Raw genomic sequence first — 144,179 nt, forward strand, 5'->3', positions numbered from 1 at the left:
GCCACTGAGCACACGGTTGAGCTTTCTCCGTTTGGAGCTGCCCTGCACAGTTTACCCCGAGCATGGCAGATAAGGGGTAATTACACCACGGTTTGTCGACAGGAGCACGGAGGTCATGGTGAATGGGCTAGTACAGAGGGGGATCATTCTCTTCCCAGAGTGGGCCATACGACCAGACCCACCGAGCATGGTCTGACCTACCCACCCAGCTCAGTGCAGTATTTGCGGTCTGAAGAAATGTCCAGCAGTACAGGACAAGTATCAATAACCTTCCCTGCTCTGTCAGGATAAGGGTCACCATATTCTCTCTGCTCCCTCACACTCACTGTATATCTGTTATAGCACCGACCCCCGAACAAGGCTCATGGTGCACCACTCTCACTGCCGCATGCAGCACCTTCTCTCTCTCTTTCTCTGTCTCTGTCTCTCTCTGTCTCTGTCTGTCTCTTTCTCTCTCTCTCTCTCTTAAACCACTTTACCCCCCCACCACATTAATAACACTGCATGGATGCAACACTGTGGACTGACTCCCTCCGGACACCTCACCATGACCATGTCCCCCACCTACACCAGCACTAACAGCAGGGCCACCCACTCCCTCCCTCCCTCTCTCCCTTCCTTTCTCCCATCTCAGGAGAAACAGCCTGAAATAGGACAGGAAGGGCCTATCCGGGTGGTGAACTGCCCGATATCCGTTCCCTCACCCCCTCCCCCTGCCATGTGGGGAGGACCATGGTATGAGCTGGAGAGGAGAGGGACACCTCGTGTGGAGATTCTGAAACATCCATGTCCCACCGACCGAGTAAGGAGCAATGTTCAGTGAAGGGCAATTCTCACTTTAAACCCCCTGGCAGCTCCGGTTCCCCCCGACACAACTTAGAAGCCGTGGCCCTGATGCCATCTCCCTTTTGTGTTGAGCTGGTACAAATGGAATCCCCACGGTCTCGGTGGGCAGGAGGGTGGGCTCACATCGTCACCACCACCTCCCAGGAAGGGAGCACGGAGGCTCCCTCCTACACCTCCCCCTGTAAACAGCTCATATACTGAAACTAATCTGTGATAGTTACTGCTCTCCTCACTTGTCCTGACATCTTCAACAATCTGTGCTCATATACACCCAGGACTCTCTGCTCCTGCAGCTCCATTATAATGGCACAGCCTGTTTCAAACTGTCTTTCTTTGTCTTTCCTACCGAAGTGTATCACCTCAAACTGCTCTGCATTAATCCCCATCTGCCATAAACCTGAACACTACACCAACGTGTGATTGTCCTGTTAGAGTTCCACACTGTCCTCCATAGACTTCAGAGTTCTTCCAGGTTCGGTGCCATCTACAAACATTGAGATTGTTATAGCGTCACAGTCCCCATGAAACAACTGAAATCCTGCCCTACATACACGAGTCTGAGCAAGTGAAATACTGATATATTCCTATGGACAATGTCGAATAATGACATGCTGTCAATGGAGCAACAAAAGTCCTGACACACACCAGACCGATCAAATGAATTATTGACAAACCACAGAGCAAGAGAAATCCGGATAGGTTCCACTTATCTATATTCATCAGGGTATAATGTGATGAAGCTGAAAGCGTGTACTGTACCTTTAAGCGAGGGTGAATGCCGTTCTGAACTGAAAGCTTACAAGCACCTGAGATACGAGAGGATAGCACACCCAGAAACAATATATTGCTATAGAGCTGGAGTCGGGAAATAAGCAGTTAATACAAAGGTGGGGGGGGGGGGGGGTCCCAGAGTTGTGAATAGTTAATGCAAAATGTTCACTTTCAGAGTTAAAAAATAAATTGATGTTTTTATTTAAACAGTGGGATTTGGTAGATCTGTCACCCATATTTTAACAGTTTACGAGGCGAATTGAGCATTTCTTTATGTTTCATTTAAGTTACCAGATGAGCTTCACGCAGTGCCCTAACCATCCCCCTGTGTGTATCTGTGTGTCTCTGTGTGGGGCAGGTCTGGTAGTCTCTGTGGTGCTTAAAGTGATGCAATGCCACCCTCTGCTGGCCTCCATACGCCACTGCACAGGCATTGGCAGAGGGTGAAAACCAACAGGGATTCATTCAGAGAGGGGGAGGGAGAGGGCAGCTGCTCACAGCACCATCCAAACTGATGTCTTATCCATGGATTGATCTAAATGTCCTTTAAACGTTGTAACTGTCCCTGCTTTTACCACTTCCTCTGGAAGTTCATTCCATACACAAGCCAGATTCTATCTCAAATAATTACCTCTCATGACTTATGTAAATCTTTTTCCTCGCACCTTAAAATATCCCTCAGTTTTGAATCCCCACCTTGAGGGAAAAGACATCAGCCCTTCAGCTTATCTGTACCCCTCATGATTTTTAAACCTCTGTAAAGTTACCCCTTAATCTCATACTCTCCAGTGAAAAACATCCCAGCCTACCAGCCTCTCCTTATAGCTCACTCCCTTCATTCCCAGAAACATCCAAGTTAATCTGTTCTCAACACTCTCCAGCTTAATTATATCATGTCAGTAATATCAAAGTGAATAGTCAAGGTGTTTTCGAAGGGTACTGGGAGACCAAAACTAGAGGACATAGGTTTAAAGTGAGAGGGGAAAAATTTAAAAGTGACCTAAGGGGCAGCTTTTTCACCCAGAGGGTGGTGTGCCTATGGAATGAGCGGGCAGGATGACCAGGCTGGACACAGTATTCCAGAAGCAGTCTCACCAATGTCCTGTACAACCACAACATGACGTCCCAATTCCGGTACTCAAAGGTCTGACCAATGAAGACAATTGTGTTAAACACCTTCTTAACCACACTATCTGTATGAGATCCAAATTTTAAAGAATTATACCTGACGGCCTAGGTCTCTGTCCTACAACACTGCCAAAGGCCCTGCCTTTAATTGTATAGGTCCTACTCTTGTTTGATTTACCAAATCCAATACCTCGCATTAATCCAAACTCAACTCCATCTGCCCCCCCGCCCCAGTCCAGTGTGTGATATTATTGCCACCTCACCCACCCCTTCAGTTTTAAAATGCTCATCCCCCTCTCCTGGAGGCCTGCACACTCCGGCCTTGATTTTCACAAAGACCCCGAGCTTGGGTTGCCTTGTATGGATAGGGGGAGGTGGAACAGATTGAAGAAACAGTCAGTGAGGAGGAGAGGCTGGACAGTAATAACTGGCCTGGTATCATTTCTTTGTTTTAGGAAGAAGGCAGTCGCACGTTAGAGTTGGGGGACCAGAAATTAAGCTCTTCCTTTGTCTCTGGTGTTCAGTAATAAATACCTATTTGAGACCCTTCATTGGACAGAGTGTGTCTGCAAGATTTCTTTCCCTAATATTGCAGACTACAGATAATAGCGATTAAAGATGGTCATAGTTAATTTCGATGACACAGCACATGCACTCAATGTCCGACAGTTGAGACAAATATCTTGCATTTGATTAATAATACAAATTGTTTTTTGTAATTCAGTAATGGTAACCTGATTGTAATAAATCCACACCGAGCTGAAAGTGGGCTCTAAAATATGACTCAAAATCCGGGTATGGTAGTGTGCTGGGTAGTGTCCCTGCCTCTGAGCCAGATCTCTGGATTTGATTCCAATTCCTGAACTTGTGGGGTAGTGCTCCAAGCTCTGGACTAGAAGGTCTGGATTCAAGTCCTGCCTGTTGCAGAGGTATGTCACATCATGTCAGAACAGGCTGATGAACAAACACACAGGAGAATAATGTTACAGCTTTATGGGTATTGCGGAGTGGTGCTAGTGTCCCTACCTCCGGGCACAAAGGTCTAGGTGCAAAGCCCACAGAAGTGTCTCATAATACATCTGAACAAACTGATTAAAATGGATTTAGAATTGTGACTTGATGGAGAAGGAAGAGGTGTCAGTATTGCATTTCAGAATTTAGGCCCAGGATGACTGAAAGTACAGCCATTCGTGTTGGTTGGAGTCATATTTTGCAGAAGTAAAGGTTTATAAAATCAAAATGGCCATGGATAGGGTGAGTAGTCAGGGGTCTTCCCCAGGTTAGGGGCGTCCAATACGAGAGGGCATTGTTTGAAAGTGAGAGGGGAAAGGTTTTGATGAGGCCTAAAGGGCACCTTTTCACACAGAGGTTGGGTGTGCGTATGGAATGAGCTGCCAAAGGAACTGGTGGAGGCTGGTACAAATATAGCATGTAAAAGGAGCTATTCCAGCAATTTCTGTATTTGTTTAAACAATGCGTTCATTTTAACACAGGTATTCTGAATAAATTAAACATTTATTTTTAATGATGCAGAGACATGTAAACATATTTCAAATTGACCGAGACCATTTTCTGCTAAAGGTATGGCTCTGTGTATGTATGACAGCAGCAATGGTGCACCTACATGGAACAGGGAATGTGATGGGGACATAGTTTGGACAATGTACAAGGGACCTCACATGGTACAGTTTGGGAGAGGATGACATTTCTGTGTGATTCAGCTCAGAGAGGGAGAAAATGTAATCTGCCTGAGAAGGAACGGCCTCTTGCGCTCCCACTCCTTCATTGTTCCTCATCACAGCAATGTGTGCGAGCTAAAAGAACCTCTAAAGTCATCGTTACCATTCTTATTTTAATGGAATCCCAGCAGTCTGGAAACAGGCCTTTGGGGCCAACAAGTCCATATCCACCTTCCCAATCCAATTCCCTATATTTACCTCTGACGAATGTACGTAACCGAGATATCCCTGAACACTACAGATAATTTAGCATGACCAATCTACCGAACCTACACAGTTTGTGGTAGGAAACTGGAGCACCCATTAGAAGTTCACACAGACAAGGGGCGAATGTGCAAACTCCACATCGACAGTCACCCAAGGCTAGAATCGACCCCAAGTCCCTGGTGCTGTGAGGCAGCAGTGCTAACCAACGTACTACCCTTTGGGTGATCCCTGACCAGAATTCACTGGAATCTCCTCACTGCCTAAAGCAAAGGGAATTCAGCCAAATCCAACTCTCCCAGGATGTTGGTGAGGCCACTTTAAGAATACTGCGTACAACTCGGTTGCCTGCAGAAACGATTTACACAGATGACCCAGGACTGGAGGTTTGAGCTTCGGGGAGAGGTTGATTAGGTTGAGGTGTTTCCCCTGGAGTGTAAGAGGCTGAGGGGTGACATTATAGAGGTGTATAAAATCATCAGGGGTATGGATATTCAGAATAGCCACGTTCTGATCCCAGTATCGGGGAGTCCAGAACGAGAGAGCATAGGTTGAAGGGGAGAGGGCGAATGATTTAGAAAGGACCTGAAAATAAATGTTTCACACAGAGAGTGTTGTGTGTACAGAAATTGCTGTCAGAGGAAGTGGTCAAGGTGGTACAACTTCAGGAGGAATATTGGCCAAATGCTGGCAAATGAGACTAAATCAGATTTGATATCTGACCGGAGTGAACAGTTGGACTAACGGGTCTGTTTCCGTTGTGCAGGACTCTCTGATTCTATAAGAAGAATGACGAAAAATTCTTAAAGGACCTTTCAAGTGGGAAATCTCTTCACTGGAAGTTTTTATTGTGCCTCGATGTTCACATGGACTGAAAACTGCGTTAGTTAAATATTTGACAGGGAAGTGAGTCACGGATAATGGGATACAGTCAGGAAAGTGGAGCTGAGACCACAACCTGATCAGCCACAATCTTAGTGCCTGGTGGAGAAGGCTCAAAGTATCTAATGCCCCACTCCTGCTCCTCAGTCCCATGTTTCTGTGTTCCATTCAGCCCCTCATACCTGCTAGACAGGAGCATTTGGAGGCTACTTACATCTATAACCTGATGCACAGAAACAGAGGAGACCATTCGGCCCTTCAAGATTATCCCACACGCTTTGAGGTGATTTGGGAAATGTGATTGGAAAACCCAGGCTGGGTATGAAAGAGGCCCCTCATCTCGCTTTACAAAATTTCCCCTCTCTGCAACTTGTGCTTCATTTGTTGGTCATGTTGTAGACCCAAATTCACTGAGAATACAGACAACTTACCTCACACACAGATGACTCACAAAATCCTCTGGTCTCCCTGGCTGCAATATTCAGTAATTGCACATTCATGAAAATAACACCCACTAACTTTTCAATAACAGAATGTGAGTACATCAGATACAGGGGGAGGTCGTTCACTCCCCAAGCCTGCCTTGTCCTTCCCTAAGATCGTGGCTGATCTGCTCTTGGTCTCAAATCCTCTTTCATTCCCAATTCTTCATAGCCCTCAATTCTCTGACAGGTCAATATCCATCAACCTCGTCTTGAAACACTTTCAGTCAACTAGCTCCCCGAACAGTCTTGAGAACAGAAATCCTGACATTCAATCCCACCTGTTTGAAGAAAACACTTGCTGCTCCTATGTCATAGCCTCTTGATATGAACAAAACAGGCTGGCTCAAGGGATCAGGTAAAAATGACTGGCCCTGATATCAAGGCAGTGGTTAACTTCTGCTGGCATCAAGGAACTTAACAAAACTGGACTTAATGGGAATCAGAGTAAACTCTCCAGTGTTTGGTGTCAAACATGGCACAAAGGAAGATGTTCATCATCTCACTCATGTGGTCAGCTCTGTGGGAGATTCTCAGGGTAGCTTCCTCTTCACAAACATCTTCAGCTTCTTTATAAATGTCTCCTCGTTACCACCCTCCCCACCATAAGATCAGAATGTGGGGATGGTCACTGAAGATTCCACCATGTTCAGAGCGTTTTGTCCCCCGTCAGCTCCTGAACTGGTCTCTGTCCATGTGCAGCAAGATCCAGACACCACTCAGGTTTGTTCTGTTAAAGTGTCTGTAACATTCATGTACCAGCACAGTCTGGCACTGCACATTGTCTCAGTAAAACAAGAGTTCATTCAGTAGCTCACGCTGGTTTCACAGGAATATGAGGAAGTCATTCAGACCATTGACAGTATTGGAGAAGAGCAGGGACAGCCCATTCAGTGCCTCCAGCCTATTACTCAGGAAGAGAAGGAGTCTAGTGTGATGGACCACACCAGAGACCCTCAAAAATATTTGAGGGCGGTAACCTAAACTCTAATATTTTCATATTTTAAAGGAAATGTAAACTGTCTGTCCCAGATGCAATGTGACTGGTCAAACTACTCGGTGTGAAGCAAAACACCATTTATTTAAACACGGAAGATAAAATGAAACCAAGGAAAGGGAAATTTAGAATAACTTAATTCTATTGGCAAAGTTAACAGAATAATAGATCGTGGAGCTATTACTAATGAACTGTTCCAGTACAGGAAAATCGCATAACCACAGCCCTTGGCAAAAAGGAATATTCAGACACAGAATGTCACAAATATTTCTCCAATCGTCGTGGCGCCGCCGCTCATGATACACACTTAACGTGGTTTTCTCGTGGTGAGGAAGGAAGTCATATGCCTTGTGTAAAGTCTCAAGAAGGCAACATTCATCTCCGAGAAGACAGTCAGGTGTTTCTATGTAGGGTGGAAGCTGGTGGGAATGGCTACCTGTTTCAGAAGGAAGGTAATGTGGCTGCTGTTGGGGATTGTGAGCAACATGGCGTTCAGTACGGGTTCACACACCGACTGCACAGTAATGTGGGGAGAGTTAATTAAGACATATAAACTGTTAGGAAAGTCACGTTAGACTGATGAATGGACTCTCTAAGTTCAAATAATGATGATATTATTCATGTTGATCTTGTCTTGTAACCTGAACGCCTTATTCTGTCCAAGCCTATTTCCACCCTGTGATCTGCCAGTCTATCCTTACTATGACCTGCCTCCACTAAATAAAGTGTTTCCCTGTACTGAGATACACGTGACAATAAATCAAACCAATCAATCCTGGGTAAAGTATGGAATTTCTCACCCTATCAATGTCTCTTTTGGAAATAATTGATCGCTGCCACTCCTCGCGTTTCAGCATCACCATTTCTTCGTCTCTCACAGCTCTACTGATTAAACACTCAGCTTCTTCACTCTATCCTCATGTTACCATCACTCGTATCTGTGGTAAGGAGATAATTCCTTACAAAGGAGATCAAATCTGTACAGAGTGCCTCAAACGGTCTCTCAGCAAGGCTTTACAACAGCAGGAAGATGGATTTACTTATGTACTCGAATCATCTTACAATGAAGGACAGCATACCATTGTCTGCATCCATTACTTACATAAGGTTTGATTCGGAGCAGTCAGCATAGACCTGTGAGTGGGAGATCATGCTTCCCAAATTTGTTAGAGTTCTTTGATGAAGTGACCAAGAAAGTTGACGAAGGCAGAGCAGCAGCCATATTCTCTATGGATTTCAGTAAGACCTTTGATAAGTTTCCACATGGTAGGCTGCTCAGGAAGGTTACATCACATGGAATGTTGGGGGAACTGGCCAATTGGATACACAGTTGGCTTAGGTAGGAAGCAGAGGGTTTAGTGGAAGGATGCTTATCAGACTGGAGGCTGGGTCCATTGCTGTTTGTTATCTATGATTTGGTTGAGAATGTACAAGATATGATTAGTAAGTTTGCAGATGACATTAAAGTGAGTGGGAGCATTTTCAGTTAGGAAGTTTATCAGAAATTGCAGCAGGACCGTAATGAGGTGGGGAAGTGGGCTGAAAAATTGCAAATGGAATTGAATATAGAAGTGTGAGGTCTTGCATTATGGAAACTCAAATCAAGGCAGGAGTTTCACGGTGAATGGGAGGGCCTAAAGGGGTGTAGTGGGCAGAGAGACCTTGGTATTCAGGTGCACTGTTCTCTCAGAGTGGAGTCGCACGTAGAGAGGGCAGTGAAGAAGGCTGTTGGCACACTGGCTTTCATCAGGCACGATATTGAGTATAGAAGTTGGGAATTTATGTTGCAGTTACACAGGACTTTGGTAAGGCCGCACTTGGAGTATTGTGTTCAGTTTTGTCACCTTTGTTATCGGGAGGATGTTATTAAACTAGAAAGAGTGCAGAAGAAATTCACAAAGACGTTGCCAGGATCCGATGGTCTGAGTTATAGGGAGATGTTGGACAAGCTAGGACATTTTCCTTAGCGTGTAGGAGAATGAGGGTGTCCTAATAGAGCTGTATAAGATCACGAGGGATATGAATAGGGTCAATGTTCTCAGTCTTCTTCCAAGGTGTAGAGAATCGAGGACTGGATGGGATCAGTTTAAGGTTAAAGGGGAAGGACTAAAAGGGAACCTGAGGGGTCATTTCTTTACCCAGAGATGGTACGTGGTTGAGCTGCCAGCAGATGAGGCTGAGGGGGTACATTAACAATATTTCAAAAGCATTTGGATAAATATGTGGATAGGAAAGGACTGGAAGGAAATGGGCCAAATGCAGGGAAATGGGGTGAGCATGGGTGGACATTTACAAAGTAGAGTTGAACCACTCTGTTAATTAAAGCCAAACACCCAGAAAAGCTCGTAATCTGTTAAAATATGAGCAACACAGATCTCCTACATTCCACTATTTAAACCAAAAATAACAAGTTAGTTTCTTATCTTTAATAGTGAATACTAAACAACAACTATTCACAAATACACGCCCCTCTTTTCTTAGCTACTTACTATCTGACTCCAACTCTGTAAAAATATGCTGTTCCAACAACCCACATATTAAACATTACAATCTCAAGACCACACAGAATCCATCTTCCCCGCTGTTTTCACTCTTCCAGCTGCTGATCTCCCTGGGCCATTTTTTTAATATTGCAAGTAGCTTTTAAATGGACATGTATATTTGATAGAAAGTGTTTGAGATGACCAGTTAGCACTCCTGCTCTACAGCAGTTACACTGCTACTGGGTGGCAGTGACTCTCCCTCTAGTGTTCAAAATGCTGGGTTTATATACTCCCCATGATACAATAATTCTCATAATTTGATTGCTTTCCAGGTGTCCAAACAATAATATTCAAATTCCGTTGGCGTCTGGTATCCTGAGCGTTATTTAAATTCTTTGTTTTTATTTGAATTGTTGTCAAAACAGCAACCAAAACTCAAGTATCCATTTCCCAGCTAATGGTGACATGTGGAACAGAGTGACCTTTAGCTGGCATCTGTGGCTGTACTTTCTATTCAGCAAAACCCGTCCTGTCTTAAAGTGACCGGACATGCTTTCGGCTTCATAAGACCTCCCCGCTACAGAAAAAAAAATATGAACCAGTAGAATGAAAAAATGGTTTCATTTCTTTTCATCCAATTCTTAATCCCATTATTATGAATTCCAAAAGTATTAATCTCGGCCATACCATACATATTAATTCTGCACACATATATAACACTGCAATAAGTCAAATCTTATCTAAACTTTTTCCTTTAAATCTGGCATAACACATCTGCTATCTCATTTTAGGACCCACTGCATGTACGTTTTGTAAGGTTAAAGTCGGTAACATAAGACTCCAATGAAATAGTCTCATATTCTGTTCTTTAAGTATTCAAAAAATGCGAGAGGTTTGTCGTTGTCCACAACCATCTCTGACAATTTGTTTGTCATATAAACATCAAAATATTGAGGTAAAAACAATGACTGCAGATGCTGGAAACCAGATTCTGGATTAGTGGTGCTGGAAGAGCACAGCAATTCAGGCAGCATCCAAGGACAGGCAAAATCCTCGGACTGCCTGAATTGCTGTGCTCGTCCAGCACCACTAATCCAAACATCAAAATATTGTCAGTCCCGTGCGAAACTTAATCATTCTTTTACAATAATGGAGATTTTTTATTTTTTTTCTGGTGGATATTGAGTTTTATCGACAAGTAGCTAATTGGCCATTCAATTCCATCATCATCTTGCTGTATCAATACATCTCCGACACCTATACCCCTAGCATCAAATACAATTTTCAAATTTTTCAAAATATTTGGTGCAGCGAAAACTGGTGCGATGATTAATCCGGCTTTAAAATTCTCAAATGCCTCCTGGCATTGTTCTGTCCACCACAATTCTGTGTTCTTCTTTAATAAATCGATCAGTGGTGCCAATATGCTGCTGAAGTTTGCAACAAACTCCCCATAGAATCCACTCAGTTCCAAAAATCGAAGCACCTCTTTCTTCGAGGATGGTCGTGGAATTTCCTCAAAGCCCTTCGTCTTTGTGTTCCATGGGGTCAACCTTCCATGTCCAATGTAATGTCCCAAGAACGTCACCTCTGCCTTCGAGAATTCTGTTTTCTTTAAGTTTATTACCAAGTTCGCTTCTTGCAATCATTCAACAGGGTCTGCCAACTGTAACATGTGAGCTTTCAGTCACTTGCTAAAGATCACGACATCATACAGATAAACTGCACAAATTATTCAGCTGGCCACAACTCTGTTCCGGAGTCTTCAATGTATCTGGAGCATTATTCATTTACATGACATTCTCTAGCATTTTTTCTCATACCCAGTACCTTGACCAGATAGTTTAACTGACTCAACATTGTTTTAATTTGAAAGGGGCCACTAAACCTGGCTTTGAAGGGATTTCCTACCACTGCTGGCAATACTAATACGTCATCCCCACGGGAAATCGTCAAAGTTTCAGCGTTTTTATCTGCCACCTGCTTCATTCCATGCTGTGCCCTCTTCAGGTGTTGTTTAGCTAACTCACCTATTCCATCTAATTTCTCCCTCACCTCAGATACATCATCCAAGTGTGAGATCTCCGACTTCGGTCCTGTCAATTTAAATTTAATTAATTTCAAAGGACCTCTCACTTCATGTACGAATATTAACTCAAAGGATGTAAAGTGAGCAGATTTATTTGGGGCATCTCTAATGGCAAACAATATAATGAGACGCCTTTATTCCAATCATTTGGGTAATTCTGACAGTACATTGTTAACATTGTCTTCAGCTTCTGATGCCAACTTTCCAAGGCCCCCTTGGATTCGGGATGCGATGCACTTGATTTAAACTGCTGCGTGCTGAAGCTGCGTACCTACCAACTCCTCTACCTCCCTGTTTGCCTTAACACCCCATAATGGAATTATCCATGGAAATCTGGTAGACACATCCATTATGATCAGCAAATATTGGTTTCCACTTTTACTTTAGAAAGGGGAGCTCCACAATTAATCATAAGCCGCGTGAAAGGTTCTTCGAATGCAGGAATTGGCAAGAAATGTGCTGGTTTTATTACTGCCTGTTACTTACCTACCTCTTTCAGTCTCTCTCTTTTTCTGCTAACTCCAATTGCCCCACTTGCAATTTAAGTTTTTTTCCAACTCGACTGCAGTTTCGTTTTTCTCTGATAGATCAAAGTGCTTGACCAACTCCATGATGGTGATAGCTTTCCTTTTGTCCCTGGTGAAACCCAATTCTAATGTACATGTTAATTCTAAAAGTATGCCCTTCCTTTGTGTTTCTAAACTTTGTCAACAAACTTGTGAGTCATCTTCAAACCTCAGAACCTCTTTAGTAATGTTAAAAGCCATTTCTTTTAATTTAACCAACCACAAGGCAACAAAATTAAATGAATTTTCTCACCTGTTTTATTTGAAGATCTAGGTCACTAACCGCCAAGTGATGGAATCTGCTGGGACATTTCGTACCCCAAATCTGTTCAAATCCCATACGACAAGCCCTCAAACCGTTATAATGTCGATGTCTAACCCCTCTGTTAATTAAAACCACACAGCCAGAAAAGCTCAGCTCGTCACGTAATCTGTTAAAAGATGAATGACAGAGAAGTCCCAAATTCCACTATTAAGAGAAAAATAACCATTTATAAGTATGTAAGTGAGATCGCTGAGCTTGTGGATGTCAGATGTTTCGTCACCATGACTAGGTAACATCATCCTGGAGAGTCTCTGGTGACGCACTGGTGGTATGTCCCGTCTTTCTATTTATAGGTCTTGGTTTCTGAAGGTACATGATGTTATTTCCACTTTTTTTCAAGGGAAGGTAGTTAGGATCTAAATTGATATGTTTATTGATGTACTTCTGGCTAGAATGTCATGCCTCTCAGAAGTTTCGTGCGTGGCTTTGTCCTAGGAAGTGTGTGTTGTCACAGTCAACGTGGTGTCTTTCTTTGTGATAGTGAGTCATGTCTTTTGGTGGCCAGTTGGTGTTCATATGTCCTGCTAGCACGACAACAGGACAGTTTGAAATGGAGGAAAAATGATTTTATATACACTGTTTAATCAGTGTGTATTCAGATAAATAAAATTTTTCATATGTGTATAACACATTCTGAATGAACAACGGCGATACAGTTAACGAAAAATTATGCACATGATGTATAAAATTTATAAAGCATTAAAACATTATTTGATCCTCATCTGAAGTGATACCTTCCCTTCCTCTCAACCTTCCCCCTTTTCTGATATTCCCAACTCTAGTCTCATTCTTATCAGGATGTGTGTTATAAATTCTTGCTTCTCGTGTCCCAACTTATATTAGTTAATCCCCTTTCTACCGGGAATTCAATATATTGGCCTGCTGGGTTCTTTCCAAAGTTAGTGTCTGTCATATTATTGGAAAGAAAAGTTCTGGCATCAGACCCAGCATTTGAACATATTTTATGTGCACTGTACAAAGGACCACAGCACACAGAATTGCCAAACATTGAGGGATATACATCTATTTCTTTCGATAATGTAGTTTTCTCATTTTCCACATCTCCATATCTATATCCTCTCTCTCGTTCTCCCTTTGCATCTAGGTAAGAAATCCATCAATTATTCTTCGTGGCCCATCTCTCAAAACTCCTCCTTTCAGTTTATATCTAACGTTCTCTTCAAGATGTAATGTGGTTATAATTAAGCAATGTAACTACAAAGACATGCGGGAGGAGCTGACCAGAGTTAATTGGAAGGGGAGCTGAGCAGGAAAGACCATGGATCAGCAATGGCAGGAGTTTCTGGGGATACGTCGGAAGATAATACCAGAAATGCAACCCCAAGAAGATGAAACATACTCATGGGAGGACAAGGCAGCCATGAGTGATAAGGCCTCAGACCAAAAGAGAAAACGTACAATGTGGTGAAGATGATTGGGAATCCAGAGAATTCATTGGCTCTGAAACTACATAAGGCTTGCATCACTGACACGACAGGGTCCAAGGAAGTTCCTGTGGAGTGAAGAGTGAGGCTTTTGCTCAGACGTCTTTGACAAGGAGGTTGAGTGAAGTGATTACGCCACAGTTGAAGAGGGTGAAGACATGACTGCCCAGCTGGTTCAGTGCGCTACGCGTTTGATGTGGGAGGTCAACGACTCTGGTCTGTCTCGCTCGTTTAAGTGTGGAAAGTGTGTGCACGTTCATGTACTGACCGAGCACGTTGCAGCGCTGATGAAAGAACTCGAGGACCTTAGGCTCATCTGAGAGAACGATATCTTTCTGGGCAAGACATTCAGTGAGGTTATTACACCGACCATACCAGAAGAGAGCAGAAGAGAGCAGACGATGAGGAAGGCAGAGAGGAGACAGGTGCAAGAGACTCCGGGGGAAGTACCTGTCAGGAACAAGTTGAATCTTTTGGAAACAGTAGAGACAGATGACACTGCCAGTCCGCCAGGCGGCCAGGTCTGTCAATCAAAAGTTGGCGTGGAGACAGAGTGGTAGAGTCGGACATCGCACAGAGCCGTGATAATAGGGGACTTCACAGTGAGAGGAACTGACGGGGTTTTGTGGCAGCAGGCGGGACTTAAGGATAGTGTGCTGCCTTCCTGGTGCCAGGGTTAAAGACATCACAGACAGAGTGCAGGAAATCCTCAAGGACGAAGGTGAAGAGCCAAACGTGGTGGTACATGTTGGCACAAATGATGTTGGGAAGAAGAGGAGGAACATACCACAGCGGGACTTCGGAGAAGTAGGAAGAAGGCTGAAAAGCAGGATGTCCAGGGTGGTTATCTCCGGTTTGTTTCCAGTTCCTCAGTCTGATAATGCCAGAAACAGTGAGATAATGGACTTGAACGTGTGGCTGGGGAACTGGTGCAGGAAGCAAGGATTTAAATTCTTGGATCACGGGGTATGCTTTGTGGTAAGCATAAATTATACAAGAGAGACGGTTTGCACCTTAATAAGTTGGAGACCAGCATTTTGGCAGGCAGGTTTGCCACTGCAACGCAGCTGCGTTTAAACTAAGTAGGGGGTGGGGAGGGTGGAGGGGACAAACTGGATGTTTAAGAAGGAAATTGAAGGGAAAGTTAGAACAAGGGAAGTCCAGAAAGACAGCTGTATCAATGATACAGAATGATACAGCTTGAGGCTCTTTTGAAAATTGGCAGATACCGTATTCTGGTGATAACTGAGACGTGGCTTCAAGTGGACAGTGCTTACGAAATGAATATTCAAGGCTACACGAGCTATCGTAAGGACAGACTGACTGGCAGAGGGGGTGGGGTGGCCCTGTTGGTAAGAGGTGATTATCAGTCCCTTGTGCGGGGGAAACCTAGAGTCAGGGGATGTAGAGTTAGTGTGGATAGAGCTGAGAAATTCTAAGCGTAAAAAGACCCTCTTGGGAGTTATCTACAGGCCCCCAAACAATAGTCTGGATCTCGGATGTAAGTGAAATCAGGAGCTGAAATTGGCCTGTCGCAAAGATATTACTACAGTTGATACTGGGGATTTCAACATGCAGGTAGACTGGGAGAATCAGGATCGTATTGGACCTCAAGAAAGAGACTTTGTGGAGTGCCTCAGAGATGGATTCTTAGAACAGCTGGAGCTGGAGCCGACCAGGGAGAAGGCAATTCTGGATCTGGTATTGTGCAACGAACCAGAATTCATCAGGGAGCTCGAAGTGAAGGATCCATTGGGAAGTACTGATCATAATCCAATAAGTTTCAATCTGCAATTAGAGAGGGAGAGGGTACAATCGGAAGTGACAATATTTCTGTTGAATAAAGGGAATAATGGAGCAATGAGGGAGGAGCTGGCCAAAGTTCAATGGTGCAATACCTTAGTAGGTATGACAGTGGAAGAACAATGGCAGATACTTCAGTGTATAATGCAGAAGATGCAGGATCAGTTCATTACAAAAAGGAAGAAAGATCCTAGGAGGAGTCATGGGTGGCCGTGGCTGACGAGGGAAGTTAAGAAACATATAAAGTTAAAAGAGGAAAAGTATAACACAGCCAAGATAAGTGTGAAAACGGAGGACTGGGAAGCTTTTAAAGAACAACAGAGGATTAATAAGAAGGAAATATGCAGAGAAAAAAATGAGGTACGAAGTTAACTGGCCAAAAATATAAAGGAGGATAGTGAAAGTCTGTTTAGGTATGTGAAAGGCAAAAAACAAAATGTTTAAGTCTAAAATTGGGCCATTGAAGACAGAAACAGGGGAATATATTACGGGGAACAAAGAAATGGCAGAAGAATTGAATTGGTACTTCGGATCTGTGTTCACTGGGCAAGACACAAACAATCTCCCTGAGGTAACAGTGGCTGAAGGACCTGAACTTAAGGGAATTTATATTTGCCAGGAATTGGTGTTGGAGAGACTGTTAGGTCTGAAGGTTGATAAGTCCCCGGGGCCTGATGGTCTACAACGCGGGTACTGAAGGAGGTGGCTCGAGAAATCGTGGATGCGTTGGTAATTGTTTTCCAGAGTTCGATAGATTCGGGATCAGTTCCTGCAGATGGAAGGGTGGCTAATGTTGTAACACTTTTTAAGAAAGGTGGGAGAGAGAAAGCAGAAAATTATAAACCAGTTAGTCTGACATCAGTGGTGGGAAAGATGCTGGAGTCTATTATAAAGGATGAAATTATGACACATCTGGATAGTAGTAACAGGATAGGTCAGAGTCAGCATGGATGTATGAAGGGGAAATCATGCCTGACTAATCTTCTGGACTTTTTTGAGCATGTAACTCTGAAGATGGACGTGGGAGATCCAGTAGATGTAGTGTAACTGGACTTTCAGAAAGCTTATGATGAAGTCCCACATAGGAGATTAGTGAGCAGAATTAGGGCGCATGGTATTGGGGGCAAAGTACTAACTTGGACTGAAAGTTGATTGGCTGACAGGAAACAAAGAGTAGTGAATAAACAGCTCTATTTTGGAATGGCAGGCAGTGACCTGTGGGTATCGCAGGGGTCAGTGCTGGGACCGCAGCTTTTTACAATATATATTAATGATATAGAAGATGGTATTAGTAATAACATTAGCAAATTTGCTGATGATACTAAGTTGGGTGGCAGGGTGAAATGTGAGGAGGATGTTGGGAGATTACGGTGTAACCTGAACAGGTTAGGTGAGTGGTCAGATGCATGGCAGATGCAGTTTAATTTGGATAAATGTATGGTTATCCACTTTGGTGGCAAGAACAGGAAGGCAGATTACTACCAAAATGGAATCAATTTAGGTAAAGGGGCAGTACAAAGAGACCTGGGTGTTCTTGTACACCAATCAATGAAGGTAAGCATGCAGGTACAGCAGGTAGTGAAGAAGGCTAATATCATGCTGGTCTTCATAACAAGACGGATTGAGTATAAAAGCAAAGAGGTTCTAATGCAGCTGTACAGGGCCCTGGTGAGACCACACCTGGATTTGTGTGTGCAGGTCTGGTCTCCAAATTTGAGGAAATACATTCTGGCTATTGAGGGAGTGCAGCATAGGTTCACAAGGTCACTTCCTGGAATGCGGGACTACCTTACGCTGAAAGACTGGAGCGACTGGGCTTGTATACTCTTGAGTTTAGAAGACTGAGAGGGGATCTGATAGAGACATGTAAGATTATTAAAGGATTGGACACTCTGGAGGCAGGACACAGCTTAAAAATATGGGGTAGACCATTTAGGACAGAGATGAGGAGAAACTTCTTCACCCAGAGAGTGGTGGCTGTGTGAAATGCTCTGCCCCTGGGGGCAGTCTCCAGATTCATTTAAGGAGTTGGATAGAGCTCTTAGCGATAGTGGAATCAAGGGTTATGGAAATAAGGCAGGAACAGGATACTGATTAAGGAAGATCAGCCATGATCATATTGAATGGTGGTGCAGGCTCGAAGGGCAGAATGGCCTACTCCAGCACCTACTGTCTATTGTCTCCAGAGCTCTTAATCATGGTCAGGGAGAGAAACGGAAGAAACAAATTCACTTTAAACACAGAAGACGGCATTTCTCAAGGAAAAAGATTCAAGTGAATTAAACATTTGAATTAAACATTTAAATTAAGATCAGTTAAATGCTTTTGTGGAATGTGTCAGATTGGAAGCAAGACCCGGGGTGACAGACCCTCAGCATAATGAGAGTTTTAAAATGGAAGTATTTCCACATCAGAAACCAGGTTAGGTCACTGAGTGCAGGGCTGATGGGTGATTGGGTCTCAGTGAGAATTGGGGAACAGACAGCAGAATTGCATTGCAGATATTGCAGCTCGAAACTGCGTATTTATGCAGTGCTGTAAACCACAGCAGCAGGAGAAGCAGACCTGCATTCAACCTCAACCTGTAACTTTTTGCCAGGGTAACACCTCAGTCTGTTATTACCATCAACACCATCTATGGCTCGGGGACGAGTGTGAGTGAACATGTCAGAGTCAGGATCACATGAACCTTAACCTGATGCTAACTTATTAAAGCTACCGGACTTGACCAACAGATCTGAACGAAGCCCAGCAGTTCTGCCACAGTCAGTCATAAATGGTGATGGACAATTAAACAAATGACTGGAGGAGAGGATTCCACAAACATCCCCATCCTAAATAATAGAACAGACCTTCACATCAGTGTAAAAGAGAAGGATGTTTCATCTGCACCATCTTCTGCCAGAAGTGTTGAGTCGATGATACACCTCACCCTCATCATGATACCCACAAAATCACAGATGCCAGTCTTCAACTAATTTGATTCGCTGCACGTGACATGAAGAAACAGCTGAACACAGGAGATACGACAAAGGCAATGGGCCCTGACCCCATTCCTGCAATAGGACTGAAGACTTGTGCTGCACAACAAGCCGCGTCCCTGGGGAAGCTGTTTCATTCCAGCTCCAAACCTGACATCTCCCTGGCAATGTGGAAAATTATTCAGCTGTGTCCTGTCCGCTAAGACGGGAAATATTACAAACTGACCAATTACTAACCCCTCAGTCCCATCATAACAGCCAAATTTGTGGGAGTTCTTTTTGACAGAGTGTCAAGCAGCACAGAAGTAACCTGTTCAGTGTGGTTTCCGATAGATCCCCATGTGGAGATGGTGCTGTATAAATGTCACTGGATTATTAATCCAGACCAGGCTAATACTCTGGCAGGGGGTGGAAGTTAAAAACAATTAATAAAATATCGAGATCTAAAATCTGGTGTCAGTAACAGTGACTTTGAAGCCAATCTGGATTGTAAACAGAATTTCCTTCTCCAATGTACTTTTAGGAAGTGAATCACCCGTGATTTTCTGGGCTGGCCTAAAACTGACTCCAAAGACCCTGACATGTGATAAACATTTCAATGGTCTCTGAAACGGCCAATAAAGGCACTCATTTGTATCAAACTACTCCGAGGTCTGAAAGGATGAAACCGGACAGAATATCCGGCCTCAGCATCAGTGTCGGAAAAGGGAATGGGTACACACTCCTTTCGACCCTGCAGATTCCCCCTTCCTAACATCTGAGAGCTTGTGACAACATTTACCGAGCTTTCCCACAGACTGCACAGAAACATCGGGAAAGGAGTAGGTCATACAACACTTTGAGCCTCCCCCCCATTCTAGTTCATGAAAAAAATCTCCGCAATGCGCTTACCCCACACGATATACATATCCGTTAATGTGGGTAACCTTGGGAAGCTATAAAATAGGCGGTGCAGTAGTACGTTTGGTCCATCGAGTTTGCTACCCAACTCAATATAATGATGGTTGGCCCTTCATTTCCACACTGTACTCCTGCTCTCTCACCATCCCTTTACTGTCTCTAAATCCTTATTTATAATCAGTGTCTTGGTTTCCAGGTGCGAGCGAATTCCCCAGGTTCCCCAGTCAGTGAGTACAGGCATTTACCTCAATGCAGAGTGACCTGCCTGTACCAGCCAGGGGAATTATCATCCCTGCTTCCAATCTGTCTCACCCTATCAGACTTTTGTATATTTCACTGATTTCTCCACTCATTTTCCCAATCCCCATGGAATACTGGCTCAGTCACCACAAACTCTGCTCCCACAACAAGCTCGCCATCCCAGATATCAGTCTGGTCATCCTTCACTGCTCTCTGTCAATGTCAGGTTAGTCCTTTATTAGGTATGGAGATGAGAACTGTCCACAATACTGCACAATGTTTGAGATGATGTCTCACCAAGTCCCTGTACAGCTACAGTAAGACACCATTTCTCCTGGACTCACATCCCCCTGAAATGAAGGTCAGCACACCATTTATCTTCTTTCCTGCTTTCTTTCCTGCAATATTGCTTTCAGTGACTGGTGTACAAGGAGATCCAGATCCTTTTCAATGTTATAGCTCCCCACTTGCTGGTTGTATATACACTGGGCAGCGTGCCAATGCCATGCCCAGTACTGACTTCTGGTTACAGGACTCACTGCGCTGCAGGGGCCTCAGAGGTTTATGCAGAAGGAAACAACAAAAAGGAGCATACGTCCCTTTGTAAATCAACATGTTTCAACCAATCCTTTTCAAATGGTCGGCTGCCAATTTATCGTTTCCACCAAAGGGCACACCGTCACCTCTATCCACATTGTTCTCCATCTGTCACGTATTTACCCTTTCACTCCACTTGTCTTCGTCTTCTCAGTGCTTTTCTACATCCTCCTCACCCACTCACAATCCCACATCCGTTAGTGCTGTCAGCAGGCTGGGATATATTGTATCTGATTCCAGCAACCCAATGTTTAATGGGTATTGTGAACAGCTGGGCCCAAGCACCGATCCCTGCGAGACCTCAGCAACCTTCCTCTGTTAATTTCTATTTTATTTATTTCGTGAATCTGGGTGTCACTGGCTGGGCCAGCATTTATTGCCTGTCCCTAGTTGTCCTTGAGAAGGTGGTGGTGAGCTGCTTTGTTGAACGCTGCAGTCCACCTGCTGCTGTTGACCTCCAATGCCATTAGGGAGGGAATTCCGGGAATCTGACCCAGCGGCTATGAAGGAGCGGTGATGTATTTCCAAGTCAGGATGGTGAATGGCTTGGAGGGAACCTAAAGATGATAGTACTTCCATACATCTGCAGCCCTTGTCCTTCTAGATGGACGTGATCGTGTGTTGGGAAGATGGTCTCTGAGGATCTTTGATGAATCATTTCACTGCAGCATATAGATAGTAAAACACTGCTGCTGCTGCTGAGCGTTGATGGTGGAGCATTGTGGATATAGGGACAATCAAACTGGTTGTTTTGTCCTGGATGGTATAAAGCTTCTTGAGTGTTGTTGGGGCTGCACTCATCCAGGCAAATTGGGAGTCTTCTATCACACTTCTGACTTATGCATTGTAGATGATGGACAGACTTTTGGAAATCAGGATGTGAGTTACTCACCACAGTATTCCTAGCTCCTGACTTGCTCTTGTAGTTATTGTGTTTATGTGGTGAGACCAGTGAGTTTCTGAGCAATGATTACCCACGAGGACTTTGATACTGGGGGATTCACTGATAGTAACACCATTGAATGCCAAGGGGCAGGTTAGATTGTATTTTACTGGTGATAGTCATGGTCTAGCATTTGTGGGGCCTGTATATTACTTGCCATTTGCCAGCCTGGATACTGTCCAGATCTTGTCGCATTTGAACATGGACTGCTTCAGTATCTGAGGAGCCACAAATGTTGCAGAACATTGTACAATCATTGGCGAACATCCCCACTTCTGACCTTAAAATGGAAGGAAGGTCATTGATGAAGCAGTCCTGAAGAAGTTTTCGGCCACTGCTCGAGGGACTCCTGCAGACTTGGAGCTGAGTTGACTGACCTTTATCAACCATGACCACCTTCCTACGTGTCAGATACGATTCTAACCAGCGGGGAGTTTGCCTCTGATACCCATTGATTTCAGTTTTGTTAAGGCCCCTTGATACTACACTTGGTAGAAGGCAGCCTTGACTTAAAGGGCTGTCACTATCACCCCACCTCTGTAATTAAGCTCTTTTGTCCATGTTTGAACCACGGTACTGAGGTCAGGAGCTGAGTGGCCCTGGTGGAGCCCAAACTGGGCGTCATTGAGCAGGTTATTGCTGAGCAGGTGCTGCTTAAAAGCACTGAGACCTTCCAACACTTTCCTGATGATCGAGAGTAGACTGATGGGGTGGTAATTGGCCGGATTGGATTTGTTTTGCTTTTTATATACAGGAGATACTTTGGTAATTTTCTACATATTCGGGGAAAGCCGTTGTTGTAACTGTATTGAAACAGTTTGGCTCGGGGAGTGGCAAGTTCTGGAGCACATGTATTCAGTACTATTGCCAGATTATTGTCAGATTATGGACCCTATGGAGTATCCAGTATCTCCAATCATTTCTGGATATCGCGTGGACTGAATCAAATTGGCTGATGACTGGTAACTGAATCGCTGTGGACAACTGGAGGATCATCCACACAGCACTTCTGACTGAAGATTGTTACGAATGCATCAGCCTTATCTTATACACTGTGATAGTACCACCCAAATGATGGAGGTTATTCTCAATATGCAGGTGTGACTTTATCTCCACAATGACTATGCGGTGGTCACTCTTACCGATACTGTCATGGACAGATACTTCTGCAACTGGCAGATTAGTAAGGCTGTGTTCAAGATGTATTTTCCTCTTGTTGGTTCCTTCACCACCTGCCGCCAGTTATGTCCTTTAGGACCCGGCCAGCTCGATCAGTGATGCTGTAGCTGAGACACTGTTGGTGGTGAACATTGAAATCCCCCACCCAGAGTACATCCTGCGTACGTGCTACCCTCAGTGCTTCCTCCAAGTATTGGTCAGCATGGAGGAGTACTGAGTCATCAGTTGAGAGAGGCTGGTACATGGTAATCAGCAGGAGGTTTCCTTTCCCATGTGCAAACTAATGCCATGAGACTTTATGGGATACGGAGTCACTGTTGAGGACTCCAAGAGCAATTCCCTTCCAACTGTATCCCACTGTGCCGCCACGTCTGCTGTGTCCGTCCTGCTGATGAGACAGGAGATATCTGGGGAAGGTAATGGGGAGTCTCGGACATAGTCATACTCACCGAATCATACCTTTCAGAAAATGTCAGGCTATTACTTGTCGAGTCTGTTTATTTCGATTCACTGTTTCCTGCCAGCTGTCCCATTCTAGAAACATGTCCATATATTAGCCCCAATCCACTCAGATTTGATTTTGCAAATTGGGCTTGTAGCTTTACCAACATTTTTCTAAAAATCAAAATGTTTTACAGCCATTGCTTCTCTTTCATTTGTCTCCCAGTTTGTTTCTCAAACATAATTCCCATTTCATAAATCTATGTTGGTGTTGTCTATGACCATTACTTTCAACAACAATAATTTCTGCTAAACCATTTACTTACTATGTTTATTGTTCAATGTACTCTACCATTTTCCCACAATACACTCGGTTTTCCTTGTATTGTTGGAAAGTTCTGTGAAGACAGAACTGAAGTAGTGGCTTCATAGTTCTGCCATTTCTCTGTTCCCCATTCTCCATTCTCTGGTTTCAAACTGTAAGGAAACTGCACTTGTTTTCTCATATTTCTCACATTGACATAATTTAACAAGCTAATACAGTTCACTCTGATAACCCTTATGAATATAACTCTGCAGAAATCCATCAATTCCTGCCTTAAACTGCTCAATAATTGACCTTCCACACCATATACTCACAGGGGCATAGACTGGAATGTTATGACACTTCCAATTGCTCGTCCAAGTACTTTTTAACGATTGTGAGGTGATCATTCCCCTCTCAGGAAGTAATCCCCGAACCCCAGACCTCGAGGTGAAAAAATGTTTAAATCATCTCTGAATCTCAAACTCTTCAAGGGGAGAATGTGCAAACTCCACACAGTCAGTCGCCTGAGGCGGGAATTGAACCCGGGTCACTGGCGCTGTGAGGCAGCAGTGCTAACCACTGTGCCACCGTGCTGCCCCCACTGTAAAAGTGTGCTCCTTTGTACTTGACCCTCTGACTAAAAGGAACAGCTGCTGCCTATCCACCCTGTCCGTGTCGCTTATAAACTTATCCGTCTGAATCACTGACTCCTCAGCTTTCGCTGCTCCAGAGTAAACAACCCGAGCTTATCCAGCCTCTCTCCATAGCTGATATGATCCATTCCAGGGAACATCCTGGTGAATCACCTCTGCACCCTCTCCAGTACAATCACATCCTTCCTGGAATGTGGTTCCCGGAGCTACATACAGTACTCCATTTTTGCCGAACCAAAGCCCTGTATTGCTCTTATAATCTACACCCTGATTAGGAAACGCTACACCCAAGGTCCAATTCTTAACTAGTCCATTAACCTGTCCAGGAGAAAGTGAGAAATGCAGATGCTGGAGATCAGAGCTTCAAAAATGTGTTGCTGGAAAAGCGCAGCAGGTCAGGCAGCATCAAAGGAGCAGCAGAATCAACGTTTCCGGCATAAACCTTCTTCAGGAATCTGCCCGAAACATCGGTTTTCCTGTTTCTTTGATGCTGCCTGACCTGCTGCGCTTTTCCAGCAACACATTTTTAAGCATTAACCTGTCCAATCACATTCAGGGATGTGTGGAGAAGCACAATCTGAGCTTCCCAGTGTGCTGCCATTCATTGAGTCCTCCCCTGCCTGGTTCCATTTCCCAAAGTGCATCACCTCATATTTATCAGGGTTACATTCCATCTGCCATTGATGTGCCCATCTGACCATTTCATCTGCATCTTCCTGTCAACTTAAGGCCTTCCCCCTCACTGCGAACCACCCAGCCAATCTTTATGTCAAACATACACTTACTTATCACACCTTCCCCACTCTCCACCTAGCCCCCTCCACATTCAGATCTATATTTTGTTATGAATAACACAAAGAATAAGGGACACAGCACTGATCTCTGTGGGACACTGGTTTCCAGTCACACAAACAGCCTTCTCCCACCACCCTCTGTTGCCTGCTACTAAGACAATTTTCGTTGTAACTTGTCAAGTTATCCATCATATTGTGAGATTTTACTTTATTTTTCAGTTTCCCAGGTGGAAATTTGTCAAAGGCCTTCCTACAAAACTAAATAATCTACCTCCTCAAACTAATTCAATCAAATCCATTGGATGTGACTTCCTTCTGATAAAGTCATGATGATTATCCCTGATCAAACCTTGCAACTCTGATTGGAGATCGATTTTCTCCTTACCTATTTTATCCAGTAGTTTCCTTAACAGTGATCTCATCCTCGCTCGTCTATAGTTCTCTGGTCTATCTCTCACATCCTTACTGTGAAGTGGAATTGTATTCGCAGTTCTCTAGTTCTCTGGTACCTCCCCTATGGTCAGATTCTAATTAAAATATTCAGTCAGTATCTTTCCTCCTTTGACCCCAACAACCGCCTGCAATACAACTCATTCAGACATGGAGATTGGTCCAAATTTGTACAGAACAAAACCTCAAATCCCTGATCGTATTTTACATCAATCTGTTCAAGAGCTTCCTAGTCCATCTTCTTGAATTCTGTACCTGCATCCTCCTTCTCCCAAGTAAAATAGATGTGAAGGTCTCATGTAACAATCCATCAATGTTCTCCAGCTTGACACACAGATTGTCCCTTTGGTTTCTAATGGACACTAACTGTTTGCTGATTATTCTCTTCTACTTGTCCGTGTAGAATATCGTGGAATTCTCCCTTATCTCGCCTACTTGTACTTCTTCATGTCCCTCTGTTATTCAGTCCTTTCGATGTTTCTCAGAGTCACTACAATCACCTCTCATGTTTTGAAACTCGAGATCACAGGCTGAGGTTCCCAGTCAGACAATCTTGCCATTTTACGGATTAATCTGGATAATACCCTTTAAAGTTCCTCTGTAGTCAATATATTCTTTCTTAGATTGGGACTCCGAACGGTACACAATATTCTATGTTTAGTCTCACCAACGCTCGATGCAACTGGTGCTAGACATCCTCTATCTTCCAATTACATTCACATGACTGCAAACTGAATTTTTACTTTCCCAGTGGCATATATTCTTCCCAATATCTCTCGCTTTAATTTTTCTTATGAACTTACAGGGTGAGTTCTTTAGAAAAAGCTCAGGAATATCCAACTATCCGTTATACATTGGTTCATCATTGCCTGTGTCCACAAGAATCATCCTCAAACCATTCCAAAAATATGTTTGCCACTTCTGGTTTTCCTTTCATCGGTACATTCTCACACTCCCCAGTTATGTTATTACCTTCTAAATATCTAGTAGCATGTTCTTTGTAATCGAGTCCAACACACACCTGACTGCGGGTGACAAGATAACTGGTCTGTAGTTCACCACTCTCCATCTTCATCCTTTCTTGAACTGTTGGATAATATTTATAACCTTTGCCTGATCCAGATTGGCTAAATGCCTTTCGGGAATGTGTCGGAAAATAAAGTGAAAATCCTCGATGTAATCAATATGTCTATTGCTGCTTCCTCTGAAATTCTTGTATCAAGTACATCTAGTCTGTCAGATTTATAAATATTCGATCCAGCTTTCTTTACAAAGATAAGAATGATCTTAGGCTTTACTTACACAAGTCCCAGCGTCACTTGGTATTTCTGGAAGATTTTCTGGACATTCTTCCATGAAGATAGACACAAAGAAACTGTTTCTTTTCTCTGCGATTTCTCTGTTCTCTGCAGTAAATTATCCTGAACGCACACCAACTGTTCCACATTTGACCTTGTTTTTATTTCTTTTCAAGCAGTATAGACGCTTTTTAGCAGTCTTTATGTTTTTCTTTCGTTTGCACGCTTTTTCTCATTTTGATTTTTTTCTCAGATTCTTGGTCATCCTTTGCTGGGTCCTACATTTCTCTGAATCCACTGGCTCACTGCAACACTTGGCATTTTTCTAAGCTACCTCCTTTTATCTAATAGGTAGATGAAGGTGGGGTTGAAAGTGATAGTCGGAGAGGAGGATGGACCAGATTGATAGGGAGGAAGGTGGACACATAGGAACATTCAAAAGAGCGGTGCTAACTTGGAAGTTTGGAGTAGGATAAGGTGGGATTAGAGGAAATGGAGAAATCCACTATAACCCCCTGTGTTTGGAAGGTCCCAAGACAGAAGATGAGGCTTTCTTCCTCCAGGCTTCTGGTGGTTTGGGTTTGGCGATAGAGCAGGCCCAGTGCCCTTATGTCCTTGGCAGAGTGGGAAGGGGATTTAAAGTGCTCAGCCAAAAGGCGATGGAGTTGTTCAGTCTGACCGTCCCAGAGATGTTCGCTGAAATGATCCACAAGTTGACCTCCTGCCTCGACAATGTAGAGAAGACCACATTGGGTTTAATGGTTGCAGCAGATGAGGCGTTCTGTCTCCCTTAATCACCTATCACTTTCAACCTCACCTTCATCTACCTATCGCAATCCCAGCTACCTTCCCCGTCGCACCCCCTTTGGACAATGATCTTCCAACAATGCTCTGTATTCCCCCAGAGAGCTGAGACATCTCTGAGCTGGGTGGGAACCTTAAAGCAGGCTAGTAAAGTATTGCTGCTGCTGTACAAGGTCTTAGTGAGATCACATCTGGAGTAGTGTGTACAGATTTAATCTCTTCAATGAAGAAATGATGTTTTAAATTGGACGCAGCTCAGAGATGGTTCCCTCAACTGATTCCTGCAATGAAGGTGCTAACTTATAATGAAAGCATGATCAGGTTGACCCAGTAGCCATTGGAGTTTACAAAAATTGAAGATGATCTTATTTGAACATAGATGATCGAAGGATTCAACATGTGAAGTGAATTACACAGATAGTGGAGGAATCCATTCCGTTCTCCAGCCTGTTACACAAGAACAACAGGAGGATATTCAGACCTTCAAACCTGTAACACCAAAACAGGACGAGGCTATTCAGCCCCTGGAGCCTGATATACACTGACAGAAGGAGGCCAATCAGCCACTCGAGCCTATGCTGCACCAGTATCCTGTTAAACAGCAACAGGATCAGTCCATTCAGCCTCCTCATGTCTGGAACATAGGAACTGGAAGAGGTCACACATTGACTGGAGATTGTTACACTGGGATAACAGGAGGCCATTCAGACCCACCGAGCCTATTGCAAGGGAATTGGATAAGGATAAAAACTATCTGAGAAAGGAAGAGGTAATTTAGACACGTAATTGTTGTATGCGAAGAAGAGAAGACCAATCAATCCCTCGGTCCCATCTCCAGGATACATGAGGAGACCGTTCAGTATATCCACCTGTGATGGCGAAGTATGAGAAGACCCATCAGCCCTTTAAAATGTTACACAGCAACAGGAAGATTCCATAATCTCCCAATCCTCTAAAGCATCAACAGGATGAGGTTATTCTGGCCTTGGAGACGACAACATGGGAACACCAGAAAGACGTCAGCCCATCGATATTGTACACCAGCAGGATGATGACTCCATTCAGTCACACATGAGTCTTACACAGCAATTGGAGCAGATCTCTTAAAGCCTTGTGCCCATTAAACAGGAATTCAAAGAAAAAGTAAAGGTTTTCGAAAGGGAAGAACTTGTAATAATGGCATACATTAGGGACTAAAGTGTAACAATAAACTGTTGTAATTTAAGGCAAATTATTAGAATCCATTGTTCAGGACATTTGCAAACTTAAACCACAATTCGTCAGAGTCAACATAGTTTTATGAAGGCTAAATCGTGTTTCAATTATTTGGTTGAGTTATTTGAAGATGTCACAAACAAGGTGGATCGTGGGAATCCTGGAGATAGAACATATCTCGTCTTCCTGAAGGCATCGGATAAATCGCTTCTCCAAAGAGTAAGTGGTAAGATGAGACAACATGGGTTTAGGAGTAATGTATTATCTTGGATGGAGGATTGGTTAACCAACAAAATGGAGTCAGATGGAATAAGTGTGTCATTTTATTTTGGCAAATGCAATTTGTGGGGTGCCATTGATTTCAGTTCTCATGCCTCAACCATTTGTGATCGATGTTATTACTGTACTCGGTTGATGGGATAGAAGATACAATGCCATATTTTCAGATGACACTAACATTGGTGGGAAATTACTTCGGAATGATGATGCAAGAGATTTTAAAACTATATGGATAGGTTGGGTGAACGGGCCAACATTTGGCAAGGAAAATTAAAGTGAATAAATATGGGACTATTCAAGTTGGCCAGTGTGATAGAAAGACAAATTATTATCTGAATGGAGAGAAAGTTCAAAGTGCTTAGGTTTCCAGGGATCTGGGTGTCTGCTTGCATATCATAGAAAACCTGCCTGCGGGTACTGTCGTAATGAGAACTGCAAGCATAATTTCATTGATTATTTATAAAAGGATAGAGTAGAAAGGTAGGGAGTGTTGGTGTAGCTATGCAAGGCATTAGTGAGGCTGCAACTGGAGTACAGTTTGGGTGTCCTGCAGAATGAGCTATTTCCATTGGAGGCAATTCAGAGGAGCTTCATTAGATTGATTGCATGTTTGAAGTGTTTGTCTTATGAAGAGAAATTGAACAGATATACAGGTTGAAACTTTATTGCTGGAACAGCACAGCAGGTCAGGCAGCATCCAGGGAACAGGAGATTCGACGTTTCGGGCACAGGCCCTTCTTCAGGAATGAGCAGAGAGTGTTGAGGCAGAGAGCTTCTTCAAGGAAGGCATCCTTGTAAGAGGATTCGCAGTAGGTTGAAATCTTCGAGGAGAAAGTGAGGTCTGCAGATGCTGGAGATCAAAGTTGAAACTTTATTGCTGGAACAGCACAGCAGGTCAGGCAGCATCCAGGGAACAGGAGATGACACTCTCTGCTCATTCCTGAAGAAGGGCCTGTGCCCGAAACGTCGAATCTCCTGTTCCCTGGATGCTGTCTGACCTGCTGTGCTGTTCCAGCAATAAAGTTTCAACTTTGATCTCCAGATATACAGGTACTGAGTTTGGTGCTGTCGCTGTGGTAAGCAAGAGATTAAATTACCAAGAGAGGGTGGAAAGTCTGCAAGTAGATTCAGAGGGGTAAAGATAATAGATAATAGTTTGGCTGGTGGAATTTAACATGATATAACCTGTCATTTCATTTACAGGAATAATGGAAAGCAATATGTTACTAAAATGGAGAGAGATTACAGGACTTAATGATACTGTGTCCTGGGGGGTCCACTCAGATCCGTTCAGACATGGGAGGTTTTGCTCCATCCCTGATCCTCAGCTCCCAGACACTCCAAGTGACCCCATTGCTCTCCGAACACATGGAATACTTTGATGTGGTTGATTGATGGTGGGGATGGTGTATTGAAACGTGCATCAAGGAGACGGCCTTTATCCAAGATATATTCATTTCCTTCTACGTGGAGACCCGATGACGATGGGAAAGGCTGACTGCTTCTGAATGAAGAGGCCATGACTGCTGCCAGGACAGTGGGTATTCACCAATATGATGCACTGTGATGGGCACACTGTAACATTAATAGAGAGAGAACTCCTTCAGTTCCTCTACCTCTCCCCATTGACATGGATACCCTGCAGATGCCATGTACACCATCGGCAAACCCACTATACTGAATACACCCGGCAGCTCCCTGCTGAGGGAGAAACAATCTATATACCTCATCCACCATATATATGCTCCTTCACCGAATGGTGACATTGATGTTGAGATACTGGGAGATGATGGATATGTCACCTCGTCCTGCCTGGAAAGTTCTGGATTATAGAAGCTGAATGAAACAGTGACCCTCACAGTCACTGGCAGCATCCTCCTCCACCTGGTGTGAAGCTGCAGGTCGTGTTGAAGGAGGTGACACCATTCTATGACCAGCTCCTAGTTCAGTCAGGGCCCCTCACACTCTGCTCCTTGGTTAAGTGGAGCTTGGGAAGCTGTTCCTGGAAAACCCGGGGTGGAAATAGCAGATCCCTTTCCCCGCACATACACTGACGCCGTGGTTTCAGAGCTTCCCCTCTCTGCAGCCTCTGCTCCATTTGTTGTTCGTGTTGCAGACCCAGATGTTGTTATTACAGTCCCCATGCTCCATCCAGAGTTGTGTCACCAAATCCTCAGGTCTCCCTGAATGTCGGAAGTAGCTCACAGCACAACCTCCAGCAAACCATCTCCAGCTGCTGGACTAACTTTTCAATTACAGGAGCCAGTCAGAAACCACTTGGTACAAGTGTTGTGGACCAGTCCATATCCCCGCAAAATATTGAAAGAAGGCCGTTTAGATCCAAACCTTTCCTTATTTTGAATATAGATGTGAAGTGTGCCTTACAGATATGTTGCAACTGGTCAAACCACTCGACATTAAGCAAAATATAATCTATTCAAATGCTTTAGTTAAAATACAATCAAAGAAAAGAAAATTTCGGGATGGCTTATATGTTGGAACACTTACACAAACAATAGATACCATACCTACTTGGTTTACACCGCTTGGCACAAAGATATATTCAAATACAGATCCTTACAGCAGTTTTCCAATCCAGGAGGAAACAACATGAACAGAGATCTCAGAGAGAAAAGCAGCTGGGGATCATGTATTGAAACTTCCAACCCTTCTGGGATCCTCAACAGCTTCTGAATGCTGCAGCTCAAAATAAAATGAGGAAACCTGGTCTGGGAGAGCTGGCCACTGCCCTTCCATTGTTACCACCGCTTTAATGAAACCTAAAGGCTTTCTCAGTTATTTGCTTTAACTGTTTTCAGATAGCAGTTCCGCACCTCTGCAGTTAAAACCTCTATTCAAAAAAAATCCAAAAGAAAATAACCTTTTTACAGTGATAGTATCCTCACGACTCCACCTTTAATAAAATAATCGATCAATATACAAGCATGGATTCATTTTAGACCTCCTAGACTTCTATATATATATATATATATATATATATATATATATATATATATATATATATATATATATATATATATATATATATATATATAAAACATTGACTCTGACCATACAAATGTTCATAACTAGATTAGATTTCAATCATTTTACTCCTGCCACAGAATGCCTTTGTCTTTCTTCATCCAAGTCTCCACAACGTGTCAAAATTTAGGTTTCCTCGCCCTGTCACCTGTATAATTCCAAATTGAATGGCAGCAATAACAAGCTCAATCGAAACAGACTGGTATTTCCTTCCCTAAACTTCTCCAAAATTTTAAGGGTTCACGATCATTGATAAGGATTTGGCTCATGTATGTTATTCGCGATTTAAATGCTGAAACGTTGTAACGCCAACAAAAAGCTCAAGACCTTCTTCCCCATTGTGGAATAAATCTGTTGATGATTCCACTGGACACTCCAACCACACGTTACATAATGGAGCACTTCTCATCTCTCCAACAGTCCTTCTGAATGACATAGCTCCTCATGTCTCAGCATAAAACAGTTACATGCTTCTGTACCTCTTAATGCTGTAACCTCTTTCCCTGCTACTCCTGACCTATGCCAGTAAAGCTTACTTTCACAGGTATATATTTTAAGATCTCGCACATTCTTCTCCATGCCTCACAGAAACCAAACTTTGATTTCTGAACCAAATCATCATCATCAGCCATTTCAGCTTCTAATCTTGCCGTTGTAACTGCTCTTCCACACGAGTTCTCACGATTGCAGGAAGTGAATTGTTGAACTTCTCCAACATAAGAATCTCTCTAACAATGTCATAGCTTTGCCCTGTTTTTAATACCCTTACCCACTATTCAAAATTACTTTGTTTTATCCTTTCAAACTCAATGTGAGTTTAACCAGGGACCGCCTTCTATATTCCTGAAACTCTGACTGTCGTCTTCTCGCACAAGCTCATATGCACTTCAGATGGCTTTCTTCACCACCCATACTGGCCAGATACCTCCTCCGATACGGATGCAAATACCTACCAGCTTTGTTTGGATCAACTAAATCCACATGGTCACTGGCCACTGCATTAGTTTAGCCACTTTCTCAAATGAAATTCAAAAGGCTTCCCCATCCTTCTCATCAAATTTAGATAATGCCTGGGTGTATTTAAACAGAACCTCATTAGGCCATTGGCTATTACAGGGTTGCTCAACCTCACAATCCTCCTCATCCAGCCTACCATCTACCTTGATCACCGCCTTCTATGTCAACTTTCCTCTCTAATTGCTAACCGTTTAAGTTGAAACTCTCTGCTTTTCTTCTCTCCTTTTCTCTCTTACTTCTTCATTTCCTTTTCTTTTATTTCTACTTTTCATCATAATTCAAACTGTTTCAATTCCTTCTCATGTTCAAAGTGCCTCATTTGAAATTGAATTCTAGCCATTTCGAAAGCGTCTGATGGCGGTTCCGTCCAATGTAATTCCGGAACTATAGCTGTAATTATCTCTCATTTTCGCACAGACAAAAGCAAACGCAACTCCAGCTTGTCTGTCAATTCCTACAGCTTTGCCTTCATTACCTTTTGTAAAACCCCCAAGTTTACTTCTTCCACACCCAGAGAATTCTTAGTGACTGAAAGAATCTTTATACACAAAACACTGTTTAAACCAACCGAATTCAACATCCGGAACAAAAGACACTAACAACTACCATATGCGACCTTTGTACGGAATAATCTCCCGGTGCATAATCTCCAATGTCTGCATGAGTTTATTCTGGATGCTCTGGTTTCCTCACACAATCCAAAGATGTACATATCAGATGAATAGGCCATGCTAAATTGTTCATAGTTTTCAGGGATGTATGTGGGTTAGGATCCTTTTCGGGGTAAATATTAGGGTAGAGGGATGGGTCTAGGTAGGTTACTCCTCGGAGGGTCGGTGTGGACTTGTTGGGTCGAATGGCCTGTTTGCAGACTGTAGGGATTGTAATTCTAAACCCAATTTGGTGTTACCGATTTAGAACCAGACAAGAGTCCCCAGTTTGCTATAGACCAACTAGACTGCCTCAAACTATTTGAAGAGGGTAACTTGGATGCCACCCTTTTCTTATTTTAAAGGTAGATGTGAGTTGGGTGTTCCAGATGTGATGCTACTAGTCAAATCCACCCACCATTAAGCAAAACACAATATATTTAAACACTCTAATGAAAATCAATTCAAAATGACGAGGAATTTAGAATAATTTAACTAATGGAAACCTTAACCGAATAATGAATATAATACCTTCTACAGATGAACTGTTCCAATATACCAACATTCCATAAACACACCCCTTGGTAAAAAGGAACATTCAGACATACATACTTCATACAGTTCTCCAATTCAGGAGGAAACAGCATCAAGTCAGTTTTCAGAGAGAGTAGCAGTTTGGGATAAGTTACGAAGCCGTTGTTACTGCTATTTATTATAAACCCAAAAAGCGTCGTAAGTTATTTACTTGAGCCGTTTTCAGCAGGCAGTTTGGCCTTTAAGATCTCTTATTTTAAAAAGAAGAAAATAATCTTTTTTTAAAAAAAAAGTGACAGCATTGTCACACAATTTAGATGCCTGGTCCTTTACTTAAGGGACTTCCTCGTGTTACTAATCGCAAGGTCACCGGAGAGGGACAAATTCAGGTACAGACCAAGTTACAAGGATGTGTCTCATAACTTCTAAAACACCCCTGTCCATGGACCATCACATGAGACATACCGCGAAGTGAACAACAGCCTGAGACACACCATTTCACTCTTTCTGAACTACACAATGCCAGCACTTGATACACTAGGGAGCCAAAAGCTAAACCCAGGGAAAGATACAGAGGGAGACAAAGATTCACATTAAAGACAGAAACAAACAGTTAATTAACGGAAAAGATGTTGTGGAAATATGGGGAATCAGACAGGGCAGTGGGACTAACTGGAGAAGTGAGATCTTCGAGAGTAAAATGACAAGAATGAGAACATCGAATAAAGGCATTGTCAGATCAGCTGGAATGGTTTGTTACATCAAATTCTCAATCTGCTTCACAGAACACCACAAACAACATAAACTGGGACAAGATGACAGCCCAGCATGGAGAGCTGTGCAGACCATGCTAGTGTGTTGCTCAGTAAACTGCACTATCTGCCCAGCATAGAGAGTATTGCAAACTTCACTATCGTACGCTAACTATACTCGCATCAGGTTACTGCCGACAATGGGAAGGTTTGCTGCGATTATGTGTGTGCTCATCAGAAACTGAGAGAGAGTGCGTGTGTGCGCGTGCACGATTGGCGTGGTTGAATGCGAAACTCATTGTTTGAGAAGGAACACACATGGAGGAAACTATTTTAAATACGAACAACTGGCAGGCTTTTTGTTAATCAACACAAAGGGAACGAGAGAAGTTTCATGGACAGATGAGGTAAAGTGTTTGAGAATGTTAAAATAAAGTCATTGCCAGTCACAATAGCAATATACATCGGCATACACATGAATGACAGATGGATGGGAGTTTGGCGTGAGTTCGAAGCAGATTTGCTTTGGCAGGTTTGAAGCTGGGAGCGGCAGCAGCAGATTATTGGCTTCATTAAGACTGTATTTCATAGCTCAAGATTCAAACAGCAGATGGAATAAACCAGTGCGATATATTCTGGAGTGGTGAGTATTTCCAGTTAGAAAAGGCCAGGGAATGGTGTGAAGAATGAGCTCATAGTCAAAGGGATCACACACAGTTGTGACTTGTCTGCTACAGCTGCAGATGTTGGCCAGGGATGGGATGGAAACAGTGGAAGGAAGTGGAGTTTGTAACCAGAACAGGAGAGAGTGACCTCCATGCTGTTAATATTTAAATAACAAAGGCCATGATACAATAAATTAGAACATAGAACATAGAACAATACAGCACAGAACAGGCCCTTCGGCCCACGATGTTGTGCCGAACTTCTAACCTAGATTAAGTACCCATCCATGTACCTATCCAAATGCCGCTGAAAGGTCGCCAATGATTCCGACTCTACCACTCCCACGGGCAGCGCATTCCATGCCCCCACCACTCTCTGGGTAAAGAACCCACCCCTGACATCTCCCCTATACCTTCCACCCTTCACCTTAAATTTATGTCCCCTTGTAACACTCTGTTGTACCCGGGGAAAAAGTTTCTGACTGTCTACTCTATCTACTCCTCTGATCATCTTATAAACCTCTATCAAGTCACCCCTCATCCTTCGCCGTTCCAACGAGAAAAGGCCGAGAACTCTCAACCTATCCTCGTACGACTTCCTCTCCATTCCAGGCAACATCCTGGTAAATCTTCTCTGCACCCTCTCCAAAGCTTCCACATCTTTCCTAAAGTGAGGCGACCAGAACTGCACACAGTACTCCAACTGTGGCCTAACCAAAGTCCTGTACAGCTGCAACATCACTTCACGACTCTTGAATTCAATCCCTCTGCTCATGAACGATAATACTCCATAGGCCTTCTTACAAACTCTATCCACCTGAGTGGCAACCTTCAAAGATCTATGTACATAGACCCCAAGATCCCTCTGTTACTCCACCTGACTAAGAACCCTACCATTAATCCTGTATTCCGCATTCTTATTTGTTCTTCCAAAATGGACAACCTCACACTTGGCAGGGTTGAACTCCATCTGCCACTCCTCAGCCCAGCTCTGCATCATATCTAAGTCCCTCTGCAGCCGACAACAGCCCTCCTCACTGTCCACAACTCCACCTATCTTCATATCATCTGCAAATTTACTGACCCACCCTTCGACTCCCTCATCTAAGTCATTAATAAAAATTACAAACAGCAGAGGACCCAGAACTGATCCCTGCGGAACTCCACTTGTAACTGGGCTCCAGGCTGAATATTTACCATCTACTACCACTCTCTGCCTTCGACCAGTTAGCCAGTTTTCTATCCAATTGGCCAAATTTCCCTCTATCCCATGCCTCCTGACTTTCCGCATAAGCCTACCATGGGGAACCTTATCAAATGCCTTACTAAAATTGTAGTTCTACGCTGGAGCTGAGTAGGTCAACATAGAGACCCATGAGTAACACTGCCAGAGCAGAGAGGGAGACAGTAATTGAACACGTTCATTGATGAAGTTCGTAGTATTCTGTAGAGTGAATATCTGGATTGAGAGTTTCAGCAGGAACAATAACAGCGACAAGAAGTGTAGACTATATGAAAGACCAGTAATACAGTCATAACTATAGAGAAAAAAAAACTTGACAGTGACACTTACCAGGAACGCCAAACATACTTAGAAAAGGATAATAAAAATATTGAACAATGAGAAGAGCGTAATAGATCCGCAATGATAATGGCCACCAATAAAATGCAGAAAGATACCAAACATAATTGGATAAGCGCCTTTCTATTCTTGGAACATGCCAGTCCAATGATTCGTCCATTGATTCATTCATCTGATCCATTTTTGGAACATTCCAGTCTAATGTTTTCAGATTCTGATCTCTCCTCCCCCTCTCTCTGGATCTGCTGATCCCTATCAGTGCTGTCGGTGATGCTCCCGCTCATGTTATGGGATAACACATTGAACGGCGCCCATTTATCATTAAAACCCTCCACTGGGATAATTAGAATCAATGGAGATTGGCATTAATCACAGTCACTGAACAAACACTGGGAAACCGAGCAAAGGCTATGACAACGGATGAATGGGCACCGCACAACAATCAACAGACAGGAGGGTTCCCTCCCAGTTGGGGAACACTTCAGTGGTCCAGGATCTTCAACCTCGGACTTCCTGGTCACCATCCTCCAAGGCGGACTTCAGGACAGGCAGCAGCGAAAGGTGGCCGAGCAGAAGCTGACAGCTAATTTCGGTACCCATAGGGAGGGCTTCAACCGGGATCTTGGGGTCATGTCACATTACAGGTGACCACCATTGCACTATACACACACAGACACAGACACCACTACACGCACACATACACAGGCACTCCTATACACACACATACAGACGGGCACACATGGACACAGACACGCACACAGACACTCCCACACACCCTTACAGACACCCACACTCACACAGGCATCCGCTCAGAAACTGAGACCGCACTACACTCATGCACACACATATACACTCTCTCTTACAGACACTCACAAGCCCCACCCAGACACACATACAGACTGCCACACTCACATATGCACCCCCTCACAGACTTAAGAGACTCTACATCACTACACACACATATACACTCCCTCTCACACTCACGACCCTCAACCCAGAAAAACACACATACACAAACACACAAGCAGACGAACCTTCATGCACACTTATGTTTTGTGGGGTGTATTTGTACTTACATTGTACTTTGTTCAAAAAATGCATGAATTCATGTAAAACTCTGAGCTCAAAAACTGCAGGAATTCATGTAAAACTCTATTCTCACTTTTCAGATTAGAATCAATCTAAACATCATGGCATAGACAAGAGAACACAGGGGGCTGACACTTTCAACATATTGTCTAGGTAACAGTCAATGTTACAGTTAACCTGAAATGCAACTTTTGTTAAAAAAAAGTGTTTTGTGATTTACACAGGAAATAAGTGAAACGATCATGGTATTCGAACACATGAAAGACTGACCAGACAATCAAGGTATCTTTCAATGTATAATTTCAGTTACATCACACTGTAAATTTTTGCTACAAATTCTGTGCCTTAGAATTGTGTCCTCCACTATCACCTGATGAAGGAGCGGCACTCCGAAAGCTCGTGTGCTTCCAATTAAACCTGTTGGACTATAACCTGGTGTTGTGTGATTTTTAACTTTGTACACCCACAGTCCAACACTGGCATCTCCAAATCATGATTAAAGAAACAGCTCAGTTAACCAGTTCCACACATCACTTTTCATATCAGTATAAAAGAGAACTTTTACTGGGTTTGGATGGAACGGGTGAGGATTGCTGAGGGATAGACCATAAATCTTTATAATCTTTTTGTAACTTGTATATGAGAGTATTAACAGAACACTGCAGGGGTTTATATATATTTCACTCTGTTTATGAAAGGAGGCAATTATAAAACAACAGATCGGCTGCATAAAAAAAAGTCGAGTGGGCAAGTTTCTAGATACCTTAACACAAAGTATGATATTATTGACCAGTATGAGGCTACTCCTGGTTTTAAGTGCCCTGCTACCAAATCCTTTCATAACCTTGAGACGGAGCATTGAGATTGCTGCTCACCAACAAGCCGAAGCAATTGTGTCCCTATGGGCCTCTTACAGAGGGATACGAGAAGGCCATTTAGCCCATATTAGCCTGTTGCTACTTGAAAAGGTGGAAATCTAGAATATTGGTACATTTTGCCAACAGATTCATTCAAAACAAAGAGATGTGTCGCTGCAGCTGTATGAGGTGTTACTGAGAGGGCACCTGGAGTACATTGCGTTGGTTGTGTTACTGTAACTGGGAAGGGATGGACCTCCATCAGATACACTTTAACGGTTGCTCGTAATCCACGGGTTGCTGTGTCATTTAATGTCTCGGATCTGTTACATAAGGACAGGAGGAGGCCATTCAGCCTTTTCAGTCTATTACAGAGGGCCACGAGGAGCCCATTCAACCTCTCGAGCCTGTTACAGAGGGGCAGGAAGTGTTTATTTAACTTTCAAGTCTGTTACACATGTACATTAGTTTTAAATTAGTTTTGGAATAGGAAAGACCTGATGTAAACATTGAAGTTCTAACTTTGAATAAGGCCAATTTTGAAAGTGTTAGGCGATCCCTGTGAAAGGCTGATTGGGATACCCTATTCGCAGGTAAAGGGATGGTTGGAAAATGCAAGGCCATGAAAACTTGGTTTCAGAGAGTCCAGAGCCAACGTGTTCCTATTAGTGAGAGGGGCAAGTCTGGTGGGTGCAGGGAGTGCTGGACGGCTAGATATATTGATCCTCTGGTCAAGGTAAGGAAGGAGGCATATGTAAGGTAAACAGAGCTGAGATCAAGTGAGTCCCGAGAGGTGTATAAGGGCAATAAGTGTATAGTCAACGGGGAAATCGGGCCAGAAAAATGTGGACATGAGATGGCTTTGGAAATAGGGTTAACAAGGCATTGAAGAAACTCTACAAATCCTTTAATGGCAAAAGATTAACTAGGGAGAGAATAGGGCTCCTTAAAGATCAGTAAGGCTACTTTATGTGTAGAACCACAGGAGATTGAAGGGATGCGAAACAAGTTTTTCTCCTCAGTATTTAATGTGGAGGAGGTTACAAGAGCGAGAGAATGAAGAAATATATAGTGATATCTTGAAAAGTGTCTATATTACAAGGAGGTGTTGGACATTTTAAAACATATAAAGGTGAACAAATCCCTTGGACCTGATCAGTTGTATCCCAGATGTTTGTGGGAAGCTAGGAAAGAGATTGCTCTGCATTTTACTTATATATTTGTATCATTGATTTTAACAGGTGAGGTGTCAAAAGACTGGAGGGCTGCTAACATAGGGTCATTATTTAAGAAAGTAAGGAAAAACCAGGTAACTATAGATTGGTGAGCCTGACGTCAATGGTGACTAAATTGTTGGAGGGGATTTTGAGGGAAAGGATGTATATGCATTTGGAACGACAAGGACTGAAGAGGACTTTGTACATTGGAGATCACATCCTCCTGACTCGGTGGAATTTTTTGAGGAAGTGATGAAGATGGGTCTAACCGGATGAGTCAAGATTTGAAGAGTCCAATCACAAGAAGTAAAACACAAAATAAAGGCATTGCCAGATGTTTAGTACTCTCACATTCGCAATCCAACTCACATAACCAACCCACCATTACATATTCAGAATGGAGCACTGTGTAGATCCGGCTCGTGTACAACTGTATGCAAGCCAGCAATGTCCAGAGTGAAACACTGTGCAGCCCACACCAATGCTGGATCTAGAATCCTGGGCTAAATATCAAGCATGTAGAGCTGTGCAGTCCGCACTGGTTCATTCATATATAAACCCAGGCTGTTGCATTGTTCGGTAACACTGTGTTAGATCACTGCCCAGTGTGGAGAAACATGTAACCAATGCTGGAAGTGACAGGATGTGCAGTTCCCATCCATTTACTGCTCTATACCTCCACTGTGCCTTGACAAGGGATGCTGTGAATGTGAAAGTCACTGCGAGGAAGAGATGTAAATGGAAACAATTTAAATACCAATAGTTCTGATTAAGGCAAGTATCACTCTAGTATTTAAAGATGAAATAACTGAGGTAATATCTAATGAGGTTTTGTGAATGGTACAAAGAAGTAAGGGAGGGGGGGTGGTAATGTTATAGTGGTTGCACTATAAGTCTTCAAATTATCAATGGGAATTAGAGAAACAAATATTCAGGGAGACTGGCGAGACTTGCAGGAGCAATAGGGTTGTCATAATAGGTGATTTTAATTATCCTAACCTAGATTGGAACTTCAGAGTGTTAACAACTTAGATGGAACGTAATTTGTTAAGCGTGTTCAGGAAAGCTTCCACAAGCAGCATGTAGAGGATCTGACTCGGGAAGGGACAAACTCGACCGACTGTTAGGAAATAGGGCAGGATAGGTGATGGAGGTAAAGTGGGGGAGCATTTTGGGAAAAGTGACTAAAGCTGTATTAATTTTATAATCGTTACGGTAGGGACAAAAGTGGTCCACAGATTCAAGTTCTAAATTGGGGCATGGCGTATTTTGTTGGACTTAGTCAGGGGATTGCAGGGGTTGATGGAGTAGTTTATTTCCAGGTAAAAGAATCCCGGGCAAGTGGGAGGGCTTCAAAAGTGAGATAGCTCGAGTTCAAGGTCTATATGTTCCTGTAAGGGTGAAGGGAAAGTGAGGCTGGAAGAGAGAACCCTGGATGACAAGAGATATTGAGGCTCTGACCAACAAAAAAGGAGACATCACTCAGGTACAGGCAGCTGGGATCGAGGCAACCCCTGGAGTAACACAGGGGATAGAGGAGTTCACTGAAGAAGGAAATCAACAAGGTTAAAGTGGGGTATGAGATAGCCTTGGCTCAGCAGATCCAAATTCAGTATAGTAAAGAAAAAGAACAACTAGAGATAGAAAATAGGACGTCTTAAAATCCAAAATAGGCACGCATGTGTAAAACCTCAAGAGATGGTTGAGGTCCTCAATTTTTCTTCTGTATTTACCATGAAGAAAGACACGAAGACCTATGACCTTTGGGAGGTTAGTTGCGATATCTTGGCACAGTCCATATCACAGAAGAGGTGCTGTTGGACACATTAGAATGCACAAAGTCAGATAAATCTCTTGGTCCTGGCCAGATATATCTAAGAGCACTGCACGAGGCGAGATAAGACAGTTCAGGGGCCAAGGACCCGGAAGACTGGGCAGTAGCAAATGTTGTGCACTTATTCAGAAGGGCTGCAAAGAAAAGCCTGGGAAATATAGACCAGTAAGCTTCACATCTGTTTCCGGAAACCACTTGAGAAGGTTTGGAGATATAAGATATGCATGCATTTGGAAAGACTGAGTTTGACTTGGAACAGTCAGCATAGCTTTGTGCGTGGAGATCATGCCTTACAAATTTTGATAGAGTGTTTTGAGGAAGTGACCAGGAGGTTTGACGAGGGCAGGGTGGTGGACATAATCTATATGGACTTCAGTAAGGCGTTTGATAAGATTCCACATGGTGGGCCGCTCTAGAAGGTTAGATCCCATGGGCTCCAAGGTAAACTTGGCAAATTGGCGACACAATTGGCTTGTCGTAATGAAGCAAATGGCTATGGTGTCGGTATGCTTGTTGGACTGGAGGCCTGTGACTAGTGGAGTGCCTCAGGGGTCCGTGTTGTGCCCATTGCTGTTTGCCATCTATATCAATGATTTGGACCAGGGTGAACAACGCAAAGTTCGTAAGTTTGCAGGTGACACTAAAATAGGAGGCATCGTTTACAGTGAGGAACGTTATCAGAAATTGCAGCAGTACCTTGATCAGCTGGGAAAGTGGGGCTGAGAAATAGCAAATGGAATTTAATATAGATAAGTGCGACATCTTGCATTTTGGAAAGTCAAATTTAGGTAGGAGTTTAATGATGAATGAGAGGGTCTTAAGGACTGTAGTGGAACAAAAGGACGTTGGAGATCAGGTGCACGGTTGTCTGAAATTTGAGTCACAGATACACAGGACAGTGAAGAAGGCTGTTGGCACACTGGCCTGGACTCCCTGGTTTCGGGGAGTCCAGAACGAGAGAGTATAGGTTTAGGGTGAGAGGAGAAAGATATAAAAGAGACTTACGGGGTAACTATTTCACACAGAGGGTGGTACGTGCATGGAATGAGCTGCCAGGTGAAGTGGGGGAGGCTGATACAATTGCAACATTTAAGAGGCATTTGGATGGGTAAATGAATAGGTCGAGTTTGGTAGGTTATGGGCCAGGTGCTGGCAGGTAGGACTAGATTGGTTTGGGACATGTGGTCGACAAGGATGGATTGGACCGAAGGGTCTGTTTCCATGCTTTACATCTCCATGACTCTATGACTTATACTAATCTCTGTTTTTTGGTGCTCCATACTGGTGAGAAAGTCCAAAGGGATATTTTCCATGAGGAGCTTACAAAGACCCAAAAGACCCGAGGAGTTTTCAGACATCCAACGCAACATTTTTCCTAGCACAGAAAGTAAGGATTTTTTTCCCCATGTGCATCTGTGTAAGATACTCTGTGCAGGCCCAGGAAAAGAGAAACCGGGTCCATCTCCAATTCTGTCTCCAAGACCCACTCTACTACACCTAACACAGTACTCCAATATATACTAAGCTTGCAGCAGGACCACATGCAATGAGAAAGAGTGCCTGTAGTCACTCGGCATTTAGTACATGCTGAAGATAATTCCACTTTGAATTTTGAGAGAAACTCTGGTGTCAGACAGATCCTATGAAGATTTTTCAACTGCATGGAATGTGTCCTATTACAGATCAAAATCCTTCGAGCATTTTCACAAATATCCTCCCATGTCTCCGAAGAGATCTAAACCTCCAACTCTCTCGCACAGACGTCACGAAGCTGCACAGTCTTGTCTGAGGGGACACTGTCCAACTCATGATAAAGGATGCTGACAGAGAGGGTATTCGTAGCAAAAAGAACCCACTTCTCTGTATCGGATCTATAAGTGTCTGTTAAAAGTCTTTTTTAATCAAATCTCTAATCTGGAAAAAAAAACAGAAGAAGTCTCTGCTAGGTAGTCCATACTTACGAGTTATTTGATCAAATGATATCATTGTTTCTCCCTCAAGTAAGACATGGTGGCTCAGTGGTTTGTACTGCTAACTCACAGCACCAGGGTCACGGGTTTGGTTGCAGCCTTGGGTGACTGTTTGTGTGGAGTTAGTATATTCTCAACTGTGTCTGCGTTGGTTTCCTTCCCCAGTCACAAAGATGTGCAGGTTAGATGAATTGGCCATTGCTAAATTGCTCATAGTGTTCAAGAATCTGTAAGTTGGGGCATTAGTCAGGGTAAATATAGGATGGTAGGGGAATGGGTCTGGGTGGGTTACTCTTCAGAGGGTCAAAGTGGACTTGCTGGGCCCAAGGACCTGTTTCCACACTGTAGGGATTCTACTAATTCTAAATCACCCAAGCAAGGTACCCCCCTCACTGCCCACAGTTTAAATCTGGAATCCATCATCCCCGGTTGACAACACGGTATAGCAATTATAGGGGTAAGGAATATGGTTATGCCTGTGTTGCCCTCGATCTGGCGCATTGTCCTTCAAGTTTTGACAGTATTGATCATCATTAGATTATGACAATACTCCATAAATGTTGTCATTTTATGTAAGAATAACAGACTAAGAAGGGTTCACTTTGTCTGAGAGGGCTCAATGCCATATTGATGCCGAGACATCAGCAGCCCAGGCACTCACATACGATGAAAAAAAACTGAATTGATTGTTTTTAATTGGGGAAATCAACTCCCCACAATTTGTGGGGCAGTTGCAATTTTGTTCGCTTGATAAAGAATCGCTTATGGTGCCAAATAAAAGATCTAAACCAGCCATTACCTTTCTTAGAAACATCTTAGATTATATTCCTTACAGTGTGGAAACAGGTCCTTCAGCCCAACAAGTCCACACCGACCCACCACCCACTCCCCTATAGTTAGCCCTACACCTAACACTACAGGCCATTTAGCATGGCCCATTCACCTAACCTGCACATTTTTGGACTGTGGGAGGAAAGCGGAGCACCCGGAGAATGTGCAAACTCCACGCAGTCAGTCGCCTGAGGTGGGAAGTGAACCCGGGTCACTGGCTCTGCTTTATGGGAAACATCAAAGAAAGCATTCACACAGGGTGTAGGAAATGAGGAAGGACATTCATTTTAATAACAGCTATCCGAATTGTGTAATTTTGTCAAACAAATGGATATAGTTCACGTTAAATAAATGATCAAAGACAAATGCAATGAATATACTGAAATAGGGAAACTACCCCCGTGGTCATTTAAAAGGAAACCAGGATTTGCCCTCAGTATCAGGTATTTCCCTAAGACCTCCCATAGGCATGGCCTCCAACTTTGTAAAATTAATCTTATCGTCCAGAAAGGCAGCAAGCGAATTAATGCATTGCATCACATGATCTACCGAAATTGCGGAATTTGACAAAAAAAAATAAGACCCTCATCTGCATACAATATAATCTTACGTGACTTCTATCCCACGTCTGGGGCAGATATGTTGGCATCCCTACAGATGGCCTCCGCCAGTGGCTCAATCCCCAACGTAAAGAATAATGGTGAAAGGTGTCAACCTGGTCGGCTGCCTGGAGAAATATTAATATTACTGGTTGGCACACCATTAGTGAGAACTGCAGCCAGAGGATCGCGGTAAAGGACCCTCAAGCACTTGATAAAAACTTTGCACAGACCAAACCGTTCTAATGTCCAGAAGAGATCCGGCCACTCAACCCAATCAAATACCTTCTCTCATCTAAAGAGATCAGTAATCCCTGGACAGATTGTTGTTGACACTCTTGGATCATATTGAGTAACTTCTTCACATTGTAGGAAGATCTGCGTCCCTTTATAAAGCCTGTTTGGTCCTCTTTGGCAACGGAAGGCAGCAAAGTTTCCAGCTTTCATGCACGGGTCTCAGACAGGATTTTGAAACCAACATTTAAATGAGAGATTGGCGTGTAAGAAGCACAATCCTTCAGGGTCTTCCTTTCTGCAGCATCAGAGAGATGAGCCTCTCTTAAGGATGGAGGGAGGGGTTCGTGACTGTATGAGTGACGGAACGTGCTAAACATCAGCCCTGACAATAGGTGTTTAAATTACGTATAAAATTCACGAGCAAATCCATCAGGAACGTGAGCCTTTACATTCTAAAGCTGCTTCACAACCTCCTGCGCTGACAATGGTGCATTAAGGCACAACAACTATTCAGGGGTTACTCATGGAAGACCCAGGTTCTTGAAAAATGACTCCATCTTAATCCGTCTATCCTCACAATGTTCAGTCTGAAATAATTCGGTGAAAATTTGGGACAGGAGACATTAATCTGTTTGGAATTGAAGGTAAGGATGTGTTTTAAAAAATTCTCAAGGTCAGGTTCGTAGGAGAGTAGTCTGACACAGAACAAACGACCAAGAGGCGAGTCTGCTAGAATATGAGCATTTTATTCCCCGCAGCGTCGCCACAACCAGGTCTCATACTTACAACGGGTCTGGCTTATACTCACTCTACATGTTACCGGAACTGGGAGCCGTCAGTTCTCGTAGAGCGGTTGCCAACAACCCACGCTCGGCGGTTAAACGTAACCCCGGAGCAGACTCACCGAACTGGAGACTTTTCCAGCTGATATACTCTTTTCCAGATATAAACATTCATGTGAACAGCAGAGCAAGGCTAAAAAACACATTCCATTCTGGTTACATACAGATAAGAAGATTCACACGGGGAGGTGTGTAATAAGATTCACACGGGACTAAGCAACACCTCCATTCCGGTTAGATTCACACATGTATTGGGACATAATTTTTAACCGTTTCATCACATTCCACTGCTTGGCCCAATACATGTGTTACATTATGATTCACACATGTATTGGGACATAATTTTACACCACATTCCACTGCTTGGCCCAATACATGTGTTACATTATGCTTAATTCAGTTCAATTCGTTTCAGTTAATTTCAGTTCAGTCAATTCAGTGTAGTTCAATTCAGCTCAGTTCAGGTCTGTTCAGTTCAATTCAATTGTGTTCAATTCAGTTCCGTCCATTTCAATTCAATTTAGCTCAGTTCCATTTTGTTCCGTTCAATTTGATTCACTTCAGTTCCACTCAGTTCAGTTCAGTTCAATCCCATTCAATTCTGTTAACTCCGCTTCAGCTTTTTGGACATGCCCACATCCTCCGCTGTACCCCAGGCAAGGGGTTCTTCGGCAGGACTGGGATCCTCTCAAGGGTGGACAGCAGCGACCCTGGGGTTCCTCCGGTCGCCCCCCACCATTTCTCAAACAAACTGCCACGTCATGCCACGGTCCATGCCATCCCGGGACGGTCGGGACCTCCACAGTTTGTTCTTCTGGTTTCTTAGTCTTTTTCCAAAACATTGTTCTGTATCAAAATCTCTCCTCAATTGCGATTGACCCTGCTCGCTGCGCCAAAATGTTTTTAAAAATTCTCAAGGTCAGGTTCGTAGGAGAGTTGTCTGACATAGAACAAACGACCAAGAGGTGAGTCTGCTAGAATATGAGCATTTTATTCCCCGCAGCGTCGCCACAACCAGGTCTCATACTTACAACGGGTCTGGCTTATACTCACTCTACATGTTACCGGAACTGGGAGCCGTCAGTTCTCGTAGAGCGGTTGCCAACAACCCACGCTCGGCGGTTAAACGTAACCCGGAGCAGACTCCCGGGTCTGGCTTATACTCACTCTACATGTTACCGGAACTGGGAGCCGTCAGTTCTCGTAGAGCGGTTGCCAACAACCCACGCTCGGCGGTTAAACGTAACCCCGGAGCAGACTCACCGAACTGGAGACTTTTCCAGCTGATATATAAACATTCATGTGAAAAACACATTCCATTCTGGTTACATACAGATAAGAAGATTCACACGGGGAGATGTGTAATAAGATTCACACGGGACTAAGCAACACCTCCATTCCGGTTAGATTCACACATGTATTGGGACATAATTTTTAACCGTTTCATCACATTCCACTGCTTGGCCCAATACATGTGTTACATTATGATTCACACATGTATTGGGACATAATTTTACACCACATTCCACTGCTTGGCCCAATACATGTGTTACATTATGCTTAATTCAGTTCAATTCGTTTCAGTTAATTTCAGTTCAGTCAATTCAGTGTAGTTCAATTCAGCTCAGTTCAGGTCTGTTCAGTTCAATTCAATTGTGTTCAATTCAGTTCCGTCCATTTCAATTCAATTTAGCTCAGTTCCATTTTGTTCCGTTCAATTTGATTCACTTCAGTTCCACTCAGTTCAGTTCAGTTCAATCCCATTCAATTCTGTTAACTCCGCTTCAGCTTTTTGGACATGCCCACATCCTCCGCTGTACCCCAGGCAAGGGTTCTTCGGCAGGACTGGGATCCTCTCAAGGGTGGACAGCAGCGACCCTGGGGTTCCTCCGGTCGCCCCCCACCATTTCTCAAACAAACTGCCACGTCATGCCACGGTCCATGCCATCCCGGGACGGTCGGGACCTCCACAGTTTGTTCTTCTGGTTTCTTAGTCTTTTTCCAAAACATTGTTCTGTATCAAAATCTCTCCTCAATTGCGATTGATCCTGCTCGCAGCGCCAAATGTTTTAAAAAATTCTCAAGGTCAGGTTCGTAGGAGAGTAGTCTGACACAGAACAAACGACCAAGAGGCGAGTCTGCTAGAATATGAGCATTTTATTCCCCGCAGCGTCGCCACAACCAGGTCTCATACTTACAACGGGTCTGGCTTATACTCACTCTACATGTTACCGGAACTGGGAGCCGTCAGTTCTCGTAGAGCGGTTGCCAACAACCTACGCTCGGCGGTTAAACGTAACCCCGGAGCAGACTCACCGAACTGGAGACTTTTCCAGCTGATATACTCTTTTCCAGATATAAACATTCATGTGAACAGCAGAGCAAGGCTAAAAAACACATTCCATTCTGGTTACACACAGATAAGAAGATTCACACGGGGAGGTGTGTAATAAGATTCACACGGGACTAAGCAACACCTCCATTCCGGTTAGATTCACACATGTATTGGGACATAATTTTTAACCGTTTCACCACAGGATGCCAGTACCTTCCCTAATTGAGGTAATGGCTTAAGAGGGACGATGAGAAAGTTTGCGGAGGAATAGCAAGTGGAGTTTAATACAGATAGGTGTCAGTTCTTGCATTTTAGAAAGTCAAATCAAGGTAGGAGTTTCATGGTAATGGTAGGGTCTTAAGGAGTGTATTGAGACAAAGTGACCTTGGAATTCTGGTTCAAGGTTCTCTGAAAGTGGAGTCGCAGGGAGATAGGGCAGTGAAAAAGGCATTTGGCACGCTGGCCTTCATCAGTCAGAGTAATGAGTATCGAAATTAGGGAGTTATGTTGCAGTTATACAGGATGCTGGTGAGGCAATACTGGTAGTGTTATGTTCAGTGTTGTTCACTTTGCGATAGGAAGGATGTTATTAAACTGGAAATAGTGCAGAACAAATATAGAAGGATGTTGCCCGGACTCAATGGTCTGAGATACAGTGAGGGGTTGGGCAACATAGGAGTTTTTACTTTAGAGTGTATGAGACTAAGGGGGATCTGATAGCAGTGTATAAGATCATGGGAGGCATGGATAGAGTGAATGCACTCAGTCTTTTTTTCCACAGGATTGAGCAACCCACCGACGAGAGGGCATCAATTTAAGATCCGAGGGAAAAGAGTTATAGGGGACCTGAGGGGCAACTTCTTTTACACACAGAGTGGTATACACATGGAATGAGATGACAGCAGAAGTGGTTAAATTCACAAAATTTAAAATGCATTTGGACGAATACACGGATAGGAAAGAAAAAGAAGGACATGGGGCAAGGGCAGGGAAATGGGGTGCATGGACATTATGTTTGGAATGGAACAGTTTGGGCTGAAGGGCCTTTCTCCGTGCTGTCGGACTCTGACTCTCACAATCATTGCTTCTCCCATTGAATGTTATATTATACTTCCCCAATTCATTGGAGCGTGCTTGACCCTCTAGCCTCTGGGCTTCCATGATGTTTGACCAGAATGTTCAAACATTCGATACTGTATTCAGACGCCGTGTAAAAATGCAACATATTGATGTCACTATTCCTCAAAAGCTGCTTCAGCGCAAGGTTATTAGTTAGTCCTCCTGACAACACAACACCAAATCTGAAATAACCTGCTCTCCAGTTTGGTTCACAACGTACTGTTCAACCTACCCAATACACACTGACGGAAGTTTTTTCTTCACAGTATTAGTAGTCACTGCAGTTTCAGTGCAATTTGAGACCATCTATTATTACTGCAGCTCCACGATTATATGTTACTCATTCACAGGATGAGGGCGTCGCTGGATTACCTGCATTTATTGCCCATGCGGGAGGGGAGTTAAGAGTCAGCAGCGTTGTCTTGAGTCTGGAGTCACATGCAGGTCACACCAGGTAAGGACAGCAGTATCCTTCACTCAAGGACATCAGAGAGCCAGATGAGTTTTTCCAACAATTGACAATTGATTCCTGGTCATCATAAACCCTTGATTCCAGATACATATTGAATTCAAATTCCACCATCTGCCATGGCAGGATTTGAATTCATGTCCCCAGAATATTACCTGGATCTCTTTGTGTTAAGAGCCCAGCGATAATATCACTGTGTCATTGATCCCCCTTGCATATACTTGCATATCTAATTTCCATAGCATATGTTGTAAAGTATTTACGTGACAGATTTAGTTTTGATATATAACACACTAATGTTTGCTTCATCTTGCTATTTGTAAGATCCACCCAAACTGATTCTGTGGGAAGTGAGGGAAAGGGTCTGTGGCGTTATTAGCGATTGACTTGGATAAGACTTTCCGGGAGACTCACCTCAACGCTGAGATGATCTGAAGAATTGGTCAGCAATACAGGACAAGCATCAATATTCTTTCCACCCACTTTGCCAGGATAAGTGTCACCATATTCTTCTGCTCCCTCGCACTCGCTGTATTTCTGTTTTAACACATACCTCCGAACAACGCTCACACTCTATCTTCAAATAAAGCTCAAGCACGACCACACTCACTGTTGACTTCAGCACCTCTCTTCCCCCACTTTTTCTGTCACTGACGCAATATCGCCGCACACTAATACCACTGCATGGATACAACACTGTGGTCAGACTCCCTCCGGACATCTCACTCTTCCCCCCTTGCCCTATACCAGCATTGGCAGTAGGGACACCCAATCCCACCCTCACTTCGTCCCTTCTCTTCTCCCATTCCAGGAGAAACATCAGATGCTCATAGTAAATGTCCCTTCCCCTCTGAACTTTGCGTAAACTGTCAATATATTTCCAAATAACTGGATGTTCCACATCAAGTTCGTATTGTCATCTCCTGTGGGCAGCTTCTGCATTATTGTTTGTTCTGTCCTCATTGTTTGAAGTTCTTTCATATAAATTCCACATTCCAACTGGAAAAAGCGGTGGACGCCGACCATTTCCTCTGTGTGAGCTTCTACCTCCATAGTTATCATCAAACCATTCCAGCAGCGGCTGCAGTTCATCTGGAAGCGCATCAGACAAATGTTCAATAACTTCATGAATGTTTTCAATGTGAATAAATGCAAGGCCATTTATCATTTTAGCTCTGAAAGGAAACTCGGAGTCAATGTTATACTTACTCAAGTGTCTTTTTAACATTTTTACTGAAGGGAATAAACATTATTTTTATTTTTATTGCTTTGATTAATACTTTTATCGAAGCCTGAAAAGGAATAAATATGAGCTGCGCTGAAATAGGTCTGCACCTAAATGGGTCTTCGGCAAAATGGGCTGCACCAAACAGGCCGCACCAAACAGAATGAAGTATACAGTAAATTACAGAGCACAGGGGAACGCCATATAACCATCCCAGGCTTTTGTGCAGAAGCAGGGACACCCTGGGTAGCTGTCAGGAAATACAGAGTAGAGATCATTACTCATTTTGTGTTTGGAAAGCTGTAACGAGTGGAATTCTTCAGGGATCTGTATTAGGTCCTCAACAAATTGCAATCTATTGTAATGAACCGGATGAAGGAGATGGAGCTCAGTTTGCTCATGCACCAGGATAGTCATTCAATAAGATGTCAAATGGAGACAGAGCGTCTGCAATGGGATACAGACAGGGGAGGTCAGAGCGTCTGCAATGGGATACAGACAGGGGGAGGGCAGGGCGTCTGCAATGGGATACAGACAGGGGACGGCAGAGCGTCTGCAATGGGATGCAGACAGGGGGAGGGCAGGGCGTCTGCAATGGGATGCAGACAGGGGGAGGGCAGGGCGTCTGCAATGGGATGCAGACAGGGGGAGGGCAGGGCGTCTGCAATGGGATGCAGACAGGGGGAGGGCAGGGCGTCTGCAATGGGATGCAGACAGGGGGAGGGCAGGGCGTCTGCAATGGGATGCAGACAGGGGGAGGGCAGGGCGTCTGCAATGGGATGCAGACAGGGGGAGGGCAGGGCGTCTGCAATGGGATACAGACAGGGGACGGCAGAGCGTCTGCAATGGGGTGCAGACAGGGGGAGGGCAGGGCATCTGCAATGGACTATAGACAGGTGAAGGACTGATCACCTGCAATTGGATACAGACGGGGGGAGGGCAGAGTGTCTGCAATGGGATACAGACAGTTGAGAGAAGACTGTCTGTAGTGGGATACAGTCGGGGGAGGGCAGAGCGTCTGCAATGGGATACAGACAGCGGAGGGCAGAGCGAGGGCAGTGCGTCTACAATTGGATACAGACAGGGGAAGGGCAGTGTGTCTGCAATGGGAGACAGACTGGGGGAGGGATGCACCTCTGCAATGGGATACAGACAGGGAAAGGGCAGAGCGTCTGCAACGGGATACAGACAGGGGCAGGGAAGAGCGTCTGCAATGAGATACAGACAGGGGAGGGAAGAGCGTCTGCGATTGGATCCAGATGGGGAGGCAGAGCATCAGCAATGGGATACAGACGGAGGAGGGCAGTGCTTCTGCAATGGGACACAGTGTGAGTGCAGATCGTCTGCAATGGGACACAGACTGGGGAGGGCACAGCAACAAGCAATGGCATACAGACAGAGGATGGCTGTGAGCAAAGTTTCAGTAAAAATAAACAGTACAATATACATGTGATGGAAACTTTCTGTTTTGTGGAATAGACGAAACAGCAGAAATTTATTTAAATGCAAGGAGAATGCAGAACTCAGTGTTACAGAGGGATTTGTGTGTCTTAGTACATGAATCACATCAAATTAACCTGAAGATGTAGCAAGTGATTTCGAAGGTAAATGTCATGATCCTGTTTCGTGCAAGGGGTGTTGGGTATGATCGTAGCGATGTTTTCTGCATCAGTACAGGGCATTTCTAAGATTACATCTGTTGTATTATGTGTAGTTATAACTGCCTAAACTGAAAAAAAAAACAAAATTGCTTTCAAAACGTTTCAAATATGTTTCTCTTTACTCATTCTTGGGATGAAGGCATTACGTTGTGAAGAATTAACAGTTCGGCCTGAGAATGAGGGATGTTTTATTGACCATATAAGACCTTGAGAAGAGTGTAGTTGGTGAATACCGGATGGGTATTTCTTCTTGTGTGGGAGAATAAAACTGGGGAAATACTTTAAGAATAAGTCAGGTTCAAAGGAAAGGTCATTGGACCGAAAACTTGAACTCTGAATTCTGTTCCTACATGCTGACAGACAAGCTGAGCTTTTCCATCAATTACTGTATATGTTTAAGAATATTCATTTTAACACAGATATTGTGAAGTCATGAAACGCTTACTTTTACATTATGCAAACACATATTAACACATCTTCAAAACAACTATGACCATTTATTGTTAATGAATTGATTCTGCAATAACACACTGACCTGAGTCGAGAATGTGATGGAGTCATATAGTTCGGACAATGTTCAAGAAGACCTCACAGAGTCCAGTGTGGGACTGATAACGTGACTGATTTAACTTACGGATGGAAAATGTAGCCTATCTGTGGAGAAACATTCTATTGCTCCCTTTCTGTTTCCCTGTCGCTCATCACAGCAATGTGTGGGAGTGAACAAAAGCCCAGTCGTCTTTCCCACAAATGGAGGATTCCTGATGAGGATTCATTGGAATCTCCCCATTGCCTGAAGCAAAACAATTCAGCCAAATTCAATTGTTCCATGAAGAAATCCCATTGTCAGAAGGCTGTGCAAGCAGAATAACTACAGAAGTAATTCTCCAACTCGATAGTGAGGGGAACAGACAGGAGATTCTGTGGCTGCAAATGGGAATCCGGAATGGTGTGTAGCCTCCCACATGCCAGGGTCCAGGATGTCTCAGAGCGGCTGCAGAACGTTCTCACCGTGGGTGGGGTGGGTGGGGGGGGTGGGGGGTGGTGAGTGGGCGGGAAGCAGCCAGAAGTCATTGTGCACATTGGTACAAAGGACAGAGTGACGCAGGTAGAAATATTGATGACATCCTGCAGAGTGATTGTAGAGAGCAAGGGAAAAGGATAAAAGACAGTGGTAATATCCAGTTTACTTCCAGTTCTCCGTGCTAGTGAGGGTAAGAATAGGAGGATATGGCAGATGAAGGGGTGGCTAAAGAATTGGTGCAGGGCGCAGAGATTTTTGGATTACTGGGATCTTTTGTGGGGCAAGGTGACGTGTTCAGGAAGGACGGGTTGTACCTGAACTGGAAGGGGACCAATATGCTGGCAGGCAGGTTTGCAACTGCTGCAAGGAAGGCTTTCAACAAGATTGGCTGGGGTTGGGGAGTGGTGGGATCCTCAACAGCAGGGAGGCAAGTGCGAGGCTGGAAGGAGATACAGTAATCAAAAACAGTAAAATGAAGAGACAGGTCAGGCTAGTCAACGACAGGGAGCAAGGAATGCCTGTTGGATTAAATTGCAACTATTTCAATGCAAGATGGCTGACAGGTAAGGCCGATGACCTCAGGGCATGGATTGGTGCGTGGGACTGGGATATTATAGCCATTACAGAAACATGGCTAAGGGAGAAAAACACCGGCAGCTTAATGCAGGACGGCACAGCTGCTTTATGCGGGAGAGAGATGGTAGAAAGAGGGGACGGGGAGTTTCATTTTTGATTAAGGCGAGTATCACAGCAGTAAACAGACATAAAATATCTGATGAATCATCATGTGAGGAATTGTCTGGGGAGCTAATAAATAAGAAGGGAATGGTGATAGGATTTGGATTGTACTATAGGCCCCCAAATAGTAAACGAGGAATTAGGGGAACAAAAATATGTAGGCAGACTGGGGAGACTTGCAAGGCCAATAGGATTGCATTAGTAGGAGATTTTAATTTTCCTAACATAGACTGGGAATGACAGAATTAAGGACTGAGATGGGGTGTATTTATTAAGTGTGTTCCGAATAGTTTCCTCAAGCACTATGTAGAGAGTGCAACTCGGGAAGGGACGAAGCGTGACCTATTCTAAGATCTTGGGCAGGGCAGGCGACTGAGGTGACAGCGGGAGAGCACTCTGGGACCAGTGACCACAGTTCTATTAATTTTTAAACAGTTATGGAGAAGGAAAAAACTGCTCCACATGTTCAAGTTCAAACTTGGGGCAAGGCGAATTTTGATGGAATTAGACAGGACCTCGTAGGGGTTGGTTGGAGGAGTTTGTTTGCAGGCGAAGGGACCTCCTGCAAGTGGGAGGCCTTTAAAAGTGAAATGTCTACAGTTCAAGGTCTATATGTTACTGTGAGGGTAAAAGGCAAGGTTGGCAGGCAGAGGGAACCTCGGATGTCAGGAGATATTGAGGCTTTGACCAGCAAAAAGGAGGCGTGGCTCAGGTCCAGGCAGCTGAGATCGAGGGAGTACCAGGAGGTGTACAGGAGATACAGTAGTTTACTGAAGAAGGAAATCAGGAGGGCGAAAAGGGGGCACAAGATCGCTTTGGCCGAGAATATTAGGGTGAATCAAAGAGGTTCATTAAGTATGTTAAAGTAAAAAGAATAACTAAATGAGAATATGACCCCTCAAAGTCCAAAATGGACATGCATGTCTAGAACCGTAGATTTGCGCGATTCTCAATGAATATTTCTCCTCTGTCTTTACCGTGGAGAAATACATGAAGACTTGGGAGGTTAACAAAGGTTGTAGTGTTATCTTGGGGTGAGTCAATATCACGGGAGAGGACGTGTTGGATGCATTAAAATGTATGAAGGTGGAAAAATCTCCTGCTCCTAAACAGATGCATCCAAGAATACTGCAAGTGGCTACAGAACAACCTACGGGGACCCTGGTTGATATTTTTGTATCATCGTTAGCTACAGTTTAGGTTCCAGAATATTGGAGATTAGCAAATGTTGTGCCATTATTCAAGAAGGGAAGCAAAGAAAAATCTGGGATCGATAGACCAGGAAGTCTAACATTTGTAGTACGTGGGTTACTTGAGAAGACTCTGGGGGCTGAGATGTACATGCATTTGGAAAGATAAATTTGTTTAGAAATAGTTTTTTTGACAGATTCCCTTCAGTATGGAAACAGGCCGTCTGGCACAACAAGACCACACCGACCCTCCAAACAGTAACCCACCCAGTCCCATTCCCCTACCCTATATTTAACCCTGACGAATGCACATAACACTATGGGTAACTTAGCATGGCCAATTCACCTGACCTATACATCTTTGGATTGTGGAATGAAAATGGAGCACCCAGAGGAAACACACACAAACACAGGGAGAATGTGCAAACTCCACTCAGAGAGTCACCCGAAGCTGGAACCAAACCCGGATCCATGGCATTATGAGGCAGCAGTACTAGCCACTGAACCACCATGCCACCCTTGCTTTTTTTCAATACAGTTCAATGACACAGGTACGAAATCTGTTCTGCCCTTCACCCATGATGTACGTTCCAATATCACATATCATGGATAATTTATTCTCCACTGAAAGTGTCATCTTATTATTATTTATTAGTTTGATATTATTAATTTTAATAACTATTATTAATAGTTGTTTTTAGACTGGAAAGATTGCATGGCTTTGTGAGTGGGAGATCATGCCTCTTAAATTTGTTTGAGTTCATTGCTGAAGTGACCAGGAATGTTGATGAGGGTAGGGCGGTAGACTGTGTGGTTTTCAGTCAGGCCTTTGACAAGGTTGCCATTGATAGGCTGGTCTGGAAGGTTAGAATCGCATGGAATCCAGAGGGAGCTGGCAAATTGGACACACAATTGGCTTGATGGTAGTAAGCAGAGGGTAATAATGGAAGAATGCTCTCGGACTGGAGGCCTGTGACACATGAAGTGCCTCAGGGGTCGCTGCTGGGCCCGTTGCTGTTTGTTATCAGTATCAATGATATTCTTGCGAATGTACAAGGCATGGTTAGGAAACTTGAAGATGGCACTAAAATAGGTGGTATCGTGGACAGTGAGGAAGTATATCAGAAATTGCAGCAGGACCTTGATCAAACTGGAGATGTGAGCCGAGGAATACTTAGGCAACGTTAGATCAAGGTAGGAGTTTGATGGTGATTGGTAGGACCTTAACGAGTGTCGTTGAGCAGAGGGACCATGGGGTTTAGGTCCACCGTTCTCTGAAAGTGGGATCATAGTTAGACATGGCAATGAAGAAGGCTTTTGCCACACGAGCATGCATAGGTCAGGACATGGAGGAGAGCAGTTGGGAAGTTATGTTGCAGTTATACAGGATGTTGGTGAGGCTGCACTTGTAGTGCTGTGTTCAGTTTTAGTCACATTGCGATCTGAACGATGTTTTTAATTTGGAATGTGTGCAGACGAAATTTACAAAACTATTGCCAGGTCTCAACAGTATGAATTATAGGGAGAGGTTGGACAAGCGAGGACTTTTTTCTTGAGAGCACAGGAGAGGGGTCTTATAGTAGTTTACATGGATAGGGGGAATGGACCCAGCCTTTTTTTCCTAGAGTTGGGGAATCGAGGAGGGGAGGGCATCAGTTTAAGGTCAGAAGGGAAAGAATAAAAGGGAAACTGATGGAAACTGTTTTTCACAGAGAGTGGTACACAAAGGGAATGAGCTGCCAACGGAAGTGGTTGAAGCATTTATATTAACGATATTTAAATGGCATTTGGGCAAGTACATGGACAGGAAATGTCGAGAATGCTATGGGCCAAGTGCTAGGAAATGAGTTTAGTGTGGTTTGATATTTGGGTCAGCATGGACGAGTTTGGGCCAAAGGGCCTCTCTGCCTCTCTCCATGCAGTAAGACTTGTTGACTCTACAAATAGGATAGCATTTGGGTCAAACTCTCATTGTTCCTTAGGTCATAAGTTCGAATCATATTTGGACAATGTTATTTCAAGTTAACTTTGCAGATATTTTGCTTTTCCGTTTGTTATCGACAATACGTATGTGTGTGCGTGTGTCTGTGTGTGTGTGCGTGTGTGTGTATGTGCGTGTGTGTGTGTGTGTGTGTGTGTCTGTCTGTTGTGTGTGTGTGTGTGTGTTTCTCAGTATTTTTCAAAGGGAAATATCACTGTACATATTTGCAATATCCTCTCGTCATTCCTCTTTCCATCATAGTTTGTTTTGGTCATAGACATGTTGTTTTAATAGATTAAAGAAATCTGCCTGACTTGTTCCTAACACTGAACCTGACACACTCTGAGAACTATATCATTGGCCATATCACCAACATAGTTATAATTATTTTTTGTGGGCAATGGAGGAGTGGGGCTAGAAAAGGGAGAAGTGAGCCAAAACAACACAGGGAAATATCGACTCATTCAGCCAACGTCAGAGACGAGGAGTTCCTTGGAGGGGATTCTGAGGGATAGAATTTGCATTTATTTAGAAAGACAAGGAATGATTAGGGATAGTCAATATGGATTTGTGTGGTGGAAATCATGTCTGATTAATGTGATTGAGTATTATGAAGAGGTGACAAAGAAGTTTGAAGAATATACTTTCGTGCACATTGTTTACACAGACTTCAGCAAGGCATTTAATACGGTTTCCCATCGTAGACAGATTACTAAAATTAGGTTATATGTAATCTAGTAAAAGCTAGCCAATTGGATACAAAATTGGATTGAAGGTAATATACTGTTTTCCAGACTGAAGACCTGTGACCAGCGATGTTCTGAAAGAATCAATGCTGAGCTCACTGCTTTTCATCACGGATATAAACAACTTTGATATGATTATCGGAGGCATGGTTAGTAAGTTTATAGATAACATCACCAAATTGGTTCAGTGGACAGTGAAGAAGATTATCTCAGAATATAATGTGATCCTTGACCATCAATGAGCCAAGGACTGGCAGATGGAGTTTAGTTTAGATATTGTGAGGTTTTACATTTTGGTAATTTAAAGCGGGGTAGAGCCCTGGGGAATGTTGCTTAACAAAGAGAACTGCGGGTGAAGATTCACAGTTCCTTGTAAGTGGAGTTTAGGTCGGTAGAGAAGTGAGGAACGTGGTTGACATGCTTGCCTTAATCAGTCAGAACATTGAGAATAGGAGTTGGAGTAACGTGTTGCACTTGTACAGGATGGAGATGAGGCCACTTTAAGAAAACTGCGTACATACCAATTGACTCTATTAAAGGATGGATGTTGTTAAGCTTGAAAGTGTGCAGAAAAGATTTACATGGATTTTCTGGAATCTGAGAGTTTGAGCTACAGGGAGATGAGGAACAGGTTGAGACTTTTTCCCCTGGACTGTCAGAGGTTGAATGGTGACATGACAAGGTTTTAAAAAGTCGTGAGGAGGATGAATAGTCTGAATGGGCAAAATCTTTTTCCCAGAGTAGGTGCGTTCAGAACTAGACAGCATAGGGTGATGGTGACACGGCAAAGACTTAGAAGGGACCTGAGGGGAAACCTTTTCATACAGTGGCTGGTGGCTGTACTGTCAGAGGAAGTGGTGAAAGCGGGTACAATTACACGTTTAAAATGTAACTGGATAGGTACATAAATAGGAATAGATCATGGGATGTGGGCCAAATGCTGGCAAGTGGGACGAGATCTGATTAAGATGCCAGATTGGCGTGGACAATTTGGACAAAAGGATTTGTTTCCACGCTATATGATTCTCTTATTCTCACAGCGGGATGAGGAAGAATTCTAAAAGGGCCATTCGAAAGGGAATTATCTTCCCCTGAAGTTTGTGGTGCCTCTCTGATTACAAGTATTCACAGTTGAGTTAGTTAAAGATTTGACAGAAAAGTGAGTCACGGATAATGGGACACAGACAGGACGATCAGGCTGAGACCACAACCTGATCAGCCACAATGTTAATGCCTGGTGGAGAAGGCTCAAATTCTCTAATGACACACTCCTGCTCCTCAATCCCATGTTTCTGTGTCCAATCCAACCCCTCTAACCTGCTGGACAGGAGCAGTTAGAGTCCACTTATTGTTATAGCATGGTGCACAGAAATAGAGGAAACAATCGGCCCCCCAAGACTGTCCCACTCGGTTTGGGAGATATGGAAAATGTAATTGGAAGACCCAGGCTGGATATGGAAGAGGTTGCTCATTTCTCTTTACAGGGCTTTCCCTCTCCGTATCTTGTGCTTCATTTGTTGATGATGTTGTAGAGCCAGATTCACTGTGAATACAGCCCCCAAATCTCACCCAGTGATGGCTCACAAAATCCACAGGTCTCCCTGATTGCAACATCCCATAAAAAACCTTCCAGGAAAATAACACCTACTAACTTTCCAATAACAGAATGGGAGAACATCAGGAACAGGGGCAGGTCATTCCCATCCCAAGCCTGCCTTGCCCTTCACAAAGATCAAGGCTGATCTGCCCAAGTCTCAAATCTTCCTCAATGTCCAAGTCTTCTTGAACACTTCCATAGAACACAGAACCAGGAACAGTACTGATTTGGAGATGCTGGTGTTGGACTGGGGTGTACAAAGTTAGAAATCACATAGCACCAGGTTATAGTCCAACAGGTTTTATTGGAAGCACACTAGGTTTTGGAGCATCGCTCCTTCATCAGGTGATAGTAGATGGCTCGATCGTAACACAGAATTTATAGCAAAAATTTACAGTGTGATGTAATTGAAATTATACATGGAAAAATTGATTGTCTGTTAAGCCTTTCATTTGTTATAATATCATGATAGTTTCTCTTCTTTCATGTGTAAATCAGAAACATTTTTTTTTAAATTGTATTCTCAGGTGAGCTGTGAACAATGGTGATAGCTAGACAAAATGTCGAAGGTGTTGGCCCCCTGTGTTCTCTGACTATGCCATGATGTTTAGATTGATTCTAATCTAAAAAGTGAGATAACGGAGTTTTACATGAATTCATGCAGTTTTTGAGCTCAGAGTTCTACATGAATGCATGCAGTTCGGACCTTCATCACTCGACGTTGTGCCATTTATCCTACTCTAAGATTAGACTAACCTACATGCATCTATTCACTTTGTTCCATGCGCCTAACCAAGAGTCTCTTAAGTTTCCCTCACTACCACTGATGATAGTGCATTCGACACACCCACTACTCTCTGTGTAAAGAATCTACCTCTGATATTTCCCTAAAACTTCCTCCAATTACCTTAAAATTATACCACCAAGTGATAGACATTTCTGCCATGGGAAAATGTCTCTGGCTTATTCACTCTCTCTGCCTCTCATCATCTTGTACACCTCTATCAAGTCACCTCTCATCTATTTTTCCTCCAATGAGAAAAGCCCTAGCTCCCTCACGGTTTCTTCGTAAGACCTGCCCTCCAGTCCAGGCAGCATCCTGGTAAATCTCTTCTTTACACTCTCGAAAGCTTCATTATCCTTCCTATAATGAGGAGACCAGAACTGAACACAATATTCCCTGTGCGGTCTGAGCAGGGCTCTATCGAGCTGCAGCATAACCTCGCGGCTCTTAAACTCAATCCCCCTGCACGTGAAAGCCAACACACAATACACCTTCTTAACAACCCGATCAACTTGGGTGGCAACTTTGAGGGATCTGTGGACACGGATACCAGGATCCCTTTGTTTCTCCACACTGCCAAGAATCCTGCCTTTCACCATGTATTCTGCATTCACATTCGAGCTTGCAAGGTGAATTACTTCAGTTTGAACTCCATGTGCCACTTCTCAGCCCACCTCTGCATCCTGTCGATGTCCCATTGCAACCTACAATAACCCTCCATATGCTGTATCACTCCAATCACCTTTGTGTAATCGGCAAACTTACTAGTCCACTCTTCAACACCCATATCCAAGTCATTTTTGAAAATAACAGAGAGCAGAGGCCACTGAACTGATCCCAACGGGACACCACTGGTCCCGTTCAGTGATCGAGCTCCCCTAACTCTCTGTGTAAGAGAATTCCTGACATTCACTACCCTCTGTTTGAAGAAAACGTTCTCTGCTTCTACACCTTGTCCTATTGATATGAACAAAAGAGGTAACGCAGGGGCTCAGGTAAGAGAGACTGACCCTGAACTCAAGGCAGTATTTGACTGAGGATGACATAAAGGAGCCTGAACAAAATCACACATTAATGAGAATTAATTATGACCTCTACACTGTTTGGAGTCATTCACGGCACAAGGGAAGATGATTATCATAGGTGGGCATCAATCATCTTAGCCGTGGGGCACATCTGCAGGAGGTCCTCAGCGTAGCTTCGTCAGCCCGGGCATCTCCAGTTTGTCATCATAGAATCCCTACTGTGTGGAAGGAGGATATTCAGCCCATTGAGACCAAACTGAGCAGATTAGATTCACTACAATGTGGAAACAGGCACTTCGGCCCAACCAGTCCACACCGACCCTCCGAAGAGTAACCCACCCAAACACATTTCCGTCGGAACATAATGCGCCTAACATAATGGACAATTTAGTATGGCCAATTCACCTGGTGTGCACATCTTCGGACTGTGGGAGGAAACCGGAGCACCTGGAGGAAACTCATGCAGAGAAGTGGGGAATGTGCAAACTCCACACAGACAGTTTCCCAAGGCACGAATCGAAACTGGGACCCTGGTGCTGTGAGGCAGCAGTGTTAGCTACTGAGCCACCGTGCCAGCAGAAGAGGCGGCATTCACTGAATTCTACAAAATTTTCAGGATAAGTTGTCCCTCTTCAGCTCTTGAAACAGGCTGTGACCATGTGCAACAAGACTTGGTCAACATTCAAGATCGTGCTGTTAAAGTCTGGGGAACATTTATGTAACAGCACAGTACATTTCCACAGTGAAAGGAGGAGTTCATTCAGCAGCTCCATCTGGTTTCACAAAAATGTGGGGAAGCCATTCATCCCATCAAAACTACTGGGCAAAAAGAGGGATACGCCATTCAGTCCCTCCTGCCTGTAGCACAGGAAGTCAGGGAGTCTGTTCTCTCCCACATGTAACGTACATGGGAACAGAAAGAACCATTTCACACCCGGGGTCACTTACAAAGGAACAGGAAGAGGTTACTCAGCTTGTCAAGCCACTAACACAGGAACAGGAAGGTGTCAGAGATGTTCCACATCACAAACAAATGGAGCAGGGGCTGCACAGACAGACTGCTCCAAATTGATCCATATGGGTTAATTACTCATGGTACATATGTGTTACTTTAACATGGTTTTCTGGCAGTCGGAATGAAGACAATATTTTTTAGCCATTCTCCAAGTTACCTTCCATCTCCAAGAAGGCAGAACCATGTTTCCGTGGAGGTCAGAAGCCATTGAGAAATAACTTACTGTTTCAGAATGATGGTATTTTGGCTGCTGGCAGGATCGTGTACAAAGTGACATTCAATGCAGTGTCACACAGTAACTGTGCATTAAAGTGTTCAGAGTTCATTCAGAGCCTGTACCTCGTTGTCAATCGACGTGAGGGTTCTGCAGATGCATGTAAACTGTCGTGAATCAAACATCCAACGAAAAGTATGACATTTTCACCCCATTCAGCTGTTTGGGACATAATGAGTTTCTGGCCATACCCATCAAGCTTCCACTTCTTATTCTCTCACAGCGCTACAGATTAAACAGATAGTTACTGCATTCTCTCCTCATGGTAACATCATGCCAGTATTTAGTCTGGTCAAACTCCTTTGCACTCTCTCAGTGACAAAGCGATCATTGTTTATAAAGCAGACCAAATCTTTACACAATGCACCAACTACTCTCTCAACAAAACATGATCAGTGGGAAAGATATTCGAACATTTGTACTTCAAACATTTTTCATGAAGACCCACACATCATTTACTTCCTGTCTTGTATGAATTGTCAGTGACTTATGACCAAGGACATACTGGTCCTTTTCAACAAATGCACTCGCCAACCTCTCTAACATTTAATAAATATAACTGGACATGATTATATTTGTTGTTCACATCTGAATCATTTTTACAACTTATGAACAGCTGTTGCCTAAACACGGCTCCTGCTGCCACGCATCAATCCTTCAGTCCAGAGAAAAACAGCATTCTTCTTGTATCTCCGTTAATCAAATTTTAATCCATGTGGTATATATTCCACCCCTACCTACCCATGGACTCTAACATTCCCCATTCACCTGTATTCAAACATGTCAAGCGTCTTCTAAAAATACAATTACTCCACTCGCATTGATTCTCAACTGTCGATGTCACAACGGACAATCTCCACAAATAGGTTTATCAAAGATCATTTCCCCTTCCCGAATCTCAGCCGAATGTACCAAATCATATCATTATTCTCCAAGTGTCTATTCATCACGTTCCTTATAAAAGGTTCCAATATTTTTTCTCACAGCTGACATCAAATTATTTAGTTTTCTGTTTTCCCTCTCCATCCTGTTTTAAATATTTGGGTTGACAATAGCTGCTGTCCAGTCTGCAGGATCCTTTCCAGAATCTAACTAGCTTTGAAGAATAATCAGTAATTATTTCACTAGCTCTGTTCTCATCTCAATCACTCTGAGATGTAGCTCATCAGATGCAGCAACTTAAGAAACTTGGATTTAATTAGATTTTCAATAATATACTCTTCATTAATTCTGATTTCCTGCAGTTTCCATTTTTTACCTGTCCCTCTGTTCCCTAATATCGCTGGAAATTAATTTCTGTACTTTCCCCTGTGGAGATGGAACCAATGCATTCCTCTCAGCAGGCAGATGGATTCAGTCAACTCGTGAATACATTGGAGGACTGCACTTCAGAGATGGTGGATATATTACCCACTGCTGCCTGCAAAGCTCCATAATCAATCCAGTTTAATTCATCGTGAGTGTCAGCGCAGTCCTGCTACTGGTGTGAGAACACAGGTTATACTGAATGAGGGAATACAGCTCAGTGACCACCTCAATTTTGAAACAAGCTGGTTTTACACCTTACACCTGAATGAGTGCAGATTAGACAAATGTTCCTGGAGATTCCAGAGAGGAAAATATAGTGCCTCGCTCCTCCCTGTTTATACAGCATCCCTTCTTTGTGGTCTCAACTCCATTTGTTTATCATGGATCCAGGCACACTGCAAATGCAGTATTCAGTGTGGGGTCCCCAGACCATCGTGACTCCCTGAATGAACCCAGTAGCTGACATCACTATCCTGAGAATACCATCCACAGAGTCTCCACTGATTTTCCAGATGACAGCAGCAAGTGAATTCCCCATACCTTCAATGCATCCATTCAGTATTGAAAATGCCTTGGTCTCCTCAGTTTCTCTAGGAGAAAGTGAGGACTGCAGATGCTGGAGATCAGAGCTGAAAAATGTGGTGCTGGAAAAGCACAGCAGGTCAGGCAGTATCCAAAGATCAGGAGAATCGACGTTTCGGGCATGAGCCCTTCTTCAGGAATGAGGAAAGTGTGCCAACCAGGCTAAGATAAAAGGCAGCGAGGAGGGACTTGGGGGAGGGACGTTGGAAATGCGATAGGTGGAAAGAGGTTAAGGTGAGGGTGATAGGCCGGAGAGGGGGTGAGAGCGCAGAGGTCAGCAAGAAAATTGCAGGTCAGGAAGGTGATGCTGATTTCGAGGGTTGGGATTGAGACAAGGTGGGGGAGGGGAAATGAGGAAGCTGGAGAAATCGGAATTCATCCCTTGTGTTTGGAGGGTTCCCAGGCGGAAGATGAGACACTCTTCCTGCTGGAGGAAGAGTGCCTCCTCTTCCGCCTGGGAACCCTCCAACCACAAGGGATGAATTCCGATTTCTCCAGCTTCCTCATTTCCCCTCCCCCACCTTGTCTCAATCCCAACCCTCGAAATCAGCACCACCTTCCTGACCTAGAATTTTCTTGCTGACCTCTCCGTCCTCACCCCCTCTCCAGCCTATCACCCTCACCTTAACCTCTTTCCACCTATCGCATTTCCAACGCCCCTCCCCCAAGTCCCTCCTCCCTGCCTCTTATCTTAGCCTGGTTGGCACACTTTCCTCATTCCTGAAGAAGGGCTCATGCCCGAAACGTCGATTCTCCTGATCTTTGAATGCTGCCTGATCTGCTGTGCTTTACCAGCAATACATTTTTCAGCTCCTCAGTTTCTCTTCCTGGCTTAGAAAGCTCTTACATCTCCACACAGTCGCACAGTAACAGTTCCTCTCTCCAAAGAAGCAGTTGACAATGGAACATTCCGTTTCTCTATATATCAGCGACTATCAGTATTGCTGATGGAGTTGATCACCACACTCAGAGACGAGAGATAGAGGGAACATAACTCACGGTAAGCAGGGACATCCCATAATAAATATGAAACTCAGAATATGTGAAAAGGGGAAATGGTAGAACAACTTCCCATTCTGTTTTCCTTCCAGTCCATCATCAGCAATCCTTTTGTTTGCTTTTCCTTCCTCTCTCTCTCTCCATCTCTCTCTCTTTCACTCTCACTTTCTCTCTCTTGCTGGACATCATCCACTCAACAGAAACCTCCTGCTCACCCTAGCATCCATCCCTGATATAATAATATTATTTCGCAGTTGCATTCAGTTTTGATAGGTTCACTGAACTCGAAACGTTATTTGTTTTTTTTTTCCGACACACTGCCATAACTGCTGAGATTTTCCAACATTCTTTCAGACGGTGGAGAATTTTATTCCAGATCGCCAGCATCCACATTTTCTTGTTATTGTTGTTTCGCGGGATGCCAGCATCACTGGCAAGGACAGTATTTGTTGTCCATCCTAACTGTCCTTGACAACATTGTTGTGGATCTGAGGTGACACTTAGTTCAGACAGGGCAAAAATGTTAGGTTTCTTTACCAAAGGTTATCAACAAAATAAGAAAGAAATCCTGATGGTTTATGCTTGCCATGAGTGAAATTAGGCTTCATTCCTATTTTTGATATTGGAATTTAAATTTAGTCATCGGCTGTGATAGGATTTCCGACAATGCGTTTAGAGTCATAACCTGTGCCTCTGAATTACACAGTCAGTGACATTATTACTCTGTTTAAGAGTCCCTGTTGTGAAGTAACTGTAGAGACAAGAACAAGTTTGTGGTCAAACTCTTTGTAACTGGAAGAGAGGTCAGAAGAGAACTGGAGCCATAAAATCTGTCGTTAATGAAGGGGTAGATGATGGCGAAGTCAGCAACAGAACTCAGGCAAATTTGGATATTGGGGATATTATGAAGGTGGGCGTCTGCAGGTTTGACGACAGAGAGAATATGGAGATATAAAACAGTTCACGCTAAATGGAGACTCAACGTTGTGAACGGTCTTATTCCTTCTCAGATGTTTATGACTAAGTAGTTTGGAAATGCATGAGAAGGAAATGGCGTTTGTGACTGAAAGTCTATGTATTTGTTAAATTTAATCAACCAGAATAGCAATAACATTCAGCATCATTTATAGAATTGACAGAGATAGACTTACCAGGAACACCAATAATAGCGAGGATGGGATAGTACCCAGCTTGAATAATAATCAGCACAGCTTGTATCCGCAACTCTAACCATGCCCAATCCTGAGAAAGCCAATAAAGACCATCGGATAAACTTCTGTCCATTGTTGTAACATTCCAGTCTAATGTTCTCAGAATCTGATCCATTGTTGGAACATTCCAGTCTAATGTTCTCAGATTCGGATCCATTGTTGGAACATTCCAGTCCAATGGTCTCAAATTAAAATCCATTGTTGGACCATTCTAATGTTCTCAGATTCTGATCTCTCTCTCTTTCTCTGTAGCTGCTGTTCCCAATCTTTTTGATGATGACTCTGCGCCGAATACTATGGCATAACAAGTTGAAAGAAGTCCCTAATTATAGAAGAGGGAAATCCTCCAGTGACCCAGTTAGGTTCAGGAAGACTGATATTAATCACAGTCACTGAACAAACAGCTCCAGTTAACCCATTTCACGGCAACTCTGATGTATCACAATAATGGTGTGGCTGGGATTTTGATATCGCTGATTATTGGGCTCATGGCACATCTCCAATTGTAAACACAGAGATGAGGGAGAGACATAATTCTTTCTCTTCACAAGCTTGATGATTCTGCTGTGTTTTGGCAGTATAGGAATTGCTGGGCTCCCGAGGCCATTTGTGTCTGATCACCAGGCCTGCTGCATCTTTTCGTTTTAATTATTCATGTTTAACTTTGACTTTTGTCTGTACAGCATTTAACGGCTTAGGTGGATTTAGGCATTTTTGACAGACACGTAGAGAGCCATAGACGATGTAGATACAGTCCATTCCTCGTGTTCTTGCAGCTGCGGCCTGGTCCTGTGGAGTGATGGTCAAACTCTCACAGAACCAGGATTCTTAGTTTTACATTTTGCCAGTTATTGCTGGAGTGTCAGCAGGGTTGGAAGGCAGTAAATCTCTCCCAGGTGCTACACACTGTCTCTGTGATTTCTCCCGGAACTGTCTTTTGATGTTCTTTCCTCTTGGATTGAAGAACTGCATGTGAGACAATCTGTTTCCTGTATTTCTTTTCTGACATTTGTGTGCTTATTGGATGATACGATATTGGAGCAGTTACTGTATAGCTGTTAAATAAACTATTATTCTGCTAAGTTTTCCAACAGAATTATGTTATTGCAAGTTCCTCTTCCTTTTGTTGTCTTTTAGCGGTAGTCTTCGAATACCTTGTGTTTTGCTTAATGTCGAATATTTTGACTAAGTAAATTTTATCTCAACACAGCACCTCACATTTACCAGCGGAATGGGCCGAGCTGGAAGAGTGATAATCATGTCAGAAATTATATCAGATACTCAATCCACTCTCAGATCCAGCCCGGACACGTATAAGCCCAGATGAGATACCTGCTCAGCATGAAGTACTGCGTAGACCAGGCTAGTGTACTGCTCAGCAATCCGTCCAGGATCGAACACTGTTTAGAGCTCACCAGTTCACTACTTATTGGTCTAACAGTGCATAGATCCATAAACTTGGACTAGATTATCTGTTCAGCACAGGGCGTTGTGCAGAACACACAAAGGCATTGTTTCATACACACGGACTGGATATCTGTGCAGCATGGGGAGCTGTGCAGCGAATAGCAGTGAATTTATCCATTAACCTGGAGCAGTTACCTTCCCAGCATACACAGCTGTGTAGACCAATCACTGCATTGCTGAGTAACACAGTGTTAGATCACTGCCCAGCATGGGGAAAGTTGCAGCTCATGCTGAAAGTGAAAGGATGTGCAGCTCCATATCTCCATTGTGGCATGACACAGGAGTGCTGTGGGTGTGAAACTCACTGCCAGCGAGAGATGGCGGGGGAATCAGTTTAAATACCAACAAATGGGAAGAGCTTGGTTAAAAGAGAGGGGGAGATTGAGAGAAAATTTCAAAGAAGGATCTGATTGGAGGTTTAAAATTGTGAATTGAAAACATTTCGATAGCATCTTGCAATATTGGCCACTGTTTCCATGAATGATGGATGAGCAGGACATTGGTGTAAGTTAAGATGATGGAGAGTTTTGGATAAACATTTGTTCTGTAGATTTGTAACTGGGAGTAGGATCAGCAGAATCTTCGACTCATTGGGCTGAATTGAACAATAGTTTGTCTCAGTGCCATTTTCCTTGACTGTGACTGAGTGGTTGTCTGCACGAGGCAGAGCTAGTTTTCTGGTGCTATCTTATCGAACTCACCTCATTAACTATCCACCCCAACCCCATGGTGTCCCTCTCATTCAATACCAGCCCGATTATCCCACGCATCATGGCTGGAGGTACACACCATTTCCCGGATGTCCCTGGATATTCAGTGATCCCTGGTACTGCTGACATCATTTAAAGGCCAATGGACCAAGGCTAACACATCCTTCCTGAGGTTGAGCTTTCCCAGTTTGGAGCTGCCCTGTATCGTTTACCGAGCATGGCAGATAAGGGGAAATTACACGACAGGGGCTTGTCGACAGGGGCACGGAGGTCCTGGTGAATAGTCTAGTACAGAAAGGGACTATTTAATTCCCAGTGAGAGCCGCACCACGAGACCCACCGAGCATGGTCTGAGCACATCACCCAGCTCAGTGCAGTATCTGCGGTCCAAGAAAAGCCTAGCAATACTGGAAAAGCACTTTTCCCGTTCTGTTGTGATTAAAGTCGCCGTATTCTCTCTACTCTCTCACACTCACTGTATATCTGTTCGCGCCTTCCCCAGAAAAAGGCTCCAGCACTCTCACCACTGCAATGCAGCACCTTCTCTCTCTCTCTCTCTCTCTCTCTCTCAACTATGCAATATCCCCACATGGTTATAAAATGTTGTTATGAGTACAGTTTCTAGAATTCTCTGGATGATGTCGTTTGTACGATGTTCCAGATAATTTTCAAAATAATTCAACTTTAGCAAAATGTTCATCCCCCAGTATGTAACACATCAGAGGAAGGAACAGAGTTTTACTTTTTTCGAAATCACTCAGGATGAAAGTGCATCATGAGGCCATTAATCCTCTCAAATATGCTCCACTATTCAGACAAAGGGAGAACCTAAACACTTGAAGACTCACTCTCTTCTTGAAGACAGCACCACTTTGGAGTTCTGCCAGTTTTACTGGAACACTCCCGTAATCCCGAGAGTTATTGAATATTTCACACAGTGCCACCAGTCACTCTGTAACCACTTCTATTAAAACCAGCTATGAATTGCTGATCAGCTGTTTACCCTTGGTCTTTTCTGTTTAAGAAAAGCCTTGGTCGTTTTGTTGGAGACAGTGCAAAAACTTTCAGCTGACTACAATTTTGTTTATAATATTGAAACTCTTTGTGCCTTCCCCGAGAGAAAAGATGTAAAATACTGTTTTAAATTCTCTGCCTGTTCCCTGAAACCAGTTCCCCAGTCACATCCTCCAGGCGTCCCACAATTTCTTTTTCTGCCTTTCTTCGAAGGGTCACACATACATCATGAACGTTTTTTATTCGATATGGGAAAACTCTCGTGGTTTCGTTTCTTTTTCGTATTTCTTGCCAGTTTTGGAATATGTTTCTTTGTATTTTGTTTTATACAATCTGCTTCTGGTTCCAAGAGTAAACTTCCCAAATGTGGCCGACGCTAGAACTCACCAATTTGAATTCTTTAGTTTGTGATTGATTAGTGTCCTTCACAGCCTTTGTGCGTCATGGGTGTTTCATCTTCACATCTTTATATCATCTTCTTTTTGACCAGAGTCAATAATAGCTGGGTGTTTTTAAGCAGTACCTGCTTAAATGTGCCCCCACCCCCACACATCTGCTGACCTTCACCTGTGTCTATTTTCACACTCCGTATTTGACCAGATATTTTACATAAATCTGCATTTGAAATACCTGACTCTTTTCAGTCATTCAGGGCGAACATGTGTATGTGGCTGAACACATGGAGAGTGACTCCATTCTCTCAGTTTTTCTGGCTCTGTGATTTCTGTTCGATGATGCCACATTCCAGTGGGAAACTTCCTATGTGACATCCTTATCTCTCAAACGAGAATCCCCCTCACTCTGATGTACTGAGCCTTCAGCTGTGACTGTCCTGTCTCCCTCACTTCTGCCCTCACTACATCCCCTCCTTCCCAGAACAATGATAGATCTCCCCATGCCCTCACTTCCTACTGCATTAGAATCCACATTCACAGAATTACTCCTCCGTCTCCAGCAGGACAGCACCATCAAATACATCTTCTCCTTCCATCCACTGTCAGCATTTTACAGAGACTATTCCTTCTGTGGCACGCTCCATCACCCCGAACACTTTCCCACACCCCCATGGTACCTTCCCATGTAAATGCAGAAGCAGCAACATTTTCCCATTCACCTCTTCCCTCTTCACTGTCCTAGGACCTAAACACACTTTTCAGGTGAAGCAGCATTTCAGTTGTACTCTTTCAATCCAGTTTCCTGTCATTGATGCTCACAATGCAGTCTCCTTTACATTAGGGAGCCAAACAGAAACTTTTTTGAGGAACATCGCCACTTTGTCTGTAGGACTGACCCTTTCCTTCCGATTGCTCCCCATTTCAATAACCTACATTGCTGTCAGGATAATGAGAATTATTTGAGGAGGTAACGACGCGTTGAACCAGAGAGAGTTACCTATCTGAACTTCCAGAAAGCCTCTGATATGATATCGCACAGGAGGCTGCAGAGTAAGATAAGGACTCATGGTGTCAGAGGCCAGGTACTAGCATGGATAAAAGGTTGGCTCTCTGGCAGGAGGCATAGTGAGGATAAAATTGTCCCTCTCAGGATAGCAGCTGGTGATTAGCAGTGTTCCACAAGAGTCAGTGTTGTGACCACAACATTTCACTTTCTAGGTTAATGATCTGAGTGGTGGGACAGAAGGCAGTCTGACTACGTTTGCAGACGATGCAAAGATAGTTGGAGGGGCATATAGTATTTAGGAGGCAGGGAGCCTGCAGAAAGATTTCGACAGTTTAGGAGAGTGGGAAAAGCAGTAGCAGATGGAACACAATGTGGGAGAGTGTGAGGTCAGGCACTTTGGTGTGAAGAATACAGGCATGGACTATTTACTAAATGGGAAAAAAATCTGAAATCTGGGATTCCAAGCGCCGGATTCACCTTAGATAAACTTGCAGGTTGGGTCAGTAGTTAAGAAGGCAGATACAATGTTGTCATTCATCTCGAGAGGAGTAGGATATAATGATAGGGATTCTGAGGCTTTCTAAGGCTCTGGTCAGACCACATTTCCAGTATTTTGTGCCTCATACCTCAGGAAAGATGTGTTAGCCTTGGTGTGTGTCAAGAGAAGGTTCAGCAGAAATGAAAAGCTTAACACATGAGGAACGTTGGAGGACCCTGGGTTTATACTCGATGAAGATTAGAAGGATGAGGGGGGGATCCAATTGAAACTTACAGAATACTGAATGGCCTGGATACAGACAAAACTGGCAGGACGTTTGCACTAGCAGGAGGACACAGGCTTAGAGCAAAGGGAAAACCCATTAGAACGGAGATAAGATGAAACGTGTTTAGCCAGAGGGTAGTGAAATTGTGGAATTCCTTATCACAGAAGGCTATGGAAACCAAATCATTTGGCACCAACGATATAGCCAGGAAAGGGACTGAGGATCTGAAAAGTGACTACAGAGAGTTAGTTTAGAAGCTGAAGAGCAGGACGAGTAGAGTATTTATCTCAGGTTTGCTACCATTGCCACGAGCTAGTTAGATGAGGAATAGTCAGCGAATGCAGCTTTACACGTGGCTGCGAGGCTGGTGCAGGAGGGAGGACTTCAGATACCGAGAACATCGGGATACTTTCTGGGTAAGGTGGGACCTGTACATGAAGGACGGGTTGCACCTGAACTGTAGTGGCACAAATGGCCTGTTTGTGAGTTTTCCTCGTGGGATTCTGGCGTGTTTAAACTAGATTGGCAGGTGGGTAGGAATAAGACCACATGTCTGAGAGTGGGTGATTTGCAGCCGGGACAATGACAGGATATATTGAATCTATCAGGAAGGTTTCTCACGCGATGAAACAAAGGGATCGGTTAAGGTGCGTCTGCTTTAATGCAAGGACTGTCCGAAATAAGAGTGACGAACTTTGAGCATGGATCCGTACTTGGTGCAACGATGTCGTGGCCATAATGGAGACGTATGTTTCGCAGGAGCAGGGATGGCTGTTTGATTTCCCAGGGTTTAGAACGTTTAAAAGCGTTTCGGTAAAAGCGTTTCGGCGCAGCACGGTGGCACAATGGCTAGCACTGTTCCCTCACAGCGCCAGAGACCCGGGTTCAATTCCCACGTCAGGGAACTACCAGTGCGGATTTTGCAAACTTTCCCTGTGGATTTCCTCCGGGTACTCCGGTTTCCTCCCATAATCCAAAGATGTACAGATTAGGTGAATTGGCCATGCTAAATTGTCCATCGTGTTAGATGAAGGGGTAAATGTAGAGGAATGGTTTTGGGTGGGTTGCTCTATGGAGTGTTGGTGTGGACTTGTTGGGCCGAAGGGCCTGTTTCCACACTGTAAGAAATCTAATCTAATCTAAAAACGAACAAGGTGGCTGGAAAATGAGGAGGGGGTGGAGAATTGTTAATCAGAGAGTGCGTCAGAGCGACATAAATGAAGGTTGTTGAGGAATGTTTGTCTACTGAGTCAGTATGGGTGGAAGTTAGGAACAGCAAAGGACCAGTCACCGCATTTGTGGGTTTTCTGCAGACCACCTAATAACAGTAGAGAGACTGAAGATCCCATTGGCGGGCAGATTCTGGAAAAATGCACAAGTAGCAGGGTTATAGTTATGGGTGATTTCAACTTTTCCAATATCGACTGGAACCTCCTAAGTGCAGATGGTGTGGATGTAGCCGTTTTTGTCAGTTGTGTTCAAGACGATTTCCTTACTCAGTATGTGGACGGACCATTGAGGGGAGAGGCTATTTTGCATTTGATGCTTGTCTACGAGCCAGGACAGGTGTCAGAACTAACGGTGGGAGAGCACTTTGGCGAAAGTGATCACAACTGCCTCATATGTAGCATAGTCTGCGAGAGTGAAAGGAGCAGTTTCCGAGGGAAGATATTTAACTGTGGAAAAGGAAATTATGATGCTGTCAGACAGGAGTTGGGAAGTACAGACTGGGAGCAATTGATCCACAGAAAGGGCACAGCAGACATGTGGAGACTGTTTAAGGAGCAGTTGTTGCGAGTGATACACAAATTTGTTCCTCTGAGACAGGTAAGAAGGGGCAAGATTAAAGAACCTTAGATGACGAGAACACAGGAACGTCTTGTAAAAAGGAAGCAGGCAGCTTACGTAAGATGGAGGAAGCAAGGATCTAGCACAGCTTTAAAGGATTACAGCCTTGATAGAAAGGAGCTCAGAAAAGGACTGAGGCGAGCCATGATGGGGCACGAAAAAGGCTTGAAAGGAAGGATTAGGGAGAATCCAAAGGCATTTTTCTCATACGTGAGGAATAAGAGAATAATCAGGGAGAAGGTAGGACCGACCAGGATTATCTTAGGGAACTTATGCGTGGAGTCTGAGCAGATAGGGGAAGCCCTAAATGAGTTTTTTGTTTCGATTTTCACCAAGGAAAATGAAGTTGTTGTAAACGAAACTTAGAGGAGCTGGGCCAGATCAGTCTTGACCAGATCAAGATTGATGAAGTTGATGTGCTTGCAATTTTGGAAAACATTAAGATACATCCCCAGGGCCAAACTAGATTTATCCAAGACTGCTCCAGGAAGCAAGAAAGGAGGTTGCTAAGCCGCTGGTGAGGATATTTGCCTTCTCACTCTTCACACGAGTCGTACCAAAGGATTGGAAGGAGGCAAATGTTGTTCCTTATTTCAAGAAGGGTAATAGGGAAATCCCTGGCAATTAGAGACCAGTCAGTCTTACGTCTGCGGTCAGCAAAGTTTGGAAAAAATTCTGAGGGATAGGATTTATGACTACTTGGCAAAGCATAGTGTGATTAAAGGCAGTCAGCATGGCTTCATGAAGGGCAGGCAATGCCTCACAAATCTTATTGATTTCTTTGAGGAGGTGTAAAGACAGGTCGACGATGGTCGAACAGTGGATGTAGAGCATGTGGACTTCAGCAAGATATTTGATAGGGTTCCCCATGGAAGGGTCATTCATAAAGTCAGGAAATATGGGATACAGGGAGATTTGGTTATCTGGATTCAGAATTGGCTGGTTGGCAGAAGGCAGACAGTGGTTGTAGATGGAAAGTATTCTGCTTGGAGGACATTGTTGAGAGGGAACCCACAGGGCTGTGTTCTTGGGCCTCTGCTCTTTGTAGTTTTTATAAATGCCTTGGATGAGGAGGTTATGGTGTGTGTTAGTAACTTTGCTGATGACACAAAGGTTGGAGGTGACGTCGATAGTATAGAGGGCTATTGTAGGCTGCAGCGCGACATAGACAGGATGCAGAGCTGGGCTGAGAATTGACAGATGGAGTTCAACCTGGATAAATGCAAAGTAATGCATTTTCGAAGGTCAAATTCGAAACCTGAATATAGTATTAAAGACAGGATTCTTGGCAGTGTGGAGGAACAGAGGGATCTGGGTGCGCAAGTGCATAGATCCCTCAAAGTTGCCACCCAAGTGGATAGGGTGTCAAGAAAGCATATGGTGTTTTGGCTTTCATTAATAGGGGGATCTAGTTTAAGAGCCGTGAGGTTTTTCTGCAGCTCTACAAGTCCTGGTGAGACCACACTTGGAATATTGCGTCCAGTTGTGGACGCCCTACTATTGGAAAGCTCAGAGGCTTTAGAGAGATTGCAAAGAAGGTTTACCAGGATGCAGCCTGGATTGGAGGGCTTGTTTTATGAAGAAAGGTTGAACGAGCTTGGATCTTTCTCTCTGGAGACAGGAGGAGAGAGCAGAGCTGATCGAGGTGTACAAAATAATGAGAGGAATAGATAGTGTCAATACCCAGAGATTTTTCCCCAGGGCAGGAATGACTAGTACGAGAAGTCATAGTTTGAAGATATTAGGAGGAAGGTAAAAGGGAGACGTCAGAGGTAGGTTCTTTATGCAGAGACTTGTGAATGCATGGAATGCATTGCCAGCTGTGATGGTGAAAGCAAAGTCATTGGGGACATTTAAACGACTATTGATCATGCACATGGCTAGCAGTGAGTTGAAGGGTGCGTAGGTTAAATTACTACATTTTACATTAGGATTAAATCTCGGGACAACATCGTGGCCCAAAGGGCCTGTTCTGTGCTGGACTGTTCTATGATTTACGTTCTATTTAGGATATTTAAAACAGACTCAGATAAGTTTTGATTGACAAGAGGATCAAAGATTATTGAGAGGAACAGGAAAATGGGGTTGAAAATCTGTCAGTGGTGATCGAATGGCGGAGCAGACTTGATGGTCCGAATGGCTTCATTTCTGCTCGTATAGAGTTGTGGCCTTATAATTGTTCGGTCCTGGATGGCACAGTGGCTCAGTAGTTTGCACTGCTGCCTCACAGCATCAGGGAACTGGGTTCGATTTCCTCTGGGTATTCTAGTTTCTTGTCACTGTTCAAAGTTGTGCAGGTTACGTGAACTGGCCATGCTGAATTGTCGATGTTGATGTTAGGTGCAATAGTCAAGGGTCTGTGTATAGTATTAGAGTAGAGAATGGGATTGGTTTGCATACTCTTTGGAGGGTCAGTATAAACCTGTTAGGCTGAAGGGCCTGTTTCCACACTGTAGGCATTCTAAGAAAATGCAGGTTGCTGCAATGTTCCAATGAAGCGCAACCCAAGCTCGAGTAACACCTCACTTTACACTTTGGTACGTTACAGTCTGTAGGAGTTAATATTCAATTCCATAAATTCACAGCCTGAACCCATTATGGCTGTTCTCCATTTTCCGTACACTCTCCCTCTTGGGCTCCCTAAGTTCGTGTCTTGTTTTGCTCAATTCAACAGAGAAAATCAATTTTTTAAATATTTACACATTATTTTACACCCATTATATATCTGTGTCTCTTTCACCACAATTTCAAGCCCATTTGTCTTTCACACTGGGCGTCCAAACACTCTTTCCCACCACTGCCAAGATACTAAAGAGCTCACTTTCCAATCCTTTACACGTCTGAAGAAGATTTGCACTGGACTTGAAACATTAACATTGTTTCTCTGTCTCTGCAGATGTTGCCAGACTCCTGAGTTCCTTCAAAAATGAAAAGTTACAGAATACATTTTCGATATAGCAAAGATCATTGGATACAGGAAATCTGAAACAAAAACAAAAATTGTTGGACTTCCTGGGTGCTTTGAGGAACAGTCACAGAACCCGAAAGATTAACTCTGCTTTCACTCCATAGATTCTGTCAGACTTGTAACTGTCTTCAGCAATTTCTGGTTTTGAATAAGTTTCAAACATGTGTGCCAGAGCTGCTCACACGCCCTGTCCAACATGGAGCGCCATACACCGGGAAGTGAATGATAATGCAAGGTATACAAATTCATTTGTTCTGAAACTACATAAGGCTGTCATCACTGACACTACAGAGCTTTTAATCATGGTCATGGAGAGAAACAGGGAAACACAGTCGCTTTAAACAAAAGATGGCATTACCGGAGGTGAAAACGTTAAATGCTTTTGAGGAATGCGACAAATTGGAGGCAAGGCATCCTGAAGATACCCAAACAGGATGAGAATTTTTTAAAAAGGAAGCATTCCCACATCAGAAACCTGGATAGGGCACTGTGTACAGGGGAGAAGGGTGACCGGGTCCCCGTGCGAATGAGCAAAGGCAGCAGAATTGTACTGCAGATATTGCAGCTCAACCTGGGCATTCATGTGATGCTGCACATCATAGCAGCTGTAGTAGCAGCAGCAGCAGCAGCAGAATTATATTCAACCACAATATAATCTCTCAGTCTAACATTACCATGAAGCCGATCTCCGGTTCAGTGATGAGTGTGGGTGAACCTGCCACGGTCAGGACCGTGTGTACCTAAACCTGATGACAACCCATTCAAGCTACCGCACTTACTGCTTACATTAACAAACAGCAGAACTAGTATCTGATAGAGAGGGAGCAATGACCCCAAGGCTGTGACCATTTCTTTTAAAACCAGCTGTGAATTACTGCTGGCTTGTCTCCTTTTACTGTTACCAGTTAGAAAAATCCTTGTTCCTTTTGTTAGACACGGTTCAGGAACTTCCCTCCTATTACCATTTTGTTTACATCATTGAAATATTTACTGTCACTTCCCCTGTGAGGAAAGATGTAAAACATGGTTATAAATTATCTGTCTGCTCCCTGCAGCCAATTCTTCAGTCACACCCTCCAATTATCCTCAATATACTTTCCTGACTTAATTTCTACCTAAGGTCACACACTCTTTTTTTATATGCTCGGAAAAGCTCATGCTGCTTGTTTTTGTATTTCTTGCCAATTTACTACATCATGTCTTTTCTCCCCTTTTCCTCGCTTTCTAGATTCATACAGTCATATCGTGCACAAACAGACCCTTTGGTCCAGCTTGTCCATGCTGACCAGGTTTTCCAAACTAAACTAGTCCCATCTGATTGCATTTTGTCCATATGCCTCTAAACTTTTCCCATTCATATGTTTGTCCTCATGAGTTTTAAATGTTGTAGATGTAGTTGCATCTCCCACTCTTCCTCTGACAGCTCATTCCATATACACACATCACCCTCTGTGTGAAAACATTGACCCTTCGTCCATTTCAAATCTTCCCCTTTTCACCTTAAACCTATGCCTTCTATGATTGAACTCCCCCATCCCATGGAAAAGACCTTGGCTGGTCACTCTATTCATACATCTCATGAGTTTATAAACTTCGACGATGTCATCCCTCAACCTCTGACACGCTATCTGACACTAACTTTACGAACAAGCATTTAAAGATAAGCACTGCAAATATGAAATAGTATTCAAATGACAGGTAAATAACATTCACCCCAAGCTTCATACTGTGATTTGTTTTTTCTCCATGTTATAATACTAAGGCAGCAGGAAACTGTTACGAGTACCAATAAGAGGTCAAACACCTGAATTGCTTTGTCCAAATGGGGTGATGATCTCTACAGTGAAAGCGCATCACTGGCCTGAACCATGTAAGAAGGGGAATTCTTATACCACACGGTCAACGTGCAGTTGCCTTTAGCAGATTGAGATGAAGTCAGAGTATACCTTTTGCAATTTGGATCACAGTGTGAAATCAGTGCAAAGGGGGAGAGGTGTTTTCAATAAGATTTACTTAAAGAAGGAAACTTTCCGAGTGAGATGTGTGGGAAGTGTAAAACCGCATGAATGGAGAGGCCGAGCCACACTGAGACCAAAGGCAAAGTGGCAGCACTAAACGCAGCTTGATGCTATTGCAGAGTAGGTAGTCTTGATCAAAGAGTTTCAGGTGAAATGGGGAGGGACCATAATGTAAGAGACTGTACTCTGTAACTTGTGAGGGAGAACCTGGAATCACGAAGGGGACACCAGCAGGGAAGAGGATGGAGCAGCAATGGCAGCAGTTTCTGGGGGGAATTCAGGAAGCAGAGCTGAAATTCATGCCTAGCATCTGCTTCTGGACCCTGAAATAAATATCATAAATCTGGCTCTCCACTAATGCTCATCAATTGTATCCTTGAGAGCCTTTGTCAACCATGGGTGCTTCGTCTTCTTATCGAGTTCTTCTTTTGAACAGAAACGAAAATTACTGAACGGTTTGGGATATCTGTTTGAATGTCTGCTCACGTATACTCACTGGCCTTCCTCTTGGTCTATTTTCACATTCCGCTTCAGACCAGATGTGAGGCAGAAATCCTCAAATTAGATGCCTGGTTCTTTTCAATCATTCAGGGGGAACTTCTGCATATGGCTGAACAAAAGATCAGCGGAGGCTGACTCCAGTCTCCAAGTTTCTGCATCTCTGTTGTTTCTGTTTGACGATGCCACCTTCGTGTGAGCTGCGTCTAACGTGACCTCCTTTTCCATCAAACCAGAAATCCCCGAACTCTTGTGGACAGGGCCTTCAGCTATGACTGTCCTATCTCCCACAGTGTTGCCCTCAATTCGTCCCCTCCATCCCAGAACAATGATAGATTCCTCCTTGTCCACACTTCCTCCTGCACTAAAATCCACATTCACATATTCATCTTACGCCATTTCCACCATCTCCAGCAGGACAGCATCATCAAATACATCTTCCCCTCCCGCCCACTGTCAGTATTTCACAGCGACCGTTCCCTCTGTATCACCGTCCATCACCCTGAACGTTTCCCCACTCCCCAATCGCACCATCCCATGCAATTACAGAAGCTGCAACACTTGTCCATTCACCTCTTCCCTCCTCACTGTGCAAGGCCCCAAACATCGCTTCCAGGTGAAGCAGCATTTCACTTGTAAACTTTCAATCTGATCTCCTGTCATTGCTGCTCATAATGCAGTCTCTTTATATTGGCGAGACCAAAGAGAGATTGTTTTGAGGAACACACCCACTCTGTCTGTAGAAATAACCCTGATCTTCTCATTGCTTCCAATTTCAATAACTTACCTTGCTCTCATACTAACATTTCAGCCCTGGGCTGCTGCAATGTTCCAAGGCAGCACAACCCAAGCTCGAGTAACAACTCACTTTACACTTTCGTACATTACAGCCTTTCGGAGTTAATGTACAATTTCATAACTTCACAGTCTGACCCCATTCTAACTGTTCTCCAGTTTCCGTACAATCTCCCTCCTGGCCTCCCGATGATCTTGTGTGGTTGCATCTTCTTTATCTTTCACTCAATCGAGAGAACCCCTTTTCCCCATTCACATCTTAATATAAAGCTATTTCACATGATCTTGTTCACCACTACTAAAAGTATGTTTATCTTTTGCCACACCCTCTTTTACCCGTCAACCCACTCCACAGATCTGTCAAGGGATTATAAAGCTCATTTTCCAATCCTTTTCAGTTCTGAAGAAGTGTCATACTGGACTTGAAACGCTAACTCTGTTTCTCCGTCTCTGCAGATGATGCCAGACTGTTGAGTTTCTCTAGAAATGAATAGGCTCAGAACAAGTTTTCAATTAAACAAATAACTATGGATACTGGAAATGAAAATCCAAAATTGCTGGAGAAAATGGGAGCTTTGTAGAAGGGTCACTGGTCCTGAAAGATTAACTCTGTTTTTACACCACAAGATGCTGCCAGACCTGCTGAGTTTCGTCAGCAATTTCTATTTTTGAACAAGTTCCATAGACGTGTGTTAAAGCTGCTCAAACGCTCTGTCTCACACGGAATGCACTGGCAAGTGACCGATAATGCAAGGTGTACAAATTCCTTGATCCGAAACTACATAAGGCTGGCATCACTGACACTGCAGAGCTCTTAATCATGCTCAGCTAGAGAAACAGAGGGGAACACATTCACATCAAACACAGAAGATGGCATTGGGGGAATGGAAAAGATTCAGATGCATATGTTAAGGGGTTTGAGTAAAGTAACAAATTGGAGGCGCGACACCAGAGAGAGACCTTCAGCAGAATCCGAATAGGACAATGGAAGTGTTATCACATCAGAAACCAGGTTAAGACACTGAATACAGAGATGATGGGTGAATGGGTCTTGGTGTGAACTGGGGGATAGTCAGTTGAATTGAATTGAACACATTGGAGCTCAAAGTAGGGCATTCATGTGGTGCGGTAGAATACAGCAGCAGCAGAATTGTATTCGACTACAATCTGTAACATTTTCCCCAGGATAATCCCTCAGCCTACCATTACCATCAAGCTGATCTATGGTTCAGCGGCGAGTATAGGTGAACATGATAGGGTCGGAACCATTGTACCTGAACCTGATGACAACCCATTAGTCGATCTGATTCACTGCACGTGACATGAAGAAACAGCTAAACATAGTAGATACGACAAAGGCCCTGACCCCATTCCTGCAATAGGACTGAAGACTTGTGCTGCACAACAAGCCGTGTCCCTGGGGAAGCTGTTTCATTCCAGCACCAACTCTGATATCTCCCTGATAATGTGGAAAATTACTCAGCGATGTCCAGTCCCATATCAAGAGAATAACTACAGTCTGACCATTTACCACGCCCTGAGTCCCGTCGCGATAGTCACATTGGAGGGAGATCTATTTGACAGAGCTGTGAAGCAGCACAGAAATAACCTGCTCAGTGTGGTTTCAGATATGTCCCCATGTGGAGATGGTGCTGTTGTGGAAATATCACTGGATTACTAATCCAGACCAGGCTAATACTCTGGCAGCCGGTGGAAGTTATAATTAATAAAATATCGAGATGTAAAACCTGGAGTCATTAATAGTGACCTTGAAGCCAATGTCGATTGTAAATACCAATTTCCTTCCTCAATGTACTTTCAGGAATTGAATCTCGGGTGCTTTTCTGGTCTGCCCTAAAAGTGACTCCAGACACACAGATATGTGAAAAACTCTTCAATGGTCTCGGAAACGGCCAAGCAAGACAGTCTACTGTATCAAACTGCTCCGAGGTCTTAAAGAATAAAACCGTACAGACCACCCCGCACCAGCCTCAGTATTGGAACAGGAAACACTATCCTATTGACCCTGCAGAGACCTCCTTCCTAACATCTGAGAGCTGGTTGCAACACTTACAGAGCTTTCCCACAGATTGCACAGAAACATCGGGAAAAGAGTAGGTCATTCAACACACTGAGCATCCTCCATTCTAGTTCATGGTGAAAATCTCCTCAATTCAGTTTTCCCCACACAGTGTTCATATCCTTTAATATGTTTAAACATCAGAACACATAAAATAGGAACTACTGTATTCGCGTTGGTCCATCAATTTTGATCCTCCATTCAATATGCAGGCAGTTATCCAATAAGGTGTATTTATTAAACGCAATTTCGCTGCAACACAATTAGTGAATTGAGCCCCTTTCTTTATAAAGCGAGCTCCCGTTCACTGTTATGTGAATCCGTCTCTGGCACCAGCTGAACAGCAAATCCCAGCCTCAGGATCCCTCTGATTGCCAAATGCACCCTCAGTGTGTTCAGATAAAACAGCAATGTAACCGCTCTGCAAGCCTTGAAACTGAGCCTGAATGTGGGATTTGTGGTCTACATTTAGAGGGAACTTTATTTCAAACCGGGAGGGGAACATTTTGGAGAGAACTGGAATTCCGTATTGGCATCACGTGGTCAGTCAGCCCGTGCGATTTCTGGTGAAGATCTTGGTGAAAGGTACAGTGCTGTAGTCAGTGACTGTAGTGTTAAAATGTGGCATTTACTGCACTAACTCATTACAATATACAGTTTAAAGATTTATGTAGCCTGTGCTATTGTTTGCGTTAGGCTTTTATTTTTGTTTTGATTTTTACTGGTAATTTTGAGGGTTCGCACCAAAGCCTCTTTTTCCCATTGGCCCCATTATTTATATTGCACCGTTTTCTGTAATACGGTGTTCCACAGGAATACAGCTGCCTCATTATTGGATAACTGTCTGTAATTATTGCTGATTCTATATCTCCACACCAAACTCCTGCACTCTCCTCATCCCTTCTGTGCCTTGAAATCCTTATTTATATGCATTACCTTAGTTTTCTCAGCCTGATCAGGGAAATAATTCCCCAAGTTCAATAGTCTCTGAGTGCAGACATTTAGTCTCATCTCAACTCACTTTGGCCTGTCTGTACCCAACACTGTGAGCCCGTGTTTTGGACATCCCACCCAGGGGAATTATCATCCCTGCTTCCAATCTGTTTCGCCATGTCAGAGTTTTATATAGTTCACCCATTTTCCTAAACCTCATGGAATACAGGCACAGTCGCCCCAAACACTGTTCCCACAACAAGCCTGTCATCCCAGAGACCAGTCTGGTCATCCTTCGCTGCTCTCCCTTTATTAGGTATAGAGACCAAAACTGCACACAATACTGCACAATGTTCAAGATGGCGTCTCACCAAGGGCCTGTACAGCTTCATGAAGGCGCCCTTACTCCTGGACTCAAATCATCCTGAAATGAAGGTCAGCACACCATTCATTTTCAACAACATTGTGCATTCCCGTGACAGCTGATCCTGCTCTAACCTGAGTGGGAACCTTACAACAAGCTGGTAAAGTGTGGCTGCTGCTGTACAGGGTCTTAGTGAGATCACTTCTGGAGTAATGTGCACAGATTTAATCTCCTCACTAAGAAAGGGTGTTGGTATTAACTCAGATATTATTCCCTCAACTGATTCCTGCAATGAAGGTGTTAATCATAGAATCCCTACAGTGTGGAAGCAGACCATTTGACCCATCGACTCCACGCTGATCCTCTGAAGGCCATCTCATACAAACCCCACTCTCCAACCCCGTTCCCAACCCAATCTCTGCAACCCAGCATTTCCCATGACTCATGCACCGAACTGGCACATTTTGGGACTGTGGGAGGAAACTGCAGTACAGGACAGACACCCTTGCATGTACAGGGAAAATGCGCAAACTCCACACAAACAGTGGCCCGAGACTGAAATTGAACCCAGATCTCTGGTGCTGGTAGGCAGCAGTGCTAACCACTGAGCTACCCACGGTGGGCAACGCAACCTGCCTGCACAATTCAACACTCGAAATGTGGCATAACAGCAGGGAGATTCCATAAGTCCCCAAACCTGTCATTGTGCAACAGGATAAGGACGATGATATCTTAAGCGGCTTGGTCAGGAACAGGCGCAGGACATGCAAGACATTGAAGCTATAGTGTAGGAACACCAGGAGGACATTCAGCCCATCGTGTGTGTAAAACAGGAACAGAATGAGTCCAATCAGCCATCCATGCCTCTTACACAGCAATTGGAGCTGATCTTTCACAGCCTCTTGCCTATTTCACAGGAATTGAATCGGACTGTCGAGGTTATGGAAAAGGAAGAGCTTAGAATAACCAACTTCAATCGGGAATGAAAAGTTATGAGCAAACGATTGAAGATAAATTGTTCCAATCTGTTATTAAGGAATTAACAACAGGAGACTTTGAAAGTCAAACCACAACCCATCAAAGTCGACATGATTGTATTAAGGATAAATCATGTTTGAATGATTTTCCTAACTTGTTTTAATTAAAGCGTGTGACAAACAAGTTGAATAACGGGAATCTGAAAGATGTACTATATCTGGACTTCAAGAAGGCAATGCTTCTCGAAAGATTAATATGCAAGACAAGAGCACACAGGGTTAGGACAATTTATTTGCTTGGAGAAAAAATTGGCTAATCAATAAAAAACCATGATATGGAGCTGCTAGCTTTGGACTGGGTTGAGTAAGGTCAATAATCATATGGCACCAGGTTATAGTCTGACGGGTTAATTTGAAAACACAAACTTTCATTGTCCTGCTCCTTCGTCAGGTGTTAGAGAGAAAAGACCTTAGGCACAAAATTTATAAGGAAAAGATGAAAGGCTTGTACAACACATGCACATGAATTGATCACATCTAAGATGGCTGCTAAATCTTTAATCGGTTAGAATGGAGATGCAGATTTTGATTGATGAATATGCATATCCAGAGTTCCTTTCAAGTCCTGCCTGGAGATACCTTCAGGTATTATCGATGTAAAGGAGGTGACCCCTCCAGTCAGACATCGTATTTTAGGCATGTGGTCTTGTTTGGAGTCTGTATATGTCTTCACCTGGAGTCAGACTAGGTTTATTTCCAAAGTAGGAGTCATTAAAGTATCGTATTGACTGACTGTCTACAAATTGTTGTTTTTTTTTGAGAAAATATAATGCATCTGGAAATACAAACCGGCAAATGAAAACTCATCTTACATATTAGATGTTTTTGTGCGTGTGTTTGCACGCACGTGCGTGTGTGTGATTGAAAACAAGGTGGAATGTCTGTGGGAGGGAGCGAGAGTGTGTGTGTTTGTGAGAGAGTGAGGGGGAGTATGTGTGTCTTTGGGAGGGAGAGAGAGGGTATGTGTGCGTGTGAGAGAGGGGAGAGTGTGTGTGCATGTGAGAGAGGGGGAATGTGTTTGTGTGCGAGAAGTCGAGGGTGAATTTGCATGGGTGTATTTGAAGAGGAGAGGGAAAAGATGTGTGCCTCCTCGTTAAAACACAGGCAGGTTTGGCAGATCCCTTTCCCCACAAACACTCTGTGGCTTCAGAGCTCCCCCTCTCTGCAGCCTCTGCTCCATTTGTTGTTCATGTTGCGTACCCAGATGCTGTAACTACAGTCCCCATGCTCCATCCAGAGTTGGTTCACTAAATCCTCAGGTCTCCCTGAATGTCTAAGGCAGCTCACAGCACAACCTCCAGTAAACCACCTCCATCACCTCCACTAACCTTTCCATGACAGGAGGCAGTCAGATGCACCTCAGCTCCTGTTCCTTGACAATAATACTCGAGGGGTTTCCTCGTGTTATGGTCTACACAATCAACTGAGAGGGACAAACACAGGCCTTCAGAGGTCAGGCACAGACCAAGTTTCAAAGACGTGTCTCAAAGCTGCTGGAACCCCCTTTCCAACTTGGAGCAACAGCCTGCCACATACCATTGCATTGTTTCTGAGCTTCACAATGCCAGCACTCGATACACTCGGGAGTGAAAAAAAAACAACACCAGGGAAAGGTACAGAAAAACAAACAATTAATTAACTGATAACATGTTGTGAAAATATGGATAAGGAGACAGGGGAGTGGGAGTAACTGGAGAAGTGAGACAATGGTGGGTCCAATCACAAGAATGGGAGCATTCAATAAAATTATTGCCAGATCAGTTGAAATGGTTAGTTACATCAAATTGTGAATCTGCCTCACAGAACCATCCAAGACACCATAAACTTGGACAAGGGGCTAGCCAGAATGGAGAGCTGTGCAGACCATGCTAGCGGACTACTCTATAAACTGGACTACTTGGACATGGGGACCATTGCAAACCTTTGCCAGTATATTGCTACTATACTTGCACGACAGAAATGTCTTGCACGGGAAGATGTGCAACCCATGTAGTAAGTGACAGTAAATGGACTCCCACAAATGTATGGCTCTGTATCTCCACTGCCGAAATATGAGATAAGAGATTGTGTGTGTGTGTGTCTGTGTCTGTGTGTGTTGGTGGCAGTAGATATGAAAATTATTATTTGAGAGAGAATAGACATAGAGGAAATCAATTTAAATGTGAACAACTGACAGGGTTTTGTGTCGTTAACCGAGGGAGACGGAGGACCGTGTTATTGACAGAGGTGACGACGCGCTTGTGAATATTAAAGTAAAGACATTGCCAGACCCAACAACAATATAAAGCAATCCGTACAGGAATGATGGGATTTTGGTTGCATTTAGATACAAGCCATGGAATACCGACTCAGATTTGGTTAAGCAGCAGCAGATTATTGGCTTTATTAAGACTGTCTTTCTTAGCTGAAGGTTCAAACAGCAGATGGGATGAACCAGTGAAGTACATGCTGCAGTTGTCAATAGTTAAAATTAGGAATGGTCAGGATATGTTGTCAGTAATCAGTTTGTGGCCAAAGGGATCACCATAGTTGTGACTCGTCTGTTTCAGCCTCAGTTATTGGTCAGGGATGAGATGTAGTCAGAGGAAGGAAATGGAGTTTGCATCCAGAACAGAAGACAGTGACCTCCAAGCTCTCAATATTTAAATAGCAAGGGCAGTGATGCAATGAATCCTGGTTCATACCTGAAAGTGAGTATGTCAACCAACAAGGCACAGTGCCAGAACTAAAGAAGGCGAGAAAGAATGAACAAGTTCACTGTTGTTTGTTGTGGTTTGGACCGTGAATACTTACAGAGTAGAGTAACTGAAAATAACAGTAATACAGTCGCACATGGTTAATTCAAATAATATATCGACAGTGAAACTGACCAGGGACACCAACAATAGCCAGGATAGGATAATAAAAGCATTGAATAATGTAAAGTACATATTTGATCCGTAATGATAACGGCCACCAAGAATATGTAGAAAAAATCCAAACATAATAGGATAAACCCCTGTCCATTGTTGTAACATTCCAGTCTATTGTTCTCAGATTCTGATCCACTGTTGGAACTTTCCAGTCTATTGTTCTCAGTTTCTGATCTCTCCCTCTCTCTGGAGCAGCCGATCCCTGTTAGTACTATCGGTGATGCTCCCGCCCATACCATGGGATAACATATTGAATCGAGCCCTTTTATAATTACAAGATGGAAACTCTCCTCTGGGATAATTAGATTCCATGAGAACTGACATTAATCACAGTCACCAAACAAACAGGTTCAGTTAACCAATTCCTTACATCATTTTACATAACACAATAAAAGGGCACATTACTAGTTTTGGATGGAATGAATGAGAGTTGCTGAGGGATAGATCATAAATCTTTCAATCTTTTTAATCTGTCTTCCCTATATATGGGAGTATTGTCGGAACACTACACTGTTGTATATGATTCACCCTGTTTATAAAAGGAGACAGGAATAAAATAACAGACGAGCTGCATAAAATATTTGGTGGAGACGATTCTAGATACCTTTGTGTAACGCTGCTCCAAGTTTAAAATTCCCTGTTATCAAGTCCTTTCTTAACCTTGTGACATCATTCAGAGCATTGAAACTGCTGCTCATGAACAGGGAGAAACAGGAGGTAGTCACCGAACTGCTCGAGACTGGGACACAGGAACAGGAGGCAGTCATTCAACTGCTCGATACTGGGACAGAGGAACAGGAGGCAGTCATTCAACTGCTCGATACTTGGATAAAGGGAAATCTGGAGGCTAGTGAGGCCCATATTTTTGTTCCCCAGGAACAGGAGGACATGACTCACTACCCACCTCTGTGAGACACTGGGAGAGAAGAGGAATTGGCTTGGTACCAACGGAAACATCTGAATAAGTTGCATGAACGAGCCATTCAATCCTGCTCCAACATTCGTGAAAACCATGGCTGATCTGAATGTAATTCCCTCATTCCATTTTACAGAGATTCCCCTCTCTGCAGCCTCTGCTCCATTTGTTAGTCATGTTGCAGATCCAGATAATGTAACTACAGTCACCATGTTTCATCCAGAGTTGGATCACCAAAGCGTCTCGTCTTCCTGAATTTCCACAGCAGCTTAAAACACAGCCTCTAGGAAACCATCCCCAGCATTTTCACGAACGTACAAAAACTAGAGTTAAATCAAATGTCAGTCAAAGGCAAATGATCAGCCTGTTCTGAATCACTAACAGTTGTGAGGATTCCTCATGGTACTGAGCACATGAGCAACAGAGAGAGATTAACACAGGCGTTCAGTGAATAGGCACAGAGCAAGTTACAAAGGTGTGCTTCCAAACTGTTCAAACCCCATTTTCCAACATGGAGCACAGGGCAGGACACTGGCAAGTCAAAGAAAACGCAAGCATTGCTTTTTTGAATACTGTTTCTAAACTTCTTAGTGTTGGAAGCTGATGCTCTTGGGTGAGCAACATTCAAGGGCAGGAAAAGATATAGGACAGTTATTCACATTGAAACTGGACAATTAAAACTGGATGGTGGGGAAGCAGTTTAAACATCAACAAATGGGAGGAATTTGGGAAATAGACAGAGGGAGAGATACTCTGAGTCAGTGTTATGGAAGGATGTTTGCAGGTTTTAGAATGCTGAAATGAAGACATTTCGATCATATCTAGCAACATAGGTTAGCATGTCCGGGAATGATGAATTAATATGATACTGGTGCAAGGTCAGATAGAGTCAGAGTCTCGGAGATGTACAGCATGGAATAAGACGCTTCAGTCTAACTCGTCCATGCTGATGGGATATCCCAAATTAAACTAGTCACATTTGGCCAATGTCGATGTCAACCCTTCCTCTTCATGTACCCATCCCAATATCATTTAGACGTTATAATTGTAAAAACCTCCACCACCTCCTCTGGCAGCTCATTCCACACATGCACCACCCTCTGTGGGAAAAAGTTGCTCCTGAGGTCATTTTCAAATCTTTTCCCTTTCATCGGAAATTCATGCCCTCTAGTTTTGGGGAAAAAGACCTTGGCTATGCCCACTATACATGCTCCTCACGCTACAGGAATAAAATAACCCAATCATCCCAGTTTGTGAGATACCAATCTACTCGAACTCTCACTATAGCTCCAATCCTGGCAACATCCTTGTAAATCTTTACTGACTCCCTTCAAGTTTCACAATATATTTCCAAAAGGAAGGAGACCAGAACTGAATGCAGTACACCAAAAATGGCCAAGGTAATGTGCTGTACAGCAGCAACATGACCACCTAATTCATATAGTCAAAGCACTGTCTAATAAAGGCAAGCATACCAAATGCCTCCTTCACTATCCTACCTAACTGCGACTCTATTTTAAAGAAACTATGAACCTGCATTCCAAGGTCTCTTTGTTTAGCAACACTCCCCAGGACGTTAGCATGAAGTGTACATGTCCTGCCCTGATTTGCATTTCCAAAATGCAGCACCTCCCATTTGTCTAGATTAAAAACCACCTGCCAATTGTCAGCCCATCTGCCCATCGGATCAAGATTCCATTATACTCTGAGGTAAACCTTCTTTGCTGTCCACTACACCGTCATTTTTGGTTTCATCTGCAAACCTAGCAACTATTGCTGCAATGATCACATCCAAATGATTTATGTGAATAGTGAAAAGCAGTGGAGCCAGCACTAACCCTTGTAGCACACCAATGGTAACAACCCTACTTTTCGAAAAACAATCCTTCACCACCACCTTCTGTCTCCTGACTTCGGGCTAATTCTGTATACCTATGGCTAGTTCTCCCTGTATTCCATATGAACTAAACTTGTTAACAAATCTACCATTCAGAATGTTAGCAAATGCCTTACTGAAGTCCATACCAACAATATACACCTCTGCCGCAATGAATCCTCTTAGTCACTTCTTCAAACATACTCAGTCAATTTAGTGAGACTCAACTTTCCATGCTTCGACCCATGTGGCCTATCACTTATCAGTCCTTGCTTTTCAAAATCCATGCAAACCTTGTGCCTGATAATCCTTATCAACAGCTTTCCTTCCACTGAAGTCTGGCTCACTAGCTTTTCCTTCCCATCCTTCTTAAATGTTGTCAATAATCGCACCAAATTCGCAAGCTTCCTATCTTCCGGTACCTCATCTGTGACAATTGACGATTCAAATATCTCAGCAAGGGGCCCAACAATCACTTCACTCGCTTCCCACAGAGTTCTCGGGTACATCTGATCAGGTCATGGAGATTTTTCCACCTTTACGGGTTTCCGAACTCCAGCATCTCCTTCGCTGTAATACAGGCACTTTTCAACATGTCACGGTTTATTTCCAAAGTTCTTTAGCTTGCATATCCTTCTGCACAGCAAATACTGACGCACGATGCTTATTTCGTATCGCCTCCATCTCCTGTTGTTTTGCACATCGGCAACCTTGCTGATCTTTAAGTGGCCCAAAACTCTCCTGAGTTATCCTTTTGTCCTTAATGCATGTGTAGAGTCCTTTGGATTCTCCTTAACCCCATTTCCCAGAACTACCTCATGTCCCCTTTGTGGCCTCTGGATTTCCCTCTTATGTATACTCCTACTGACTTGAGACCCTTCCCGACAGTCACTTTAAATCTGGAATTAAGAGCCAAATGACGATGATGAATCCATTTTCGATTTTTGGAAAACCCATCAGGTTCGCTGATTGCTTTGATGGAAGCAAACTGCCGCCTTACCAGGCCTGGGTTACATGTGACTCCAGACCGACAACCATGTGTGTGACTCGTAACTGGATTAGTGGTGCTGGAAGAGCACAGCAGTTCAGGCAGCATCCGAGGAGCAGTAAAATCGACGTTTAGGGCAAAAGCCCTTCATCAGGAATAAAGGCAGAGAGCCTGAAGCGTGGAGAGATAAGCTAGAGTAGAGTGGAGGTGGGGAGAAAGTAGCATAGAGTACAATAGGTGAGTGGGGGAGGGGATGAAGGTGATAGGTCGGGGGCGTGGGGAGGGTTGAGTGGATAGGTGGAAAAGAATATAGGCAGGTAGGACAAGTCAGGACAAGTCACGGAGACAGTGCTGAGCTGGAAGTTTGGAACTGGGGTGAGGTGGGGGAAGGGGAAATGAGGAAACTGTTGAAGTCCTCATTGATGCCCTGGGGTTGAAGTGTTCCGAGGCGGAAGATGAGGCGTTCTTCCTCCAGGCGTCTGATGGTGAGGGAGCGGCGGTGAAGGAGGCCCAGGACCTCCATGTCCTCGGCAGAGTGGGAGGGAGAGTTGAAATGTGTCTCGTAACTGCCCGCTGGGCAATTAGTAATGGGTAATGAATGCAGGCCCAACCAGTGATACCCTCAACCTGTGAATGAGTACTGAAAATAATCTTGACTCCTGCTCTCACTACCTGACATATGCTTCCCTCTTATCCGTGACAAGACACTCAATTTCTCCCGTCCTCCAGCATTCCTTACCCAATCAGCCTTACCCTTCACCCTAACAGGGACAGACTGTCTCTGTGATTTTGACATTTCCTTTTTGAAGGCTTCCCTCTTCTCAGCTGGCCCCGTAACTGTGAATATCTGTTCCAATCCAGTTTGGAAGTTCTTGCTAATATCATCAAAATTGGCTTTCCTCCAAGTTAAATCGTTACCTTTTAGACCCAGTTCACCCTTTTCCATCTCTATTTTAAAACTAATAGAATTATGATTATGTGTCTCAAAGTGCTTCCCCACTGATACCTCAGTCTCCTGCCCTGCCATATTTCCCAAGGGAAAGGTGACGTTGAGCTCCTTCTCTGTGATGGAGAGCATTGGTCAAGCAGCTGCAGCATTATAACTGGCATTGGGCTCAACGGTGTCTTCGTCTCATTGGGCTGGATCGAACCAAAATTTATCTCAGTGTCATTTTCATTGAGTGTGACAGAGGGATTATCTGCACAAGGTCGAGCTAGATTCCTGGTGCTACTTTATCGAACTCACCTCATTAACTACCTATCCCACCCATGGTGTACCTCTCATTCAATGCCAGCCCTATTCTCCCACCCATCACGGCTGGAGGTACTCACCATCGCACTGATGCCCCTGGGTATTCCGTGATCCCTGGCTCTGGTGCCATCTTTAAAAGGCCAGTGGGCACACAGTTGAGCATTTTTGACGTCGGAGCTGGTTTGTACAGTTTACCCCGATCATGGCAGATAAGGGGCAATTACACCACAGTTTGTCGACAGGGGCACGGAGGTCCTGGTGGATGGGCTAGTACAGAGGGGGACCAATCTCTTCCCAGAGGGTGCTCACACTATCAGACACACCTGGTATGGTCTGAGCTCCCCAACCAGCTCAGTGCAGTATCTGCGGTCTGAAGAAATGTCTAACAATACAGCACAAGCATCAATAACCTTCCCCGCTCTGTCAAGATAAGGGTCACCATATTCTCTCTGGTCCTTCACACTCACTGTATATCTGTTGCAGCAGCGACCCAGAACAACGTTCATGCTCCACCACTCTCACTGCTGCTTGCAGTACCTTCCTTCTCTCTCTCTCTCCCCATTACATCCCCCCCCCCCCCCCCCACACACACACACACACTAATAACATTGCATGGATACAACACTGTGGACTGACTCCCTCCAGATACCTCACCATATCTCCCCCCACCTACACCAGCACTAACAGCAGAGGTGCCCACTCCCACCCTCCCTCCCTCCGTCCCTCCCTTTCTCCCATTCCAAGAGAAACAGCCTGGAATAGGACAGTAAGGGTCAAGCCGAGTGGTGGAGTGCCCGATATCCGTTCCCTCACGTCCCCCCCCTCCCCCTGCCATGTTGGGAGGACCCTGGTACGAGCCGGAGAGGACTGGGACGCCTCGAGTGGAGATTCTGAAACGTCCCAGCAACCGAGTAAGGAGCAATGTTCAGTGAAGGGCAATTCTCACTTTTAACTCACTGGCACCTCCGTTTCCCCCCGGCACAACTTAGAAGCCGTGGCCCTGATGCCATCTCCCTTTTGTGTCGAGCTGGTACAAATGGAATCCCCACGGTCTCGTTCGGCAAGAGGGTGGGCTCGCAACACATCGTCTCCATCACATCCCAGGAAGGGAGCACGGAGACTCCCTTCTACACCTCCTCCTGTAAACAGCTCAGATTCTGAAACTAATCTGTGAGATTTACTGCTTTCCCCACTTGTCCTGACATCTTCAATAACCTGTTCTCATATACACCCTGGCCATTTGTTCCTGCACCTCTTTTTTCACGGTACAACCTGTTTTATATTGTCTTTCAATGTCATTCCTACTAAAGACCATCACCTCACACTGCGCTGCATTGATCCTCATCTGCTATACTCCTGAATACTACACCAACATCTCACTTTCCTGTTGGAGTTCCACACCATCCTCAACAACTTTACAATTCTTTCAGGTTTGGTATCTGCAACTATTGAAATTGTCCTACAGTCACACTCCACTCAAAAATACTGACACACACCAAACAGAGCGAGTGAAATATTGACACACTCTCCATGTCTGTATTACTGTCAATGTATAGTGAGTGCCTCTATGTGTCTGTATTCGTGTGTGTATCTGTGTGGGGCGGGTCTGGCAGTCTCTGTGATGTTTAAAGTGATGTAATATGCCCCGATATGAGTTCTGAGTAAGGGTCACTCGATCCAAAACGTCAACTTTCATTTTTGTCCAAAGATGCTTCCGGAGCTGCTGAGATTTCTGTTGTTGTCAATCTCTGTTGCACCCCCACCCCGATCCCCCACCCCCTACACCACTGTAATCGTGGTGCTAAAGTGTGTAAACGATCAGAGATTCAGTCTGAGAGGGAGATAGGGAGGGCAGCAGCTCGCAGCACAATCCAACCTGAATTTTGATTGCACCACCAAACACACACACACACACACGCGCGCGCGCGCACACTCACGCACACACCACGTTGGTTTGGAGAGGATTGTCATTGTCTTTAGGCCCGCAGATTGGAACATGTTCGTGTGGAGAAATGTCTGCGCTCCTTCTTCAATGTGGAAATGGTTTGTCACTGGGTAATATTTCCAGCACACAGTGTACACATTAAAGCATATTTCCATTGCAATTATATCCAAGCAATTCCGAGTGAGCCACTTTCCAAGGCGATGGGATTAATTTTAATGCACTTCCTGTAACCTGGAATTTTTAATGTTTTACTCTTAGAAGTAACCTTACATGTGACAAAGGATTGAAAAGACCTAAACCAGACCAGCAGAGTGTGGGCTTGTATCACTTTAAAGAAAAGAGGGAAATGGGGAGGAAGGGAGAGTGGTTTTGCCCCAGTTTCAGTGATTCATACCAAAAACAAGAAGAGTTCCCATTGCACAGAGATATAGAGACAGAGATCCACACACTAATGCAGGAACACATGTAACAAGCACAGAGAGATAGATATGCACACAGAGGTTTATAGAGGCATATGGAGATACACAGGAATAGACAAACACGAACAGAAATATGCAGACACATACTTGGACATGCAAACACACATAGACTCATCGAGTTATTCAGGGTATTTGCAAACAGGCTTTTCAGCCCATACAGTCGATGCTGACCATAATCCCAAGCTAAATCATTCCCATTGCCTGCGCTTGGCTCAGATTTGTCCAAATATTCTCTTATTCTTGTACTTAACCAAATGCGTTTTAAATGTTATAACTTCACCCACAATCCATCACTTCCTCAGAAAGTGCATTCCCTTCACGAACCACATGCTGTGTAAAACATGAATCACCTCACAGGTCCTGATCAGGTGGACCCAATAAATTTGTAGGAAGCTACGGAAGTGATGCTGGGTCCCTTGCTGAGATGTTGTCATCATCAATAGCACCAGGTGAGATGCTGGAAGTCATGAGTTTGACTAAAGTTTTGCTATTAAACAAAATGGAAAGAAAAAGCCAAGAACTATAGATTGGGGAGCCTGACATCAGTGGTGGGCACGGTGTTGGAGGGAATCATGAGCGACAGGATTTAAATGCATTTGGAAAGGCAAGGACTGATTAGGGATAGGCAAAAGTGAGGACTGCAGATGCTGGAGATCAGAGTCTAGATGAGAGTGGTACTGGAAAAGAACAGCAGCTCAGGCAGCATCTGACGAACAGCAAAATCCATGATCTGGACAAAAGCCCTTTATATGCATCGTGAAATGGGGGTGTGCGTGGATAATCATGTCTCACTAATTTGATTTTGTTTTTGTTGAGAAGTAACGGACAAGATTGATGATGGCAGAACGCTTGATTTGATCTATATGGACTTCAGTTAGGCATTTGACATAGCTCCCCATGGAGACCGGTTAGCAAGATTAGATCACATGGAATACAGGGAGAATTACCCAGTTGGATACAGAACTGGCACAAAGGTAGAGAACAGAGGGTGGTGGTGGAGGGCTGTTTTGCAGACTGGAGGCCTGTGACCAGTGGAGTGCCACAGGGATCGGTGCTGGGTCCGCTACTTTTCGTCACTTATATAAATGATTTCGATATGAACATAGGACAGTTAGTACGTTTGCAGATGACACCAAAATTGGAGGTATAGTGGCCAGCAAAGAAGGTTACTTCAGATTACGACGGGATCTTAATCAGGTGGGCCAATGGACCGAGGAGTGGCAGACAGAGTTTAATTTAGATAAATGTGAGATGCTGCATATTGGAAAGGTATATCAGGGCAAGACTTATACACTTACTGGTAAAATCCTGGGGAGTGTTGCTGAACAAAATGATCTCAGAGTACAGATTTATACTTCCTTGAAAGTGGATTTGCAGGTAGATAGGACAGTGAAGAAAGTATTTGATATGTTATTGGTCAAGTGCATTGTGTATATGCGTTAGGAGACTGGATTGCGACTGTACAGGACATTGGTTTGGGCCACGTTTGGAATAGTGTATGCAATTCTGATCTCCCTGCTCTGTAGGAAGCATGTTGTCAAACTCGAAAGGGTTCAAGAAGGGTTTACACTGAGGTTGCCATGATTGGAGGGTTTGAGTTACAGGGAGAGGCTGAATAGGCTAAGCCTGTTTTCACTGGAGAATCAGAGGAGGAGGGTTGATGTTAGAGGTTAGTAAAATCATGGGTGCAACGGATAGATTGAATAGCCAAATTCTTTTCCATAGGGCAGTGCAGTCAAAAACTAGATGCCAAAGGTTTAAGGTTGGATGGGAAAGACAAAAAGGGCTCTAATGGGCAATATCTTCATGTAGAGAATGGTCCGTGTGTAATGAGCCTCCAGAGGAAAGTATTGATGCTGGCACAATTGCAACATTTAACAGGCATCTGTATGGACCGATGAATGGGAAGGGTTTAGATGGAAATTGACCAAATGCTGGCAAATGGGAGGAGAATAATTTTGGCTGTCTGGTTGCCATGGACACGTTGGACCAAAGGGTATGTTTCTATGCTATACAGCTCTATGACGCCATGTCTTTTAACAAACTCCCTCCTCTTATCTGAAAACAATCCCCCACTCGAGGGAAAAGTTACCTACCATTCAACATTACCGATACTTCATGATATTATGAACCTCTAAAAGGTTAATTCTCAGCCCCCTACGCTCGAGTAGAAAATGCCCGAGTCTATTGAGCCTGTCCTTATATGCAAACACTCCATTCCCAGCAACATCCTGATAAACTTCTTCTGAACTCTCCCGAACGTGATAATATTCTCGATATAACATGGCGACCAGAACTGCACAAAGTCCTCCAGGACATGCCACATGAAGGTCCTGTGCAACCTGAAAATACCGTCCCAACACCTGTACTCAAAGGACAGTTCACTGCTATTCATCATTTATATAAATGATTTGGATGAGAACATAGGAGATATAGCTAGCAAATTTGCAGATGGCATCAAAATTCGAGGTGTAGTAAACAGTTAAGAACGTTACCACAGAGTAAAATGGAATCTTGTTCAGATGGGCCAATGGACTGAGGAGTGGCAGATGGAGATATATTTAGATAAATGCGAGTTGCTACATCTTGATAAAGCAAATCAGAACATGACTTATATATGATAAAGTCCTGGACAGTGTTGCTGAATAAAGAGACCTTGGAGTACAGGGTCATATTTCCATGAATGTAGAGTTGCAGGTCGATAGGATAGTGAAGTAGGTGTTTCATATGCATTCCTTTATTGTTCAAACCACTGAGTACAAGAGTCGGGAGGTCATGTTGCGGCCGTGCAGGACATTGGTTAGGCCACTTTTGCAATATTGCGTACAATTCTGGTCTCATTCCTCTCGGAAAGATGTTGTGAAACTTGGAAAGTTTCAGAAAAAAATGACAAAGATGTTGCCAGGGCTGGAAGATTTGAGCTCAAGGGAGAGCCGGAATAGGCTGAGGCTGTTTTCTCTGATTCATTAGGGGCTGAGAGGTGAATTATAGAGGTTTATAAAATCATGAGAGGCATGCATAGGGTAAATAGACAATGTCTTTTCCCCGGGGTAAGCGAGTCCACAATTAGAGGGCATAGGTTTAAGATGCGAGGGGAAAGATTTAAAAGGGACCACAGTGGCAATTTTTATGCTTAGAGGGTGGTATGTGTATGGAATGAGTTGCCAGAGGCTGGTAAAAATAAAGTATTTAAAAAACTGGATATGTATATATAAATAGGAAGGGTTCAGACGGATATGGGCAGGTGTTGGCAAAATTGACAACATTATGTTAGGGTATCTGGTCGACATGGACAAGTTATACCAGAGGGTCCGTTTCCGTTCAGTACATCTCTATGACTATGTCTACATAATGAAGAACATCAAGTGAAACACCTTCATAACCATCCTGTCTACATATGAAGCAAACTTCAAGCAATTATGCCTGAAACCCTCGGTTGCTCTGTTCTACAACACTACCAATGGCTCAACATTTAATTGTATATGTTTTTTTTAGTTTGTTTTACCAAAGTACAATACCTTGCATTTATCAACATTAAACTCCATCAGCAATTCTTTAGCACAGTGAGTGATAATACTGGGGAAGAAAGGCTGGAACATTATCAGTTACCTTGTACCATTTGGTGGTTTTAGGAAGAGGACAGTCACACGTTAGAGGTGGGAAACAGTGATCGGTGTTTCAGGCCAGAAAGTATATGCTCTGTCTTTGTCTCTGGTGTTCAGTGTTGATATCTATTCGAGATCCTTCATAGGGCAGAGTCTGTCTGCAGGATTTCATTCCTCATATTGCAGAGTACAGATAATAGCCATTTAAACTGGAAATAATAGACAAGTATTTAAAGATGTTCATAGTTTATCTCGAAGGCAGAGCACATAAACTCGACATCCTACTGTTGAGGCAAGTACCTTGCATTTTTTAACAACGTTATTATTTTGACTGGGCAATTCAGTAAATCCATACCGATCTGGAAGCTGGCATTTAAAGTTAAAAATTTGGGCATGGTTTAGATTTTGTGTAGTCTGTAGTATCCCTGCCTCTGAGGCAGAGCTCTGGATTCTATTCCAATTCCTGAACTTGTCTGGTCGTGTCCCTCGCTCGAGACCAGATTGTCTGGATTCCGGTGAAGCATGTCAGAACAGGCTGATGAACGAACACACAGGAGAATAACGCTGCAACGTTTGGGGCTATTGTGGAGTGGTGGTAGTGTCCCTACCTCTGGCCCCCATAGGTCTAAGTTCTCATCCAACTAGAGGTGTTTGATAATATGTCTGAACGCGTTGACTAAAATTATTTTAAAATTGTGGTTTGATCGAGATGGAAGAGGTGTCAGTATTGAATTTCAGAATTTAAGCACCGGATGACTGAAACCACAGAGGCTGCGTGGGAGACATATTTGCACCTTCTAGAGGTTTATAAATTCATGAAGTGCATGGACAGGGGGTGAGTAGTCAAGATCTTTTCCCCATGCTTGGAAGTCCAAAATTAGAAAGCATAGATTTAATGTGAGAGGGGAAAGATTTTAAAGTGACGTCGGGGCAACGTTTTCACTCAGAAAGTGGAGCGTGTACATAATGAACTGCCAGAAGAAGTGGTGGAGGTAGGTATAATTACAACATTTAAAATGCACCCAGATGGATATATTGGTAGGAAGGATTTAGAATGATATGTTACAATTGCTGGCAAATAGATTAGATTCACTACAGTGTAGCACAAGTCCACACCAACTCTCTGAAGAGTTACCCACCCAGAACCATCTCACCAAATTTACCCCGACTAATGCACCTGACATTATGTGCAACTTAACATGGCCAATTAACATAACCTGCACAATTTTGGACTGTGGGAGAAACCCACGCAGACACAGCGAGAATGTGCAAACTCCACACAGTCAATCAGCTGTGCTAGCAATCAAACGCAGGTCCCTGGTATGGGAGGCAGTACTGCTAAGCACTGAGCCACTGCACCACCCCAAGTAGGGCACGATTAATTTCAGAAATCAGGTTGGCATGGACGAGTTGGTCAAAAGTGTTTGCCTCGGTGCTGTACAACCCTTTAGATTCATCAAGCAATTTGATCTAGGTCCCTGTGTAATTTTCATTGTCCACTATATAGCCAAACTTGGTTTCATCCACAATCTTTCTAACCACGTCTTCTATAATTCTCATCTGAATCATTTGTCTAAATGTCAAAACAAAAATGGATTGAGCAGAAGTCCCTGTGGAACACCACTGTGCACAGTGTCACAAAGTTGGCGCCTTTTCTCTAAAAGCTTCCTTTTCTCAAAGATACTGTGTCCTTGATTTTTTTTCAGAGGCGTCGTAAATAGTTCCCGGCTCCAAGGTGACTGGTTTGGTACAGAGATAAAACGGTTTTGTGATTAAATGTATAATGAAAGGGGAGTGGTCAGCTTTCGAGGTGAGCAGTTCAGTCCAAAACCAGTTTGTAGTTTAGTTGTGTGGACAGGCTCTCTCTCTCTCTCTCTGTCTCTCCTTCTGCCCTTCTAACTTTAACGTGCAATCATTTGTTCCATTTGTACTGTTTTTAAGGGGGGTTCGCTTATTGGGATGGTTGTGTACTTCCAGGACAGCTAATTAAGTCTAGTTTGAATAGATTGAGTTCTGTAGGGGTTCTTTATTCTGTTCTTTGTGTTTCATTGTGTAGTTTTGTGAATATTTTTTGTCTATTTTAAAACCTGATAATTTACACTGTGCACTTACTGAAACAAATTACAAAGTTATAGTCTGCGCTGCCTGCTCAAGAATATTTTGAGTGGTCCATAACAATAGGCCTCCAGTCTGAAAAACAACCGTCCTCGATAATGCTGTCTCCTGCTATTAGGTAAACACACACACATACACAGACACGTACACGACACACACACACACACACTTACACACGCACCCAGACACACACAGAGAGACACACACATACACAGACACAAAGACACGCACACAGAGACACACAGACACATGCACACGCACAGACACACACACAAAGACAACACATGCACACAGACACACACGGACGCACAAAGAGACATACACACACACAGACACACACACACAGATACACACGTGCATGCGCATGCCGCACACACACACATCTTAGCGTCTTTAGGATATAAGTCGATAAGTTATGATTAAAGATGGGCTCAAGGCTTGTTGTTAGACAGTAGTAGAACTGGCTTGAAAAACATGTCAGCCATGATCAATAGTTCAGTAGACTGGATGGGCCAAATGGCCTTTTTACTGCTCTAATTTTGTACGCACTATGGTACGTGCATTCGTCTGTGTTAGTGTGTGTATTTGCAGGTGCATGTGTGTCTGTGTGTCCGTGTTTTTGTGTTTCTGTGATGTTGAGTGTGTCTGCGTGTGCACGTCTGTGTGTGTGTTTGAGTGTGCCTGTGTGTGTATGTCTGTGTGTGTTTGAGTTTGTCTATGTATGTATCTGTGTGTGTCTGCATATATTTGTGCTCCTCATTACTTTTAGTAATAGAAATATCAATGTACATTTTTGTAATTTCTACACTGTTTGTCGTTCATCTTTACATCATAGCTTGAGGAACTTTGTTTTAGTCATGAATTTGTTATTTTAACAGAGAAGGAAATCTGTATGACTTCTTCCTAGGAAGGCCCTGACCCAATGTGAGACCTATATTATAAGCCATATCATCAAACTGGTCACACCGATAATTTGCTGTGACCAATAGAGGAGTGGCAGTAGAAAAGAAAACAGTGACTCAACAACCCAGGGAAATCTGGACCGGTGAGCCTGACATCAGTGGTGGGTGAGTTGTTGGACGGGATTCTGAGGGATAGCCAATTGCATGCATGTTCAAAGGCAAGGTTTGATTGGGGATAGTCACCATGGCTTTTTGCATGAGAAAAGGTCTCACACTAATTTGACTGAGTATGTTAAAGAGGTGACAAAGCAGATTGATGAAGACAGTGTTGTAGATGCTTTCCATATAGACTGGAGCAAGTTCTTCGACAAGATTCTGCATATTAGGCAAGTTAGTAAGGTTAGGACACATGGGAACCAGCGCACCCAAGAAAATTGAATAAAAAATTAGATTGAAGGAAGGCGACAGAGGTTGGTAGAGGATTGCTTTTCAGACTGGAGGCCTGTGAACAGTAGTGTGCCACAAGGATCAATGCTGAGCCCACTGCTTTTCGTCATTTATATAAATGATGTGGATGTGACCATAGGTGGTAAGGGTAGCTGGTTTGAAGATTACACCAACATTTTTGGTGTTGTGGGTAATGAAGAAAATTATCTCAGAGTCCAATGAGACCTCGATCAAATGGGCTCATAGGCTGACGATTGGCAGATGGTGTTTAATTCAGATAAATGTGAAGTGCTGCATTTTGGGAAGCAAATCGGGGTACTTAATGGAAATATATTCGAGGATGTTGCCGAGCAACGAGAGAGAGAGATGTAGCTGCAACGCTCCTTCAAAGTGAACAGGATAGTGAACAAGGTGTTTGGCATGTTTGCCTTCATTGGTCAGAGCATTGAGTTTCGGAGTTGGGATGTCATGTTACAGCTGTACAGGATGTCAGTGAGGCCACATTTTGGAATACTGTGTGCAGTTCTGGTCTCCCTGCTGTACGAAGGTTACTGTGAAACTTGAAAGGGTTCAGAAAGGATTTATAAGGATGTTGCCAGGTTTGGAGAGTTTGAGCTATAAGCAGAGGCTGAATAGGCTAAAGCGGTTTTCCCTGCAGAATTACGGGCTTAGCGCTGACCTTATAGAGGTTTATAAAATCATAAGGGGCATTGATTTTGTAAATAGAAAAGGTCTATTTCCCAGAATAGGGGATACTAAAAATAGAGGGTATAGGTTGAAGGTGCGAGGGGATATATTTTAGATGGAAGTTAGAGGCAATGTTTTCATACAGAGGGAAGTGTGCATATGGAATCATCTGCCAGAGGAAGATGTGGAGTCTGGCATCTTGATGGGTATCTGAATAAGGAGGTTTAGAGGAATATGAGCCAGATGCGGGCAAATCAGACTCGATCAGATTGGGATGTCTGGTCAGTGCGGACAAATTTGCATGCTATATGACTGTTATAAGAGGGATGAGGAGACATTCTAAACAGGCATTTCAAGTGGGAATTCTCTTCCCCACAAGTTTGAGATGCCTCTTTGTTTACATTGATTCAAAGCTGAGTTAGTTAAATATTTGGCAGAGAAGTGAGTCATGGATACAGGATACAGTCAGGAAATAGGGGCTGTGACCATAACCTGATCAGCCACAATCTTAGTGCCTGTTGGAGAAGGCTCAAAGTGTCTAATGGCCCACTCCTGCTACTCAGTCCCATGTTTCTGTGTTCCATTCAGTCCCTCAAACCTGCTAGACAGGAACAGTTAGAGGCTAATACTGCGACATCCTGGTGCACAGAAACACAGGAAACCATTCAGCCCCTCAAAACTGTCACATACAATTTGGGCTGGTTTGGAAAATGTAATTGGAAAACCCAGGTTGGGTATCAAAGAGGTCGCTCATCTCTCTTTATTGAGCTTCCCCTCTCTGCAACATGTGCTTCATATGTTGATCATGTTTAGACCCAGTTTCACTGTGAATACAGCCCCAACACCTCAGCCAGAGATGGTCCAGACAATCTGGTAATATTCAATATCAGAGCTTCCAGGAACACAACACCCTCTTCTTTCCTATAATAGAATGTGAGAATGCCACAAACAGGGATATGTCATTCATCCACATGCCCCCTCCCCCCGCAAGCATGTCTTCACCCACAATAAGATCATAAGATCTAATATCCTCTTTCATGTCCAGTTCTTCACAGCCCTCAACTCTGATTGGTCAAAAAGCACTCCTTACCCTCACACTGTGACCTATTGATATGAGCAAAAGACTTGAACACAAGGGCTCAGGGAAGAGTGACCAGCCCTGACATCAAGGCATCATTTAACTAAGAATGTTCTCAAGAAGCCTGAGTAGGATTGCACTTAATGTGAATGAGTTGTAAACTTTCCTGGTTAGAATGGTTTAAAGTATAAAGCACAATGATTGTGGTTTGTGGACAAAAAGTCCATGCAGTCCTGGACATGTCTGCAAAAGATCCTCAAGGTAGTTCCTCAGCACAAACAGCTTCAGCTGCTTCATAAAGATTAGAAGTGGGAGTGTTCACTGAAGGTCACACAAATATTCAGGAAAAATGTCCCCATTCAGCTCCTGAACTAGTTTGTGTCCATGTGCAGCAAGACCTCGACAACATTCAGGCTTGTGCTGTTGGAAGTATCGGTAACATTTATGTAACAGTGTTACTGGACACTGCACATTTCCACAGTTAAAAGGAGGAGATTATTCAGCTCCTCACGCTAGCTTCACAGAAATATAAGGAAGTCATTCAGCTCAATGAAATTATTGGAGAAGTGTAGAGATAGCCCATTTAGTGCAGCCAACGAATTATACAAGAAGAGAAGTAGTCACGTGTTATAGAAGACAGCAAAAATAATTGAAGGCGTTGGCCTAGACTCGATCAACAATTAAGTGTTCTGATACAGTAATATCCCATAAGCATGTACTTGGCAAAAAGGAAAGATCAGACACAAATTCTCAGATGCAGTTCTCCAATCTAGGAGGGAAAACAAATCCACTGAAGCTTCCAACTCTGTGGTGACCCCAATCGCTTCTGATGTTACTGAGAAACCAAAACACTTCCTGTAATGTGGCTGCCAGAACTGCACACAGTATTCTATCTATGGCCTAACCAATGGCATGTTTAACTCCTATTATGTCGCCTCGATGAATAAACACTATGCCGACAGTCCCGTGTGATTTCTTAACTGGCTATTACACTGTCACATTCAGGAATGTGTGGAGAAGCACTCTCTGACCTCCCTAGTGTTCTGCTATTCATTGAATTCTCCCCTCTCTAGTTCCTTGATCCAAAGTGCATCACATCCTATTTATCAGGGTTCCATTCCATCTTCCATTGATCTGACCATCTGCCCATTCCACCTGTATCTTCCCCTAACATAAGGCCTTTCTCCTCACTGCCAACCACCTGCCCAATCTTTGTGTCAAACACAAAATTGCTTATTACGCTCAGCCCTCACCCCCCACCACCCCCTCCACATTCATATTTACATCATTTATGAATACCACAAACAATTAGATACACTGCACTTCTCGCTGTGGTACACCACCAGACACTGGTCTATCGCTACCACCTTCCCAGTGACTTGGGACCACATAGCTGTTTTCTTGTCCTCCAGCACATCCCTTGTGTGGTCAGATTCGACTAAAACATTTAGGTCAGGACATTTCCTCTCTTGTCTCCTGCGATACAACTCATCTGGACATTACATTATCCAAAACCATTAATCCCAACTTGCATCTTATATCAATCTGCTCAAGAGTTTCCCAGTCCATCTTCTTGAATTCTGTACCTGCATCTTCCTTTCCCAAATAAAACAGATGTGAAGCTCTCATGTCACAGTCTATCAATGTTCCCCGGTTTCACATACTGATTACCCCATTGGGTTTCGAAATGGGTTCTGATTATTCTGTTTAGCTTGATGTTTTTGTCGAACATCTTGGGTTCTGCGTAACTTTGCCTGCTGCACTTCTCCATGCTCCTGTATGAATCAGTCTGCTGTGGGTGAATTTTCTAAGTTTCCCTGAGATCACCTCTCATTCTTTGAAACAGTACAGAACACAGGTATAATCTTATCCACGCTGCATGCAGTCTGTGCAGAACACCTTTACTTCGATATTCCAATTTCCGTTAACTGAAGGCCAACTTCACTTTTACCTTTTCATTTTCCAAAGTCGCCCCTGAACCATGTTGGTTCAATTTTATTTACTGTTCACTTTCTGAACTCTTTAACATCCACCTGAATATCAAACTATATCACACCCAATAGTTCTCCATTGTCTCCCCCTACAAGAAACATCATCAAACCATTTCAAAAATAGTTTGTGAACAGAGATTATTCGGTGCAATCCAAGATGGCGGCGATCCAGTAGGACTGCCCTGCTGAACTCTGCACCATAACCCAGACAAATTGATGCATTCACCCTCTGTTTCTTCCCTATTGTGGTAAAATCGGAGGTTTTTGATACCCAGTATTGTTCTATGCCATTTTAAGTGAGTAACGGAAAATGACTAAGGGAAAAGGACCATGAGGATCACAACCAGCAGAGCATAGCAGCAATGGATACGCCCGTGGCTGTGACGTTGGCCTCTGCGAACGCTCCAGGGGACTTATCTGTGGAGTAGAGCCTGGTCTTGGAGTTCAGAGCCTGCGAGAGAAGATTGATTCAGCGATGGAGGAGACCCGAACCAGGCTGGAACTGATCTCAGCCAAGCTGCAGAAGCAGGATCAGGAGAGTCAGCGTCTCGGGCCGTACATCGTCGAGGTGGAACAGTGGACCGTGGCTTAGGAAACCATGGCAGAATCCTCGGCGGGTCGAGTCCAAGCCCTGGAATGGGAGGTAAGGGCCTTAGTAGAGTAGCTCGACGACCTCGAAAATCGGGGCCGTCAGAAGAACATCAGCCTGGTCGGGCTGCCGGAACGAGAAGAAGACGGCCAGCTCGTCAACTTCTTTTCGTTTCTCTCACTTACCGCCGAATGAGAAAGTTGGTTTGGGGGTGGTGGGGGTGGTTACATTTTGTTTCACCCGGACTGCCTAAGGTCAAAGTATGGATGGGACGTGCAACTTTTTAAAACATGGTTTTGCCTGGATTTGGTGAGCAGCTTCAGCTCGGAGGAGCCATGGGGGATTAATGGGTAATATGTACACACTCTGCAGGAAGGGGGGATCTCTCCACTTATTTGTGTTATATGTTGGTTCATTTTAGAAATAGGTTTTAAAAGTTTTGATTTGATTGTTATTATAGATATAGTTTCAAGTTTGTATGAACTGTTTACTGCTTTCACTTGGCCCGCTTCTCCCAGTGGGTCATGGGCTGCTTCAGATGGTTATGGCTAACCGCTCTTTTAATGGTGCACGTGGAACCTTAAGGAGAGTCACTCACTCATTAATAGAAAAAGATACTTTCAAGCCTCAGAAAGGAAGGGGTCGATGTAGCCTTGTTGCAAGAAACACATCTAACTGATAAGGAGCACTTAAAGTTACAGCAGGGAAGGTTCGGCCCGGTGTTTATTTCATCCTTTAATTCAAAAAGTAGAGGAGTAGCTTCACTCATTCATACAAACCTTCCACTTCAGTGGTTTGACCAAATTAACGACGAACGTGAGTGGTTTCTGATCCTTAAAGCTTTAATACATGGAGAGGAATATGGGACCTTGTTTCATATTGCCCCCAGCACACACCATCAAATGCGCTCTCCAGGTTGATGACCCTTGGGGAACATTGTACAATTAAAAGGGAGACTTTAACCGACTTATGGATCCCGAAGTTGCTCAGATGTCAAGGGGTCTCACGGGTATTTCCCCGCCATCAAGTCAGCTGGTGGACCTGAACAGGGAGCTGCGTTGGTGGACGTTTGAGATGTCTTCACCCTGAAGGTAGGGACTTCACCTTTTTTCTAACCCACGTAAGTGCTATACCAGCATTGACATAATTTTTGCCCCATTGGTCTGATCATGCAGCAGTGTACGTGGATGTGAAGGCCGATGGCGATGGGACAGGCTCACAGCACTGGCGCATGGATCCTTGCCTCCTGAAAGATAGCAAAATCATTGAGTACTTTTCGCGGGAATTTAAGTTTTTATTGGGAACTTAACTTGGGTATGGCCAGTAATCCATCTGTGTTCTGGAAGACTGCCAAGGCCTATGCAAGGGGTTTGATTATTTCTTACTCGGTGACTCGGAAGCAGCAGAAGGGAAAGCAGTAGTGTATGCTCAAGGCTTGGCTGAAGGCAGCTGAGACAGCATACTTTGACAGACTGTCTGTAACTGAGTTGAAACAGATTACAGCCCTCCGGGCTTCTCTGAACACTGCGCTCACCCAGACAGCAAAGAGGGAGATTTCCTTTGCGAAACAGAGGTTATTCGAGTATGGTGCTAAACTGAGAAGGTGTTTGGCTCACTTGACCAGAAAGAATAGTGCCCCCAAGCTATTACATCCATTAGAGAGGGTGCTGGTACTATGACCTGCGCTCCCAAAAGGGTTAATGCAGCATTCCGAAAGTTCTACTCTGCATTGCTCCAATCAGAGGATTGTGCGGACAGATTGGTGAAAACGGAGTCATTTTTAAGACCCTGGACCTCCCAGGTATAACTTCAGAGTAGGAGTCTCTTTTGAATGCCCTGTGACATCCAAGAGATACAGGATGCGGGAAGGCAGCTCCAGAGTGGCAACCCGACCGGCCAGATGGCTTGTGGAGTGAGATTTGTAAGGAGTTCATAGACGTGATGGCTGAGCCAATGTTGGATAATTTCAATTATTCTTGTGGACAGGACTGCCTCCCATCCTCTCAGAGAGAAGCAAACATTTCTCTTATTCTCAAGAGAGGGAAAGTCCCAGAGGATTGCCTATTCGTATAGGCCTATACTGTTATTAAACGTGGAATTTAAAATTTTGTCGAAAATACTAGCATTGAGGCTGGATAAGATCTTGTCCTTCATTGGGAAAGAGGACCAGACACGTTTTATTAGGAGTCACAGGTTCCCGATTAATATTAGGAGAGTGCAAAATATGGTTCAGGTGTGCCAGCAAGGTCGATTCTAGACTTGGTGGTCTCGCTGGATGCAGAGAAAGCATTTTATTGGGTGTAGTGGCCATAGCTCTTTTATGTAATGGAACCATTTTGCCTTGGAGGTGTCTTTGCCTGTTGGATATAGAATTATATTGTGACGCAACAGCAACAGGAGTTCTCACTAATGGTATAAGGTCTAATGGTATCATTTTAGCATCGGCAGAGGCAGCAGACAAGGGAGCCCCTTTCGCCGTTATTATTTGTATTGATGATTGAGCCATTGGCAGAGGCCACCCAGAGCGGTCCCATTATAACTGAACGGGTGGTAGGGTCAGGAAGGCATAACATCATCCTTTACACAGATGACGTTCTTCTCTTTCTAACTAACCCGATGATATATTTGCCCCGTTTAATAGAAGTGATTGATTTATTTGAATCTTTCTCGGGGTATAACATCAATTTTATGAAATCGGACGCCATGCCTGTTCGGGTGTTATTCGAGTACCTGAACATGGGGGGTGCAATCCGATTCCCTTTCAGATGGTCACAAGAATGTCTCCTCTATTTAGGCATTTTTATCACACCGGCCTTCAGTCAATTATATAAAGCAAACTTCATGCAGGTGCTCGAGAAGATAAGACAGGACCTTCGGCTCTGGAAAGATATTCCAATATCCTGGCTGGGTAGAATACCTCCGGTTAAAATGAATGCACTTCCTCGTTTCTTCTATCCCATGCGAATGTTCCTTTTGATGCTCTCCAGGTCAGTTCTATGGAGGCTTTACAGTTGGTTAAGCTTGTTTATCTGGCACCACAGGTGGCCTCTTATGAAGTTAGCCAAATTGCAGCTTCTGCAGGAGGTGAAGAGTGTGAATTTTCTGGACTTTAAGAAATACCAACTAGGTTCCCTGCAATCGTATGTGGCTGATTGAGCTTGCAAAAAACTGCGGTCAGTTTGGCTGCACATTGAGGCATCCCAGGCAAAATGTCCCCTCATTAATCTGTTGTTCATTGCCAAGACGAGGACTGTTATGAACTATTGCAGAAATCCAATTGTCCTTCAAATAGTTAAAGCCTGTAAAATGATGCGACAAAGTGAGGGCAATTCACAAAAATAAACTTCCCCTTTTACTCCCATTGTAGGATTGATAGGATCCCAGCTGGGATTGATGGATTCTGCCTTTCGGCTCTGAGAGTCCAGAGGAGTTTCATGTTTGGGAGAATTATTTGACGTGGTGGTCATGATGGTTTTCAAGCAGCTGAGCCATAAATATGAGTTATCTTGAAGGGGCCACTTTCGTTACTTTCAGATGATGAATTTTATACAGAAAAAGTACTACATTAATGGTTAGTCCCCATAGGTCGGAAATGGAGAGAAGAGTGCTCTCTCGGTCAGCACCCTCTATCATTTATTAAGAGGTAGTATCTCAAAGGATATAGAGCGGCTGCATGGAATCTGGGCTCAGGAATTGTGGGTGGCAATCTCACCAGAGGAGTGAGAAGATATTTGGGAGACCATAAGGAAGATTTCAATTTACAATAGGATGTAGACTATGCAGTTGAAGGTACTCCGCAGGTTTAATTGACACCCGAGCAGCTTGTCAAATTTAAGACAGGAGCGTCCTCAATGTGCCCAAATGTACAATAGATGTTGGTACATTTACGTATTGCTTGTGATCATGCCACAAGCTTCGTAGGTATTGGTGCACTATAGCAAGTGTTTTGGAAGGGGTTTTGGGAACCGAGGTCAAGGCAAATCCGGTGCCTCTCCTCTTGTGTTCGCTGAATCCTCCCTCTTTGGACTTGCATGGGAATAAATTGTTTCATATTCTTTCATTTTGTGCGAGGAAGAAGATTCTGATGAACTGTGTTCCAGGAAACATCCCAGGACTCTGATCGTGGTGTAGATTAGTTATGGAGCCCATCCCCCTAGACTTCCTTACGAGTATGGGCTCCAGAAAAAAGGAACATAGTTATAGGACGTGGCGGCCCTATTTCAACCATATATACATGGTTTCATTGGCTGTATTGGTCAGGGCATTTGTGTAACAATGAGGGCTCTGAGACGAAGAATTCTGAACAAATACGGGTATGGCAACTCATGCTACCGGTGATTGGTAGGATTGTGCTGGGTGTTGTAACTTCATGTAATTTAATTTAATTTGCCGTGGTTCAGCTCGGTTTAATCTATGTTTTGTTTTGATTTTGTTTTGATATCAGCCCATTGATTTTGTGCACAGGGAAGAGAATGAGTCCATTCAGCCACTCATGCTTCTTACACAGCAACCAGAGTAGGTAATTTCACACCATGCGTCAATTATACAGGATTGGAGGGAACGAAGAGAATATAGAGAGGTGAGAATTTAAGTTTATCACCTTCACGATGGAATTATAAAGTAGTGAGAAAACTGCTGGAATTTAAGAAAATTGTTAAAATCAATTATTCAGGAATTAATGAAAGGACATTTACAGAGTCAAGCCACAATCCATCAGAATGAACATAATTTTACAAAGGATGAATCATATTTTCATTATTTGTTTGAGTCTTTAAGAATGTGACAAGCAAGCTGCATAATGAGGATCCTGGAGATGTAAAATCAGGACTTGCAGAAGACATTGAATAAGGTGTGCACAAAAGATTAATCTGCAGAATAAGATCGCATATGGTTAGAAGTAATTTATTCGCTTGGATGTAGGATTGACGAATCAAAGAATTGCATTGAGTTGGAATAACTGGTCTATTTTCTGTTTCCAAAAATACCATAGGGCTCAGTCCCCAGGCCCGAACTATTAGCAATAAATACTATCACCTATTTGAGGGAATGGACATGCTATAATCAGTTTTTCAGAAGGCACTGACTCAGGTGAGAAATTGTAATGAATGGTTAAGGATAGGTTGCACCATTATTTGGCAGATGAAATGAAACAATGAAAAGTATGAGGCCGTTTTGGTCAGTGTAACAGAAAGGCAACTTACTATCCAAACAGAGGGAAACTACAGAATGCTTAAGTACAGAGGGATCTGGTATCCTCATCCATATCGCAAAAGACACAGATGCAGGTATAGCAGATAATGAGAAAGGCAACTGAAAATTTGGTATTTATTTCTGAAAGAATAAAGCGAGGGAGGTACTGCTGCAATAATGCTAGGCATTTGTGAGATTGCAATTGAGTACTGTGTACAGTTTTGGTGCCCTGACTGCAGGAGGGATGTAATTACCATGGAGGCAGTTCAGAAGAGGTATACTCGACTGATTCCAGAGATAAGGAGTTTGTCCTCTGAATAGAGATTGTGCAGTTCAGGCCTATACTCGCTGGAGTTTAGAAAAATGGGAGGAGATCTCACTGAGGACTGGACAATGCTAAAGATTATTGATAATGTCGATATGCATTGGGTATTTTCTCATGTGGGGCAATCGACAACAAGACTTCATAGTTTTAAGATAAATGGAGAGGAATTAAAACAGTGATGAGAGAACTTTTCTCAAAGGATTGTAAATCTGTGTAATTCACTGTTTCAGAGTGCAGTGGATGCTGGGATATCGAATAACTGAAGGGATATGGAGAGTGGGCTGGAAAGTGGGACTGAGACCGAGAGCACATCAGCCATGATTGTATTCAATAGTGGAGCAGGCTGACATCAGATAAGATTGTATTCAATGATGAAGCTGGATAACATCAGCCATGATTGTATTCAATAGTGGAGCAGGCTGACATCAGCCGTGATTGTATTCAATGATGGAGCAGGCTGATATCAGCCATGATTGTATTCAATGGTGGAGCAGACTGACATCAGCCATGATTGTATTCAATGGTGGAGCAGGCTGGAGGGGCTGGATTGCTGACTGATGTTCCTCGTCCTTCTTCAGCCCGTCAAACGTGTTACACAGGAATGGGGGAGGTCTGGTTATCGGACAGAAAAAGCAGGCACTCCGGATAAATCAGATTTAATCAGTTTAAAAGAATGTAACCAGTAGGGTCATACAGTGACCAGTGCAAGGTCCTCAGCTATTTACCATCTATATCAATGATCTAGAGGAGTGGAACAAATGTACTGTAACTAAGTTTGCCAATTAAACTAAGATAAGAAGGAAATTAAATAATCAATGGAAGTTGTAGAGTCTGAAAATGGATATGGACAAGTTAATCAATGGATAAAAGTTTGGCAGGTGGGATTTAACGTCATATATAACCTGTCATTTTCTTCCAGGAAGAACGGCAGGCAGTATGTTACTGAAATACAGAGGGATTACAGGACTTAGTGGCACCGTGTGTACTGGAGGGTTCACTCTGAGCCGTTCAGACATGGCAAGTGTTTATCCATCACCCTGATCGTTTGCTGCCTGATGTTCCCAGGGGGCCTATTGTTCTCATCCACCATAAATATCCTCCGTCACTGAATGATGACACTGATGTTGAGATCGGAGAGATAATGGAGCCGTCACCCACTCCTGCCTGGAAAGTTCAGGAACATCGAAGCTGAATGAAACTGTGACCATAAAGGCCACTGATAGCAACGCCCTCCCCCTGATGTGAAGCTGCAGGTCGTGTTGAAGGATGAGACACCGCTCTGTGACCAGCTCCTTGTTCAGTCAGGGTCCCCTCACACTCTGCTCCTTGGTTAGGTGGAGCTTGGGAAGCTGTTCCTGGAAAACCCGGGGTGAATCCAGCAGATCCCTTTCCCCAGACACGCGCATTCGTGATTTCAGAGCTTCCCCTCTCTGCAGCCTCTGCTCCATTTGTTGTTCATGTTACAGACCCAGATGCTGTTACTATCGTCCCCATGCTCCATCCACAGTTGTGTCACCAAATCCTCAGGTCTTCCTGAATGTCTGAGGCAGCTCACAGCACTACCTCCAACAAAGCATTCCCAGCACCTCCACTAACTTTCCAATAACAGGAGTCATTCAGGAGCCCCTCAGTTCCAAGTTTGATGCCTGGTAATTAACAATAGTACTCGAGGGGCTTCCTCGTGTAACTGACCTCATGATCAGCTGAAAGGGACAAACACAGATGTTCAGTGAACAGGCACAGACCAAGTTTCAAAGATGTGTCTCAAAGCTGCTGGGACCCCCTGTCTACCATGGAACACTACATGGGACACACCGGGAAGTGAACAACAGCCAAACACACACTCAACTGTTCATGGATCACTACATGGGACACACCAGGCAGTGAACAGCCCGAGACACACCATTTCATTGTTTCTGAGCTTCACAGTGCCAGCTCTTGATGCATTAAGGATCCAAATGGGATCCACAGCCGTGATGTATAGAAGAGCATGAGCCGTGCACTTTGCATGTTGTTTCTGAACTTCATAATTACGTCCCCGGGGATTCAGGGATATTAGCACCAACGGTCAGGTTAAGATACAGAAAGACGGATCCTCGTGTTATATTTGGATGATTACTTGATCAAAAAGTTGAATAAACATGGCTCTTCTCAGAGTAATGGGATTAGCTGGAGGAGTCAGACGCTGGAGTGTCCAATAACAAGAGTAAGAACATAAAATAAATATGCTGACAGATCAGCTCAAATGGTCGGTTATGCCCGATACCAACTCCACCTCACAGAATCAGACATCATAATCCAGATGAGATATCTATTCAGCGTGAAGCACTGTGCAGACGAGGCTAGTGTAGTGCTCAATACAACCCAGCAATCTGTACGGACTGTGCAGACCACATCAGTCTACGGGGGGTTGTGCAGTGAATAACTCTGTAAACCTGGAGCAGTTACCCTTCCAGCATGTAGAGCTGTGTCCATCATCCCAGTACATCGCTCAGTAACACTGTGTTTGATCACTGCACACTGTCAGGAAACTTGCAGCCCATGCTGCAAGTGACAGAATGTGCAACTCCCATCCATTTCAGCTCCATATCTTCATTGTGCCAGGCGCTTTAGAACATCTAGTCAAGAGGAAGGATGAAGCTTACAGAAGGTTGAGAAGGCAAGGGTTAGGAAGTGCCCTAGAAGGTTGCAAGGTAACCAGGGTGGAAATGAAGAATGAACTCAGGAGAGATAAAAGTGTGCATGATAAAGCCTTGGCAGATAGAATTAAGGTAAAACCTAAGACGTTCTACACTTACGTGAGAAACAAGAGGATGGCCAGAGTGAGGGTAGGGCTGATCAGGGATAGTGGAGGGAATTTGTGCCAGGAGTCAAAGGAGGTAACAGAGGTTCTTAATGAATGTTTGTTTCATTATTCACTAATGAGGGGGACCTTGTCTTTTCTGAGGACAGCATGAAACAGGCGAATATGCTAGAACAGGAGGATGTATTGAAAAATTTGAGAAACACACGGATAGATAAATTTATTTGGCCAAACAGGATATACCCTAGGATACTATAGGAAGTGAGAAGAGATTGCTGCGCATTTTGCGATTATCTTTGCATCCTCACTGTCCATTGGAGTTGTGCCAGTTGACAGGAGGCTGGCAAAAGTTATTCCCTCGTTCAAGAAAGGGAATATCGATAATCCTCGGAATTATTGGCTAACCCGTTTTACACCAGTGACGAGCAAAGTATTGGAGAGGATTTGAGAGACAGTATTTATGAATACTTGGAAAATTATAAATGATTAGAGACAGTCAGCATAGCTTTGTGAGGAGCAGGTCATGCCTCATAGATCTTATTGAATTCCTTAAGGATGTGACAAAACACGTTGATGAATTAGAGCAGTGGCTGTGGTATATATGGATTACAACAAGGCGTTTGATAAAGTTCTCCACGGTAAGCTCATTCACAAAATAAGGAGGCATGGCTTACAGGGAGATCAGGTTGTCTGGATGGAGAATTGGCTGGCCCACAGAAGACAGAAGGTGGTGGTAGGTGGAACTGTTGCAGCCTGGAGTTTGGTGACTAACTTGGTGATCTGTTCTGGGACCTCTGCTCTTTGTGATTTTTTTAATAAGAGAGTTGGATGATGAATTGGAAGGGTGGGTTCATAGGTTCGCCGATGTCACGAACTTTGGTGGAGTTGGTGGTTAGTATGGAGGGCTGTTGTAGGTAGCAACAGGACATTGATAGAACTGAGCTGATGAGTGACAGATCGAGATAAATCTGGAACGGCGGGATCTTGGGTCCATGTCTATAGATCCTCAAAGTTGCCATCCAGGTTGGTGCTGTTGTTTAGAAGGCGTATGATGTGTTGGCTTTCACAGCCGGGGAGATCAGTTTCAGAGCTGTGAGGTTTTGCTGCAGCTCTATAATCCCACTGTTTAACCCACTGTGATGAAGTTGAATACTGTTCTGCATTGAGAGCTCGCAAGTACTTGTTATATGACTAGCCAATATTTTCAGAGTTTACTGTACAGAAACTATGTGACATCTGGCTGTGAAACAGATATGTTGAGCTTTGGTTGCTCTTTTAACAACTATTCGAGTTTAAACAACCAAGTTTAAATAATGTCCCACTATACTAAACCCATTCGATTTTAAATTTATTATTTTGCCAACATCAAACCAAGGAGATGAGCTGATGTTGAGGGAATAAAGAGGCACGCATTTTGAAAGTTAGACAGAGAATAAACTGCCAGCGTGAGAGTCTGCCATGAACAACATTCTCTGTGTAAGATTCATTTTTGAACGAAATATCCTTGCATTAAAAGACACAACATGACCCAGGGAGATACTCAGTGGAAAGAAGGAGGGCATTGGAGACTACAGCCACTGTCTGGTTTGTGTAATTTTAATACAGTTTTTCTTTAATTGGAAGAGGATATTGTTAAAGGTGGAGGAATATAACAAACAGTTCAGAGAAAGGGAAACTTTGAGTTGGGCATAACTGTTGTTGTTCAATGTTCACTTTTAGAATTAAGGAATACATTGATATTATTTCCTGTTAAGTAGTGGAATTTGCGAGCTCTCTGTCACTCGACTTTAACGGATTATGAGTGAGGTGAGCTTTTCTGAGTGTTTGGTTCATTAGCAGAAGGATTCATCGCCGTGTCATAACACCACACTTATAATACCGTGTTCTGGTCACCTCATTCCTCATTAAAGGAAAGACGTGGAAGATATAGAGAGGATGCAGAGAATTACCTATGGAACAGCAGAAAGATTGACACAAGCCACACAGAGTGAGTGAAATATTGAGAAAGTCACCACGTGAAAAAAATAAACACTGGCAGATTCCTGATGTCGATATAAACGTCAGTGAGGCAGTGGGTGTAGAGTGTCTGTATTGATGACTGGGTATCTGTGTGTGCGTGTCCATCTGTGTATCAGTATTTGCCTATGTGTGCCTGTATTAGTATATGTGCTATTGCATCAGTCTCCGTGTATGTCTGTGCATCTATATTCATCTCTGCGTGTCTCTACATGTCTGATTTTGTCACTGTGTGTATCTGCGTTTCTGCATTCATCGCTGTGTGTATCTCCATGTATGTATTTGTCTCTGTGCGTATCTGCATGTCTGTATTTGTCTCTGTGCGTATCTGCGTGCCTGTATTTGTATCTGTGTGCAGCTGCATGTCTGTATTCGTATGTCTGTATCTGACTGTGTATATTCACCTCTGTGTGTATCTGCATGTCTCTATTCGTCTCTGTATGTATCTGCGTATCTCTGTGTGTATGAGCGCATCTGTTTTTGTCTCTGTATATCGATTTATCTGTGTCCAACTCTATGTGTATACGTGTATCTGTATTCGTCTCTGTTGGTATCTGTGTGACTTTATTCGTCTGTGTGTGTAACTGCATGTCTATGTTTGTCTTGCTGTGTATCTGCGTGTCTATATTTGTCTTTCTGTGTATCTGTGTGTCTGTATTCGTTTCTGTGTCCATCTGTGTGTCTGCATTCATCTCTGAATCTGCGTGTCTGTATTCATCTCTATGTGCATCTGTGTGTCTGTATTCATCTGTGTGTGTCATTAAATTCGTCCCTGTGTGTATCTGTGTGTCTCTATGTGTATCTGCGCGTCTGTGTTTGTCTCTGTGTATATCTGTGTGTCTGTTTTCATCTCTGTGTGTATCTGTATGTCTGTATTCCTCTCTGTGGGCATCTGTGTGACTCTATTCGTCTCTGTGTGTATCTGCGTGTTTGTGTTTGTCTCTGTGTGTACCTGCATGTCTGTATTCATCTTGCGTGTATCTGTGTGTCTCTATCCGTCTCTCTGTCTATCTGCGTGTCTCTGTGTGCATTTTCGAGTCTGCATCCGTCTCTGTGTGCATCTGCATGCCTGCAGTCATGCCTGTATCTGCATGTGTGCATTCGTCTCTATATCTATCTGCATGCCTGTATTCATATCTGTATCTGCATGCCTGTATTCATGTGTGAGTATCTGTGTGTCTGTATTCGTCTCTGTGTGTATCTGCAGGTCTGTGTTTGCCTCTGTGTGTATCTGTGTGTCTGTGTTCATCTCCTAGTTATCCTTGTGTCTGTATTCACCCCACTGGGCATCTGTGTGAGTCTATTCGTCTTTGTGTGTATCTGCGTGTCTATATTTGTCTCTGTGAGTGTCTGCGTGCCTGTATTCATCTCTGTTGTGTATCTGCCTGTCTGTATTTGTCTCTGTGTGTATCTGTGTGCCTGTATTTGTTTCTGTGTGTCGCTGCACGTCTGTATTCGTCTCTCTGTGCGCCTGTGCATCTGTATTCATCTCTGTGTGTCTGTATTTGTCTCTTTGTGTATTTGCGTGTCTGTTTTCATCTCTGCGTTTTGTCTGCGTGACTGTATTCGTCTCTGTGTGTATCTGTGTGTCCATGTGCACAAAGGATCTGTCAGCATCTCTGGTGTTTAAAGTGATGCAATGTCCCCCTCTGCTGGCCTTCACACTCCTCTGCGTTGACAGCACCACAGGGTGACAACCATCAGGGATTCAATCTGGGAGGGAGGGGGAGGGAGGCATCTCATAGCGACATCCAAACTGACAGAACCATCCGCACACGCACACACACACACAGTTTGGTATATGGAGGATTGTAATTGTACTGAAGACCCTCAGAGTGGATAATGTTCATGTAAAGTAATATCTATGCTCGCTCTGCAATGTTGAAGTTATTTGTCTTTGAAGATTATTCTTGACACAGAGTGCATAAATTAAAGAGCATTTCCACCGCAAATGCATCCAAGCAATGTTGACGGAACGATTTGTAAGTCAATGCAATGAATATATTGCATGTTCATTATCTTGAAATGTTTTACAATATACTCCTACAAATTATAAATGAGAAAATATTGAAAAGTCCTGAAACTGACACAGTGGTGGTGATAATATCTCAGGAACGATATCGCTAGGTATCAGACGAAACTGCTCTGTGCTTCCAAAGACGTTATTTGAAAAACCAAACAGCCATGCAATGTGAGAAATTGACAGAATTTCATGCCCTCTGAAAGAAACAAAAAAAAAACTGACACTAGTGCAAAGGCATGGGGAGGCGAGCAGAAGGTGGCATTGTATAACTATAAACTTAACAGTGACAGATGTAGAGGTGTGGGGGGTGGTGACGGGTTGATCTCAATTCAATGGATTTACCCCCCAAAAGGGCAAGACCTCGTCTCACGGAGATACACACAAACATGCACAGACACGTTAAACATACAACACATATACATTCAGATATGGACACACAAAAACAAACACACACACTCCTGCACACAGTTTCTTTTAGATAAGTTGAATAAGCTTTTCATTAATTCGGGAATCAATGCTCATTTGGCGAAGGCAGGAGAATGTAGGTGAGAAACATTTCGGCTTTAATCCAATGGCACAGCAGATCCAATGGGCTAAGTGGCCTGATTCTGGTCCATTTTCCCATTTTCAGGAGAGAGTCGCTTTCAAAGGTTAAATTTGAATGCAGATTACAGGGTTAAAGGTAGGATTCTTGGCAGTGTGGAGAAACCAAGGGATCTTGGCGTCCACGTCTATAGATTCCTCAAAGTTGCCAAAGCCCTCAAGGTGATAGGCCTGTTAAGAATGTGTATGATGTGTTGGCTTTCATAAGCTGGGGGATTGAGGTCAGAGCTGCGAGGTTATGCTGCAGATCCATAGAGGCCTGGTTAGACCACACTTGGAATATTGTGTTGAGTTCTGTTCGACTCATTAAAGGAAGGATGTGGAAGCTTTAGAGAGGGTGCCGGGGAGGAGTTCCCAGAATGCTGCCTGTCCTGTAGGGCATGTCTTATGAAGAAGGTTTGAGGGAGCTTTAGCTTTTCTCATTAGAGTAAAGAAGAATGAACAGTGACTTGACAGAGGTGTGCAAGATGATGAGAGGCACAGATAGAATGGATAAGTAGAATCCTTTTCAAAGGAAAACACAATTTTAATGCGATTGGAGGAAGGTTTTGGGAGGTGTCAGAAGCAGGTTGTTTACACAGGTAGTGATAGGTCCGTGGAATGTACTGCCAGCAGTGGTAGTAGAATCAGCTACATTAGGGATATTCAAGTAACTCTTGGATAGGCACATAGATGATAATAGGATGAAGGCTCTGTAATTTAGTTTAATCTTAGAGTAGGATAAAAGGTCGCCACACCATTGAGGGCTAAAGGGCTCTTACTGTGCTGTACTGTTCAAAGTTCGGTGTTCTAATTTCTTGAACTCTTGTGAACATATTGTACCTGGAATTCCTTTAACTTCAGTGGAGGTTAATCTGATCAGTGTTTGATTGTCGAGGGTTAATGGAAATTTGGGGAGGTTTGAGGGGCTGAATGGTCTATATCTGTTCCTAACCGTTGCGTCCTTGGGTCAAAAGAATGATGATTGGTTTGAGGGGAAATCATTTTGAGATTAAGGGCATTCCTATTTCAGACTGGGAAAGGATGTTTCTTTCTCTTTAGGGTTGTGTGGTCTGTGCTCTTCTCATGCCCAAGGAGCAGTGAAGACTGGGTTAATGAAAACACTCATGGAGGAGTTATGTAGATGTTTGATGAACAAGAGAATCAATGTTTATTGGGAACAGACAGGAAAGGGATGCTTAGTTATAATCACATCAACCACGAACATTCTGAATTGTGCAGCAGGCTCGAGGGGCTGAATGGCCACCTGCTGCTCTTGCTTCATGTGTCGTTCACTCACTCAACCCCGCCATTCTGTTACAGAAGGTGAGGAAGATCGCATTCAGCCATTCAGGATCGATTCAATGAGACACGAGGAGACCTTTCTGCCCCTCTAATGATTTACAAAGGATTAGGATGAAGTTTTTCAGCCATTTCAGTACATTACCCAGCACAAGAGGAGGTCACACCTACTTTCTAGGTTACTACACAGGAACAGGGGAGCCCTGGGTAACTATCAGAAAATAGATAGTCGTGAGAAATATTTATTTTCGGATTGGAAATCTTTAAATTGGTGAAGTGCCTCAGAGATCAGTGCAACATCAAAAGCTGTGTAGAATCTGTTAATGATTTGCCTGTTGGAACTGATTGGATGGAACTCAATTGGCTCAACCACTAAGATAGTCATTCGGTAAGATGTCAAGTGGAGGTAGAGAGTCTGTAATGTGATATAGACAGGGAAGGTTAGTGTGCAAACCTTCAGCAGAAACAGGATTACATGGGCTACCGAAGTTTATGCTGTGGCAGAAGGGTAAAACAACAGTAAACTAATTAAAAGAAGAGAGATCACAAAACTCAGTTGTACAAAGGCATTTGTTCACCCTGGTACATACATCACACGGGGTTAGTACGCAGATGCAGCAAGTAATTAGGTAGGTATATTGAATGATTACTTAATGAAAAGGCTATCAGGATGTTTTACTGCATCTGTACAGGGGATTTTTGAGTCAACATCTGATGTATTGTGGGCTGTGATGATTCCATAAACTGAAAAATAAATATACTCAATAGCTTTAGAAGATTTGCGAAGATGTTTCACTGTACTTGCTCCTGGAAATAAGGCCTTATTCTGTCAAACAGCACGGAAACAGACCCCTCGGTGCACCATGTCCATGCTGACCAGGTGTCCTAAATTAATCAAGTTCCATTTGCCAGCACTTGGCCCATATCCCATAAAACCTTCGTGTTCACTCAAATGGCTTCATTCAAATGGCTTTAAATACTGTAGCTGTCCCAGCCTCCAACGTTTCCTCTGGAAGTTCATTCCATACACTCTTCTCCATACTACTTTTGTCCCTTGTAAATCTTTCTCCCCTCACCTTCAATCTATGTGCTCTAGTTTTGGACTGCCCTAACCTAGGAAAATGTCCTTGGATCTTCACTATTTCCTTGCTCCTCATTATTTTACAAATCTCTATAAAGCAAGAGCACTTCAGGGTTGAGAATGAGAGGCGTTCGTATTGAACCGCATAAGATATTGAGGAGAGTGTATCTGGTGCATAGCCTATGGACATTTTCTCTGGTATGGGAATCTAGAACTGAGGATTCAAATTTAAGAAAACAACATGCATATGTTATATACTCTTTTCATAGTATAAGAAAACAAATACTATGAAGAAATGATTTTATTGGACAAAAATATGAGGACACATACAAACGTATCTTCATTAAAACCCGTACATGGAGCAGAGAACAGGGACGAAGTCATACAGTTCTGAGAATGTTCAAGGAGGCCTCACGTGGTCCAGTTTCATGGTCAGATAACATTACTGTATATTTCAGTTGAGATATGGAGAAAATGCCACATGCTGGAGAAGCGACTGCTTATTGCTCCCTCTCTTTCCTTGTTCCTTCTCGCAGCACTGTATGAGACTGAAAACCGTTCAGTCATCGTTACCATTCATGTAGGATTACTGTTGAGGAATCATTGGCATCTCCCCACGGCCTAAAATCAAAGGGAATTCAGCCAATCCGACAGTTCCAGGAATAAATCCTTCTTGTGTGAGCAGAACAGCCTCAGAGGCAGAATAACATTTAATTATTTTACTTTTGTCTTGAGTTTAACTATTGCTTGGACAAAGCTCTTTCAAGCTGATATTTTGCAGAGTTTTTTTTTCCTGCTTGTCTTTAGGCATGTGTATGTGTGTGTCTGTGTGCACTTGTGTGTGTGACACTGTGTGTGTCTTTGTGTGTGTGTGTCTGAGTGTAAGCATATTAAATATTAATGTACATATTTGTCCCAACTGTTTGCCATGTATGTTTTCATCTTAGCTTTGAGTAACTTTGCTTTGGTGAATTATTTTTGCAAATGTAAGATATCGAACTGGCTTGTTCCCAGCAAAGAATCTGACCTAGTCTGAGACCTATATCATTGGTCATATCACTAACCTAGTTACATTTAAAATGTATCATGATCAATGGAGGAACGGGACTAGAAAATGAAACAGTGATCCGTCCAACCCCAGTCTGAACACGGAAGAGGATAATTTCACAAAAGGTTGTTTGCGTGGGAACGCTCTTCCCCAGAAGTTTGTGGTGCCTGTGTGTTTGCATTTAGTCAAAGCAATGGTTGTTAGATATTGGACAGTAAAGGACAATGAACTACAGATATGGAAGTGGGGCTGAGAACACATCCAGGTCAGCCACGATCTTACTGCCTAGTTGAGAGGGCTTAATGTGTCTAATGACACACTCCTACTCCTCAGCCCTTCGTCCCTATGTTCCATTCAGTTCCTCAAAATTGCAAGACAGGAGCGTTTGGAGTTCATTTATTCCGATAACCTGGTGCACAGAAACAGAGGAGACCATTCACTGACTGAAGGCTCGAGAGTGTAGCGCTGTAAAAGCACACAGGTCAGTCAGCATCCGAGGAGCAGGTGAATCGCCGTTTCTGAGCATAAGCTTCAGCCCGAAACGTGGTTTCAATAGAATACAAGGACGCCATTCAATCCATTGAAACTATTGGACAAGAATAAGGATAGCCCATTCAGACCCTCCTGCCTATTACACATGGAGGGAAGGAGTGTCGTCAGCACATGGAGATGTTAAACAGGAACCGGAGTCGCCAAGTCAGGTCCTTGAGCTGCTTCCAGATGACCAGGACGTGGCCATTCGGCCTATCAAACCACGTGTACAGAAATAGGAAGATGTCTTTGATGCCCCAACATGACAAAGAGTGAAGCAGAGTCTACACAGATAGACTGCTCTACGTTGTTCCTCCTGGTTCCTTTGCTCGTGGTACACATGTGTCACTTTAACTTGGTTTGCTGAACGTGAGGGGGAAAAGTGAATGGTTTGTGTCAAGTCTCAAGGAAATGCCTTCTATCTCCGAGAAGACATTATTGTACTCCTATAGAGGCTAGAAGCTGGTGGGAATGGCGAACTATTTCAGGAGTAATTCATTAATGCTGCTGATAGATTTATGAACAGTGCAGAGACACACACCAACTGCACATTGAGACGGTGAGAATTCATTCAGAGCCTGGAGCTCTCTCTCAATCAGCATGGGGTCTCCACACTGGTACGTGAACTACTGGGAATTACATATCATGGGGAAAATGCAATTTCTCACAAAATCACCATTTTTTTTTCCGGACATAATAAATGTTAGTCCATAATCGTCAAGTTTAAATGTAATTGCTTGTTATTCTCTCGCTGTGCTACGGATTTCGCTGGATTATACTCTCATATCTTGTATCAGTTAATTATCGCTTACACAATGTAATTCAATAATTTGCTTGCAAAGGTACAAACATCTTATTGCACATTTTGTATGCCTTTTCTTTTTTAGATTTTCTGCAGCCTTACCGCAAAAGTAAATGTTTTGTTTACTGAACAACCTTGGGCAACCGTCTGTGTGGCGTTTGCACATTGTCCCCGTGTCTGCGTGGGTTTCCTCCGGGTGCTACGGTTTCCTCCCACAGTCCAAAGATATGCAGGTTAGGTGAATTGGCCATACTAAACTATCCATAGTGTCAGGGATGAATAGAGAGTAGGGGAATGGGTCTGGATGGGTTACACTTCGGAGGGTCGATGTGGACTTGTTGGGCCGAAGGGCCTGTTTCCATACTGTAGGTAATCTAAAAAAAGGTGACCTGTTTATCGGGATTCAATGGTTTGACTCAGTATGTATTTTTAATGGGCTAAGAAACACCGTGCCAGCCGTGGGCGGCACGGTGGCACAGTGGGCGGCACGGTGGCACAGTGGTTAGCACTGCTGCCTCACAGCGCCAGAGACCCGGGTTCAATTCCCGCCTTAGGCGACTGACTGTGTGGAGTTTGCACGCTCTCCCCGTGTCTGCGTGGGTATCCTCCGGGTGCTCCGGTTTCCTCCCACAGTCCAAAGATGTGCAGGTCAGGTGAATTGGCCATGCTAAATTGCCCGTAGTGTTAGGTAAGGGGTAAATGTAGGGGTATGGGTGGGTTGCGCTTCGGCGGGGCGGTGTGGACTTGTTGGGCCGAAGGGCCTGTTTCCACGCTGTAAGTAATCTAATCTAATCTAATCTAATAGAAGACAGTGACTGTGGAGACTGACGAGGAGTAAAGTGACATCTCCCCTGTCCCCGATGTCTTCTTGACAGACAGAATAAAATCAAATGTAGAGAAAGAAACAGAATATATTTGGAAGAAGTAATTGCAAGTGATAATGTAAATACAACAGGATAATTTGAAATGGAATGGCCAAACAACGATTGATCAGTGTGTGTGTGAGAGAGAGAGAGAATGTGTCTGTGTGTGTGTGTGTGTGTGAGTGTATGAATGTGTGTGTGCCTGTGTGTGAATGCGTGTGTGTCTGTGTGTGTGTGAGAGTGAGTGTGTGTGTGTCTCTGTGTATGTGAGTGTGTGTGGGTGTCTGTATGTGTGTCTCTGTGTGTGGGTGTGCGTCTGTGTGTGTGTGTGTGTCTGTGTGTGTCTGTGTGTGTGAGTGTATGTGGGTGTCTGTTTGTGTGTGAATGTGTCTGTGTGTGTGTGGGTGTGTGTGTGTGCGTGCACGCGCATGCGTGCAGATACATGAGACTGTTCATATGTGTGCACCATATTCAGAATGAACAAGAGAGACATTGTTAACAAAAATTATGCATGTGATGTACAAAATTTATAAAATGTTAACATGTTATTTCGTCTTCAGCTGAGATGTTATGTTCCCCTTCTTTCAACGTACACTTGCCTCCTGCCTCTTCCTTGCATGCCCAGACGTAATCTCTAATTCTTATCAGGATGTATGTTATAAATTCTTGCTTCTCGTGTTCCAATTTATTTCAGTTAATTAATTTTCCACCGGGAAACATATACATTGGCCTGCTGGGTTCTGCCAGCAACTGTTGCCTGTCATATTGCTGGAGATAAAAATTCTGGCATTAGACCGACATTTCAACATATTATTCTGTTGCACATACACTGTACAAAGGACCACAACACACAGGAATTGTCAATCCAAATACAGAAGTACATCTATATCTATCAGTCATGTGGACTTCTCTCTCTCTGTCTCTCGATTTCTCTTTTAATCTCATTAATAAATCGTCCAATCGTTCTTTCTGTCCCATGCCTCAGACGTCCCTCCTTCTGTTTACAGCTATTGCTCACTTTTGGATGTGATGTCTTATAATTGAGTAATGTAACTACAAGACATGAGGGAGCAGTTGGCCAGAGTTAGTTGGAAGGAAGCTGAGCACGGGAAGATAGTGAAACAGCAATGACAGGAGTTTCTGGAGATAATTCAGCAGCACATCAGATATTCATCCCAAGTAAGAAGAACAATATTCAGCAGAAGACAAGTCAGCCGTGAGTGATAACGAATTCAGGGAAAGCATAAAAACAAAAGAAAATGAACACAATTTGGTGAAGATTATTGGAAATCCAAAGGATTACGAAGTCTACAAATTCGAGCACGGATAACAAATAACAGCAAATGGGAGGAGACGCTTCTTAATCATGTAAAAGAATAATGAAAGCGATTTTTAGATATATAACAAGGAAGACAGGGAATAAAAAACAAACAAAGGACTGTTGGAAAATGAGGCTTGAGTAGTTATGGAAAGCAATGGAATGGCAGAGGCATTGAATAGATACTTTACATCAGTCTTCACGGTGGAAGACAACAGCAAAATGCCAGGACTTCAAGACAGTCAGGGTACAGAGTTGAGTATACTGACCTCAGTAAAGAGGAGGTGCTGGGGAAGGTGAAGTTGAATCAATCAGCGAGACCAGTTGGACAACAGCTCGTAGTTCTAAAGAATTGTAATTGTGGAGGCATTGCTGGTGATCTTTCAGGAAACTTTGGAGTGAGGGAGGACTGGTAAATGTAACCTCCCCGTTTAAGGCGAGAGGGAAACAGAAGACAGGAAATTATATAAGGACTTATTGGATCTTTGGGTTTATGAAAAGATGTGTGGAGTATTAGAACAAGGAAGTTGTGAAGTATATTGGAAAGGGTGTGATTAAGCTACAGCATAACAAGAGTTACGTTTACAATGTCAGTGCGAACAGCAAAGATGAAAGTATGGTTAAAACAAAGGAAATCAGTTCGAAGCAGACAGGAGCATTAGTGACAAAAAGAATGTTTCCTTGATCCTGCAGTGAGAATGTTGAGATAAGCTTGTCAGTAAACAGACAAAAAGGAATGCATAAAAAGCACAATAAAATCTGTTGCTGATAAGGTCTCAACATGCAACTATATCGCCAATATATATGAAGCTGAAAAAGCAAAGCAAGTGAGCCAGCATCCTAGGAACAGGAAAGCCAACGTTTCAGGCTGAAAGACTTCATCAGGATTGGGGTGAGGGAAGGGGAGCCGGGAAGTAAATAGAGGGAGGGAGGGCCGTGGGACTGGTGGAAGTGGAGGTGGAATGGCGATAGGGGGATGCAGGCAGATAATTATTGTGATTTGTCAGTGGGAAGGGTGCAACAGATATACGAATGGGAAGATGGATAACTTTGGTCAGGTCAGGGAAGGAGACATGGGGTAAGGTTGTGGGTAGAGAGACTTTGAAGCTAGTGAAATCAATATTGAGATCATTGAGCTGTAAGGTCTCCAGCTGTGTACGGTATCAAGTTGTGTTCCCCAGTTTCTGTTTGGCTTCACTCTGACAGTGGAGGAGTCCAAAGATGGACCTGTTGCTGGATGAACACGGGGAGGGGAGTGATTGAAATGGATGGCAACTGGAATGCTAAGTTTGTTAAAGCGTGCAGAGAGCAGATGCTCCATTAATATGTCCCTGAGTCTTCCTTTGGTCTCCACAACAAAGAGGAGACCACGTTGGGAGTTGGAGACGAGCTCGGTGGGCCAGGATCAGGCTCTATGTGGAGCATTAGTGCTCTGCACGAAACAACCAACTCGACTTTCCAGTTACCATTCATTTTAATTTCAACTCCCACTCGCCCATGCGACATGCCCATCCTTAGCCTGTCCGCTGTCAGAGGAACACTTCCTGAGAGTTTACCTTTGAAGCTGATAGCCCAATGGCCTCAATATTGACTGAAGCCACTTCAAAAGCCTTCCACCCACAGCCTTATCCAATGTCCCTTTTCCCTGACCAGACCCACCTGTATCTGCTCCATCCTTCTCACTGACCAATCACAGTAACCTCATACCTGCATGTACCTACCACCACTATACCTAACCGCCGCCCTTCCATATCCCATCACTCCATTTCAGGGCTCCCCTCCCACTCACCAGTCCTGACGAAAGATCCAAGATCAAAATATTGCCTTTGCTGCTCTTCTATTCTGTCTGGTCTGCTGTGTTTATCCAACTCCAAGTTTATTAACTCTGGTCTCCCGCACTATATTACTTCCTCTCTCCAAGCTGTGGAACTAGTTGGTCTATATATAAGAAGAAATAAATTTGGACATTTGAAAAGAACGCGGACACATTCGTTATGTCATAACAACCCAATGCACACATTCCAGATGAAGCAGCATTTCGTTTGCACTCTTTCAATCCAGTCTTCTGTCATTTCTGCTCACAATACAGTCTCCTTTACATTGGGGAGACCAAACAGAAACTGTTTTGAGGAACACTCCCACTCTGTCTCTGGGAATAACCCTGACCTTCTCATTGCTTCCCATTTCAATAACATACCTTGCTGTCATGCTAACATTTCAATCCTGGGCTGCTGTAATGCTCCAATGAAGCACAACTCTACCTCGAGTAACACCTCACTTTGGAACTTGGTACGTTCTATCCTGAAGGAGTTTTTATTCAATTCCATATTTCCACATCCTGACCGCATTATGGCTGTTCTCCATTCTTCACACATTCTTTCTCCTTGTCTCCCAATGAACTTGGAAGAGAAAGCGAGGACTGCAGATGCTGGAGATCAGAGCTGAAAACGTGTTGCTGGAAAAGTGCAGCAGGTCAGGCAGCATCCAAGGAACAGGAGAATCGACGTTTCGGCCTAAGCCCTTCTTCAGGAATCCATTTCCCCCCTTCACAATCTAATTAATACTCATTTTACATTTGATTCTCTTTTACCAGAAATAAAAGTCAACTTGTCAGTGGCATTGCTCCTCCACACCGTTTTGTTTCCCGTCACCCCTCCTCTACCTCGGTAAAAGGATTTAAAAGCCCATTTTCCAATCCTTTTCTGTTCTGACAAGGAGTCACACTGGACTTGAAACGCTAACTGTGTTTCTCTCTCTCCGCAGATGCTGCCAGATCTGAAGTATTTCTCCAGAAATGAAAAAAACACATTTTCAATTAAACAAATAACTCTGGATACTTGAAATCTGAAACGAGAACAAAAAAGAAAATGTGAGCCTTGAATAATGGTCACTACACCCAAATGATTAAGTCTGCTTTCACTCCACGGATACTGCCAGAGCTGCTTAATTTCTCTAGCAATTTCTGCTTTTCACCACGTTTCAAAGACATGTGTCAACTTGGCTCAAACACCCTGTTCAACCTGGATCGCTATTTGCCGGGAAGTGAAAGATAACACAAGATGCACAATTTCCGTGTCTCTGAAATGACGTAAAGCTGGCGTCACTGACACTACAGAGTTCGTACTGTTAGTCAGGGAGAGAAACAAAGGGACACGCGTTCACTCGAAACACAGAAGGTAGCACATACTGGAAAGGAAAGGATTCAGATGATTATGTTAAAGGGTGTTGGGCAATGAGACAAATTGTAAGTTTGACACCATGGAGAGACCCTCAGTATATAAAATTAGAAGTGTGCCACATCGGAAACCAGAGTAGGTCACTGAGAACAGGGTTGATGGGTGATTGGGACTTGGTGTGAACTGGGGGCAGGACTGTATTGGAGATATTGCAGCTCAAACTGCGTGTTCCATGTGATGCTGTAGACCACAACAGCAACAGAAGCAAAATTATATTCAACCATAATCTGTGACTTTTTGCCTGGGATTATCCCTCAGTCTACCATTACCAATAAGCAAATCTACGCTTCAGCGACGAATGTGGTGAACATGCCAGGGCAGAACTATGTGTACCTAAAACTGATGGCAAACCATAAAGCTACCACACTTGACTGTTTACATTCCAAACAGCAGAACTACCATCTGATAGGGATGGCGGAGTGATTGCAAGACCAACAGATCAGTTCGAAGCTCTACTGTCCTGCCAGATCCAGCCATTATTGGATTAAACAACTCACTGCAGGAGAGGACCCAACACATGTCCCCCTCCTTAATAATGGAACAGCCCTGCACATCAGTGCAAAAGACAAGCATGTAGTTATCTGCGACATACTCAGACAGAAGTATTGAGTCAATGATCTACCTCACCTCGTCAGGATGCCCACAGAATTACAGATGGCAGTTTACAAACAATCGGATTCGCTCTATGTGACATGAAGAAACATCTGAACACAGTCGATATGACAAAGGCAATGTACAAAAAGCCGTGTCCCTGGGGAAGCTGTTTCATTCCAGTTCCAACTCTGACATCTATATGACAATGTGGAAAATAACTCAACTATGACAAGTCCGTTAAGAGGAGAATAATTACAGTATGACAAACATCACCCCCTCAATTCCATAATGACAGTCAACTTGTTGGGAGTTCTGTTTGACAGAGTTGTCTCGCAGCACAGAAATAAACTGCTCAGTGTGGTCTGCGATAGGTTACTATGTGGAGATGGAAATGTCACTGGATTTCTAATCCAGACCAGGCTAATGCTCTGGCAGCTGGTAGAAGTTAATAACAATTAATAAAATATCGAGATCTAAAATCTTGAGTCAGTAATAATGACCTTGAAGCCAATGTCAATTATAAACACCCATTTGCTTTCCCAATGTGCTTTCAGGAAGTGAATCTCCCGTGTTTTCCTGGTCTGGCCTAAAAGTGACTCCAGACACACAGACATGCAATATACTCTTCAATGGTCTCTGAAATGGCCAAACAACACACTCAATTTTATCAAACTGCTCCGAAGTCTTAAAGGATAAAACCAGTCAGAACACCCGGCATCAGGTTCTGCATTAGAAAAGGGAAATACAGGCCTGTCAACATTGCAGAAACCTCCTTCCTAACATCCGAGAGGTTGTGACAACATTGACAGTGCTTATCCACAGACGACATAGAAACTTTTGGAAAGGAGTAGGTGATTCAACACAGTGAGCCTCCCACTTTCTCACCATGGCTGTGAATCTCCTCAATGCATTTCTCCTACAGCAGACTGAGATATATTGCAATTGATTCCGTCAACCAAATGTTTGAGGTGTTTGCGAATAGCTGAGACCCAAGGACATAATCCTGAGATACTCCACGAGCCTTCATGTCCAATAAAAGTATCCTTTTATTCCTGTTTTTCCGGTCCAAGTGCTCCTTTGCTGACCTGCTTTCTTTTTCATATTTTCTCCTCCACTTTTATTTTTGTAATTTACTGACCAAAAGCTGGACCCAGCGTTTGGAACTCAAGCTAAGGCCAATGCGGAGGAGAGTGAGTCCTTACTTTCTTTTCCGGAGCAAGCACATGACTTGGAATTGGCAACTGCAACATCAACAGCGTCAACGTGAGTGAGATAGGGCCCCGCAATAAAAGGTCATGCCTGAAGATTGGAGACATGTTGTTGTTTGGGTTCTGCACTGGTTGTGGTGAAGCGGATAGTGGAAGGCCATGATGGTAACATCGATGAGGTGGGCCCAGCAGTAAGAGACATGTCTCTGACATTGGAATGGCCTGGCAGAGGAGACAATGATCTGGTGATGGAGGAATATCTGCCCAGTGGCAAAGATGGTGCCTAAGGATCAGAAACTTCGATGTTGCTGGGGTCTGGTGGAGATGAGGATGAAGCTGTCATGAAGGGGTTAGGTTGCAAGGGTTGTAGATGATGAGGAGCTGTCTCACAACCCATAACCTCTCTTCAGGCTGTATCCTCTATTTATTCCACTGTCTTCAATTATTCAAAATGGCACCACTTTGTGGCAACAAGTGAAAGCATTTCACTGTATTTTATTGTATTTATCCTGGAAAATACACCTGGTCATAAAATCAAAATCAAAAACTTTTACTCACTCTTTCCTGCCAGCTGTCCCATGCTGTAACCATGTCCAAATATTTGCCACAATCCCATTAGATTTGATTTTGCCCACTGGGTTTGGGACTTCAGCAAAAATCTCTCTGGAAATCCCCCTCATAATCTTATCCTTGTTAATCACCTCAGCCTTCTCTGCTCCAAAGTAAACAACCCGAGCTTATCCAGCCTCTCTCCATAGTTGATATGCTCCATACCAGGGAGCATCCCGGTGAATCTCCTCTGCAACCCCTCCACTACAATCACATCCTTCCTGCAATATGGCTCCCAGAACTACGCACAGTGTTCCAACATGGCCTAACCATAGACTTGTATAGCTCTGACAATCTATACCTCGGTGAATGAAGGCTCTGCCTCCGGTTCCCTCTGCCTTATTAACTAACTTATTAACCTCAGTCAAAAAGTATATGGCTGGAAAAGCTACAGCAGATCAGCCAGCATCCGAGAAGCAGGAGAGTCGACTTTTTGAGAATATGCTTTTCATCAGGAATGTGGCCACCAATCCTGATAAAAAGCTTATGATCAAAACATCGATTCTCCTGCTCCTTGCATGCTGTTTGACCGACTGTGCTTTACAAGAACGACACTTCTTGATTCTGATCTCAAACATCTGCAGTCCTCATTTTTTCACTAAACTATTACCCTGTGCCGTTACATTCAGGGATCTGTGGAGGAACACCCTCTCAGCTTCTTAGTGTGCTGCCATTCATTGTATACCCCCATTTTTGGTTCCTTCTTCCAAAGTGCATCACCACATGTTTATCAGGGTTACATTCCATCTGATTATCTGACCATTCCATCTGTAGCTTGCTGTAACATAAGGCCTTCCTCCTCACTACCAACCACCCGGCCAATATTTGTGTCAAATAAAAACTTAATTAGCACACTCCCTACCCCCCCCCCCCGCTAACACATTCACATTTATGAATACCACAAATAATACGATACACTGCACTGATCCCTGTGGTACATCAGGAGACACTGGTCTCCAGTCACACAAACAGCCTTCCTCCACCACCCTCCGTCTTCTGCGAATAAGACAATGATTAGTTTACATTACAGTGTGGAAACAGGCCCTTCGGCCCAACAAGTCCACACCGACCCGCCGAAGCGCAACCCACCCATACCCCTATATTTACGCCTTGCCCAGCACTACAGGCAATTTAGCATGGCCAATTCACCTGACCTGCACATCCTTGGACTGTGTGAGGAAACCGGAGCACCCGGAGGAAACCCACGCAAACACGGGGAGAACGTGCAAACTCCACACAGTCAGTCGCCTGAGGCGATGTTTGATGTAACTCACTAAGTTACCCTTGATAGCATGACTTTTTTTGATCATTTCCACATATGGGGCTCTGTCAAAGGTCTTGCTGAAAAACCATAAGAACAACATGCTCGAAAACAGACAATAATATTCACTTGGTATGACTTCCCTCCTATGATGTCATGCTGACTCCCACTGATCAAACCTTGCCTCTGCAAATAGAGATAAATTTTCTCCTTTCTTATTTACTCTAGTACTTGCCCTAACACGGATCTAATACTGACTGGTTAACAGTCACGCTTTTCCACCATCCTTTCTGTAAAGTGGGACCATATTCGTTGTTCTCCAGTCATCTGGCAACTCCAACTTCCCTGTGGCCAGATTCGACTTAAAGATTTGGGTCAGCGCCTTTTCTCCTTTGTCTCTAACAGCAGCTTGTAAAGCAACTTATCCAGACCTGGCAATCAGTCCAATTTTATACCAGCCAAAGCCTCCAATCCCTGCTCACATCTTATATCAGTCAGTTCAAGAGCTTCCCAATCCATCTTCTTGAATTCTGTACCTGCATCGTCCTTCTTCAAGTAAAACAGATATGGAGCTTTCATGTAACAATCGATCAATGATCTCTAGCTTCGCACACAGAGTGCTCCCTTGATCTCTAATGGGCCCTAGTTGAGTCCTGGTTATTCTGTTTCGATTGATATACGTGGAGAATATTTTGGGATTCTCCCTAACCTTGCCTGGCAGCACTTCTCCATGCCCCTGTCAGTCCGTCTCTCTGTGTGAACTTTCTAAGCTTCACTGCGATCTCATTTCATTTTGGCAATCACCGGAGGTCACAAACTGAATTTCACCATCAGTTAATCTTGCCTCTAATAATGTTGGCATAAAAGTAACTGTTTAGTTTCTCTGTAATTTCCAAGTTCTCTGCAAGAAACTATCATGTGTGGATATTCCCCATTCCACACGTGTCCTTGCCTTCACTTTCCCATCAAGTATCGAGAGAAGCGTTTAGTCATCCCAATGTTTCTTTTTAGTTTGCATTCTTTTTTTATTATTATTTCAGTATCAGTTCATTGGTCCTCAAATGTTTCTGAATCCAAGGCTTACAACAATGTCTGACAATTTCCTGAGCTGCTTCCTTTGATCTAATGCAATCTTTAATTTATTTTGTTAACTAGTTAAGACACCTTACGCCTTTTCTGTTTGAACTGTGGTGGACATGTGTATATTGTACATTTTTAGGTGTTTATTTAAACAACAACCATTGCCTGTCTTCCAGTAAATCTTTTTCATGTACTTCTCCAATTCACTGAATCTAATTTTAGCCTCATACTTTCGTGAATTGCATACTCAGGTTTATAACCACAGTTTCAAAAATAACTGGTTTGCTTTCAGACGTCATATAAAATTCAATATATTATAAATACTATTCCCGAAATCTCCTTTTCAGCAGGGTTTTCAATTAGCTCTTCTGATCACATAATATCATTTTCAAAACAGCCTCACCTCTACCTCAGTACTCAACATACTGTTAAAGGAAACATCTCAAATTCGCTAATGAAATCCATTTTCCCAGCATTATTATTCACGTGGGTTACCACAGTTTAGATGTAGCTTGAAACTGTTCATTATTACTGCGGTACCCACAAACCTGGATATCTAATTTCCTGTTTTATATCATACCCAACATTTGTATTGCAACTTTCACTTTGACATATGACTTCCATCAATCTTTGCTTCTCCTTGTTGTTTCTAAGCTTCACCTTAATAGATTCTGTGGAATCTGAGCGATGTGGCCTCTTGGAAGATTAATGGTAGATTCAGGTGAGATATTTGGTGAAGCCTATTTGGACATTGAGATAATCTCGTCACGTTATTCATTCTTCTCAAGTGTTATTATGACATTTTCACCAGATCTCCCGTTATGCTGGTGGAGTAGAGAAGGACAATGATCTTTCAACAATGTTATGCATTCCCCCAGACAGCTGAGCGTGCTCTAACCTGGCTGGGAACCTTACAGCAGGCTGGTAACGTGTTGCTGATGCTGAACAGGATCATAATCAGATCACGTCTGGAGTAGTGTCCACAGCTTTAGTCTCCTCACTGAAGAAAGGATATTGCTATATTGGAAGCAGATCAGAAATGGTTCCTTCAACTGATTCCTGCAATGAAGCGGTTAACTTACATGGAAAGGATTATCAGGTTGATCCAATACGCATGAGAGTTTACAAGAATGAAAAGTGACCTTATTTTTACATATAACACCGCTAAGAGTCAGCAACAGAAGCCAATTACACAGCCAATTCCATTTCTCCAGCCTGTAACACAGGAACAGCAGAAGGGTATTCAGGACTTCGAACCTGTTACACCAGAACAGGAAAAGGTTATTCAGCCCCTGAATCCTGATATACAGTTACAGGAGGAGGCCAATCAGCTCCTCGAGTCTATAACACTACACGCAGAGTAGGCCATGAGGCGCCAGTATCCTGTTATGCAGCAACAGGATCAGTCCATTCAGCCTCCTCAATTCGCTAACACAGGAACTGGAAGAGTTGGGTACACTAGAATAACAGGAGGCCATTCAGCACGAGAATTAAAGAAGGAGATAAAATTATTTGAGACTTATTACGGAAAGGTGGAGGTAATTCACCCGTGTGTCTGTTGTATGGGAACAGAAGAAGACAAATCACTCCTTCGATCCCATTTCAGGGATGCAGGAGGTGATTGTTCAGTATCTCGAGCCTGTTGTGAAGGATAATATGAAGTGACCTTTCAGCCCCTCAAAATATTGCACAGCAACAGGAAAATTCCATAATCCCTCAGGCTTCTGACGTATTATCAGGAAGAGAAGAAGCAGATTTTGAATCTGTAAATCAGGACATTCCGTCCATCGAGACTATAATGTAGGAACACCATGGGGACATTCAGCCCGTTGAACGTACAAACCAGGAACTGAGCGAATCCATTCAGACACTCATGTCTATTACACAGCAATTGGAGCAGATCTTTTAAAGATTTGTACCTGTTTCAGAGGAACACGGGAAAGGGAATGTAGAGGGTACAGAAAAGTTAGGAATTAGGATAATCATCTTCATTTGTCAATAAAAGGTTGTGAACAAACTGTTGGGAATTAAGGGAAATTGTGAGACTCCATTATTAATTAATTAACAACAGCGGATTTGCAAAGTAAAACCAGAATACATCAGAATCAGCATTTTTTAAGCATTTGTTTGCTCGAATTCTTTAAAGATGTGACATGCAAAGTTAGACAATAGGTATCCTGGAGGAGTAAAGGACCTGGACTTTGAAAAGGCATTGATTAAACGCTGCACAAAATATTAAGCTGTAAAATAAGAGGTCATGGGTTTGGGAGGAAGTTATTCGCCTGGATAGTGGGCTGGTGAGCCAACAAAATGCAGAGAGATAGAACAGATGTTTCGTTAGTGGTTGGCAACTTTTGGGGTTCCATAGAGTTCAGACCGCATGACCTGACAATTTACCATCCACAGCCACATTTTCAGCTGACACTAAAACAAGTGGAAAAGTAGGTTGATGTAATGAAGATGTAGAACATTTACAAATGGGCATGAACAGTTTAGATGAATGTGCCAACATTTGGAAGCAAAAGCTTAACATGGATATTCCCCAGAGGAATCCAACATCTTATGGAAATGGACAACAACTTCAAAGTGCTTACTTGCAGAGGAATCTGGGTGTCCTTGTGCAGACCGCAGAAAACTCACATGCAGGTACAGCAGGGAATGGGAAAAGCAAGTGCATTTTCAGCATTTACTTATAAAAGTATGGAGTATAAATAGAGGGAAGAATTACTGCAACTCTGCACAGTATTAGTGAGACGGTAATTGACGTACTGTTTTCAGGTTTGTTGTCCTGACTGCAGGAGTGATGTTGTTTCAACAAAGGCAGTTCAGAACAAGTTCATTAGATTGATTCCATAGATGAATTTGTCTTTTGAAGCAAGTTCGAGCAGTTCAGGCCGATGCACTCTAGGTTTAGAAGAATGAGAGGAGACCTCATTGAGGCCTGAAGGATGTTAAAGGTGATTGACAATGTTGGTGTGGAGTGGATATTTCCTCATCTGGGGCAAACTAGAACAAGAGATCATAGTTTTAGGATTAAGCAGAGCATATTTAAAACAGGAGTGAGGAGAACTTACTTCTCTCAAAGGGTTGTGAATCTGTGTAGTTCACTGTCCCAGTGTGCAGGGGATGCTGGGACGTTGAGTAAATGAAGGGATATGGAGAGCAGGCAGGGAAATGGAACTGAGCCGGCGATGACATCAACCATGATTGTATTCAATGGCGGAACAGGCTTGAGGGGCTGGATAGTTCATTTTTCTTATTCAGACCTTCGACTGTGCTCCACAGGAACGGTGTGGCGGGGGTGGGGGGGGGGGGGGGGGGGTGGGGGGGTGGGGGGGGGGGCGGGGAAATGGTTATCTATCAGAAAGCAGGCATTCTGGTTAAATCAGTCTTAATCAGTTTGACAGAACGTAACCAGTGGAGTCACATACTGACCAGTGCTGCGTCCTCAACTGTTTACAATCGATATCAGTAATCAGGACGGTTATACTGACGTTCTGCTACTAAGTTTAGTGACGACACTCAGGTAAGCAAGACATTAAATTATCAAGAGAATGTGGAGAGTCTGCAAATTGATATGGACAGGTAAAGTCAATGAATAATACTTTCCCATGTGGAATATAACGGAATGTATAACCTGCCAGCTTTTTCTGGAAGAATGGAAGGCAGTATGTTACTGAAATGGAGAGGGTTACTGAACATAATGATACAGTGTGTTCTGGAGGGTTTACTCTAACCCATTCAGACATGGGAAGTGTTGCTCCATCTCCCTGATGGTCTGCTCCCTGACATTCCCAATGGTCCTATTGCTCTCAGTACACACGGGATATTTTGATGTGGTTGGTTGGCGGTGGGGAGTGGTGAGGGGGAGGATGTTTAGAGCCGTGTATCAAGGGCCGAGAGACTATCCTTTCTTTCCGAATGGAGACCCAAAGACGATGGGAATGGTTTATTGCTTCTGAATGAAGATGCAGTGGCACCTGCCAGGACAGTGAGTATTCACCAACAGGATGCCCTGCGCATGGGCACACTGTAACATTAATGGAGTGAGAGTTTCTTCATTTCCTCTAGATCTCCTCATTATCTTGGGGAGCCCACAGAGCCATGTACATCATCGGGAATCCTGCTATACTGAGAAAGCATTGATACACCTGGCAGCTCTCTGCTCAGAGAGAAAACATTCACCTCATCCACAATATATATCCTCCGTCACCAAATGGTGGCATTGATGTTGAGATTAGATTACTTACAGTGTGGAAACAGGCCCTTCGGCCCAACAAGTCCACACCGACCCGCCGAAGAGCAACCCACCCAGACCCAGTCCCCTACATTTACCCCTTCACCTAGCACTACGGGCAATTTAGAACATAGATAGAACATAGAACATAGAACAGTACAGCACAGAACAGGCCCTTCAGCCCACTGATCCTCATGACTGCACCCTCAAATCTCTGTGACCATGTGTATGTCCAGGAGTCTCTTAAATGTCCCCAATGACGCTGCCTCCACAACTGCTGCTGGAAACACATTCTATGCTCTCACAACTCTCTGTGTAAAGAACACGCCTCTGACATCCCCTCTAGACCGGCTTAAAACTATGACCCCTCGTGCTTGTCATTTCTGCCATGGGAAATAGTCTCTGGCTATCGACTCTATCTATGCCTCTCATTAACTTGTATACCTCAATTAGGTACCCTCTGTTCCTCCTTTTTCCCAATGAAAAACGTCCGAGCTCAGTCAACCTTTCTTCATAAGATAAGCCCTCCAGTCCAGGCAGCATCCTGGTAAACCTCCTCTGAACCCTCTCCAAAGCATCCACATCTTTCTTATAATATGGCGACCAGAACTGGACGCAGTATTCCAAGTGCAGTCTAACCAAAGTTTTATAGAGCTGCAACAAGATCTCACGACTCTTAAACTCAATACCCCTGTTAATTAAAGCCAAAACACCATATGCTTTCTTAACAACCCTATCCACTTGGGTGGCCATTTTAAGGGATCTATGTACCTGCACGTCAAGATCCCTCTGTTCCTCCACACTGCCAAGAATCCTATCCTTAATCCTGTACTCAGCTTTCAAATTCGACCTTCCAAAATGCATCACCTCGCATTTATCCAGGTTGAATTCCATCTGCCACCTCTCAGCCCATCTCTGCATCTTGTCAATGTCCCGCTGCAGCCTACACCAATCCTCTATACTATCAACGACACCTCCAACCTTTGTGTCATCTGAAAATTTGCTGACCCATCCTTCAATCCCCTCATCCAAGTCATTAACAAAAGAGGCCTAAGGACAGAGCCCTGTGGAACACCACTCACCACAGACTTCCAGGCAGAATATTTTCCTTCTACCACCACTCGCTTTCTTCTGTTGGCCAGCCAATTCTGTATCCAGACAGCTATGTTCCACTGAATCCCATTCCCCCTGACCTTCTGAATGAGCCTACCATGGGGAACTTTATCAAATGCCTTGCCGAAGTCCATATACACTACATCCACAGCTCGACCCTCATCAACTTTTCTAGTCACATCCTCAAAGAACTCGATAAGGTTTGTGAAGCATGACCTGCCCCTCACAAAGCCGTGTTGACTGCATTTAATCAAGCCATGCTCTTCCAGATGGTCTGAAAATGTGTTGCTGGAAAAGCGCAGCAGGTCAGGCAGCATCCAAGGAACAGGAGAATCGACGTTTCGGGCATAAGCCCTTCTTCAGGAATGCCCGAAACGTCGATTCTTCTGTTCCTTGGATGCTGCCTGACCTGCTGCGCTTTTCCAGCAACACATTTTCTGCTCTGATCTCCAGCATCTGTAGCCCTCACTTTCTCCTCTTCCAGATGGTCATAAATCCTAACCCTCAGAATCCTTTCTAACACCTTGCAAACGACAGACGTGAGACTTACTGGTCTGTAATTGCCGGGGATTTCCCTATTTCCTTTCTTGAAGAGAGGAATTACATTTGCCTCTCTCCAATCCTTAGGTACGACTCCAGTGGAGAGCGAGGATGCAAAGATCTTCGCAAGTGGCGAAGCAATTGCATTTCTTGTTTCCCAAAGCAGCCGAGGACAAATCTGTTCCGGGCCTGACGACTTGTCAATCTTAATGTTTGACAAAATTTTCAGCACATCAGCTTCCTCTATCTCTATCCATTTCAGGATGCACACCTGCTCTTCAAAGGTTTCATTCACTACAAAGTTCGTTACTTTCGTAAAGACAGAAGCAAAAAACTCATTTAGGGCTTCCCCGACCTCCTCAGACTCCACACACAAATTCCCTATGCTATCCCTGATCGGCCCAACTCTTTCTTTGACCATTCTCTTATTCCTCACATAGTGTAAAATGCCTCTGTTTTCTCCCGAATCCGTTCTGCCAAGTCTTTCTTGTACCCCCTCCTGGCTCTCCTCAGACCATTTTTAAGCTCCTTCCTCGCCTGCCTGTAATTCTGTAGAGCTGAGCTTGACCCTAGCTTCCTCCACCTTATGTAAGCTACCCTTTTCCTTTTGAAGAGAAGCTCCACCACTCTCGTCATCCAATGTTCCTTTATCTTGCCCCTTCTTGCCTGTCTCAGAGGGACATATTTATTCATCACTTGCAACAACTGTTCCTTAAACAGTCTGCACATGTCTATAGTGCCTTTACCATGGAACAATTTCTCCAATCCATGCTTCCTAACTCATGTCTAATCGCATCATAGTTTCCTCTTCCCCAATTAAATATCCTCCCATTTTGCCTAATCATTTCCTTCTCCATAGCTATGTAGAATGTGAGGCAGTTGTGGTCACTATCACCAAAATGCTCTCCCATCACAAGATCTTATACCTGCCCTTGCTCGTTTCCGAGCACTAAGTCTAGAATGGCCTCTCCCCTCATCGGCCTGTCAACGTACTGTTAGTAAACCCTCCTGAACACACCTTACAAAAACAGCTCCATTCAAATCTTCTGCTCGAAGGAGGTTCCAATCAATTCTGGGAAAGTTAAAGTCACCCATTACAACAACCCTACTACGTCCACACTTTTCCAAAATCTGCCGAGCTATGCTTTCTTCCATCTCCCTGCTGCTATTGGGGGGCCTGTAGTAAACCCCTAAAGAGGTGACTGCTCCCTTGCTGCTCCTAATTTCCACCCATACTGACTCGGCAGGCAGATCTTCCTCGACAATGGAAGGGTCTGTAGTCTGATACTCTCTCTGATTACTAGTGCAACACCCCCTCCTATTTTTCCCCCTCCCTATTCTTTTTAAATGCTCTAAACCCTGGAACATCCAGCAACCATTCCTGCCCTGAGAAACCCATGTCTCTGCTATGGCCACAACATCACCAGGTACTGATCCATGCCCTAAGTTCATCACTTTTATTCCTGATACTCCTTGCGTTAAAGCAAACACACTTTAACTGATACCTTGGTTCCTTGCCAGAAAAATCCTTCCCACTAGCTGGTCTACCTCTTGCTATTGCCTCATCTGCATCAACTCTCACCTCCGGTATACAGCTCAGGTTCCCACCCCCCTGCCATACTAGTTTATACCCTCTCGAACTACGCGAGCAATCCTTCCACTCAGGACATTGGTCCCCTTCCAGTTAAGATGCAACCCGTCCTTCTTGTACAGGTCCCACCTTCCCCAGAAGGCATCCCAATTATCTACATATCTGAAGCCATCCCTCCTACACCAGCTGCGCAGCCACGTATTAAGCTGCGCCCACAGGTGAAATTAGGTGAATTTAGCATGACCAATTCACCTAACCTGCACATTTTTGGACTGTGGGAGGAAACTGAAGCACACGGAGTGACCCCACGCATACAGGGGGAGAATGTGCAAACTCCACACAGGCGGGAATTGAACCCGTGTCTCTCGTGCTGTGAGGCAGCAGTGCTAACCACTGTGCCACCGTGGTGCCGGGAGACGATGCATATGTCACTCACTCCGGCCTGGAAATTTCCTGATCATAGAAGCTGAATGAAACAGTGACCCTACCAGTCACTGGCAGCTCAGTCCTCCCCCTGGTGTGAAGCTGCAGATCGTGTTCAAGGAGTTGACACCGCTCTGTGACCAACTCCTTGTTCAGTCAGGGTCCCCTCATACTCTTCTTCAGGGTTAAGTGCAGCTTGAGAAGCTGTGTCTGGAAAACCCGGGGTGGACCCAGCAGATCCCTTTCCCCAGACACACTCACTCCGTGGTTTCAGAGCACCCCTTTCTGCAGCCTCTGCTCCATTTGGTGTTCATGTTCAAGACCCAGATGCTGTAACTACAGTCCCCATGCTCCATCCAGATTTGGGTCACCAAATCCTCAGATCTCCATGAATGTCTGAGGAAGCTCACAGCACAACCTCCAGAAAACCATCCCCAGCACCTCCACTAACTTTGCAATAGCAGGAGACAATCAGAAGCCCCTCAGCTACAAGAGTTATGGACCTGACCAGACCCCGTCAAAATATTTTAAGCAGGCAGCCTAGACCCTAACTTTTCCTTATTTTAAATGTAGATGTTAACTGCGTGTTCCAGATGTGTTGCAATTGGTCAACACACTCAATGTAAAACAAAATGTAATCCATTCAAACTCTCCAATTAAGACACAATCAAAGAGAAGAACAATTTGGGATAGCTTCTCTACTGGAATACCGATGTTACCATTAGATACAGTGTCTTCTACTAATTAATTGCGCTAATACAGGAACATCCCAAAACACACCCCTTGGCAAAAAGGTAAATTCAAACACAGAATCTTATGTGCAGTTCTCCAATCCAGGAGGAAGCAACTTTAAGTGAGTTCTCAGAGAGAATAGCAGCT

This window comes from Chiloscyllium plagiosum, unplaced genomic scaffold (assembly GCF_037043375.1).
Source record: "Chiloscyllium plagiosum isolate Xiang-an unplaced genomic scaffold, Cpla_swu_hap1 HiC_scaffold_48, whole genome shotgun sequence".
In the NCBI taxonomy this organism is placed as follows: domain Eukaryota; kingdom Metazoa; phylum Chordata; class Chondrichthyes; order Orectolobiformes; family Hemiscylliidae; genus Chiloscyllium; species Chiloscyllium plagiosum.